The sequence below is a fragment of the Liolophura sinensis genome, chromosome 5 (assembly GCF_032854445.1).
Source record: "Liolophura sinensis isolate JHLJ2023 chromosome 5, CUHK_Ljap_v2, whole genome shotgun sequence".
NCBI lineage: Eukaryota > Metazoa > Mollusca > Polyplacophora > Chitonida > Chitonidae > Liolophura > Liolophura sinensis.
Genome location: NC_088299.1, coordinates 11,539,088 through 11,649,773, shown reverse-complemented (window position 1 = coordinate 11,649,773; position 110,686 = coordinate 11,539,088). Strand labels below are relative to the sequence as shown.

General features: G+C 38.4%; 1 protein-coding gene across 8 annotated transcripts; it reads left to right on the top strand.

Moving 5' to 3' along the window:
- Positions 1-2,448: 2,448 nt before the first annotated feature.
- On the top strand, positions 2,449-103,450 carry LOC135465600 (uncharacterized). Of its 8 annotated transcripts, XM_064742869.1 has the most exons (28): positions 14,540-15,090; positions 32,193-32,237; positions 34,957-35,001; positions 44,772-48,089; positions 54,749-54,870; positions 59,074-59,132; positions 76,466-76,533; positions 78,924-79,029; positions 80,143-80,237; positions 81,323-81,434; positions 81,832-81,926; positions 83,529-83,672; positions 84,071-84,126; positions 84,434-84,607; positions 84,853-84,983; positions 86,058-86,954; positions 88,904-90,012; positions 92,651-92,803; positions 93,606-93,791; positions 94,346-94,465; positions 94,860-95,021; positions 95,248-95,366; positions 95,698-95,772; positions 96,268-96,460; positions 96,820-96,937; positions 97,309-97,461; positions 98,031-98,063; positions 100,989-103,450. In XM_064742869.1, the coding sequence occupies exons 1-27, from the start codon at positions 15,058-15,060 to the stop codon at positions 98,045-98,047; spliced, it is 7,905 nt and encodes a 2,634-aa protein (XP_064598939.1). In that variant the 5' UTR covers positions 14,540-15,057; the 3' UTR covers positions 98,048-98,063; positions 100,989-103,450. The 8 variants fall into 8 exon arrangements, with proteins under 8 accessions (XP_064598942.1, XP_064598937.1, XP_064598939.1 ...); XM_064742867.1 differs by lacking the exons at positions 14,540-15,090; positions 98,031-98,063 and adding an exon at positions 2,537-2,581; XM_064742866.1 differs by lacking the exon at positions 98,031-98,063 and having other exon boundaries at positions 14,541-15,090.
- The last annotated feature ends 7,236 nt before the right edge of the window (positions 103,451-110,686 follow it).

Genomic DNA, 110,686 nt, shown 5'->3' with positions numbered 1-110,686 from the left:
GAATGTATAAGTACCTTCTAGGTTGGTTTGCTGTCATTCTGTCATTATCTCCATTGAAATTTCACACTGAGGCAAATATTATGCACAATTAAACTCTATAATAAAATTTCAAACTGAGGCAAATATTATCTACACTTAAGCTCTTTAACAACTATACACACATAGGTCACTTAAAGCTTAAAAAGGGCCTGAATACACGTATATATATATATATATATATATATATATATATATATATATATATATATATATATATATATATATATATATATATATATATATATATATATATATATTTATATATATATATATATAATATTATGAAAATCGTTTAACGATTTTCTTTAACAAAGTTTCTCCTTCATAATCCCGTTGTGCGAAAGTTGAAAATAAGAAGCCACTGTACTTATAATGCCACTTGTGTTTGAATGATAATGACCTCACACGAAGCAATGAGCGGTTGTTGTCGAAACCAAGCTTATGGAATTTAGCATTATGAATTATACAAGTATTAAACTGCATTTTCTTTGCAATAATATGGATGCCCACTATATCGAGCTTGTGGTGTTACGTGTAACGATGGTAAGGTAATTTTAGTAGCGAGTTTGACTGATTTTACAGATAGCTGAATATAGGTGACAAATTAAAAGAAACGGACTATAATGAAACGACCTTATTATTATTAGTGCTCCATAACTGTAATCACACAAGTTAAAAGGTTAAAATTATGTATCTGATAAGCGAGATTTTGTGTTTGAATAGCTACTATCAAATATGCGTAGAAGCATACATCAGATTGTTAGATGAATCTTTGTATCTGATATGATCGCAAAAGCAAATAAGTCTTAATTGTCAAAGAAGTCTGTTTTTAATTTGCGGAAATTTATTGGCCAATATTTCTAAAAACCCTGATATCTTGAACTTAAGTAGTTGATAAGCAAAGAGTTAACTCGAAACTTCAGTTGAACGTTTGGCAATTGCCCACCCGAATTTGTTTACGCGAATCTTTGACTGTTTATGTCATGAAGGTCTACAGTTCTTAACCTCGGGGCTGAGCTCCAATTAAATCTCCAGCGTTTACATTAAACATGTACGCATTCAGTCAGATAAACTGAGAAACATATACCGAAATACTTTTTCTTCTTCTATTTATCCACAGTTAGACCGCAAGATCGAAGCGTACGGTCGTGCGCTGATAATGGCGCCACCTTTTCAGTGGCCTCGGTTTCGGATTACGGAAATAGCCGAAGATTTCCGGGGTGATGATATCAACCAGGTTCAGCAGGCTCCTCTCCGCCGAGAGAAGAACTGATAATGCTGGTCGTCGAGATTCAAAATAAATTCTTAGCTCCAAACAGGAGTGAAAAAGTCGCCCCTATATAACTGCCTTGCGTCCCAGAGTTACGTGGCATTTGATTTGTGTAAACTTGAAGTCACAGACATGTTGGGTAGCTAACCTATGGGCGTGTAGATGAATGGTAAATACCTTGCTTAGAAAACCATATTTCCAAGTTTTTTGTTTAATTTAAAGATGAAGCCTTTCCTGTGGTATCACATATTTATTTAATAAGTTAAAGTTTTACTCAGTTCTAAAGCAGGGAGTTCAGTGATTCGTATAGACGCAAAAGCATAATGTTTGGAGAGTGTATACACAATCGTTCTGAAACTGCTTTTCAAAACCTATAGCTTAAGTTGAAGATAAACTGACGGATTCCTTTAATGAGTTAAAAAAAATTATCAGTTATCCTATAAAAAAGAGATGAGAAGCAAAAGCACAGTGTCTGGAGACTATGTCTGTTTTCTTCAAGGTGTGTATACATGGTTAAAGGTTGTCCGTCGTAAGTGGGGGACCTCTTATAGCAGTGGCCAGTACGAGGATTTGCTCCAGTGTTGCTAATGACGTTCATAATTGATGAGTCGTCAAAAGAGGGGGGAGAACCGAAGAAAGACGATTCCGTGATTCATAGCTCAGTCTCCTTCACCTGAGAATAATGTACATTCTTAGATGTATGGACCACAGAGTGGGTATGAAGCATGTGGCCTCTTGTTTCTATTTCGACTTTTCCAATAACACATCCATCTGTTTATTGTTAAGACATGCTCCGTCCGCCTAACCTTTGACTATATAGAAATGGGTATGTATACGCCGGGCAACAACATTTCCAGAATCGGACTGTGTCTCCCATCAGCTCTGATGCAGGATGATAAAACCAGCAGGTATGGTTTGCTAAATGTGTGATATAATCAAATCACTTTTAGTATGACTTTTGGCCAGCAAGTGTTTTAGCATCCGTGCTGGGAGATTGTTAAACAATCTTGACGGAATTACGCAATATTGGCACTTCCACCAAGGAGATCTTTATGCCGGGCACCTGTTGTTCTCTTAAACAACACCCATGTTATGCGCGGCCCCTTGGGGATGTGAGTCACAGGACAACTAACTGTTGCTGGTGAGGGAGCACGGCGAGAAGAGAATATACATTAACTGTTTCGCTGGACCGGACATTACCATTCTCTACTGCACGAAGTTCAGTTTAGACGATCGGAAACCATGTACAGAACACAGAGTGTCGATAACGTGGTATGTAAAAATTGTTGGCTGTAAACTTCAAATTTATTCAATTTAATATGTATTCCTTTCACATTTTAAATTGGTCATGAATCTTGATTGTCCCAGACTACAACTTGTATGCAGGTTATTTTCGTCTTTGAGAATTGATTTATTTCATTTTTCGAAATTAATCAATATCATTGTCAATATTGTTATCAATTCAAGTATATTTATTTGATTTGTTAGATTGGTTTTAACGCCGCGCTATTTGAATATTTCCAGGCTCTGCCCTGTTTCCCCCTACCATAATGCTGGCCACCGTGGTATTAGTGAAATATTCTTGATTGCAGCGTTAGACACCAATCAAATAAATAAATAACGGCGCTCATTATTATCGTGGGAGGAAACCATCAGAGGTATAGTGTTTGTGTGATATGTTAAAAAAACAGTGTAATAAGCCCATAGAGTTTCTTCTAGGTATTAACATTAGTAAGTTAAAAAAAATATGTTTCTACAAAAAGAGGTGAGGTGAGGTGAGTTACCTACCTTATCGATGGTTACTTTTCGTCTATACTCGATATAGGAAAATCCTCTTGTCTGCTAGTTTTAAAGTGTATAACAATAGCGGTATATGCAAATAGTAGGTATGCTTGTGTATACTTTGGTTTTAACGTCAACGTCATATGACGACGAGGAGTCATTAGGTGTGTATACATATACTGTGTCTTTTTGTAGCAGGGCAAGTCCATGGCGCCAAAGTGCTGCCGTCACTGAAGTATCATACCGAAGACATCAGACATGACACCCCACCCACTCACATTATTCTGACACCGGGCCAACCAGCTCTGTTTCCTGGCTCTTACCTCTCAGTCCATTTTTAAAGTAAAAGAAAGTTAAAATATGAAAAAAGGTTCAGTGTGCAGACAACTGAAAACTATGCGTAAAAATGCTTTAATTTTTTTTTTTAGATTTTTTAAAGAGTGTTGAAAGGCATTTAAATATTTGAATACTATGGTGGGCTATATGAACACTTATCTAGCAACTCTAACATCACATCACGTTTTTTCCCTGATGTTCACCAGCAGGAAGGAAGTTTTGGGGACATTATTTCAAGAATGTTTTACTCATAGGTAAAAAGAGTTATTCCAACATTCAGTCTCGTGATTAGAGTGGGCTAAACGTGACGTCAGGGCTCCTAACCTCTGATACTATGGTCTATAAAGCCCCCCTTAGAAATGTTTAAGCGCCTTTAACTCTTTTCACAAAAATCTGAAAAAATAAATGAAAGTATATTTGTGCACACTTTTAAGTGACCTGTGTAGTGATACCTACCTCGATTTTTAGAGGTCTTTTCCTTTAAAGTCTTCCATGTGACACGACCTAGGTGTGATCCAAGGCATTCAGCATGAAGGGCATAGTGCAACGACTGGTTGACCCGTATCAGTATAATGGCTCGGGCGGGGTGGCTTACTTGCCTTCGGTAAGTCGTCTCAGTGAAGCAGCACTAGGTAAAAGAGCGGTGGAAATCCACCCAACAAGGAGGCACATTACATACACTCTAAGGATTCCTTCGTCATCTTATGCCTGAAAAGTTAAACCCCAAGCACTCATGCTTTTTTTTTTGTAATACATTCCCTAAATAAAATATGGTGAAGCAGTTAAAGTCTGCATGTCAGGAGCCGCATTGACAGTGTACTGTTCAACGACACCATAAGTATTTGTTTCAGATGCAGTATATATATATATATATATATATATATATATATATATATATATATATATATATATATATATATATATATATATATATATATATATATATATATATATATATATATACACAATGTTTAAATGTGCGTAATTCGCGAATTTTCCTTCTTTCTCTGCTTTTGTTTGTTGGCTTTTCCGCATTTGAAACGAATGTACAGTTAGCTGGTCCAACCATGTTATCACCATGCTCAATATGGGACAAATACTACAGAAATGGTGTAAAGCCACGCTCATACATTCATCATAGACCTGTTTTACTGGGCTTTTGCTCATTTACACGTACCTTCGGTGTATTTTCAACTTAATGGTGGCCTGGTACACTTATAGGTACACACATATGTTTGCTAGTGTTCAGGCTCCCTAGTGAAAATTGAGTTCAAAGAGAACCGACAGGCCGGTGAGAATTTGCAGCCGAAGGAAATGACTAATTAGAGGACCACTAAAAATAGGATAAGCTCACGTGATGCGACCGTAATGAACTGGTCTTATCTCCTGACACAGCCTCGACGAAGTACGGACAATTTACGGGGCCAGTAGTGTTTTTCCAACAGAAATAGATTTGAATGCACAGAATTCACATACTGTTACATATTTTCGTGCATGAATTAAGAAATACTGGCCTTGTGTGTTATCCGCAGTGCTACAATATATTTTTCTAAAAATAAAATTCTTCTATCCTGGAGCATTTTTCGCGACTATCGTGATAACATATTTCAAGGCGATGTACAAGTTTGAATTTGTTCACATTTACATCTGTATACGCCTGTAACAACCATGTGTATTAATGACAAGCCAGTAATAGTGTCATGAATTATGGAAGTTGTTTGCTCGCTGTACGCCAAAACTTTGACAGGAAAATGGCTATGTGTTCTGGTTGTCAGGCATCAGGTATGTTTTCTTACAGATTTCTGGCGGATTTGTCTATGGGCTCGGAGTGGAAACCAGCATGTGTTGGACTTGAACTCACAGCGATCGCATTGGTGAACTACTCCTAAGCCACTGTGCCACGTTAGCACCCTAACCACTCGGTCACGGAGAACCCCCATTATGTGTTGAAGTGACTATTTGCCTCACTCCGTCCTAATTTCTTACTTTATGTCCTTTTTTTAGTTTAAGGTGGTTTGTCTTGAACATTGTTTTGGAAAATTAATGTGATTTGTGTGATTGTTGATCTGGAACATCCATTATCGTTGACGATTGGATTATATCTGTTATGAAACCTAGATTAAGTAACCAACGTTATGTTATAACAGTCATTTGAAGACGGTTTGAATTTAAACAGAAGTTGCCTTAAAACAGTACTTTTAAAATTCTGGCAAGGATGGCGTAACCGTTTCTCAAAGTATAGGACTTGTAAGAGTTATGGTCGTATATACACCTCAGAAAAAATCCATGTAAACTCCATACCGTCTAAGCTTAAAGCTAAGTCAATAATATGTTTCCCGGAGCCCCACGTGAGGTACATCTCTGATCGAGTAAAAACCGCACCTTGTCAGGCAAAGGTTGTTGACTTTAGACCTTTGTAAACAACCTCCCATCACCGCACACGCCGTGTATTTCCAGGGACAGAAAAAAAGTTTACATTCCCAAGTTTCAAAGCTTTAATCGCGTTCAAATAACAAACTATAAGTCAACGGTTGGAAACGTTCCTCTAGTATTAGCAAGGTAGTGAAACACCTGACGACTACTCGGAGACGTGATTGCGATGACTCACGAGATTAAGGTTTAAAACATAAAGCTGACGTCATTTTAGTGATTCATTTCGCCACCTGCGTCTTAAAAACTTGGTGGTTTCTTTCCCTTACCAATCATTTTGTTAATTATTTTTTGTGTGAATATGTGATGGGCATCTTTCAAGATGCTCGGAACTTCCACAAGCTGCAATTTTTGACGATCAGTCATTTTAGAGCGTATCGTAAAGCTTTTGGGGGTTGAAATTATTCGACCCAAGGTCGACTTCACGAATTTTTCGTCAAAATCTGATATAAGATTTAAACGCTATTTTTGGACCAAGGAAATGAGATCAAATTTATCATTTCAATATAAATTTAAGTTTAACGATTACACAAACTTATGAAAACGAGAAATACTTCGGCCATAAACTTCGCATTATATCGATGTTTTAAATGAAAGTTTTGAATGAAGTAAAAAAATGTCTTAGTTTGTGAAATTAGCAACTTATGCACTGTGTTGTAAAGACACCAGTTTTGCATAAAACGCCACGATTATTGCTACGAATGAAAATATCATCTGTGTTGCATATATTCTATATTATATATGGGAACATCCCTATTTTAGACCATTTAGGCCAACGTCAGCAGTTTGTACGCTATACGTGTCGGACACCCCCAGTCGAAAGTCGATGACACAATGGTGCTGAATGACGCTTCCGGTCTATCATTGATCTAGTGCCACTTATATAAAGCGACCATAGATAGCGGCACATCAGCTGTAAGTATGGGGTAGTGTGTACCTGCACGGTAGCATACATGTATACGTCAGTTTAGATACTTACTCCCTTAGTATAAAAATTAGCTTGCACAGACTGAACTTGTATTTACTTTGACCAACTGCACTTAAGAAATGCACTATTAAGTTGACAGGCAAATGACCTCTGACATGTAATATTCATGGCTACTTTTTGTCCCAATGCCTCATTACGGAAGTCACAAAACATCTTTGCAGAGCATACCCTGAAGTTCCTAATTGTGTTATTTTTGCCGCAAATGTTTTATGGCATTTGATGACCTTGAGGGACTAATGGTAGGTCATTGACCGTAACATATGGTATTCTTAACTTCCCATACATAAATTTTCAAGCCACATACAGTTCAACTGTTTGGCCACGCGTAGGCTACCTCTAGATTTCTACACATAGGCCTATCTACAGTCAGGCGTAAAAAAAATAATTATTAGAGTGCGCTTCAAACACTTGCCGCCTTTACGACGCATATTTTAGGACAGTTTTGTCGTAACTAAGTTATTATATAAAGGTTTCATAGGTTTATCTGTCGTACGTCAAAACATGAGGTCTGTATACTACGACTGAAGTACAGTACTGTGGTTGATTGTGTAAAGACAGGATAAAATAAAGACAGTGCGGGCGTCAGTACATGAATATAAACCTCCTACCATAATGCTGATCCCTCTATAAGTGAAATATTCTTGACTACGGCGTAAAGCACCAATCAAATAAATAAGTATATAAATCTCTACAATCTATTAAACAACTTCGCGACACCTTTAATGATTCGCCACCAGCTCTACACGTATTCCCTGCAAGCGTTAAAAAAAGTCTGATCTTAGGCTAAAATCTTTACAGACAGAGAAAGAAATGTCGACGTTCCATTCTCTATAATGATTCACCACAAAATTAAACATTAACATCAATGGGAATGCTTTCATGGGTTACACACGACTGGACGTCTCTCCGGGTCGCCATATTGCTACAATTAGAACTGTGGACTAGTTTAGTTGCAACTCACAATTTGCACTGCGTGCTTTGTTGACTGACATCTGACAGCAGGAACAGCATGCCTTTGACTAATTCTCGTTCACTAGGCCTATAAGAGTAATAGGCAAGTATTGGTCGGCCTATATCAGTATAGTGTGACTGCACGTGGCGTCGTGCCTGGTGTCCTTAGCATGATGTTTTATTGGGACAGAATATGTCGGCATTGGGCCCGGCCTGCTATAAGGAGACACCGTCGGGATATGAGCTAAAATTGTCCACAGGGGCGTTAAAGCCTTGAAAGAAAAGGCAAAAAATAATGTAACCCCAGTAATTTCGGAAGGAAGGTGAAAATAGACCCAATCGGCCATAACAATTTAGTTCTGACGAACTAAACCTGGGAGGCGCCATGTTAGAAAAACCGGAAATACGATGTCGCGTCACCCGTACCCCAAGCCCATACGGCTAAAAGGTCAAACAGTGTTCGGGTGACGTCAGCGGAAACAGATGCATTATCGGGTTGTAGAAATAATTCGCGCCTAATTGGTTAAAATTGATAACATAGCGACACTTTCGATTTTCTCGTTGTATGCATTTGTGTTTACATTCAACTGCGATATCCAACATCAAAAACGTCAAAAGACCTGTTTTTTTAAACTTGATATGGGATACTATATCGATACTGTATACTTTTTGATCCAGTGTTGTCTTTTCTTTTAACATACAAACAAATAAAAATATAAAAATAAACAAAGCGCAATTGTTTAATTAATGCCAAATCTTTCCTGCACAGATATTATAATCTAAAACACGTGCGGCTTTTTGCGTGGACAAATACAAACAGTAAACATGTCTGCGGGCGTTAGCTGCTATCTGTTATGCTCTCTGCTATTTCCGGGATGTAAGTGATGATGCAAACAGCTGCTCATGGTAGCCTGTAACCCATACTTTTTTTTTCTTTTTTTTTTTTTAATCTTACCGGTTCTAGCACGGGCGTGTGTCAGGGTGTCACGTCTTTATCTCGCTCTTCATTCTGCCTGGCATGTCAGTAAAGGGAATCTTCTTCCCTGCAATATCCGAGGTGAACCGTGATCGGATTTCAACATCTGTGTTACCAATAACAAAACAATGAATTCTGGGCAATATCGCCAAATAAATTTGTTACCTGATGAAACGTAATATAACATATGACTTACGTATCTCCGATTAAATCAAGTTTTACATTCGTGATGGGGTAAACAGATAGCGTATATATACAGGTATGCTTTCCGAAGATGTGAATCTTAAGCTCAACTCAGAAACCGTGAACTGAAGGTGGAGTGAATTTAAACCTGATGTTTTCTTGGCTTGGGTTCCTCTTGGCCTCTTGAAGATAAGTGGATGGTGCAAGTCGTTTTAGAGTACAAGAGGACGAAAGCAGAATAAACAATGCTCAGCGGTAGTTTTATTTAGTTCACTGTATCTCAGTAACCTCCATAAGCTTGAAGGGGCCTCCGTGGCTCAGTTGCTTAGCGCGCTAGCGCAGCGTGATGATCCAGCAGTCTCTCACCAATGCCGTCGCTGTGAGTTCTAGTCCAGCTCATGCTGGCTTCCTCTCCGGCCGTACGTGTGAAGGTCTGCCAGTAACCTGCGGATGGTCTTGGGTTTTCCCCGGGCTCTGCCCGGTTCCCACCCACCATAATGCTGGCCGCCGTCGTATAAGTGAAATACTCTTGAGTACGGCGTAAAACACCAATCAAATAAATAAATAAATCCATAAGCTTGATCAGTTTAGCTGTTAGAACCTATTCGTACTTTTTCGTGTTCCCAAACTGCGAGGAGCGATTTATTTATTTAGTTGTTTAGGTAATTTTAGTTTGACTAAAAAATATTTTACTTATAAGTCCATTTAATGTGTGCTTGAACGTGGAATGATGTCCCACGTGTACCGATCTAACGCCATTTTCTTCCACAAAATTAATCATTTGCTTATTTTCATCAAAGTATCCCGAACAATGAGAGTATCGGAATCTAAAACCCACGGATCTTGTGCCAACGGCTGAGAATCGCTCATCTCGCCTTCCATTCTAGATGGGCCACCAAGAAGTATATGGTTTATCGGCAGTACATGTACACTGTATGACGTCATTTCAGGGCATTTATTTCCCGAATGTATTTAGCTGAGCAACGCTTTCAACAGAAGTTTTGGGACTGGGCTTCTGCAAACAAACCTCTTATACATCCTACCGTTGTAAAGCAGGTTATCACAAGGCGGGGCGGGCATAAGGTAGCAATTATTGCGCTATTAACACCCACAGCGCTAAGACGTCAGGGATATACGAATGATGTATCTATGTTAGTTACTTTCAGCTCAAAGCTGCTAAATGTCATCTGGCTATAGTTTGTACAATGAACACTGTCTAACGAATACATTTTTTGAAGACAAACTTTCTTGTACTCAAGACTGTATCTGATTTGATAATGATATTTGTTTGAAATGTCTGTATTTTAATGACAAAATTTTCATGTTAAAGATCTAGGAAGCCAAATGATTGGGTGATCACAAATAATCAGAGTGTTTGGGGTCATTTATAAGGGTGAATATTTCCAGAGTTACTATTTCCCTTCACATACTTTGTGATGTCCCATCCTTTTTATAGTGCCTGGAAAGTCACACGATGGAAAAAAAATCACATAAAAAGAAAACATGAATACAAACTATGTGAAAGAGAGTTAGCTGGAATCAAAGGTCTTGTGACATACACAGAATAAAGTTGCATGGTACACGATTTTGAACACTGGTTAAACTTGCAAGTTTATATGAAACATTCCTCGTGTGCCTCCTTCATGATTGAATGCTGCTGACTACTTTTAACTTGACTTCGTCCTAATTTCTTACATTTTACATATACATATAGCATTTGCTCCTTGGCAGTTTGTGTTTGGACTGTGTTTTTGAAAATGGGTCATTATTAACCTGGAATGTCCATTATTCACGACTGACCGTTGAGATGCGAATGTATATTATGTAATACCCTATAGATATCGTCATTTGTGGTAATTATGACAGTTCTAATAGTAAACTTCTCACTTGACGTCATGGAGTAGCGTGTGGTTATGAGACGTTACATCTATAAATCCCTTGAAGTTCATTTTATCGACCTGTTGATCTGAATTCATTCATGCACCCTAAACTTTTAGTCATCAACCATATTTTTCCCGTCAGATTTAAATCAGCAATGGAGGAGAACATTTCTGTTATCGAGGCATCATCCTCAGTCTCTCTGATATCCTCTTCATCGCAGGGGTCGTGTTTACTTAGTGGACTAAATATAGGGTCAGTATGAACCACACGTGTTTAAATCGTCCGTCAAGGTAACGTAGGTGGAGAAAGTTGGACGTATAGGGCTTGTGAAGACTTAAACATCAGACCAGTGTTTTTTGATCTCGCGTTTGTGCGAAACGTGTTTTTAAAGCAGGATTGTCAAATGCGAGCAAAAAAAAAAAACCAAGCTGTCTCTTTTTTTAAATAACGGCGCATCTCTGTGATGCCAGTTGCGCCAGGTTTTTCTCTGACTAAGGTTTAAGCAAAACGTCAATTTATTAGGAAATACTTCTGAAGTTAAAAGCACCTCTCGACTCATCAGCCTGACGAGCAAAAGCCAGCTGGGTTAGACCGTGTCAGAGGTAGGACAGTTGTATCATGTGCTACAGAGAGGAGAAACCATATGTGTATATAGCCCTACTTCCAGACTACGCATAAACAATGCCCTACAGAGCTGTAAGTACTTCTTTTTTTCGTTATAACAATACTTATGATTGTGAATTTGAGTCTATGTTTAGTTTATTCCAAGAATTAACCTGGGTGAATCATTTTTTTATACTTAAAACTCTCCTGGTCTACGAATGGTATACGAATGTCGGACTCGACGCTTAGAGTCAAAGGTATACACCGTAATGCTCTGTCAGTCTAAAGTTCCCTGGTAACCATGGATGTAATGCTTAGGTTCTCTAACAAGCTGATTCTACATAATCATGATTTTCATGATATACATGATTTATTTATCTATCTGCCTGGTGTTTTACGCCATTCTCAAGAATATTTCACTTATACGATCACAGCCGGCATTACCTACATAGAGGAATATGACCGACTAAAAGCATTATTATTTTAGCAGCTGTACTAATTGTAATCAAACTCTGCTATTCCAAAGACTTACAAGTGTTACTGACAGACGTCTTTATTTATTTGATTGGTGTTTTTCGCCGTACTCAAGAATGCTTCACCTATATGACGGCGGCCTGCAGGGGAAACCCACGACGATCTGCAGGTTGCTGGTGGGCCTTCACTCGCGCGACTGCATGGAGAGGATACATGCTATGACAAACTTGGGGCATCATGTTTGTGGTTGATTGATATACTATGAGAATGCTGGATTTGACTCAGCTGTGACGCGAAAAACTGGAGTAGCGTCCAAGTAAATCTGGGCATTGTTATTAGAACTATGGGTTTTTGAAATAAATTAATTTTGTCAGAAGTACAGAGACATTAATCTGAATTCATTCAAAGTAACTCAAATTTACGTGTGTTTTTTTTTTGACTTTGTTTATTAATTTGATTGATGTTATACGCCCTTCTCAAGAAAATTTCACTTATAGGGCGGAGGCCAGCATTGTGGTGGGAGGAAACAGAGCCCGGATGAAACCCACGAGCACCTGCAGGTTGCTGACAGGCTTTCCGGACGACCGGAGAGGAAGCCATCATGAGTTTATCATTTATGGCTCCTCCATAACAACAAATTCCACTATCACACCGGCCTTAAAACCGGAGAAATTGTTTCGATTATGACTTTCTTAATTATCTTTACTTGGACTATGTCCCTCATATGGCCGTTCAGATAATTTGACCTTCTAGCATTTGTTAGATATCGTTTGTTATGTGACGATTTAAATCTACGTCACAAGCTATTATTACAACTATATAGTGTCTCAAATATATATTTCGATAAAAGTCTTTTCTTGAATGTTACACTGAGTGTAATTCTCTTGCCAGAATCTCTGTGACTTTGTTTTGTAAACTTTGTGTCTAAGCCCAGGCGTTGCATGCATAGTGCTGAAAAAGATCGCCATGTTGGATATATGAACAGTCTCAATCAAAGCTGCTGTACATATTTTCGATTAATGACAACCTACATACTATATTACATTAATAACAACCTACATACTATATTACATTAATGACAACCTACATACTATATTACATTCATAACAACCTACATACTATATTACATTAATAACAACCTACATACTATATTACATTAATGACAACCTACATACTATATTACATTAATGACAACCTACTTACTATATTGGATTAATGACAACCTACATACTATATTACATAATACACTGTTTGAATGCTGATTAAATTTAGGCACCTAAAACTTTACTTTTATACATCTTTGTCAACCTTTTTATTTCTTTGATTGGTGTTTCACGCCTTACTCAAGAATATTTGACTTATGTGACGGCGACCAGCATTATGGTGGGAGGAAACCGTTCAGAGCTCGGAGGACACCCACGAACATCCGCGGGTTGCTGGCAGACCTTCCCACGTACGGCCGGAGAGGAAGTCAACATGATCTGGACTTGAGCTCACAGCGACTGCTTTGGTGTGAAACTTTGAGTAGTTCTTCAAACCAGACAGCTATACTCCATAAGTAACAAGCTAGCGCTGGTTACAATAATCAGTCTTTATAAACAAGCCCGTTCCCGGCACTTCTTTGCTGATAGTGATCTGTTAAGATATCTTACATCGACATACCCATTACATAAGTTTTTTCTTCTCTGTAGTATATGTAGGTCTACAGTGCATTTGGGAGGCCAAAAGTCCACAAAGCGTAAAATGTAAGACAGTTTGACTGAACGGAATGGCCAGGGTTACTGTTCCTTGGGCTCACTTTGTTTTAACATAATGTGCGCATCCAATTACCACGTGTATAATTTACTCGTTCATGACACGTAAGGAGCTATAGCTTTTGCACGTCTTTTCTATCCCGATAACTTTCTAAGCGCTTGTATAACAGTAGCATTCTACGTTGTTTATTTTTCACCAAATGACTTCTCTGACATTCCAAGTTACGATTACAATATATGAGACTTGGCGCTCGTTTATGTTCCTGGTTTTTTTCTTTTTTTCATGGGTAATTCGAAGGGTGCATATGTATACAGCGGTACAAGGTTGAACCTAGAGCACGTCAGAGTAGCAACTAGTGTTGCAGACAAATGTAATGGTTCTCGGAGGATATATCCTGTTGTCTGGGCTATAGAATTCAATATGCATTGAACGTTGAAACAAGGGCCTTTTGAGTACCAAACTGAAACCATATGCATTGAATTGATATTTACTTATATAGAATGGTACCCTCTTAAATATACGAAAGGATTTTTTGTTTTCTTTTTTTTTTTCTTTTTTTTTTGGTTGTTTCAAAATCTGTGAATCTACAGATGTCCGAAAATCAAGACACACCGTTGATTGTGATGAACGACTCGAGAGCAGACAGCTTCTGTGAAGTCAATACCGGCCGTTCTGTGGAACTTTTTTGATAAGAGAAACTGGAGGAGCTTGGCAGATACTCTTTTCGTGAAAAACCCAGCACGAACCAGACTGATGCTCGCCGTATTTTTAGCCGTTTGAAGCCAAGCGGATAATTTTTCGGTTTTGTAGTCAGTAAGAACATCGCTTCATCATAAACAGAAGCGTCTGTGAGGGCTGGGGATTGAGCGCTTTAGAAGAACCCCGAGATCGAAAACTTCTCCCGTAAGACATGATAGCACATTGGGGTCTAGACTGGATACAAGAAACTCTTCGTTAACACTCCCCCCATATTCATTTGGGGCATCTAGTGCTGATATTAATTCTTCGCCAGAGTATTCCTTCACGCATTGTCTTAACGATCGTCTGACCCCCGCCTAAGGTATGTACCACCCAGCCTGAGCCATTCCCGACCCGTCGGGTTATACAGTAGTTCAGTGCCGGCTGGCAGCCTGTGGGGTGTACCCGCCGTCCTGGAGAAAGGGGTACTCCTAACCATGTATCCAGGACTGGGCAACCACCAGTAATTACCGCCACACTACATCTCCTCCACACAGCAGCAACATGTGCTAAGTCAGACGGACTACAGGACGACGGTATAACAACCGCAGAAAATGACTATCCACCAATCTTCTACCACACCTGTGTGAAACAGCGAGAGGATTTTGTATTTTGACATCACCGCCGAACCAAGTCAATAACAGTATCAAAATGTCGTACAGTAGATACAAGGGTTCGAACTATGTAAGTACAAGTCATGTCTTTTTTTTCCTATCTACCTTTTCGCGGTGCATATCTCCTGTACCAGCCGTAGTTTCTCTTTAATTTGAGGATGATGCCAGAAATAATATTTTTCCAGAAAGTCAGAAAGTTAAAACAGAACAAGATATATGTTGTTAGGGGATTAACTGGCAAAACTGGTATCAACAAGTTTCTGACAAGACAAGTTTTGGGCCTTAGCCGACATGGTGGTGCGAAGATTCTCAGAGTATAATTTACATGGCCGACAGTTAGCGTCAGGTTAAGGTGTTACAATTTACTAATTACCATTCATGTATGTCAAACAATTAAACATGCATGATGACACTCATTTATGAGTGATTTTGAACCGTTAATAATTCATAAGATTATCTCTTATATGTCTCATGATCTAAGGAGAAATTTGGATTCAAGAATTCTTAATTCGTGGATATTCCATTAAGTTCACCTTTATTACACAACCAATGGGTTCGATGAACTAATGTGAATATAGCGTATTTACTTTATTTTAAATTATGTTAAGTATATAAAATATAATGTATATATTCCAAATAGCACTTCGTTTATGCAGAAAGGGAAACTATTCAGTATTAACTTTAATTACATGTATAAACTATTGTTTTAAGCAATTACTTTTGTGTGTCTATTAGGATGACGACCCTATTACTTATTCAGGTCTACCTCAGGCACAAATTGATTGCGACATTATGGAATATATAGTGGTATATTAATTTTTTTAACACGATCTTTGAGAATAATGTACAAATAGTAAGTGCCCTGACTGTTGACCCTGGCGTACACCAGATTTACGTGTAAGATTAGTCGGTGTGATTCAGGAACAGTGTTTTAGCACGCGAAGTCTTTTGACTCAGAGTGTTTTATCTCTAGCCAGCGATGACCTCTACACGTGTCCTTGAAGACCTGCCCTCTTTCCTTGAGCAACCGCGGGCCGTACGGGCTACAGGCTATGTAACAGAGCAGATTTTTAATGATAACCTCGATACTATGTGCAGAAGAATAGAATTCAGCATTGTGCCCTGCCTAACACTGTATCAACTTTATAGACGTGTTAGGTAAACGCCTAACCGTATACGTGACTCAAATATAGGATGTGCGTGAAGAAAGTGTTTTGGAATATTTCGATATATAAATTCATAAATAAAGCGAGTTAGCTTGATGGAGCCCCCATGCCCCCACTCCCACCCCCACCATCACCCCCAGAGTAGCATATGCAGGCGTAAAGCCGTCTCACCACAGCAGCAGCATCTTGAGTCCGGTGAAGTGTATGCAGCAGAGCCGTTGCTCAGAGTAAGTACTATTTTAAGAGATGCAACTAAACGGCAGTAATCAGTATGTGGCCGGGCAACATGAGAAGTTCACGGTGGCCGATCGTTCGTCTGCTCTCTCAACAGCTATCTCTACAAGCTCATCCCCACACCCCCAACATAAAAAAAAACTGGTGTGTACACTACAGCATTTCGGGCATGGCACCTATATACATGGCCCTTTGTTTGATAGATCCTTAGCCTTCGGCATACCTATACACAGAACCTTTTGATGCCTTCACAGGCACTTAAACCCCTGTATAAAGGCTCACTAACTCTAAAACATGGCACTCGATCTTCCGCTGGAAGTTCAGTTCTGATTTGATGAGAACTGGTATAGCTGCCTGGCAAATTCGATACCACATCATTTTATTTTGGCTTTATGCTTGAATAAAGTTGTCTGTATGTTGTGGTGAATGGTGAATGTATGAATTGAGACATTCGTATACAATCAACTAAAATGGATGTTTCGGGCCAATAAACGCAAGGCCAATTCCCAAAGCAACGTGCACCGTAAACCGCCATAGAACTAAGACAGTACATAAGTACGAAATTAGGATGGAGTAATACAAAGAGGAGCAGTTAACAGTTTTCAAAGAAATAATCCGGACGAATGAGTGAAATCAGTATTTAAATCGTGTACTACGTGACACAAATACATATTTATCATCACCACAAACACACGGAAAGGCATTTAAACTTTGAAGGTTTCTTCGTATTGAGCATTATATGCGTGATACTGAACGAGTTTGACACATCGTGTAGTCAGTGTTTGTTTTAGACGATTCCTTCCGCGTAGAATCATGACTTGACAGAAAAAAACATCAATTAATAGTCATATATTATGGTAGGCGTAAAATTATAAGTTTTGGTGTGATAGTCTGATGATTTACATGGGTTTACACTTGTTTGTAGTATTCTTTTTACTGAATACTTCTATTGCCCAGTTCACTGTGGATTAATCCGACATAAAAGACAGAAGCATAGATAGAAAAACTAGAGTGGGGGGTGGGGGATGGTAGTTACCAAATGATTTATTTATCTGATTGGTTTTTATGTATACAATAATATTTTACTTATGCGACGGTGGCCAACATTATGGCGAGAGGAAACCGGGCAGAAGTCTTTGGAAGTGTTTCCCACATACGGCTGGAGAGTTGCCAAATAGTCACACCTAACCGGCGAATTACAGCCTCGCTTCAGTTTACGTCAGTTAGGGTATTACACTTGTCCGACTTCCTTCCATTCATCAAGCTTTAATATTTGCCTGCGGTCGCTGTGAGTTCAAGTCCAGCACATGCAGGCTTCCTCTCCAACCCTACGTGGGAAGGTCTTGCAGGAACTTGCGGATGGTCGCGGGTTTCCACCCACCATAATGTTGGCCGCCGTCGTATAAGTGAAATATTCTTGAGCAAGGCGTAAAACACCAATCAATTGAATAAATAAATTAATATTTACTTGTTCTGATGACGACTTAAAAGTGGATGAGGTAAACAGAACTGCGTGTTATCAACGAAATTTAGCACAGCCAGACTTTACCTCGCTCTTTGAAAGCCGCAATCTGAATTCTCCCCCTACCGTGACACCCCTCCCTCCCTGAGGCCTCCCTAACACCTCTTACAATGTACATGTGTCAGTCATCTTGCCAACAAACGTCAGTGAGTATTATGGTACCGATGACGGATGACGATGATAAGGCAAGAACAGGCCGGTAAGTTTAAAGACTCAGTCTTTCAGCTTGGTCGCGTGCCAGAAGCCACTTTTCCTGCTCACACCCCAAACTTTCTGTCAATTCTTTCTTAGCCAGTGCCCGTTTGTGTATCTAGTGTTAGAAATAAGATGCTGAATTAATTTACGTAGATAAATTACTTAATACATGTATTGTACTATATATACTTGTTATAAACAGTTTGTTTCCTATGAAGCTAGAAGCTGTTGTTAATATAATTAAAGACTTAAAAGCATAGAGAGTAAAATCAGAGAGTGACGACAGTATGATAGCTGGCAAATGGTCGCACGTCAATTTACCTCAGCCAGTATGTTATACTGACTGTTCATGTAAATATAGAAATAGTAGCAATTTACACGCCTCCTAGCAACATGGCTTAAGCAGTATTAGGCAAAAAATATGCAGTGATGTTAAATGCAATTTATTGGACGTCACTGGTCTAGAAATACTGAAATGCAGGGTTGTCATCACGTTTAATATACAATCACCTTAAAACAATGCAAATGGACCAGGGCTCGTGGAGGCTAAGTCAACCAGCAGAATCCTGGGTTGTTCAGGAATACAACATAATTAAAGGCATAAGACCAATATTTGTATTACGTTTCGACGTCTTACATCAGAGGTACTTTTATTTATTGCAAATGACTCGCACATGCAAATAACAAAGAATCAAGCCTTAGGAAAATGAACTTCATTTTCAGCTGTGATTTTCCATGTAAACATTTCATATTTAGTTCCTTTCAAACCTATAGGATCAAAGAGCCAAAACCTTAGATAAGCTATCTGAAGCCAGTCCTTGCCGATTGTGTAAAAACGTCAAAAGTTTCCCCATTGTGTTTATCTATGCAGACTGTCCATTTTCTCGACTGGTTTTGGTGTGTACAGTGCTGTCACTGACTCTGTAGAGTTTTTACCTTCTCGGTCATGTGTCATCAATGAAAAAAGGAATATTGTGCTATTTTTTTTTGTTTTTATTTTTTTTTGTTTTTTGTTTTTTCGTTTTTGTTGACTGAAAGGGTATTAGACACAGATGTGAAAACAAAGGTTTTTCGTTTGTAGCCTGAATGTCACGTGATTGAAAAAGTTACCTTTTGTGTCTGTTTGCGCAGCATGAATCTATCGTCTTCTAACTTTATACTTACATCGTACACTGTATGCACAGGTGCCGGCTAATTGTATACTTGTGCTCTGACTCCCGTGCAGTTTGTTGAAAAGTATATGTTGTTGCCATGGCAACCGTTGATTATTTCAGCTGAGTGCTGTTAACGTGCCATTACGAGAGTAATGGCTGACATTAGCGCTAAGGTGTCTTCTCAAAGCTGAGCTGCCTTCAATACAGAGGTAAGACACATTCGGAATCTTCCAACGGCGCTGACGTAATTAGATTATTTATGAGTGCGGAAAATGTTCGGCACTCTGCTGGAGATGTTAAGTAGGAAGATTGCCTCATTTGTCAGCCCCAGTCCCATACTTTCCTCAGCTATATGCCGAACATCCATGGCCCCTAAACTGCTGTTTCTGTTGTTGTTGCCCGTACAGACACGTGTGGACCAGCCGTTTGTCTTACAAATTGCAGTTACTCAAGATCTTCATGCTCAGTATTCTGGCAGATATAGCTACCATGTTGAGTAATAAGACGCCCTTTAGGGCGTCACTTCATAACTGTATACAATGGCTGATATATTTCACAACTGCGCAAATCATTCTCACTATTTCCATATACAACCATTCTCTGCATTTTTGTTTTGAAGCTTTATTCTCGCTGAAGATGTTCGGCTCGCGACGGTTGAGATCGCAAGCTCGAATCCAACTATTATTTTATTCGGCTAAAGTTTGATAGCGCAGGCGGGACAAAATAGTACTTTTGGTTGACCGTTTGTCAGCTATCACTCTGTCGTCGCTGATCTGGTTTTACTTTCGATGATGTAGTCTTTTATTTTCAGGGTATCCACAAATTCTATACCCAAAACCGGTATTGAACGCACATGGTGTCTTGTGTCCTGTGGTTGGTACCGCACTGATGCCGATTCAGATAAAGTAATAAAACTGGTACATTTTTTTCTCAAATGGACAAATACTATTCACGTCAGTGTATGCACGGCCTGAAAGCAAAACACATGTTCATATTTCGCCACGGCATGACTGAAATATTACCCATAATCATAATCATTCATTCATGATCATATTAAAGTTTTTCTACCTGCTCCTCTTGGATAGATTATCAAGACCTATATAGCGAAAGAAGGGGAGTGGAGGGCAATGTATTTATTTACTGTTTACTTGAATGATGTCTTACGCCGTACTCAAGAATATTTAACTTATACGACGGCGCCCAGCATTATGGTGGGAGGAAACCAAGCAGAGCCTGGCCATCCACAGGTTGCTGGCAGACCTTCCCACGTAGGTAGGGAAAAATAACTAGCAGCTCCCGAACTTAATTTATTTGCAAGCTTATTCGTCTGATGCCAGGTGTACTTTGTATTGTATTATCATTCGCAATTCGTAACATCCCTGGCGTGAGAAATTCCTTGTAGTCCTTACGTGTGAACTTTGTTGCTTGACGCCACTAGCATTAGGGGCCTCCGTGGCTCAGTCGGTTAGCGCGCTAGCGCAGAGTAATGACCCAGGAGCCTCTCACCAATTCGGTCGCTGTGAGTTCAAGTCCAGCTCATGCTGGCTTCCTCTCCGGCCGTAAGTGGGAAGGTCTAACAGCAACCTGCGGATGGTCGTGGGTTTCCCCCGGGCTGTACCCGGTTTCCACCCACCATAATGCTGGCCGCCGTCGTATAAGTGAAATATTCTTGAGTCCGGCGTAAAACACCAATCAAAAAAAAAAAAAAAATCACTAGGATTACATTCATTGTCATCCAGTGATTATCGTTAGTCTTGCAGGTCAAGGTTCCAGTTCAAAAAACCAAAAGTCATATTTCTCGTAACGTTTTGGAAAATGACGCGATTTGCGAAGAATATTAAAAAGAATGGATTTTAAAAAAGTTTTGTGAAAGTGCCCCTCCCCGTTTTTATCAAGGGCGTTGGAGATATTTTGAAACAGATTTCATTGACTTATTTATTTATTTATTTATTTATTTATTTATTTGATTGGTGTTTTACGCCGTACTCAAGAATATTTCACTTATACGACGGCGGCCAGCATTATGGTGGGTGGAAACCGGGCACAGCCCTCGGGAAACCCACGACCATCCGCAGGTTGCTGCCGGACCTTCCCACTTACGGCCGGAGAGGAAGCCAGCATGAGCTGGACTTGAACTCACAGCGACCGCATTGGTGAGAGGCTCCTGGGTCATTACGCTACGATTTCATTGATGTACAATAAATCAAGTTGTATTGTTAAATTCCCGACATATGTGCATGATGAAATATTTAAACCTGAAACTTGGGACAAAACGATACATATCGACTTTTCAGAAACTGGTTTATGTCTGTAAACGTAGGCCTACAAATCCAAACACACTGGAAGTGATTCTCCGGCATACTTTTATGATAGAGCAGTTTCTGCTAAGTTACTGGGTCAAATCACAGCCTCGCCACTTCGCCGGAAGTAAGATAAGATAAAGAAAGGCTATAGCAGGATATCACTTGGAATGTTCATCTCGACCTGCTACCATGGGAGCTATCAGCATCATGTCCAGTCACGTGGTACAGCCTACGATCATGTGCTGAGGTGCCTTGGTACTGGTTTATGGCGTCTGTGTTTATGTGAACTCCAGAGATTGAGGTGGGCCAGTTTCATCACTTCCAGCAACCGATTTCAACGGCATCAGTCTGTGCAAGGGTGTGCCAAGTATTTGCTCACACTGGTCATTTTGTACCTACGCAATGAATGCTAATTTATACTGAAAGCGAAGCTTTCATGCCCCGCTGGTGTACTTGCATGTACCACATTAATTAAACCATTTTTTTCGGTGCACTTCTAAGTTATGGAATGTAAAGGTGAACGATTCTGTAATATTCCCTGTATTTTACTTTGAAATGATCATTTCCCTTTATCAGAAGTTACAGTGACTTTTGATATATAATCGTTGTTTGAAATGACAAAATAATAAATTGTTAAACACGTCAATAGAACAACTTTATTTAAAATAAGGACCTTTGTCTTTCAATCGCTAGGAAAACACTAGATGTGGGTTTATCACGCGGTCTTGAATTTCTGGATGCTAACCCCACCCACCCAACCCCTCTAAAAGTTAGTCATTAACTTGCCAAAATTCAAAGGTTTAACACGTCATTCCAGTTTCTTCCGCCCATGCACAAAACTGCCCACCACGGTATAAGTAAAAAATTCTTAAGTTTGTCATAATTCAGCGAGTAAGCTACAAATAGATATAAAAATCAAAGAAACTTATCTTTGCAGCACAGCTCTGACCAAAGTGTTATTTCTGTCAAGATAAGTTACGTGATCAAAACGTTTTGTCAGACATTTTTTTTTTGTATCGTTGCCATGAAAGTTGCATGACGATCTGTAACATACATGGTGATTGATCCCCACTAATTTGCACCTTGGAAATGTCATCTGAGCTGCAAAGGCTAGTAATGTAAATACAGTGATGTACACCATATGACTTACTCTCTCTACGACAGACCCCTATAACCTTAAGGTTGGTAGACTGTAAGGCCACGGCCTCTGCCAGAGGAGAATAGATATGACTTTACAATATATATATATATGTACGGTTGGTGTGCACGGTGTGATACCCAGCTTTGGTGCACATGAATTTGCAAGCCAATTATCCCTCAACTAAAATTACAGATGACTCTTGACAATGCAAACCACATGTTGTGGAGTGCGTAACAGATCTGAGAAAGTTTCCGAGATTTAACAACCCGTGTTAAACGTGCGGCTCATAGGTCAGGCGAATGACAAACATGTGCCCAGTGTAAAACGTTTATAATGCGTAACACGTAGTGACAAATTAGCCGTTTCCAGTTTTATTGGCGTGTCAACTTTTTGTCAACCACAGCGACACGCGACCTAGGGGAGGAGCCGTCAGCCATTTACCGCTTGGGATTTGTCGGACTAGATCACGTGGTCTGGAAAGATCTTCAGCCCACTGTTTTGACAAGCGGGATTCTTAACCTTGCCATCTGTCCGCCTGGCGTCTTTAATATCACAGTTTATCTAAAGCCGATAAACACTGCTTACTAAAAACTACATGTCACCGCACAGTAAACCACTGCTGCCCTTAAACTAGCATCATTATCAAACAAATTGATCAGAATTAGAATTACAATACAATATCCAGTCATTAAACTTTTTGGTCCAAACTAATGCCCATTTCCACGACATAATCCCATTTCTTGAAAATAATACCAGAATTGGTTATTAAAGAATCAGTGATATATATTTTGTATAACATGCCGGTTAAACCTTATTTGACAGGCTCATAATTATCAGGTACCGCGGTACCGGTATACATACGCCACAGCTGTGTAAAGTTTTCATATCAACTCCATGTACACCAACTTTCCTTTTCTCTTGTTCTTCTTTCTAGGACAGAATCACTGTATATTTGTCTAATTTTTCTAGCAAGCTGGCTACACAGGTCTTTGTTTAGAAAGTTTACCTCGAAGACTTTATATACAAAGTTTCTCCTCCATGCAAACCGACTTCCCTTTTGTATTCTATTTCTCTCGGGAGCAGATTGATTGTATTAGTCCCATTTTTTTATTTCAAAAAGCTGGATACAAGTCTTTTTGTGCTTATCGTGGACTCTGTAAACATGATTTACTGTTTCTTTACTTTTCGTTCTTACTCATTTTTGGCAGCTTTAAGAGTTGGTCCGGGTCAACCTGCATGCGGAGGTGAATCTGTGTACATTGTAAATCTCACGCAGCAGTATACCCCAGCCAGAGACAATCTCTGCCATGTGTGGCTGCCATACTTGACAACTTGCACCATCTGGCCTGTTGCCTATAAGGTTTTGAGATGATAACATGGGTGGAAATGTCTGAGATAAGCTTGTGAGGCTGTTAGACCAAGTGCCCGTGACCTGGTCAGGGCTTGGGCTTGTCAAAACCGGAAGAGTCGAGAAATTCTGAGGAACGTTGTACAACAGCTGCACATCTCGATTTAGAGTTGAAATTTTCGAGGTCAAAACTCACCCGGGTGTTTCGGCTCTGGAGGTGCTTCAAGGGAAAGAGATGGGATAGGTGAAGACAAGAAAATCCGGAGGGGATGTAAGAAAGGAAATATAAGGACGGAAAAATTATGTACCAGTGTGATCCCAAGCTTTGGACAATATTTAACTCCTACGCCCAAAATGTAATGGTAAACAGAAATTCGCAATCATTTTTATCAACTTAAAATAAACCATGTGGCACGAGACGCGCGCAGTGTTTGTGCACATCTTATTTGTGGAATTCCAACCTCACCTTCTGGCTGTAGAGAGGTATACTCCATTTACAAAGTACTTGTAGATTTAGAGGGCGGCCAACCAATAGATTCGACTTCATTATACAACCAGATAGCAAGGCTTACACTAAAATGTAGTGTAGGCATTTGTACTACGCTTTCGTGGAGTAGGCTGATTCCAGCAAAGTCAGCAGACAAGACTTCTATATATATATATATATATATGGCATGAACATGCCTCTGTTCCGAATGCAAGTGTATGAAAACTTACAGACATTTTAGCTATACTCGCTGAACACAACCAAAATGTTTATAAACCATGCTGTCTTCTCAGTTTCCGTTGGAGATTTCTCAACTACTTTGAAAAAAAAAAACTTTTTCTTCAATTTCTCAAGAAACAAGGATAGCTCTTTGACTTTTATTTCAGGAAACAAAAACATGTGCACTCATTTTCAGTAATTTTCCAAATCAGTTTATCTCACTATATGAGTGCTGTGGTAGTGCTTAAATCTGAAGTAACTAAACTGAGAATTACTGGATAAAAGTTCCGTGTGGTTATTCTACTCGGGTGATTTGATTTCACTACTTGCTCCATATCAACTCTCATTACATAATAACTAATACACCGTACACACGTCATGGGGCTGGAGTGTTAAATTGCCCTAAAAGATTTAACACGTTCGTGTTACCACACATATACGTAAACGTTGATATATAAGTTAAACGTTGATTCTTATCAGTTAGGTCTTTTATTGCCATTAATCCGCCGAGCTGCATTGCAGGATTGGCCTCCCAGCTGCTCGCCATATGCTACTGGCTTGAGACATGAGTTTGTGCGGTTGTTTCATAAAACATAGATGAAGAAATGAATAGGAGTTTGGAACTACGAAATGAATTTCTTCTGCAAGCTGATAAGCCATGATGCCTTCAGATGCCTAAATTCAGATATATAAACGAATTAGGAAAAGGCTTGCAAAAGAGGAACATAGCTTAAAATGCGTGTAGAAGCTTCCAGGCTCAATTTGGATTTCAGAAGAAAAGCATACTAACCAAAAGAAATCGTAAACTTGAATGTCTGTTACAGGAAACACATGGATCCAATTCCAATTTGTAGGAGACAAAATTATTTCAAAGTTAGAACCATATTTGCTTGTTTATACAACTCGGACGAACACATATGTTCAAATCACCTCAGCTCTTTGTCTGTATGGAATTTAACTGTTGCAAAAGACATCTAACTCTACATGATATAATATTCGTATGTCTGTTCTTCGATTTTCTCGACAAAAGTTTATCCGATCGATTTGACATACGAATGTATTGCTGAATATAATAAAAGACACAGCATAGAGGGCAAAACCAGAACAGTGACAATACTGTGATAATTAGCAAATAGTCACACATATAACTGATGAAATATGCCATCGGGTAAATTTACCTCAGTTAGGGTTTTATTCCAACTGCTCGTGTAAATGCTTAAATAGTAGAGACTTAGAGGCCCCCAAGACCCAAGAAAGTAGGCCTACAGCGCCGGGTATTCGAGAAATTGCCTAATGCGTAGGCGTATGCAAATTAAGCATTCATGACGTCACATAGGGGCACTGTACTTGTATACTTCAGTGAGATATTTTACGAAAATGAAAGGTTTTTATCTCTTGTATCACTGGACATGCTTACCAGTAAAGAAAGTTGGGACAAGCAATCGCTCGTACCGGCGAACAGCCGTCCATCATCCGTCTATGTCAGCTTGGCATACGTCCTTGACCTTAATTACCCCGTTGTTTTTGTTCATGACCGCTGTGTTCTGCAAGTGTTCATTAGACTACACAAACAAACAGTTACAGAGGCCAGATGTGAACAGTCGCGTGCTGCTCGCTGTATTAGACACAGTGCGCTGTCAACACTTACTAGCACTATGCTGAGTAAGCTTGCATTTAGTAGGACTGATGCTTACCTTTAAAACATCCGTTTTGCCCTTTTGTGTATTTCTTGTCTTGTATTCAACTGGAATAACATGTGATAACGTCATGGTAACCCAATTCCTTCATTTGCAGACGCTTATTTTATCGTTTGTGATAAAATTACATTAAACGTTTAACGCAGAACTTGACATCTCCTTGTGATTTTCTTGTGAAAATCGCCTAGGGGTGCAAGGGCTTAAAAGAATCTATTTGTTCAAAGGATTTTTGGTCTAACACACACAAAGCAAAAATACCTGAAGTTAATGCTTTAGCCTCATATTCATGATGAAAATATATGATTTTTTTATTTAAAGTTGACTACTTCAGCGAGAATGTTTAGAAAGTCCAATAAAATAGGCGCCAATACATCTGTTTCATTTATCTGTTTTATTGATTGGATTAGGTTTGTTCAAAGGATCCTACACATAATGTGGATTAATGTTAAATTGCTTCACTGTGGCTTTGACTAGTGAGACTTCGGCCGTAAAACATTCGTGTGAGCTTATTTGTGCCAAATCTGCTCAGGCAGCTGAGCAGTCATATCATACATTGAGAAATATCTTTCTTTGATGCGAATGCACGCTTATGCCAAATTAAGCGAGTCTTATAAGTCTTTAAGTTTGCGAAAAAAGAAGATGCATGGCTTAAACAATCACATTAAAAGTGTCTTTTCGTTGTATAAACGTTTGATTAAATATTCCCCGCTCCTACTTTGAATTAAAAAATATTCATCGCTGTACTCAAATTGACGGAATTTTCGTAAAGCCATGATTGGAATGCATGGTTTGGTTCATTTTTTATTAATCACTTTTGGTGCTTTACAGAAATCTGACCAGTGATGTCAAAGGCTCGAATCCAGCTCTCGTTGTTTCAGATGTGGCTTTAAGCTAGGTGGTTTGCGTGATTCGTAATCAGGCGTGATATTGTTTTTTCAGAGCTCTGCTCGGTTTCTTCCGCCCATAACTCATGAGCATATGACTTTAAATATCAATCAAATAAATAATTGGTCGCATGGGATGAAAATAAAAAAGTTATAAACTTTAATCCGAAGGTGGACCATACAGTCTTCTGGTAGTGTCGAAGTCGGGTGGAGAGGGAGATAGCTGTAGTACAAGTCAAGATCTTTATTAACTAACGGTCCTGTAATGCAATAGACAAGGAAATAAAACTTTTCTCCAATAAACCAGCCGAATGAAATTGAGGCTTTATTTTGTTTAAACTGTCAGTCAGGATTTCTATCCAAACTTTAACGAATATAAATTTGTAGGATCATCATCAAACGTGTGGGAAAAGTCGTTCAGAGTGCTCTCCCTTTAGCCGTCGAGTAACTTGTTCAGCCCGTAAATGTCTTTCAACAGCTGCTTTGAAACGGGCCACGTTGTATGCTGTAGATAGGCGTTACTAATGGAAACGGGTCAAGGCTGTCTAAGAAATATACACGGAGATAGGGTAAAAATAGTTCGTACATGTCAGAACATATGCTTCGGAGACAGGAGCTTTTCATATGCATGAAACTTAATACCGTGTTCAGTGGGTCGAAGGCTCCGACCTCGATATTTTGTGCTTCTCTTCAGGGAAACACTAAACCTTGATTTATACCGGTTAGCCACTGGACAAAGAACAGAACAAAAATCACCATTAGGAAACAAAATCACTGCCGAGTAACTGTTAGGTTAGTTCCCTTTGATACCAGCTTACAACATGACATTTAGTGTTATTCTATGCTAAATGTGATGACAACACGGCATATCGAGTCATTATAGTAGACTAGTGACGTCTAATAAATTGCAGTTCACATCACTGCATTTCTTGTTACCTAATTCTGCTTAAGTTATTGTGCTTGGCTGGTGGAAGAGTGTGGAAGTGCGGTGTGTGGGGGTGGGGGGAGGTAATTTGCTACTGTTTTGGCTACTGCTTTTACATGGACAGTTAGAATAAAACCATAAATGAGGTAAACTGACCAGAGATCGGATTTCTCGGATGAGAACGGATGAAATATTAAAACTTACACCAATGCACAAGCAAATGTTCGTTGATTTTTATTCAAAATATATTTACTGACCACATTTCTTTTAGGCGTTTTGGAGACAACTGAGAACTTGTAATCTGTTATTTCTGTTAATAAAATGACAATTTGGCACATCCTGTTGCAGGGAAGTTGTACTAGAAGGGTCGGTATAAGCTTTATGCACATAACCATTGTTCTCTTCATGGTAATATATGTAATACGCGAACTAATTGGGTACCATGGTTCAGCAAAACTTTGTGTCAAAAACTCGATGGAAAAAAGGATTTGGCGTTCTGGTTGATGTTACCGAACCCCAATAATATTTTTAATCGTTTGGTTTTTGTTTAACGTCAAACTTTAGAATTTTCCATTTATAAGAATATTATGGATAAAGTATCCATTGGTGTTTGGCTGTTTGCTGGCGAACTTTTCCAAGTGTGCCACACTTGTAGTCAACCAGTGGCTTTTCAACGAACGTTAGTCTGCGCAATTGTCTACAAGCAAGGTCCAGTGAACATCCAGAGCGTGGGAAACCGATAAACTCCCTGTCTGACGCCGGAAATGCCAGGATTTTGTCACAGTTATAGGGAACATGACCAAGAATATTCTGTATAAAATAAATGTAGTAGACTCCAGAGCTTTGTCTGCAAAGCAGGACCAGCGACAAATGTTTGATAGTTGACAAATGACCAAAGGTCATCGATGAATTCCCACCTCGGTTTAGTCTATTCAGGTTTTTTATTCTAAGTGTTCATGTAAATAACCTATAATCTATACAACTGTGTCTCCATGTACACTAGATCTTGAGCACCTATATATAACAGTAGAATTTACTATAGGGTGACACTGATCCATTGCCGCGCCTAGTTTGGACGAAACTTATCTTTAACTCTGATGCTAATACATTAGCCGGGTAACGGGTAAAGTGATAACGGGTTCATTTCTTGTCCCGTACATCACCAGTTATATTTTTACTTCCTTACGTGCTGTGTTTTCTTTTCTTTTACTAAATGCTCTACAAAGCGTTTATTTTGAAGAAAACTGGTCGGGAAATGTAATTTATGGATGTATTTCCACACAGAGGATGCACCCATGTGCCTACAGGTGTCAGTTATAATTGCTGTTTGTAGATATGTGTAGAAGCTCAAACCTCAGGATCTTGCAGAAAGACAAATATTTTTCTTGACAGCTTAAACGAAGATGGATTTCTCCACCAACAGATGTGGAACTAAAAAATACCAAACAAAAATGGAACAGACGGTCGATTCTAAAGACGTGAAAATAGATGGTTTAAAATCGCAGGTTTTTGTGTTGAAAGTAGACAAATTTTCCTCACGATTGACTGATTGACAATTGGAGTTTTCTGTCACCACTTGAAGAAGAATTCTTCTGGAGGACTAACGAACTTAGGGTAACGATTATGCCGATCACAGAGAGCAAAAGCGTTACCAATGGTAACAAGTTTATATTCCACCCTATAATAACCACTGGGTTTAACTTTGGTTTAACTGGGCGTTTTGGTTAAACTTAAATAAAATGTTGTTTGGTGGCCTACATGAAAACGAAAAGTTTGTAGCACTTAACTCTCATTTGATTCGATCTGCAAGGATTCCCGACAATGTCATGTTAAGCGATGACCATATGTAGATAAACAATTATGTGTAGCGTCCCCGAAGTCTCAACACTCTCGTCACTTTCTAATGCCTTTTGTATTATTCAGACCATCAGTAAAAAAAAATCGAACAAAACTGCGCATTGCTCAAGCGCAGGTGCATGAGTGATCTGTCCTACTGCGTATAAATACATATACCTTAAGCCTATTGTGTGATTCCAGTATGACTAAACGGACTATATCTGTCTAAACAACAGTTCCCCGCTGGCAATGACATTCAGATCTTGGATGCTGTGTTTTTACGTAAACACTATAGAGGCACTTGTCTTTCTGTTCCACGCCGCCCCATCCCTACCACCACCCCTTCACCCCACACATGCTCTCTTCTTCATTTATCTCTCCTGTACGTTTCTTTAAGCCATCTTTGTTTTCTTTGTGTTTTCGCTCGCGCGGTGACTTCATTGCCGATTTATTTTATTCGTTCTTTCTACTGCGCTGGTCTTTTGCGTCCCTAGCAGCTGGTCGGTTCGAAGGAGAACCCATCTCCATAGCGTCTAAGTAATGTTGATTACGTAACACATTTGTATAACAATGGTCTAAGCCTGGCGGAATGTGCACGTCTCCATGAGGAAGTGTGCACCGTTAAAATTTATTTTACTTCTGCATTTAAAAGTTTTCAGAAGTGATTGATTTCCTGATTTCCTGCTTGGGCTCAGCCATACACTACTTTGCTTGATTCCATTACAATATATATATATATATATATATATATATATATATATATATATATATATATATATATATATATATATATATATATATATTTACTGTATATAATATATAAACTATATATTTCAGAACTGTTTCACACAGAATAAGAGAATATATTTCTACCAGTGAATGCGACTGTAGACACACAAGCTACCTGTAAAACTTTTCACTCCCGGGTAGGAAAGATAAACATATTTGTTTACTGCAGAAACTGGAGCTTATTGGGGGAAGTCAGCCAAGTTTATTTTTAACCACACAGACTTCAACAGCCGGCATTTCCTTAGATTTGAGGGGACTGTTGGTATTTGCTCGAGGTCTGAGAGATCTCTTCTCCTCTCATCAAGTCGATGACTTATCTGCTGTAACTAACTTCTCTATTCCCGGGCGTTATGTGATTTATCCACCGATGCTAATGAGATGATGATAGCATTGCGATTAAATCACGTATCTAATATTGTAATACGTTATCACGGCACCTATATTGTTTGTTTTTTTAAGAAAATAGATTCATATTCTTAATGATTTGCAGATTATTTCATGGAAAGATTTGTCTTAAAAAGCCGTATATTTGTATCTCAAAATATATAAATCATTGATTGGTACAACTGGTTTGTTTACTCTTTTGTATTGAAGCACTTATGTTCACAATTTGCAATGTCCAAGATGTACAAAACGTGAATATGGAAATCTCCAGGTTTTAAATTTATCAGGTAAACCTTAGATTCGTTTGTATTAATCTGTTGTTTTTTCAACTGATGTTGATTGATTAAATGCTAGATTTTAATTAAATCGCGGAAACATTAATGCTTCATTTATTACAACACAATAACATGCATTAAGGTGAATTCAAACCCCTGTTCATCATCATCCAAACCTTATACATTTGCACACTTTACACTCTATCATAAAATTTCATATTTATTTTTTATTTATTTTTTATTTACACGCTATGTATTCTGTATTCTTTCGTTTTATGTCACTTATGCAGTATTTAGTTATAGCTTAATCTTTTTAGAGTATTATATACTTTCGGCTGTGATGTTTTTCAGTTTGTTTTCGTGTTTATTGTCTTATTGATTTAATTGCTTATTTATTTTTCCTTAGATCCAGTTTCCTAATTTGTCCTCTTTCACTGACTGATTTCTTTATCTGTGTTTTTGTTTTCGGTACCTTGTCATGACCTATTTTGTTTTAGTTTTAGAAGTTTAAATCTCTGTATAGTTTATGTTTTCTTTGATGTATGTTTGCAAATATTTTTTTTCTTTATTTTGCTTTTGATACTTTTTTTATACACCTTCCCAAATCTTTCAGTCCCAAAACAGAGGAAATAAGGAGAGCAAACGATCGTTCGGGCCTGTAAGTATGTACTGGCCGACAAACTCCATACATACATAGGCCTACACATATATATGCACATAGCATTGCTTTCCCTGAGTGTGATTCATTGTTAACAAACACATGTAAAACAGCCTCTATCTTCACTTATATTCTACTTTGGTATACCACAATTTATAATTTTTGTTGCAAATTTTGAGCGTTGCCGCAAAGTAGCCATTTTGAACGCGGTCACAACATGAAACAATCAGCACGACGTGAGATGAGCACGATGAGCGATGGCCATGTTGAGCGGTGATGATGGTGAGCAATAACAATGTTAAGTGATGACAATGTTGAGTGGTGACAATAATGAGCTTTGATCGTATTGAGCGGTGACAATGCTGAGCGGTGATAATGCAGGAGTTGACGATCCTGTACGATAACTATGTCGACTGAAACCCATTCTGATTAGTGAATGGCTTGGATGGCATTCATGTCAGACGCACTTGTCAGTCACACGTGATCTGTTTTTTTCCATCGTGAGCAATATTTAAAGATGACCAAGTTGCGTAGTAACCATTGTTAGCAATGAAAATGTTGGGTTGTGACCATTTTGAGCCATGCTCATGTTGAGAAGCCACCACTTTGAGCTGTGATAATGTTCTGGGATGACCACATTATACAAAAACCCATTGCCAAGTTTTCATCTCGGTGACATTCATTCCAGTTGGGACCGTTTTAAGCCATAACAACGCGACATTTTTTGAACGGGCATGATCACACAGACTCCATTTTGCTTTTGTATTGCATTTAAGATGGTCTGTTTTGCTTTGATGATAACAATAATGAGTGGAAGGCTGACATGCATGGTGAGCCGTGGTATTTTCGTGTCCATACGAGAGATATTATCAGCTACCAGTGTTACGTAATGACCTTGCGAACAGCAAAGACTAAAGGGGTAAGATCACATCTAGTCAATCTACACCTCAGTCAGTCTACTTTGATGATAACAGGCTGTTTTACACACATCATCGAACTTCCAACCCCTTTAAACAAAGTCAGACTGATGCCTCGTATTACTTCATGATCATTTCATTGTAATCACAAAAAGATAATTTACAGAATTTCGGCTCGACATCCAAATTTTTACACGTTCGTGAACATAAAATGCTTTCAGTAAAATCATGCTTTGAACTACATATGCTCACGACCTGAGAGTGTCGAAGTGCGTTGTTACCGACAGTGTGAATCAATTCTACATCCCCATTGTGGCGTTGGTGTGTTTGGTTTTGTGGTTTTGCCTATCTATATCTATTCGCATATACATCAGTTATAACATTTAATATGCAATAATCTTACTTTACTTTTCAGTGTCTAATTTGCTTTCATATCTCATGTAACGGTGCCACAAACTCCACTGATAAATTTTACCAGGACTTGTAGGTCAACGGTGTGGGTCAACGACCGAGCAATTTTAAAATCCTTTAATTGTTTTACTACTGAAATGGATGGCCCTCAATCATATGCCCTCTGACAAAAAAAATATAGGTACATATTTTTATTTCATTTTTTAAGTACCCGGAATAAACTTCCGCCCTTCGGCGGTTAACAGAAAAACCTCCTGGCTAATGCTGCAATTGAACGTAAAAGAACTGGATTCGAACCTGGGGCCTTATTGTTCAAGGTATGATAAAATGCGGACAAAATAATTCAGGTCTTGATGGAAGAAGCAGCAAGAGACCACAACACATGACAATGTTAGCTTAGCACAGAGTGGATGTTGTCATTGCTGGACTCCAGTCGGAGAGCAGATACCACATCCGATGTCAAAATGCTTACAGTTTATAAGGGTGATTTCGGTGTTTCAGGTAAAAATAATCATTAGCGCCTTCCCAATGAAGCTATATTAACTCTATCCTCGCAAAGATTTCACAATTTATGTTAATGGACTTTTTGGCCAGTGCCTGATATAGTTTTGGGATAATGGTGCGAGTTTTCGGTGTTAGGCGCTGAAGGGATGAGTATAGATAACCGATAGTACATTTGGCATGGCTTCTTACCCTGATGGTGTTGTCCTGATCACACTCAATCCTTAAACCATGTAATTCCCACAGACTACAGTCCTCTCCCTCCAAGACAGAGTATATGCCCTCTCAAACTGACAATGTCATCCTTTCCTCTCAACACACTAACAGACGAAACATATCACTATACGTTTTCATTTGTTTTGAAAAGTTTGTCTTCATTTTCACCGGAAGTCTATTTGCACGACCCCTTACATCATTGACTACTCTGCATTTTCCACATGTATTTGCCGTTGTTAACAATGTAATGCACATGTTAAATGACTATTTGCCGCGAAGAACTTATTACAGGTTTAAATATTTCCATCTATCAATCGTTGTACCTTTCTAGAACGACATCCTTATTTCTGCATACCAAAAACTTACAATGACTGATTAATGCATTAAAGCTTTTGGAGCTATATTCGGGTGCATAGTCATTTACTTTCTGATAACGTATTTTGAAAACAACCAAGCATTAATTGTTCATAGTTGGAATACATTCGGAATAATGAAAATCTGTTTCATTTACGTTCATATGTAATTGTATTTATTTTCTTGTCAAACTGTTCAACGCACGCGCTTTAATGCACCATCAAAGGGTCTCTGAGGACAGAACATCTTGTGTTTGTATTACGGTTTCAGTACTGGGATATCTATATCATAAATTGCTGATCTTTTCACCGTTCTTTCAGTCAAAACGCAGCTCGCTGAAGGAGAGCAAACGCTTGTACTCTTCCGTAAGTATGAAATGCCAGCTTGAAAATGAATGTCTTCTATCCAGACAGCAACAAATCTACCGCATTTCCCATCTGAACTGTTGCGGTGTTTTTTCGTCCCATCCCGGTTTGACCTGCGCACGCGCACACCATTCTCATATCACAGCGCGCCTGTTACGATACTCTCCATGTACCTTTGCCGGCATGCTTACTCATACACTGGTGACTTTGAAGTCACGTAAAATGTTGACACCCTCCCCAGTGAAATTGCTTTTCCTCCTGAGCTGCAGTGCTCATCTTGACAGGTATACTGAATTTGGTCCATGAGTGATTTTTTGATTTCTGTGTGGTCCACTGGTGCATATGCATCTCGTGTGTAAGAAAGCTTACTTCCAGGGGGGGGGGGGGGGGGGGGGGGGGGGGAGGGGATATGTTTTTGCTACTTATAAATCAAAACCAAAGTGAGTTTTCTTTCCAGTCCTTTACGCTTTTGTCATTTTGCTTTTTCCAAGACGATTTGTAACACAGAACCATAGCCGATGGACAGTTTATTTGAGTAGAACAAATTTTAACGTGGAAAATAAGAATATAGTTTTACATGTGCTTTCGCGCATCGCATTGCACTTTACAATTATTGTTTCACAGTGAGTGTCTGCGGGTAAAACCCATACTTTATGAGGTAAAGTGAATCTACCATCATACACTAGTAAATGAACAATTCTTGGTTAAAACATTGATCAATAATAAAATACAAATTTTGAACACCTCGTAAGTGTTACGTTGAGAAAAGTCAATTCGGGTTGTCTTCACCTGAACTTCGACCTAAATACAGTAACTTTCTGGAATAAAGTCCACATTGCTTTACATTCACTTTAAGGAAAAATAAAAAGAATAGTCATTTTCTTGGAATTTATTGAGACTTCCCAAGAATGTGCTTTTGAACGGTGGGCAAAGAACTGCTAGTTGTGTTTTGTTGTGTGAACGTACAATAATTAGAACATGGCTACTCCCCTTTTTATTTATTTATTTATTTATTTATTTATTTGATTTGTGCTTTACGCCGTATAGTCAAGAACATTTCGCTTATACAACGGCGGCCAGTATTATGGTGGGAGGAAACCGAGCAGAGCTCGGAGGAAACTCATGACCGTTCGCAGGCTGCTGCAGACCTTTCCACGTACGGTAGGAGAGGAAGCCAGCATGAGCTGGACTTGAAATCACAGCGATCGTATTGCATGGTGGGTGGCTTCTGTGTCATTGCGCTGTGTTGGCGTGCTAACCTCATCCCTCCTACTTCTTAACGACGAACAGGAATAAAATCACACGAGCAAGATAAAAGTTGGACTTCTTCATCCATATCACCAGAGATACGGGCACTTTTTGCGACCAAAGGCAAATTTAGAAATCTTCTGATGGCAGCCAAACCACCACCACCACCACCACCACCACAACAACAACAACAGTGCCATGTTTAAAAAGTCTCCTCTTGGCTAATAATCAAAGTCAAGCCAAAACACTTGCGTATGTTGTATATCCGACCTCCCAAACGGTTTCGGTCACCAGGCGAAACACGGAATGACAGCGTACCACAAGGTTCCCGAATTCGTGTAAAAAAAGTGGAAGCCGCGATGTTAGCAACGTGCCAAGAACTGAGTTCAACGCTTAGTCTACAGGATGGCTGAATATATATATGAAAACAGGTGATGGTGTGAGGTGGTGGCTTTAGTATATGATGTATGGGTCGATGCCCAGAACATAACGTCTTCAGGTACATTCCCTTAACAAGATATGAAGAACCCTTTTCCACCGCAATTGCGATTCGGGTCCAAGCTGGGCTGAACATTTGCTCTCTTCTTTAATATGTGTGCTACACCACCTGTTTATTCATAAATTCTCATTGCAAAGCAGGAATGAACAATAGATTTGTATCTGGTTACTTTGGACGTAAATATTCCCCAATTGGAATGGAATTTACTTGGAGGTGTATTGAAAATGGTGAAAGACACAAATAGTAAAATTTCACACAAAACAATCTGAAATATAAGATCCCAACTTAGATATTAAGCAACTTGCTTTGTTGCCTTGAGAAAAGTATGGCGCATTTTAAATTTTCATTACCATGAACTAAGGATAATAATTAAAGTTTTCAGTTTGACTTAAATAGTTTTTTGGAATCGGGTTCGTATGCTTTACGTCCATTTTAAAGAAACAACAAACTGAAAGGTGGATAGTTTCTTGGAATTAATTGAAGCTTTCCAAGGATGTACTTTTGAATGGTGGACGAAAGAACCGATTGTGATTTTAATATGAAATATAAGGAGCCTGCAGGTTCCTTCACATGTGATACAAGATTTACACAGACCAAAAGTGAACAGGAGCTTTTGTTCCCCATTCCCACGGCTTTTCCAAAAGACCATGGCCTTCCCCACATATAAGCAGTAGGGTAAATGGACTAAGTACCTGGCGCAAATCTGTATATCCTGTGGTAGATTGGGGTGTTATGAAGAAGTCTTCCCTACTGCTGCATATACTAAAACTCATTTGTACCTTGTAGATCTGAAATATATAGGCTAGCAAAAAGAACGATTGTCTTTACACCACTTCGGAAGCATCACAGCCATATCGGAGGCGAAAAAAAAATAATCGCAGAGGAAACCAATGGGCTCGTCTTACAAAGCGATCGCAACAAACGCTTGGCGTAACACCTCCAACATACGACGCTGTGGTAAATGCGCTTGACATGTCCATGCGCCTTTCCTCTGTAGAATGTTATCTTTGCGGAGTAAATACACGGATCCATTCCATGATGGCTGATTACTGTTTGGAGTGATAAAAGTTTCAGTTAAGAAATTTATATATTCTGATGTCATCTTCAAAGGGCCCGTGTATGTGCTCAGAACAATGAAATCCGAAAGTACCAGCTAAATGTATCAGGGCACTGTACTAAGATTCTGTATTGCGAACATACATTCTGGTGTCATGTTTTTGTTACCAATGCATGCAAAGCATTAATCCGTTGTTAATTAAGTTACCTTTTACCGACCAGTATTTCTTTGTGTTGTCTATGCACGGTGTCCAATTGTTAATTGTGGTAAAGATCTTGTCATTTATTTAATTTATTTGATTGGTGATTTACGTCGTTCTGAAGAACATTTGTACGACGACCGCCAGCATTATGGAAGTATGTCTTTGGGTGGGGAGCACGGGGGATTCCCCATGACCATGTGCAAGTTGCAAATGTCTTGTGATATATGCAGTTTCATTATTTCAAATTCCTTTTACAGATTTTTTACAGAATCAAATTTTAACAAAATTCTTAAAAGTTAACGACTGCAAAACATAAATCTACTACATATGATGTTGACCTCTTTAAAATCTGTTTCTTTGGTAGTGATATTAAAGGGAAACTACGCTTTCAGCGTCATGATGTGCGTCATGCTTTCTAGAAGGTGCACTTTATAGATGCACTTGTTTCGGTAAAAATCTGGATGCCATTTTACAGCTTGAGCCAATCTGGTTTCCATTATGTAACTGCAATTGCCTTTGTTATGTCAAACCGCACCTATATTGATGCGTGCTGAACGCTGCTCATGTTTACATGCTGTTAACACCCGAAGACAGCATCAGCACCATGGCTGTGCAGAAGTAACTAGACATCAGGCTCGTCCGTTGCTCATCCCCAAACCTGCAGGCAATCTCGCCGCCCGGTTTGACCTTCTGCGCGAATTGTGGGCTCCTACTTCCTCTGGTATCTTATTTCCAGACGATGGTCTGCCGCTTCTCTGCCGCTACCCACACCCCATATTTCATAAACCCGGTCCTGAATATGTACCTAGAGGCACCAGAACTGAGATGCTCAAGTCACGTGGACTGCCTCCACCAATCATAGTGACTCTTTCACTGTTCATCGTTTACTCATGACTTGGTAGGTTTTCGATATGTGAGTCATTTTCGTAAAGTTGTGTGTATAAGAAAGAGCGCTTGGAGTCATCAGTGCCGTTTCGATAAGAGAAGAATTCATTGGATATTCTTAAACTGTTTACTACAGGTAGGTCATTGATCAAATTAACTTCTCCTGTTAAACTTGACATTTCTAACGTTTTCCCGGAACATATGTGTTTCGATATTTATATCATTTGTTAGTTATTAAATAAACTAATAATTTTGAAACATTATTTCCTTCATTAATTCTCCGTCGATTGTTTCGTAGCCATGTCTTCATCAGGAACTGAAACTTGAGCTAAGGAATACACCACAGCCGGAATAATTTTTATGAATAATCCACGTTTTAGATTATTATAGGACTGTACGTTTATTTATTCAGTCTGTACGTTCGAAATTGATCTGAAATACTTAAATGCGTTTGTTTTGTACAGTATAGTGTTGCCTGGCTTGTTTCTGTTTTCCAGGAAATTGTTATCTGTAAACGAAAACACAGATAATATATTTTCTACAATTTCTGAAATTTGAATGTAAGTCATCAATTAAAGTTTATGTCTTCTGTAGCAATTAAACTTGACAAATAACTCAATATATTTCCAAGCAAGTCATCTAACTATATCAAATGGAAGAGTAACTGCTCAAACAGACTTCAGCAATTTGTATCCAAATATCAGTGGCCTTCTTTGGTCAAATCGTTTAAAAGATAATATATCTACAAGATTTGGTAGCAAACCATCTGTTAATTTTTAATTATTACCACCTTACATGATCACAACTGCATGCCGATTACCACTAAAAAAGTTATGATTTAGCGTGTTCATTTTACACACTAGCGTTTTATTACATCATTGCTAAGAATGATTGATTATGGCCCAATGCCACATTGGCGACACTGCCAAGAAAAAAACTTCACCTCACGAAGATAAAATGTCGACTTCTGGTGAAACAAAATGCAAACTGGTATAGTCTTACAAGAGCACGTTTCAGAGCCGCATTGGCCAAAACCGATATCTAAAGTTTGAAAGCTTTGCTTAAAAGTTGCAAAATTATCGTGATTCCGTGATAATTATCCGTGGTGATGAGAAAATTTGATTCATGTGAAATGGGTAAAACTGAGCCTCAAGCGAAAGGCCTGGTCCCTGTTTATCGTGCAAAGATCGTAAAATCATTTTTTTTAAGTTTCTCACCATATATACATGTACATACGACGTGGTGTGCATTTCCACTTTGCAATTTGTATTTCCAATTTACAGTTTTTGTATGAGTTAGGCACATGAGCTAAAGCATAAGAAATGAATATTTCGATAATGCGATGTTAAAAATAGACGTTTTGGACGGCTTGACAGGAAACAGACGTTAAGGTTCTTGCACTCCATCTTCATGTAGGCGTACGGTCACAACACTCGGCTAGCCTACGCAAAGTTACTCTGCTTAGTCCTGCAATAATAATTTAATAAGGATAACACAGATTGAAGATACGTCTGTGCCAAGCCGGTTAATTGCATTAAGCCTGTTGTCATATGAGCCAGCCTACAGCATCTCATAAATGTTTCAAGTCTTCATACAGGACTGCATGGGCGCTGAATCTGTTTCGACGTCATGTATCTGTATCGAAGTCCTCATACAACATTGTATAGGCACCACATCTGTATCGAAGTCCTCATACAACATTATATAGGCGCCAAATCTGTATCAAAGTCCTCATACAACATTGTATAGGGGTAAATCTGTATCTAAATCCTCATACAACATTGTATAAGCGCCAAATCTGTATCCAGGTCCTCATACAACATTGTATAAGCGCCAAATCTGTATCCAAGTCCTCATACATTGTATAAGCGCCAAATCTGTATCGAAGCCCTCATGCAGCATTGTATAGGCCCCAAATCTGTATCGAAGCCCTCATGCAGCATTGTATAGGCGCCAATTCTGTATCGAAGCCCTCATGCAACTTTGTATAGGGTTCAAATCTGCCTAAGGTCCTCATACAGCATCACATATAGGAACCAAAGCTATTTGAAATCCTTGTACACAATAGCATAGGCACCAAAGCTGTTTCAAGTATTCAGACAGCATTGCATAAGCATCAATGCAGAGCTCTTTTAAGTCATGGTATATCTTACAAAGCCACCAAAGCTGTTCAAGTCTTCATACCGCATTGCATAAGCATCAAAGCTATTTGCATCAAAGTCTTCGTATTGCTTCGCATATGGTAACAAAGCTAATTTCCTCGTTGTCTTACCGTTTATTGGGCTGTCACGTGATAATGAAGAGCGGTTCCAACATATCTCTCGTTACTTCAATACCAGACGTCACTTCCACAAACGTTCGTAATCTAATTTCTGGTTATAACGTTTTTGAGGCGAATAACCTAGAGTAAAAGCTTTCCAACATCACTGAAAACTGTTGACTGCTTCTCTTTACGTGATTGCGTTCTGTTTTTGTACTCTATCATTTACTTTCTTAGTTCACTTTGGGAATTGGCCTTGCGATTATTGGCTTGGAACGTCCATCTTGGTTAGCAACTCTTACACGAATGTCTTGTTTCGACACATAGATTTGTACTAACTGTATTGGGAACGATGTTAAGTTTGGAGGTAGGGGAGGAATATGGAGCGTGGATGCGTGAGAGAGGTGGATGGACATTAGCGTGAGGAATTCCTCAGAACAGCACACATGTACCTCAAGAGACAGGTGATATGAAAGCTCTGAATATCAAGATTTTTTAAGCATTGTCATATTTTTTCAAGTAATAATTTTGAATTGTGTAAACGGAGTCCTTTGATTTAGTCCCAAAAGTAAGTTGTGTGTTTTGTTTTTCTCGTTCCATACATCAAACATGTTGTGTATTTCACCTAAACGTTTTGCAGTTAAAACATTTTACTGATTCTGACTGATTCGCCCTCATATAGCGGAAAATAAGATTTTTTTGTGAAATTTGATGAATATCTTATCACAAAATCTTAAGGGTTGTCAGAAAATGTGTCATTTTTCTGTTCATCCAGATTACACGAATTTTATACATACTCGTGAGAACAGTCAGCCCGAGTTCTTATATGAAGAGTTTTTTAAATTAAGATTTCTAACTTATTTAGCAATTTTAAATGTAGAAATCCCGCGCGGACAGCAGATCATTCAACTCTAAATGATATAACTCTAGTCTAGTCATTCTAATATCCACACTACGTATGCAGTAACGTAAACCCTGTTTCAATCCGTATATGTTATACAGATGATATAACCAGATAAGATAAGGCTACCATGCATTTGCCATGTTAACTGAAACGGAGAAGTAACGCCTACACAAATCATAAAACAGTATACTTGTTGATACATCTGGCCCGGACGCAGACTCTCTTCTTTCTCTGATGCCCGTGATGCCATACTCTTAATGCCCTGAATCCCCAGGCTTTCTCCCCAGCATTACATACGATACTGCTACCAGCTTCAATATCAAACATTTTTTGGCTGATTTCGGCCTTTTGCCAAGTTTTCCCGGTGAGTAGGCAAACAGGTGGATGCCAGAACCGGTAGGAAAACATCAGACATGTGATTGACGAAACACTGATCAAAAACGCACTTTGCTTTTCACCCTGAAAAAGAAGACGCTACACTTTGCTGCTCAGAGCGACAACGTAATGGTAACCGATTTATCTATCTAATCTGATAACAAGATTTCAGATATTGGCTTTGGAATGTATTTTCAGCATATACATGTTCACAGAGCGAATGATAATAAGACGAACTACTGAATTCTGATTTTTATAATTTGTTATAAATTAAGAGTATATGGCATCTGGTGTCCCTCACCGGCAGTCGCATTCTCAACATTCCGGCCTATCTCCACCCATCTTTTGTATAAATTATACCCAAACTTGACGCGTTTTCTTTTTTTAGGAAATAAACCAACAGTCAGCTAGATTTGCTCAAAAACTAAATTATATTCTACTAAACAAGATACAAAAATAAAACGGAACAGGTGTCAGGTTTGAACTCTATAGAATGCCACACGCATAGTGAGATTGGCCAAAAACTGAGGGAGGACAGAAAGTTTCCACCTGTCCTGGAGCATCACGGAAACTTCCTCAAGGGCTGGTTCTTGGAGTGCCTCTTAAATACACAAAAGGGTATACATCCTGTTGAATATATAACAGATACAAAAGACATCAGCCTGGAGAGTAAAACTAGACTCTCTCCCTAAGAGCTTTGTCATTTTCACTTGACACGGGTTATCACCAACACTGTCCAAAAATAACCTGTTCCAGGGCTACCTGCTTATTAAGACAGTGCGCACAGCACAAATGTTTTCTATTAGAAACGTGTATGCTTACTGGTAATTTTGTATATAGCTGTGATGTCCTATGCAGATGACATTGTCGATGTAACAAGATCCTTAGTTAAGATATTTTATTCCTCTTTCAAAAGCAGTTTGCGAAGAAGGTGGTGCTGGAGGTCGAGGTTAAAATAGACCGCTTATGACCCACTGACATTCAGCCAGTGATACGCGTTTGTATGCTCCTTGGAAGTAATGCCACAAAAACGTAATCACTTTCTAACCTCATCCGTGCGACCGACCGCCTGTCCCTCCTTTAACAAATATCCGATCCGCTGATCATTAGGGCGCTCGTTTAATCATTTCAAAACGTTAATTAGTAATCTCGGTTATAAATCTGCATGCTGGGTGGGCAGGCTATCAAAAATTCCACAGGTTTCGGTTTAAACATATGTTACTTAGCTACGTGTTTTGTTGCACGGGCTGAGTCAGTCGATGGTGCTTTACTTTGGGGATAAGTAATGAGGCTATTTCGGAGAAGATGAGCACGCTAGGCATCTGTTAAGCACGGCTGAGGTCTGTAGTTTTAATTACACCCTTCCTCAACAGATGGAAACACAATCCTATACTTTGATTAACAACCGAGACTTACCGAGAAATGTGTTGTTCTTCCCAGTGCATGGACACGAAAACTGACCGAGCTAAAACTGAAATTTGAACTGTATATGCACAATAAAAAGGTATTGAATTAAACGAAGCGAGAAGCAACGAAAATGATTCTAAGGTAGTTGTTTTAGTTCGATGGGCTCTGTTCTTATAAACATAATCGATGATATACAGGCATATTAAGACAATACAAGATCATTCTGATTTTCAAAAACAAAAACCATAAAAGATATTTCGTGAAAAAAATCTTTCACTTAATTTTCAAGACATACTAAACATATACGCCCATTATAGAAGCAACGATAACAGAAAAGTTTTCATTTATTTATTTCATCGGTGTTTTACAACGCTCTCAAGAATATTTCACTTATACGACAGCGGCCATCATTATGGTTGGTGGAAACCGGGCAAAGCTCGGGGGAAACCCACGACCATCCGCAGGTTGCTGTTGTACGGCCGGAGAGGAAGCCAGCATGAGTTGGACTTGAACTCCCGGGGCCCTCATTGGACCCTGGGACATTAAGCTGCGCTAGCGCGCTAACCAACTGAGCCACGGAGGCTCCTTAACAGAAAATTGGTTTTAAGGTGGTTGCTTACGTATGATGGATGTATGACTGAGAAAATTTTGTCAGTGATGTGTATTCAGCCAAGCAATTCAATAATATTTCTGACATACAGAATTTGTCAAAAAATATTCTGTCTAAAAGGAAAGAAAAAGGGGGAAAGAATTTCTTTTGGTCAATTCTTGGGTGAAACGTTCCTTCGCTTTAACCTGAATACATACATCTCCCAAAATATTTATCTGGCATTTCTCGTTTGAAAAAATAACAGAAATGTATATGCGGATATCAGCAGCTCGTTTAATTTTCGTTGAATCAATAATTTAATTTCCTAATTTCATGTTTTCCAGACACCCAACGAAATGGGGACAGGCAGAGGGTACACACCGTCACGGAGCTACAGCTACCAGGGTGGAAATTACGGTCTAGGGTCCTCAAACTACGGACACACAAACTATGAGTCTCCACAGAGAAGGTATTCTTCAAGTTACGAGTCTCCTCAGCGCCGGTATTCATTCAGTGGAGGTGGGGACAACAAAGGCGGAGGGTCAATCCGGGACAGATTCAGTTTTTGGGCAAACTTAGACAAAGGTTACTCGTCATCTTTAGACAGATCGTATGGTAACACAGATCGATATTCATCGCTAGACAGGTACTCCACGAAGAGTGCCAGTTCTGATCCTTATGGCAGGAATTCCGGGTATATGTCAGATTTTGGAGGTAGTGTCAAATCGTATGCCTCCTTCGACCGCGGATCGCTTCGGTCCGGAAAGAGTTATGGCAACATGTCTGAGCGAGAAGGGTCTCCTTACAGCAGTAGGTCATCCCGATATGATTATGGGAGCAGTGTGTCTCCTTACTCTACTTTCAACAAACATGAGAAACCTACGATTAAGCGAAGTTACAGTTACGAAAAACCTCCGTCGGTCGATTACTCAAGGCCGATATCACGCCCAGCTTCGAGTAAGTCAATACCGTACAGCGTCAGCAAGTCGAAACCGAGAGAGGAAAGGGATGTCTATAAAATTAACCAAAGAAATACGCGAAAAAAGCGCGGTGAAATGACCTCCACAGACTCTGATGACAGTGCGCCGGAGGCAGACAAAGCCGATCCTACTGTGAAATACATGATGTGTCGCGGCACATTACCCATGGGAGAGGATGAAAGCAGAAGGTCAAAACGAGAAAATGCAGACAAAGAGAAAAAGAGAATTTCGCGGACCAAACGCGTCCGAATTCACCGAAAGGACGTTCGTGTTGACAGATACGGACGCGTGGTTCCGACTAACCTTCCAAAGCCAATGCTTGTAGACTGTGCTGTGCAGACAAATGTGGACCGTGACAGTCGTCGAGAGCGCATCATGGCGATGGCAGCAGCGGCGTTATCAAACGACAAAAAAGGTGCACCACAAAACAACTTCAGCCAGTACAAAAATAGGTTCTTGGAAAAAGTACCAGAGCCCGAGCCCGATCCTCCACCGCGGAAGAAACGAGAGGAGAATAATTCGAAACGCCGGAACATCGAGGGGTCAACTAGTGACGCTCTGGGCAACGAGAAATCTTGGAGGCAGTCTGTGTACGGGGAACCGAAGCAACCTTCTCGCTCTAGACCACAGAGTTACGTGGACGATACCGACACGGATATGAGTGTAATAGATGACGATAGAAATAGACGAAGAGACAGGTATTCGAAGCCTCGGGGAAGAGAACGCGAGACTGACATGTCTGAGTACAGCGCTGCTGAAGACAATTACCCGCGCTCTCACAGGTCGCGGGGATCCGGAATTAACCGGTCCAACTCCAGGGAGGATAGACTAGACGAGAGGTCAAGCCGCAGCGATAGGCGCAGAGCTGATCTGACGCCAGAAACCTTGAGTATGAAGGAGAGCATCGACAAGGTACAGAAGTGGAAACAACAGCTGCCTTCTCCCACCATGGACTTTGGCACAGACTATACCAAAGCTCCTCAGAGGAACTCCGGCTCGCGTTCATCCAGGCAATCGGAGAGAGAACCGTCCCCCGACAGAGGGCGCCACAGGTCAGGCGCCTCTGACTCGCGGAGGGGAAGGCTGGCGTCCCGACATGGGTCAAATGAAAGTGTCTTCACCACACAGGATGAGGAAATGATTGGAAGGGATCCACTGCTACCGAACAAAGATTTCAGGAAATCAAGTCTTAACAAAGCGGCCGAACAAAGAGAAAGACAGCGACGACACATTGAACAGCTTCAACGGCCGTTTGAACGCGATCAGTCTCCCAACGAACCTCATCAGAAAAGCAGTCGTCATGGGAAAGGTAGCAAACGTAACTCCGGTAGTTCTTCTGATGCATTTTCCAGGGACGGTTCTCCTAACGCACGGTACATGCCATCAAGACAGTCCGACCAGCGAAGCGTCCGCAGGGACAGCTCTAGGGAGGATCTTCTTGATGACAGAGGAAGTCGGCAAAGAAGCAGTGGATCTCGTTCTTCGCGTCGGGATGGATACGACGACGACCGCACAGGTTTCTCCAGGGAAGGTTCGCCGAACAGAGGGCGTCGTGGTTCAAATCGCCAAAACTCCGTTGACGACTCCAGGCGACATGACAGACGAAGTGGTCGATACGACAGTGACCGTGATTACGACGTTCGAGAGGGACGCCCTTACCCTGGCAGACATAATGAGTATTACAGACAACAATCTCAGGAAGACCAGCGAAGGGGCAGGGGCATGAAACCTTCAGCATCCACACAATCTGTCGCCAGCAATGGATCCTTACCTGACCTGGTCCCTCAAGGGTCAGACGCAGATGTCAGCAGCTCTGGAAGGTACACCCGGGATCGCCGAGGAAATATTCTCGATGCTCCAGTACCCGCAGTTGGACACCCACCCTTAGAACCACAGTCTTCTGTCGAAGAAAAACGTCTTGAGCGTCAACAGAGGAGGGAAGCTCTGGAGGCCATGATGAAGAAGATTGAAGAAGACAAAAAGAACAAACCAAAACAGCAAGTCAGGAATTTTGCGTTCGATGTATTTAGCCAAAAGACAGCCAAGGAAGAAGAAGAGCAGAAACGACGAGAAATAGAAATGGAGGAGAGAAAGAAAAAGCGTGCCGAAGCGCTGGCGGCGAAGCAAGCAGCTTTAGAGGAAGAACGACAGCGACAAGTGCAACAACAGCGCCTTATTGAATTCGACTCTCCGCCACCGGAACCAAACGATCCGCGCCAATCCATGTTAAGTAGGGCCAATCAGCAGTCTATGTATCAACAGAAACAACAACAGCAGCAGCAACAGCAACAACAACAGCCAGCACAGCAAAAGGGTATTGGTTCACGACAACAACAACAACAACAAGCCCAGCAACAACAACAACAACAAGCCCAGCAACAACAACAGACAGCCGGCCAACAACGACGATCTTATCAGCAGTACCAACCGACTGGCAAGGGAGCACCCGCGGCCACGGACAAGCAGGGCACCCGGAAACCACCGACTGCTGCCCAGCACATGCGCGCTCTTCTGCGTGACAAACGAGGCCGGGTGACCATCAGGGACATCCTTACTCTCTGTGAAAAGGAACATGGCGAACGGCCTCTCCTACCAATGATGAACGATGTGGATGACGCTAACTTCAAAGGGTACAAAACAATTACGGAAATGCTGGACGTCATGGGTGTCGATGCTAAAAAGGTAAGTGATTTCCATTGCACCTGCTTGTGAGACATTTGCATTAACAGTTGGTAAAAAACAGAGCATGTTAACAATGGGCATGAATCTTAAACTCCACGCAGCACAGTAGGCTTGTTTGGAATGATTTCTTATCTCCACTTTGTTCGGAGCTCCTCCGCTTTATTTTGTTCCTATAGAACAGCTTTTAGCACTTTTGATATGTACAGTATAGATACAAAATATTTGGAACCAAGAAGAGCTATTTCCTTGTTTCCGACCAGGCCAGTTAACCAATGGGTATTTGGAAATCTATCATTATGCATGCTTGAAGATTTGACATTAAACAGAACGTATATTGCCATAAGTGTTAGGTTTTACGTTACCTGTTGACCACTGGTATGTATATACATGCTACATATTATTAGTTTACACCTGCGCATTACTCGTATTCTGCCGTGGCGAAAATCGCTAAACCGATACAAAAATCTTTCTTCTAAATCCGAAATGAACTGACGTATTTGCGTGCAAATCAATCGGACTTTAAATGAGCCCTCTAGTATTCATCACTGAAAAATGAAATTTGCCAAAAACCTTCATAAAACACAGAATAATCAGTTCCATACAGAATATTAATACAAGTATAGCGGTTTGGAGAGTGTAACTGCATCCATGCACAAGCTACATGAAAGCTAATCCAAGGGAGACCACTCTTCTATGCACAAACGGACACATAACGCATTTATAAACGTCCGGCAATTTCGATAGAGCTTAAAGACAATGCTCTCCACTTCTTAACGTCTTTCTTGTTTTCCTGTCAAAAGTGACTGCCAAAGTAATTTACAAAGTACAGCATTAGTGCATATTTAACATTACACTATAATAACACACAGTGACTTTGTCTTGGGTGAATCAGTTTTGGTATCAGACTGTAAACAAAGCCTATGCATATGTAGTCCTATACAAGACTGAAAATAAGCAGCAAGACAACGACCATGTTCTATATAAGATCGTATTTTGACGGGGGTGGGGGGGCTGTTTGGCACAGGAGAAAACTGCCATGCAAATAACATTGCAACTTTTTAATGAAGTGAAAAAAGTAACTGGAAATTCTCCAGTCATGTCCTGCACCAACTTAAAATTATTTCCAGGCTTGCCGTACATTGGCCTATTACGCCTATGAGTATGTATTTAAATCGTCAATCTACAATGCGCTGATTTGGTTTATTTTTGGTGAATATTGTTCAGTCATTTCATCATCGAATTTCTAAAAGTCGACAAACCTGCGGATGGTCGTGGGTTTCCCCCCGGCTATGCCCGGTTTCCTCCCATCACAATGCTGGCCGCCGTCGTATATGTGAAATATTCTTCAGTACGGCGTAAAATACCAGTTAAGTTAAAAAAAATCAGATAAATAGAAGCAGACATGTTAAGCCGGTTACAGCAGTCCTGTTACATATTATACCATTCAACATGAACAATAACACAAACATTTAACATTGCAAGTAAAGATCCAGAATAAAATTCAATCGGATGAATATTTCACATTTAACAACACGTGATTACAAATTATTAATACTTTAAACGACTTCCGGAAGTAGTTTACACCTGCTAGGGATCGGGAACTAATATTACAGGTATATATTATCAGTTTCAGTAGGGATATAATATTACGTCATGTTTCGTCCCGCTTTATACACACGGCAAATTTATATCAAGATGTGTTATGTTGCTATCAAGCATGTAATTTATTCATTTGTTGTTATCAACAACTTTATTCAATGACATATTTGTACAAACACGAAATAATGGCAAATTCAGACTTCACAAAATCTACCCAGTCAATTCCATAAAGATGCACAGGTTTAGCCCTTCAGTTCATAATTACCTGTACACGTGTATGTATACTGAAGGTAGAATGTTATTCCTTCCTCACCGTATTGAAATATTCCTGCAATTTAGGCCTATTCTAATTCTTATGATCACCAGTTTTTAAAGATTTTAGATAAAAAGAATTTACATGTCATTTCGACTTAACCGCGGGAGGTGAGAGTATAAAAATAAAAAGCAATCCGGACGAAAATAGAAGCACCCGGAACCTGTCTTGCGAACCACACACGGTATACGCCTGCCTACTATAAGTCGTGGATATATTTACATAGGAGGGCATTCAATTATAGCCTTTGTTGACAATCTGTCTACACGGAGAGCTTACGTCACTCTATATATGCATGTTGAAAGCCGCAGGGGTGAACATAATAGGCGTGTCGCTGTGATGATCCTGTCCCAGTACTGGACCTTATGGGCGGTGAACTGTGCGGTCCTGTACGGAGCAACGTGCGTGCATTAGGTGGAGGGTGACTTTATATAACCATACAGACCCGCGGAACTTTGTAGGCTCTACTTCAACCTTACAAGCTTTCTATGACGGTGTTTGTTTTTTTTATCTTAAACTGTGCAAAGTCACAATGAATCCGGTTTTCAAGAGTAAGACTGTAGTGTAGCTGAAAGTTAACAAATATGTTAACAAAATAATTAATGTTACGAATGAATACTGTCTAACCTGCCTTCGATGAGCGCAGGCCATTTGTGTGACAGACGAGGATAGGTAAATTCAGTTTATATAGTGTGTAAAGTTTATAGCTTGAACTGACTTAGATATATCAGATATGACATGTCCTGTTCACTTGACTTACCAATGATGTTTATTCACGCGGAATGTATTATTATTATTGTACGATGAACTGCTGAAGACTTTGACTCGGATATAGTGTTTTGCTTTGTCTGGGCTACTCAGGGAGGATAGTGTCATACAGCTTACTGCTGGGATGTGTCAATCGGTCTAGCAGTCGAGAACGGAGACGGGCTGGATTGTCATTGTTACCTACAGGCTATAGCCCATCACAGAGACCATACAGGTGTTAGTAGCAGTTCAAGTGATTTTTAAATTTCATGCCAACGGCGAAACAGTGTCCGAGCTAGCTAACGTAAACGGAGTAGGTGTTGTTGTTCGGTGCACGTGGGGCGGAGGAATATACGAAGAACCTGGCAGCAGAGGTCACAGGGTTAGCTCTCAGTGTTATGGCTTAGCTCAGTACAACATGGCGACGTTCTCTTGTCGAGTCCAATACCTGGACGATACCGACCCTTTTAACAGTACAAACTTCCCGGAACCGACAAGACCGCCAACCTACCATTTTCTTGTGAACGTCGCTCTCATAAACCAACTTGCTGGTGTCCACAGGATTCTGGAAGCTCCACATCAGGTAGGTCTAACCGCTCGACTCTCCTCGATCTGAGGGGACAGGTGTCTGTAAGACGTCACGGCTATTCTTGAGCGCTATGTTCCCGGAGAGGAAATGCCGTCTTTTCCTGTTTTCCCGGACCTTTTGTGTCGTTTATCACATTTCGGGTACTTACCCTTACAATTTCAAAAGTACCAAGTTCGTATTTTATCCCCACGAGACGATAATTCTAAAGTTGCCTGTTCCAACTGGCAACATTAGTTTCACTTTGTTTACAAACGAAAAAAGAAGCATCGCTGTGTCAACACTGTTGATTTGACGTTTGTTTTAAATTCGTTTTTCGGTGTTGTGTCTTGTGTTCTTTGCCAGTGTTGAGCATGATATTGTAATTGACATGATCATTAGAGGTTGTTTAGTCTGTAGTGTTGTGTTTTTTTGACTGCCCATGTATAAATCATAACATACCTGCCATTATTACATGCAGGCAGACAGATAACTTTAGGTGTTGTTCCTAGTATGGCACCACAATGAAGAACTGATGTAATATGATATAAAACTACATCAAACATATAATTCCTGCATGTTTTATTTATCATTAAGCTATTGTATTGCTGGGCTTGCTGTAATTATATTTCATACAGGTAGATTTGCTATAATTTGATCATATATAGTATATATCCGTGTAGACTTTACATGCCTATATAAGCACACAAACGTAGGCAGACTTGCGAATTGATAACATACACTTACACATTGTTATTCACAGTTTGAAATTTTAACAAACCTGATAGTCTACTTTCTCAAAAGCGACAATTCATTATATTTGTATAATTATATAGCTAACTGTTTCACCTGTCAAGAAAAAAAAATAGAGAGAGTTTCAATGTTGAGGCTTATTGGCAAACTAAGTTAGTGCTTAATGTTACAAAAAAATGAGGAAAGTGAACAAAATTCTGTTTTACACATACTGGCAAACATTCCAATACCTTGTCCCATGCCTGTCAAGTTCTCAAAAACAGATTTTCCCTTAAATAGTTTCAGGCTGAATATATCTGTAGACAGCCTCCAAAAGTCTTTTTATTCACTGACACATATTTTGTTCCCTGAGCAGTAAACTTTGATCAAAGGCCTGTGTTGTTTTATGTAAAAATAGCATCAGCGTTTCTAGTGAAGAACTTTTTTCTTTGTGTATCACATGTAGAAGGCCGCATAGTTTAGCTTTGTGATGGCTCTTTTTTTGAATGAGTACAATGTATTAGATGATAGACCATACTGCTGTATGTGCACAGTAGGCCTACTAACATGACCACTGCTTAGCTCTACAGATGAAAGGCATATGGTTGGTCACTTGGCAAATGGCTTTACAACAGATGCCAAGTTCTGAGGCCCAGAACCATAATTAGCATCTATATACAACATATATAAACAACAGTACTTAAGTAGGTGTACTGTATTTCACAAAATCTGAGCTAAAATTGTGTAAAGAAAAAAAACAAAGAAAAATTTTTAGTGAAATTTCATTGGCATTTGTTTGAAATTTTTTATATTTATGGATAAAATGTGGATAACTATTTATATAATGGATTAAAGATTAAATTGCCATAAATCCAAATTTGATTGCATAATTCAGTTCTTCACAAGGTAAACAATTGTTTTGTCTGTCAGTAATTCTGTAATACTGTTCCGAATAGATCTGTGCAATGTAGTTAATTTTGTGATAGAAGTGCCAGCAGTAGGGCTTCAATTAAGCCCTCTATTGTTTACCCGGTGACAGATCAGAACGCACTACAGGCCCAGAAATAGGGCTACTTAATGGGGCCAAGTGCTCTCAAGTGTCAGGCCTAAATAAGCCACTTTCCTGTGGATAATCTCCATGTGAACAACAATGCGAGCAGGATTATATCATAAAACGGCCCCAAGTCAAAAAGTCCAGATTGAAAAGTAGCCGTTCAAGCCAAAAATGCTAAACATTTTCTCAATGAATATTAACTACTTGCTAAGCTGATAGCCTGTGTAGACTAACGGGGTTAAACAGCTTTACATATTCATCAAGTGTAATTTGTTGTTTTTTGTTTGACAAAATTAATTTCTTTTTGAAAAATATGTTTATAATTTCATTGGAAGTGTTAATTGGTATCTGGTATATTAATTAATGAGTTTAAATTTGGTTTTTTGGTTTTTGCAAAATGCTGATAGCTGTACTGTGAAAATGTATGTGTTAGAAATCAGCTTAAGATACCTGTAGTTTATGTATTTAAAATGACCAAATTGTTGAAATTGTGAGAAAAATGAATTTCTGTACTGTAATTCATTACCACACAACTTCAAAACAAATTGTCAAAATCAAATTATTATAATTTTTTCATTGTTTTGTTAACACTTACTCATTTATTGATTAGTGCACGGATTAAATATTATTTTGTATGCCAAAGTATAATTTATGTGAAAGAGATAAAATTAAAAAGAAAAAAATAATAAGAAGAAAAATAACAATAGTAGTAAAAGAAAAACACACACACGATTTATAAATTTAACCTACAGTGTGACAGTTGGTTAAGGTCATGACAGTTTGAACGATGTGATTAAGGCTGTTAGTATAAGGGTAACATCTGCATGGGTGAGGTGATCAGTTTATTGAACTGAAATGGATCAGTGCATGAGATATGACAATGCTCTGTGATATGTATGTTTGTGTGTGGAGAAATGCATGATCTGAAGAGTGATACCCTAACTGATATTTGAAATATTAGCGAGTGGGCTAAAACAAAGGATGAAGTCGTAATCAAAACTGTGCATCTTCCTTTGAATATATAATATCTTGGTCTTTTGTGTAATTTCATATACATTTAACTCTTACATTTATATTTTTTTTTTAGTATAAATTAATTATGATAAAGTTAGAAGTATATGTGATTTCTTTTAAATACAGACTGAAATTCGTAATGATTTGGAATAAAGAAAATGGAACATAATTTAAAATTTTTTTATAAATAAAGTTTTGTAATTTTGTGTGCATCAGTGCAAATTTGTCAACTTTCTCTCCATTGATATTGATGTATGTATGTATGTATGTATGTGCGTATGTATGTATGTATGTATGTATGTATGTGTGTATATATGTATGTATGTATGTATGTATGTATGTATGTATGTATGTATGTGTGTATATATGTATGTATGTATGTATGTATGTATGTATGTATATATGTATGTATGTATGTATGTATGTATGTATGTATGTATATATGTATGTATGTATGTATGTATGTGCGTATGTATGTATGTGTGTATATATGTATGTATATGTGTAAGCCAGGGGCTTTACATTGTATTTAACCCATCAATGTTGATGGAACATTTGTACATGTTTTATGTCTTTCATTCTTTCTGTCATTAATGGCTTGATTACATTTCATGTATTTGGTCTTCTCTCTTCAGCTTGATGACTGTGCCTTACAAATTTACAAATACAACAATTCTCAAGGGGACTATGGCACATACCTGGATTTAGAATCCCCACTTGACGAGCAAGCTGATGAACTAGAGGGATTCCAAGACCAGTAAGTATTCATGGTGCAAGTAGACTAAATCAGAGAAATACAGAAAACACCTAAATTACGCATAAAGTACTTTAAAAGTACACGGACTATTCACAGTGAATAGGATGATCATAGTGTTTACAGTACCAGTGCTAACAGTGTATGCAGAGTACTGACAGTGTCCAGGATCATAGAAATGCAGATAGTGCTTAAATAATGCTTAAAGTACTTTAAAAGTACACTGACTATTCACAGTGAATAGGATGATCATAGTGTTTACAGTACCAGTGCTAACAGTGTATGCAGAGTACTGACAGTGTCCAGGATCGTAGAAATGCAGATAGTGCTTAAATAATGCTTAAAGTACTTTAAAAGTACACTGACTATTCACAGTGAATAGGATGATCATAGTGTTTACAGTACCAGTGCTAACAGTGTATGCAGAGTACTGACAGTGTCCAGGATCATAGAAATGCAGATAGTGCTTAAATAATACTTAAAGTACTTTAAAAGTACACTGACTATTCACAGTGAATAGGATGATCATAGTGTTTACAGTACCAGTGCTAACAGTGTATGCAGAGTACTGACAGTGTCCAGGATCATAGAAATGCAGATAGTGCTTAAATAATGCTTAAAGTACTTCAAAAGTACACTGACTATTCACAGTGAATAGGATGATCACGTAAATGGAGACAACAGTTGAGTGTTGCATGCTGTACCACTGTACCAGTGCTAACAGAGTGTACAAAGTATTGCCAGTGCATATGATCATAGAACTACAGTGCAGAAGACAGTGTATAAGATCATAGAACTACAGTGCAGAAGACAGTGTATAAGATCATAGAACTACAGTGCAGAAGACAATGTATAAGAACATAGAACTACAGTGCAGAAGACAGTGTATAAGATCATAGAACTACAGTGGAGAAGACAGTGTATAAGATCATAGAACTACAGTGCAGAAGACAATGTATAAGATCTTAGAACTACAGTGCAGAAGACAATGTATAAGATCTTAGAACTACAATGGAGAAGACAGTGTATAAGATCATAGAACTACAGTGCAGAAGACAGTGTATAAGATCATAGAACTACAGTGCAGAAGACAGTGTATAAGATCATAGAACTACAGTGCAGAAGACAGTGTATAAGATCATAGAACTACAGTGCAGAAGACAGTGTATAAGATCATAGAACTACAGTGCAGAAGATAGTGTATAAGATCATAGAACTACAGTGCAGAAGACAGTGTATAAGATCATAGAACTACAGTGCAGAAGACAGTGTATAAGATCATAGAACTACAGTGCAGAAGACAATGTATAAGATCATAGACCTACAGTGCAGAAGACAGTGTATAAGATCATAGAACTACAGTGCAGAAGACAATGTATAAGATCATAGAACTACAGTGCAGAAGACAGTGTATAAGATCATAGACCTACAGTGCAGAAGACAGTGTATAAGATCATAGAACTACAGTGCAGAAGACAGTGTATAAGATCATAGAAGTACAGTGCCGAAGACAGTGTATAAGATCATAGAAGTACAGTGAAGAAGACAATGTATAAGATCATAGAACTACAGTGGAATACGTAAAGTATGTCACCACTACTGACTTACCACAGGCTAAGTACTTAAAAGTGTTCACATTGTACAGAATGGAGGGCTCAAATCTCAGTGTTGCTGGTCTTATTAATGCTAATATAAACCCTTTTTGATGGCAGTCTTTATACATTTTCCAAGGTAATTAGCATATTTTGCAGAAACTTGTGAATCTCTTTCAAAACTTGGCAGTATGGTAAATAATACATTCAGGATTGCTGTAAATTAACAGTGAAGATTACTTACCAGTTACCATAAAATAAATGGGATTCCTGAGAAAAAAACTTGAACAAAAGTAGGAATAGTTGTGCTTGTGGATGTGTGTGTGTGGGGAAGGGGGGGGGGGAGGTAATGTGGTTGTGTGTGTTGGAGGTGGGGGGGGCTTGGTTCAGCTCTTAAACTATGCAAAGTGTATTTTTCCAAGTAACTATTTGTAGAGTCTGCTCCCATCACTTAACCGATCTGTCACTAGTACTGGATTGAAGTGCACATAATGTTAGTGACAGTTGTCAGTTTGAGATGTCCTGCAAGGCTTCTGTGCTCATTAGCTTTGTGAACACTACAGAAATAAGCCGCTATGCCTGGTATATATGTACCTGAGAGTTTCCTTGTGACTCATCACTGGTTTGCTTTACTTCCTGACACCTACCCACACTGCTGTATCTAGGGTGCACCTGGCCTGTACTGTGATTTGGCAGACTTTAAGATCTCATCTCTTTTCTCTCATTCGTTATTAGACATATGTTAGTGACTCTCAGAGACATTTTTAGAGCCTACAGACATGTCTTTGGTTCATCTCCATGCCTGCGTGTGTGTGCGGGTGTGTTTTTGTCTTCTTATGTTAACCGCAAGACACACTTTAGGGTTGTGTGGTATCTCATTAGTGGGAATATGAACCCCAGTTAACCTGTATGTACACTGTATGCTCAGAGTTCTGTTTAAAAAAGCAGTCACTCAAATTGACAATGTGCAGTGTCTTGTGCCAGTGGAATAATTCTTTCTAATCTGGTCTGTCAGCTCCTTACCACAAAAGTGTTATGTAATACGCAAGTGTTTAATGTTATGGGAAATATTCAGTTTGCTGCCTTTACTGAACACAATTTTATGTAGGACAAGCCTTGCATATTGCATCCTAATATATGTATGAGAACTATGTATGTATGTGCAGAATTACATTTAATTTGCACGGTTTCAGGAAGCTTCAATGTTTAGTGACACAAGGAGATCGTTTTAGCGTCGTTTTCATAATAAATTTATGCATAAATTCCACTGCAAAAATTCCCTTTATAGTTTGAAAAGGTTGAAAAGTTACAGCACTTAAGATACATGTGTTAAGACATATAAATAAAATGCAATTGTAAGATACAGGCATATGTGAGCTATATACTGTGTGACTAGGGTTCATTGAGGGCGAGATATTGCATTCTGTTCAATCAGACAATATTGGGGCCCACCCTTATATCATTATATCACTCAATGATGCCTGACGTAAGCCCTGCCATGGAGCATGAATCAATATAGACTGTCGCCCTCATGCCAAAGACGCTGTGATTAATGAGGGTAGGCGCAAGGAATAATTGCTCGTCAACAGCAAACATGATAGCCAGACACCTCGCACAGTGACTCGCCAAAATGAAAAATCGCTGTCGTTCACTTAATGGTAGTAGAATAAAAATGATAGAGCAGAAGTCTATTAACATACATATATAGATGTATATCACATTGAGTGTTCATGAAGATATCTAACTCTAGGAAACACCAGTCCATTGCTTTAAGTGAGGAGAGTTCTCGTAATGATGTACTTTGTTAAGCGCGATGCTTTATGCCGTTCTCGCTGTTTTCTTCAGCCCATTAACCTGACAAGGGTTGTGTAACAGGGCTTACCAGTTTGGGATTTGAACCAGTGATCTCCCGCATAGAAGTCCACACCTCCACCACTAGACTAAATTGAATTTTCAAGTGAAATAGCATCTCAGCAAGGCGAAGACACAGTCAAGTAACTAAACAAATAAATAGCTGAAAGTTAGTTGATAGCTTAAATATTACTGGCAGTTACATGTAGTTCTGTAGGTTTTTTGTTTTCTTTATTTATTTATGGAGTGATTGGTGGGTTTTAACGGACAGTTTATTATTAAGGTTTTAGTAGGGTAATATTCACCTTTGCGAACAACATGTACATGATTTTTTTTTACTTCTAAATAATCTTGTTGGGCTAAACATACAAGTGAAAGGTGTATTTTGGTGAAATGAGCTTGAAGTTGTAAAAAAAAAAATAAAGAAAAAGCATGCATACAAAATCGTCTGTAGTATCAGCTAGTCCACAAAACATTTACTGTAAAAAGGGAATTTGGCATGATGATTTGACACAGACAACTTTACATGTACATGTATATATGCTTAGACAAAGTGACATAGTACTGTGACTGACATTCTTACTGTGATTGCTGCTATTCTTGATTCTTCAGGGGACAGTGTTTCTAAAAATAAAGAAACTTGAGTGCATCATTGATTGCTTGCTTTTTTTTAGAGATAAAAAAAATGCCTTTCATCATGTTTTTTTTTTTCAGTGTTTAGCTGGATTATAATTCCTACCTGTTTTTTTTATTTTACTACCAGGAGAAAGAATGCGCTAATCCTGAGGACCCAGCTGTCTGTTAGAGTGCACTGTGTGATCGGTGAGTACGGCTAGAGTTTGTATTCTTATTATGCCTCTGCAAATGCAGTGTGGGCATCTGAATTTGCCCCTGTCTGTCCTGGGTGTGTGTGTGTGTGTGTGTGTGTGTGTGTGTGTGTCTGAGTGCATGTTATATAGTGATTAGGCATTAAACTATTGGTGACATTAAACTGTCTTACATGAAGCTACATATATATTTGTGACTTTAAACTTTGTTTGACATTAGACTGCAGGTCTGTGCAGGTGAATAGTTGGGGATGAAGTAAGTCTGATGTCTGAGTGTTATCACTAGGAGTATTTATGGACCGTATCTGGGGATTCGCGATAAGTCTGATCAGAGGTAGTATTAATCAGGCATGTAGGTATCTTCGTTATCTGTCAGGTACACATGTCAAAGGCAAGCTTATGTCCAGAGTTCTGTATGTGAACTTGGCCAATGAGATTGTGGGTTCAAATCCCAATTTAGTATTTTGTCAAGTTTGTTATGTGCAGATGAGGGGTAGTGGATTTGACTTAACCTAATGGAAATTCTTTCATCCTTATACCTGAGGCCTGTCCTGTAAGTGGGATATTTGGAATCGTTCTCAACTAAAGTAGTAAATAGAAGAACTACATTATAGTTGAATTCAGATTTGTTATTATGCCAACAAATGAACTGCTACAGCCAGGATCATTTCATGGTAGAATTTCAAGTGTGAAGTCACACACCGTAAATGACCACAAATTTCGTCCATGACTAACTTGCGTATTTTTCCTGTTTCTGAGAGTTTTACTGATTTTAGAAAGGTGTTTTGAGGTCTGCTTGGAACATTGGATGATATTATACTGGAAAATTGTAAGGTTTAACACCAAAAATATTATTTTTTGACATTTATTTGCCTTTAAAAATGCACTTTTGTGGGTGAAATTTTAGGGTGACACAGTTGATGTGGTAGATTCTCCTTTCATCAGGCTAAATGTGCTCTTAGGCCTCCTCTGGCTTTATCCCTGTGCGAGGCAATCCGTTATAAACCTGATTCAGGGATAGCAATCATGGCTGCTTCTACAGGACACATTCTAGCCCTGGTTTGGGTGTTTAACTCTAATGGGGTATAATTTAGGCTTATTTAAACCAATGTTATCATCATATATACCTACTTGCTGTTTACTACATAGCCAGGGTTGATAAAAGTGGAACAAGCATGATTGCCATAGCCCCACCCTCGTATTGTAGGGTCACACACAATACTGTTAAAAAAAGAACCATGGGAAAAGTAGACTTGTGCGGGAGTCAGTACTTAATAGTCACTCGCAACCTCACCACACCTATGTCAAAGGTCAGAAAGGTTTATTGTTATGTTTGAATACCATACAGTGTAGTGATTCATTGGATACACCTAATATTTGCACATTTGGCCTGATGTCCATTGGGAGTATTATACTCCATGACCCGAATAATACTATCTGAATATGGTGATTATTGTTGTGTGTGTGCTATACAGTTTCCATTCACTTACTCAAGTCTACTCCAGCGTATTTTGTTGTGTGCACATTTATTATTATATTCATGGAATATTTATTTACGTATTTATACCATAAATAGGTATGGAGTTGTTTCTCTTTTCTTTAGAGTTGAAATAATTCACTGACACATCTTTAATTATGTTTGTCAGTTGTCATTACCAGTGAACAATCAACGAATTCCATGTTTCCTGTCTGACTCAGGCTGTTTTAAATAGGGGGACAATTGTCATGGGGACAACTTACATGGGGACAACTGTCATTGGGACAACGCCAGATTTACCCAGCCTAGTAGTACATGTTTGCACATCTGTGAAAACTTCAACAGTATGTTGTTAATACTAGCAATCCATCAGGTGCAAAGAGGCAAAAAGCTTTAAAGTAAATGTATTTAATATAATCAATATGTACTCGTACATGTTTATGTATGCTGTTTGCACCCTAACAATGCATTCAATAAAATGCCTGTCGAAAGACGAATAATTAAAGTCGTAAAATACTATATTTGGTGCTGAAAATTGTTGATATCATTGTACCATTCAGAAAAAAAAAGAAAAAGAAAATAACTCACGAACTTTTTCAAAGATCAATAGAGCTGAAGATCAAACAGATTGAATACATGTAATGTATTCATGGACTGAATTGTGGGTCAGATACTTTACATGAAGGAAGCATGAATCTGGCTGCAGAAAGTAGTGCAATCATATAGGAAGTACCTGTGAACTGGCCGCTACACTGCAAAAAGTGGTGCAAACACATAGGAAGTATGTGTGAACTGGCCGCTACATTGCAAAAAGTAGTGCAATCATATAGGAAGTATATATGTGAACCGGCCGCTACACTGCACATGTAGGTGTATGTACTGTACTATGAAAAGCTTCAACTTTACATCCCAGTATTAAGTACTGTCCATCAAGTGTAAGAAGACTGTTTTAATAAATAATATATATATATATATATATAGAAATATATAAATAAATAAAGTGTAAGAAATCATTTAGGACCAACTTTTCATGTTTTTGGTTCAGTTTGCATGTAAATAGAACCTTACTCAGGGTTGTGTGTATTTCCATCGTGTATCAATATGTGTACATTTATATAGGTGTGCACAGTCGGCCTACTACATATATAAAATACTCCCATATGGACATCAATCTGTGCAAATATTTCCTCTCTAACCGTGGAGGTAATAATCCAGACGTCATGATGCACCGATGTCAGTCTGCCCCACAACCTCTCTCCATAAAATGGGTGCCTCAGTCAGTGAACTGGAAACATGTATATAGTGACTTACACAGTACGTTCACATTGTTCATTTACATGAGTGAGGTGATGCAGTGCACTACTGTGGTTTGTTGTATACACGAAAGCTGTGAATTAAGCAACTTGTTTTGTGAATTACCTTTAATGTTACACCTGTAACATGATGGCATCTGTTATCATCATCCGCATCAGCGCTGTGAACAATTCTCACTTTGACATTTTTGAACCAGATTGATTGATTGATTAGCTTCTAGTTTTATACCTTACTCAGTATTTAACTACAGTGAATGTCAGCCAGGGTTAGGGGTAATCTTTAATGCTTGGTGTAATCCTGACCAAAGCACCGAGGCAGTTTTTACCTGCCAGGTTATAAGTTCAAGTTATTAATTTACAACACACTCACATCTGCGCAGAGTTTGCTTGAAAAATGTATGAAATCACCATGACATGCAGGCTTTATGTTGTGCTGTTTGTAAGTTTGAAGATTGTATCTCTATAATGGTTACCTATAAGGTATATTCCTATGTGTCACTGGTTATGGTAATGACATTCATCGTGTGAGACTTGAGAGATTACCTGAGTTGTGCATTACATGAGATAGGCAGGTGGGCTATAGACGTAATATCATGACATCACAGCTGTTGCTATGAGAGTTATATCTCATGTCATTCACCATGCAGGTGATTTAATTGACGTGTGATGTTGTAAGTATCATTACTGCTATGGAACCTTTATATAACTCCGCATGTATGTTTATTTGCGCTACCTCTTGATGGAGTGTCTTTAGAAGGACATTTTGATCTTTATTCTTTTAGCTCTTAGTCCAGGTGTGATGTTAACCTTTCTTACATGTAGCAGTTGGAATAATTAATAATGAAGTAGTATGTAGTGCAGTAAATTAAATTATTTAAATTAAATTAATGTTTAACTGAAAACAAGAGAGCTTACACACCACCTATTGACCTGGTGTGATGTATATTCAGGTGGCATTCAACATTTTTCATCAAATGCAAATCTGTAAAGTTTAATTATAAAAATAATTAAATGTCAGGGTAAACAATAACAGGACTGTTTATCGTAAAGTAAAAGTTTAAGGAAGAATGTTTTGTTCAAAAGTTAAGCAGATTTGGTTAACAGTGCTTCTGTCATGTATGTTTTTCCCAGATGTAATAGGTAACAGCTAGTACTACACTGTACCTCTCATTTCACTAAGGACCTCAATATGAGGGACTATTTACACCTGTGGTTGTGTAAGGGGTGAACGGGCACTCTCTGCTGAATACATTATGCTGTTCTACTTAAACACTTCACAGTCATACTTGTCAATTTTCCTAACTTTCCAGCTAATAACAATGTTATCTCAAGGGTAGGACAAAAAGTCAAACATATTTTTGTTCTCAGCGGAGATCTTTTCTCCGAGTCTGTCTTGAGTGGATGCTACAATGCACCAGTGAAATCACCTGTGAAAAAGTATGTGGTGGGCGGTAGATAAATTAACCTGGTCGATATAAAGCCAGGTAGAAATTCCTATCGTGAACCATGCTGTAGCTAACAATATGAGTCCATGCGTTTTGACATGGTGTTATCAGAGACGTACAGAGACTAAGAGGTGAATGATGGAGCCGTTTCCTGGGTGTTGGCTTTTGTTTTCTGCCTGTCAGCAGTGATGTTAGCAGAGATTTTCACCTGCCCAGGTGGACTGAAGGGTTAACACTTCAGTCCTGAGAGAGCGGGTCTTTGTACAAAGTTATTGAGGAGAGATGTCAAAAGTGTATGACCAGTGATGGAATGTTTTGACCTGTGTGGCCGTCATAACAGTCTTAGGGTCTTCTATAGTTATTGATGTCAGGTCATTCAGGGGATTAGGCAGGAGTCACCCCTAATATAATCTGAAAATATACCTGTCAGGTGTGAACTTGTTCAGTTTGATATTGTGTATGAAACTATATCCCTAGTATTTGGTTAGTCTATTGAAGACTTGGCATTTGGTTAATCTAGATTGACTTATATTAAAGATGGTATAGAATTGCTAGAATGTGGGTACATGTAAACTAAATCTCCTGGTATTTAGTTTAGTCTACAGCTGGTGGCATTACGCCAGATCTAAAATGCCTTGTATTTGATTTAGTCTCGAACTGCTGGTGTTCATGTTATTGTGGGACTCCTAATATTTGATTAGTCTCTGGACTTTGTAGGGTTTGTTTAGTCTCGTTTTGTAAGTCTAGAACTCATGGTAGTTGGCTAGTCTAAAACTTGCACTGGTATTTGGTTAGCCTAGAACTCATAATATTTGGTTAGTCTAGAACTTCTGGCATTTAGTTGGTCTAGAACTCATAGTATTGGGTTAGCCTAGAACTTCTGCTATTTGGTGAGTCAAGAACATGGGGTATTTGGTTAGTCTAGTACTCATAGTATTTCGTCAGCCTAGAACTTCTATTTGTTTAGTCAAGAACTCCTGGTATTTGGTTACAACTCAGCCTTGAACTCTTGGTATTTGGTTTGTCAAGAACTCCTGGTATTTGTTTGGTTTAGAGCTTTGTATATTTGTTTAATAAAAAAAAATTCCAGGTATCCGCTGCAGTCTGTGTCAGGGCGTGGATCAGTGCAGCAAGACCTCTGAGGAGTTATACAAGAGGGGATTTAAAATTAGCAATGTTCAACAGAATAATCGATACAGAATATATCTGATGTTTAGTGCTTTTTTGCGCATATATATATATATATATAGTGTGTGTGTGTGTACAGGCAGAAAGTTGGTTTCTCATATGATAAGTAAGGGCATATGAGTGCTGAGTGTTTTGACGGACTGTCCCTCAAATGTTTCAGTAGTTTGATTAGCAGAAATTACATACATATGCAGGCACTGCCATTCTGCTCTCACATGGTAATTTCCGTACCTTTTGTCTTTACATTGTACTTCATGATGTGGCAGGACATATGTAGGGTTGGGTTCTTTTTTATAGGGCCCGTAAAAGTCATACCTGTTGCGCAGCATTATGTGTTCTTATTTGATAGGGTTGTCTTGTGCTGTACATGTAAATTATTCAGTTACAGGTGTGTTCCTTGCTCTTTACGCTATGATAGTATAGAGTGTTGATACTGGATATGTGTCATAGGCATCTCCAAACTGTCTACATAGGAAATAGCAACCACGCTCTGACAAACATTTACAAATTATACAGGATGGATACACTTAAGTGATTTTTGTACTGAATACGAGAATCAAGGTTTTAAAATAGCTGGATGTGGATGTGTTCATAAACACACGCCTGTCTACGGCCTTTGCTGGCTGGGTTTGTTGTGAGCATGGGGCACAGTTTGACACACAGGCAGCAGCAGCCATTTTAGTATAAGTGGATGTGTTTTGCTTTTAAACAAGGCTGTGTGTGCTTTAGGGGAGTCGATGTTTACTGCTGGAAGAAAATATCAAACAAATCAAGGGGAAAAAATAAGCCGCTCAACTGCACATATGAAAAAAAGGGGCCTTTTTAAGCATCTGAGTGATGGAAAGCAGTTAATCATATGTGGATGCATGCCAGCATGTATGTTCACCAGTGGTCAAGAATCAATGCAGAGTAAATGTACACGCTTGACCAGTGGTAACTCACGCTTGACCAACGGTAACTTACTACTTTGGCTCCACTGAACTGTCACATATTTCTGTGTTTTTCAGCTGACACTTTTGTGTACAGTTTTTTGGCACAATTTGTCTTGACAGCTGGATAATAACATGTCTGATATGTATCTCTCCCCCCCACCCCTACCCACCCCTGGATTAATGGATTAAATATTTATGTAGGAATTCATTTAGTCTTCAGGTGAAAGGAAACTTTTTTAGCATACCTTCAAATGCTGTTATTTTCCAGACACAAGAAAAATTTTCACTATTTTGGATACCTTTTAATTATGAATTGCATAAGAGCAGTCAGTGAATACCTGTATTTACTGTGCTAATATTGTTTGTGTAAACTTCACAAGTGTGGCGATAGATAACATTCAGATAAATCAACAAATACCAATGGTGGTATTGGCCTGATTTTAAGGTAATGCCTTTTCATGGAGCATACGATGCCAAATAATTTATACTTTGGCTTTCATTCTTAGCTTATAATTTACTCTAAGTCATGGAAATAAATAATTTTGGCATTTCTTTCTCTCATAACCTTTGAAATTATATATTTTCTTTTGCAACATTATTCTGATATAGTGTTCACTGAAGTCACACAGCAGTGAAATCTGGTTACATTACCATACATAAGTAAAACATTGTTGTACTTTGTGCTAAGGTTTAAAACTAAATTGCAAAAGTAAAAAGTTGTGAAGTAACAGCTGTAACTGTAATCCCCTAAACCAGTGCTGTCTGCTCAACCAGTCAGTTTCTGACAAGTGCATTCAAATTGAAATTCAAACAGGGTTTGGTTTAATTTTCGCTTCCTCCACCCAGAAATCCAAACACCAATTAATGAACTAAATAAATGAATAAATGTAAGAGAGATCAGACTGGAATGAAGTCAGGGATTTGAGGAAATAGGGCAAGTTACATTATAAATGATAAAGTAGATCAACCTTGCAGCTTTTCTCTGCTTTGTTCTGTTGTGCCTCATCTGAGCCAGGTTGGATGCTATGGATTTCTGTTTAGCATTGATTTTGGCCACTTTCCTGTGCATAATAAACACTGAGGCTGACTGAACAGGGACAACTGTTGGGCGGTTTTTATTGAGATCTGCACGTTGACTGGCATATTGCTCTTCATTGTATCATTGGGATGATGTTGATTTAGCTCCTTTGTGTGTTGACTTTGATGGGTCAGGTGTGTGAGCAAGGTAACAAGGCCTTTGTCAGTAAAAATATTTTCTATCTGTAGTTACATATATATGTGGGCAGTTTTTTTTAGGGTAAACTTTTTCAAAAGAGTTCAGTTTTCCAAACTGAATGAGATTTGTAGTCTAAATGTTAACTTATTTTAATACCGATAAGCATATTATTAATAATGAACAAATTGTTATTAATGAAAAAATGGTTAAAAACTAAAAGTACATGAAAGTGGATAAGTTGAAAATTTATTTTTCAAAATTTGTAAAAATATAAGAATACAGGAAGACAAAGGAAATCAGTCACTTAATATGGATATATGTGGGTTGGTCTGTGGTAGCTGATCTTTGTATAAAGCTCTCTACAGTATACAGAAAGTCCATTTTTACCTGGCAAATGGCCCAGGAATTTCCTCCCATACCTGTAAACCATGTCCAGGTACAATACTATTGAGGAGGTATTTCACAGGAAATTGGCCATCAAATCAATGAAAAGGTGGCTCAGTGTATCAGCGTCTGGCATTCTGGTGGTCATTAAGGCCCTGTGCACCTGTCAGAATAAGCCTTACAGTTGTCATTTTCCGCTGACTGGCTTTGATGAGACAGGTGGGCATGGGTACATTATAAACTCTATAGCACAGTAGGAATTCTGTGAAACATCTACAGTTACCTCCCTTTTGAAGTGTTGGCAAGTGGTGTTTTAGTAGAAAAAATATAATGGATTTTTTAGAGATACATGTAATACAAAATAAGAAACTCAAACATCATGGGTCATATGTGGGAAGGCCTGCTGATGGTCGTGGGTTTCCTCCAAGCTCTGCCAAGTTTCCTCTCGTCATAAAGTTAGTGGCTTTCCTATGGTTGAAATATTCTTGAATACAGCGTAAAACACCAACCAACCAAATAAATAAATAAATGAATAAATCACACAACATTTCACAGCAACTCAAATATATTTACCTAAATATATACTGTATATACTATGACTGAATTATTTATTTATTTGATTGCTGTTTTACGCCATACTCAAGAATATTTCACTTATACAACGGTGGCCAGCATTATGGTGGGAGAAAACTGGGTAGAACCTGGGGGAACTCATGACCGTGGACTGAATTAAAGGAATTATATAGTGTATATAATCTGCTATAATCTGGTTTAGTGGTGAGTATATTCAGTTTGCCCTGGAGTTTAGAAATGAAGAATGATCACCCTGTGATGTAAGAAAATTAACCTGTGATAGGTTAATCAATACTTCTCATGGGTTTCACATCAGTGCTGAAAGGTGACGTAAATAATCACAGCAAGGTAGCGACTTCATTTTACCTGTCATGTTAACCCCATGTGCAGGCTTTGATTAACATCCAGTGAAGTATTTATGGAGAGCAAGGTACACCTGAACTGTATTTCTGAATATTGGTGTGGGAAAAATAGGAAAATGAAAACCTTTCATTCCGCTGAATGACTACAGCACAGTCTGTGATGCAGAGTGAAAGAGTTTTGATGGCCCGGAGCATTCACATGGTAGAAATATTCCTAGCGTCTAGAATCTTATTTTTGAAATAATCTGAAGGTGTACTAATATTTGCTCCAATTCTGTAACATGCTGCTTACAAGTAGTTTTGTTCACATTTCATCAGGGATGTAGTGTATTTTTGCAACACTGTATTATTTAGTTGTTCGAAAGGCAAAACTTTCCTTTTTTTTCCTTAACAGGGCCCAGTTTTATAAGATGATAATATTTCATAAAATACAATAATCACATATAAAATATACAAATGTACGATAAAAAAAATTGTTGTATGCCGCTTTGTGAAATAAAACACTAATTAACTTCTTGGTAAATATTTATAAAGAAAAGAGCAGTTTGTGTCAGTAGCCTGGTAGTGATGACAATGATTATTGTATTTATGGTACAGATCTGACCAGCAATATTTATACACACAAACATGCCCATCACTGGGAGGCAGGTAAGCCCAGTCCTTGATTTTGTCATGTGCAGACCAGCTGTTGACCTTGTGCCCTCTGACCTCTGTGACCTGATGGGAATGGTTTACAGTGGAGGTTAGTTGAGTACAAATTGGCTGTGTCATCTGTGCTGATGACTGTCTACTCAGTCTGTGATACATCCTCATCAGAGGATAATTATACCATTACTATGAATAAAGTGATATCTGGGCTTTTTTTTTTTTTTTTTTGTTCTTGGGTAATAGTGCGTAATCTGATAATTTTAAGTTTGATTATGTAGCTAAAACTATGTGTATCAATTATTTTCCAGTTCTACATTATTCTGTAATTTTGAAAAAAATTTTCTGTAATACAGGCGGATAATTTAGTTGGTAGATATTGGTGGATCATTTGCTCGATATTGAGATAAATAAAACAACTTTAAAAGTCATACTGACTGGCAATAAAATTGGAGCAATTATTAACACAAAATTCCGTAATTTATCATTTCTTTTGGTTCTTTTCTTCGTGTTGTTTATTTAACCGCATGCCTTCCACCAACATGGTGGGTATATTTGTACTCCACACATGGGAAGGTTGGTTGGTGTTAAACTTGTCAGTGGTTTACCCTCAGCGCACAGGATTCCTTCCTACATAAAACTTACTGCCATTGTATAAGTGAAAAATTCTGGAGCAAGGTGTAAACCTAAAATCAAATATAGAAATAAATAAATACACTGTTTTCTAGTTAAGGTATGTTATTCAAAAATTCACAATGTTAAAATTCTTCTTTGTACTCTCAGCGACTATTTTCATTGTAAACAGGTTTTATTTTTATCTCAATTGACAGTGGGTGCAGGTTGTATACAGACACAGGTTGGCATGTTTCATGTATAGAACATGCTTGTTGTGTTGAGGTAAGCGGGCCAAATTACAAAGAAACATTGAAATGTCAGATTTGATTGGTCCAATGAAGGCGACACCGTGTGACACGCAGTTAGAGAGTTCAATGATAGTTAACCAGGAAGACATGGGAACTGTTGGTATTACATACACATGTACATATCACAGCTGTCAACCTTTATAAACTGTTTAAACTTAGCTGTTAAAAAAAGATAGAAATGAAATAAATAACTGAAGTCCGACAGGAGATCGAGTGCTCAGAATTCCAGCGGGGACTGGGAGGAATAGTTATTTGGGTGGAGGAAAGACATTTTTTTTTGTTTCGAGACAGAATTTTTAGTGGACAGATACAAGAACGTGAGAGTATGAATACAGTGCTGTGTACTGTCCAACAGGAACGATAGGTAAATAAGTAGCTATAGTCAGAACAGGTTCTCTCCAATAGAACTGAGGCAATCAATAAGCAATGAGCGAGAAGATATTCAGCATTCCAAAACACCTGGCAGCGTGACCTCCACTGACCTACATCTGCATTGAGGTCGCCGTAATGTTATGAAGCTGCTTTCTGCATATCATTGCACGTGCAATATCTTCATAGGATCAGAAATTTATGTATGAAATTTGTCTGCAGTATGTAAGACAGATTGATATAAATGTTCATATCTGTGTGTGCATGCGTGATAGGAATTTGGATGTTGGTTAAGAGAAAGGTAATTTAGTGTTATGAACTATGCTTATAGCTTAGATGTCCAACTCTGTTTAAAACATGTTGTTTTTAATACTGCATTAAATACTGGTAACCATAATATTACTGCGGTAATGTTACACCTCTAGTATATAGTTATATTAGGTACCAGAGTATTCAAGAATCAAATGATACCATTTGTTTACTGGTAGATATATACACATTTTGTAATTAAATCCCCAAAATTATATTTTAAAACTGGTATTACATACAAGGAAATCAGCATTATGTAAAAATCTACTGGAATAACATTAACACAGTATTTACAGTGTCCTTATTCAGCCAGTTAGGTTGTGCACCTTCAGTCCCAAACCTTTCAATCAACACAAAGTTATGTGACATACTTGAGTTACATACAGATAGGTGTGTATATCATACATCAGTGTTACCTGTTTGGATGACATACACGTGGAAGTAAAACTATTTGACACGGTTGATAGCTAGGGTGTAAGATAGATCGAGCTACATTACAATTGTACATGTACATGTAGGTCAGCTGTTTTAATACAGCTATGTACAGGTCTCCTGGATGTTAAAACTTGCACCTAAGATACATTCTCAGAGGCAGCTAAAACAGTACTGTCTACTACCTGTTTTCTCATATAGTAAATGAAAGGTGTTGATATGAGAGAATCTTGTTATTTGTGAGGCGACATTAAAAAATCCAACACTGCTAAAATCCACCTCTTTATTTTATCTGATTTTATTGTCTTGTAAGATTTTCGTATCTTCCAAGACCTTTCTTATCACTTTAGTATGTGTTTAATTCTAACAATTGCTGGAACAGTCAACATTTCCCACAGATTAAATGACTGTTCAGTTTATTTTTGTACCATCCCCCCACATTTAAGAAAAAGTCATTCTGCCTGTAAAACAAAAATATTAATTGGTGAGGCCTAAAGTAATAGGAGATGTATTCTGTTGGTTAACAGAAATTGGGATATCATTGCGAAAAAAAAGGAAAAAAGAAAAACTAAATAAAAACGATTCATGCTAAACAGAAAGTTAATTTGCATTTTTCTAACAAAACCTGGTCTGCCAGCAACCTGTGGATGGTCCTGGGTTTCCCCTGGGCTCTGCCTAGTTTCCTCCCACGATAATGCTGGCCACCGTCGTATAAGTGAAATATTCTTGAGTACGGTGTAAAACACCAATCAAATCTAACAAAAACCCAGATAAAAACTGTTCCATGTACATCCACAATATCGTCCACATTTGTATGGTTTTCATTAGCTGTATAAGTAGATCATAATTTGCAACCTGTTTTATTTTTAGAAACTTATAAAGATTTCAGGCTTTGTATTAAGTACATAAATATGATTGGTCATCCTTGCTTGCTCGTCTGTTAATTTGCTGTGCCGAAATGAAGTACTGCAGTTTGTCAAGTCACAAGAATCACTCATTTATATAGGTGGATTCACACAACTTTGTGTAAGGGTACAACTTCGTGCGCAAATCTTGTTTACTTCTTATTGTACAGTTAATATTCATGCATCTCTATGCTGAACAATCTTTACCAGCAGAACTACTTTAAAATCGCTCATAATAAAAACGCAAATGTTGCTGACTTCTGGCTGGTACAGCTGCTAATATATAGGCATCTCTACACTAGCCATCATCCTACACGGGCCTAAGTGAAAAATTCCTGAGCATGGCATTAAAACACAGTTGAATAAGCATAAAATAAAATATACCTGTATCTGACTGTATCAGTCAGCCAGGAATAGCAGTGTGTGTAGTGGGTGGAGAAGGTAGAGAGGTATTAAATGAACTGTGTAATAGTTCACCTCAGTCAAGGGGTGAAAATAGTATTTTTTTTGTTACATAGAAATGTAGATACTCTGATGTACCCTGAGTGTACACTTAATATCACAAAAGAGCAGAGAACGGTGGTATAACACCTGACCAGCAAGTTGTATGGTGCGTCGGACAGGTGACAAATAGGCGTCTATTGATACGGCCAATTGCCATGAAATATCATACTCCTCGTCAGCCTTGTGTGCATGACAACTGTTTGCTCTTTTTCACACGGACTTAAAGTGGCTGGTGTAGACCATAAATGTTACGTGAATGTTGTTGTCGTCCCACAGTTAGCAATTTACACTGTGGGAAAGTTCCCACAGCTGTGGGTGCCTACTCTATTGTAACATATCTGAGGCTTGCTCAACATCCTGTAGTTGTCATGGTTGTAGAGCTAGGAGAAGTCCGGGGGAGGGGGGGGGGGGGGGAAGCAGAGGCCATATGTTATTAGGTGGGGTGCGTTCACGAACTGAGTAGCTCCCTGTAGCTTCACTAACAGCTCTACTGAATTCACAGGAAGCGTTTGTAAGACTTGTAGGTGTGAAAAAGTCTATTAATAAAGTTAAAAGTGATTGATATAGGTCAACCTTTAATGCCAACAATTTGAAAAGGACCATACTAATCCCTCTAATTTTATTTGAGTCCTCAGTGAATTTTATTAATTATAGTGTTTGCCCTAAAAGTTCACTGAAAAAAAAAGCATTTTTAAAGGCACATAAAAATATATATATATATATAAAATATTGCTTTAGGTGCTGAACATTACATTTTTCCAGTGTCATCGTCCTACCCCTCAAACTAAATCCTCAGAAAACTTTTCTGATCAAGATAAAACAACTGGACAAAATGACCAAAATTTTGGTCAAATGCAATATACATGTACAATACTGATGCATGTAATACTATGTAATACTAACATTGTTGAAAATTTATAATAAAAAATATTGTTTAGGAGATGCGGTCTTTTATTATGATGTATTTAGCAAAAGCCCCCTTCCTATTGCCGTTATAATATTTGTATACATGTACATGCAAATTGCTCCCATGTTTACAGGTATTCGTGCCTTGATCAGTCATACTGCCTCGCACTGTGTAGGCTTAATCCCCCATTCATGAGTGTTGACCACTGAGGTCAGAAAGTGCATTAGATTGACCAATGGTCAGAGGTTTGACCAGCAGCCCACATGAAGTGACCAGTCACTCCCTGATGTCCAGACAGACCACAGGAATGTGGGGCTGATTGACATCAGTATGCTTGTCCACCTGTGTACCTGTGGGTAGTATTGTAACTAATCAAACATGTCCACCTGTGTGTGTATATAGTGTACTGTATAATATACAGGTAGACATGTCAACAAATATACATATTTGTCACTAACACAGCTTGAGCCTCCATCCAATAGCCATACATCTTTTCATTCTTTAATTTTAACAACCACAAGATTATTCAGGCAAACAAAGGAATAGATTTGTTACCAAACTGAATAAAAAACAAAAACAATTATAATGCCACAGGTGAAGATGTTTGGAAAAACATACTTAGGGGTTTAAAATATCTGCAATGGAATGGTACACTTCACAGATTGCTATGCATTAAAGTATAATGTACATCTTTTGTTGGTCAACTCCTTATTTTTCTCCTAGGTTTACCTCAACTGTTAGTCTTTTGTTACACTGGTCATCAGAAATGCCTGAAAACCACCACAACATAGCTGTGGTCATTGAGCACCTGAGATGTGTAAACATAATCTGAGTGTGTCTAAAGTGGGAAGGTAAACGCTGATTGTGATCTCTGTCGTGACAGATGGGCTTATACCAGCTCACAGTAATCCTTACCCTAATCCTCAGTGACACACCTTATTCCCAATGTCCAGTCATAATTCTTTTGAATGGTTGCATGCAAATATAACCATTTCGCATATGAAAGAGAGACTTTCAGAACAATTTATGCATGTTTTTAATTTTTGATTTTGGAGACAAGACTATATTGGTTGGATTAGCAAATTACAAGGCTTCAGAAAAAGTATAATTTTATCAGTCTACACCCAATATTGCCTTCAGATTATGCTTGCAAATTCAGATCAACACCTTGCAAACATGCAAAAAGGTCAAAGAATTACAGTATACATTTTAATATATAAAATATTTTTCTTAGTTTAAATCCTTTTTTTATTAGGTATTTCCTTATGTTATGGTGAGCTTTAACAATAATTACTATATTTCCTCTTTAGCAGTTTTTCATAACAGAAGTTATGAGTATAGTGCCATTTAAGAAACTTTTTGTGAAATTTGTTTAAGTTCCTAGCCAAAGACCCTAGCCAAAGTGTTGACATCAAAACTTTCATTTTAAGGTCTTAATGTGCTTCCTAAAGTGCGTTTTACAGCCAAAATCCAGGTGAAATACAGTTATCCTGGTAATCATGTACTGCCTATTAAGAAGAATGCTTTGTTTTGGTAAAATTCCTTTAATAGTTAGCTATCTTATTCATGTAATTGAGTGGCATGGATGTGTTTAATTGATACTATGAGGTGTAGTTATGACTGACCCCCACTGTAGGGGATCAGTGTCCGTGTGGTGAGGGGGCGTAGCCTGAGGGGGTATGTGATATGTGTGGTCATTAGGACAGAGTTAAGATTCAGATTTGCATACCTTACCTGAACAGGTAAGGTCTGATCAGCCTCTATAGGGCTCTTAGAATTGTGGACTGCCCCCAGGGGGTTTTGACATCAAAACTTTGGACTCTACTCTCACAGGGAGTGTGTGTGAGGGGAAATAATCTTACTGTGAGAGTGTGACAGGGAAATGTCCTCCCCCTCCCACCAAATCCTCTGTTTGCATTTCCTCCCCTGAAATTCTCTTGTACATAGTAATCAGCCTCAGATGGACTGGACAAATAAGTGGGTGGGCAGTGTATAAAATTAACAGTGTAACCTCAAAATGACCAGTGCTAAGTTAATGGTAGAGTAGTGCGGTGTGAACTTGGATTTCCTGTGTGGTACCTTATCCGTCCTGGCCCCTGAACAACGGGAAGGAAATAGATTTGTGGTGAGGGGAGACTATCCAGTATCTGGCCTTTTGTTTCCACTCATTCATAAAAAACAGTTTGGCGTCAAACTGACATGACAGCTCCTCTGTTGTCTGGACAGGGCACAAATTTGAGCGTAATTGCGAGAAATGAATCAGTGGTGAGAGGCTGTAGCGGACTGAAAGGGACTGATTTTTTGCATAGTGCATGATGTTGACCTAAAAGTGAACTCCTTGGTACCGATCTCGTAGTGATGCTAACTAAAGTGGATTTACCCATCATGGGGTATGCATGTTCTTTCCTGGACATGAAAACACAGTGGAAAGGTAAGATGTATCAAGCTATTCAGCAGTACTGAAAATTTATTTAGTAGTTCGATTGGTTTTTGAAAAAGAGCATATTGAAGAATTTGCGAGATTACTCTCAGTGAGGAGATAACTTGACGAAACCAAGTATGGCCGAAGATAATTGAAGGATACCACCCACACCTTTTGTCTTCAGATATGTCCTGTCTACAAGGGGTGTGGTTTATGGCTATCAGAATATTGGGATAAAATTCAATGGTAATCCATTGATGCCAGCTGACTGTCCCATCTAACTTAAAATCATAGTCAAGCTCTTTTACATCTGGCTTTGAATTCAGTTGCCATTGGTCTGTTGACTGCAGAGAGTCCAACACTTTAGGCAAATGAGCCAGCAAGCTTGTCCCTCATACAAGGTTCAAACTTGAGGACTGTATTGATACAAGCATCAAGCTGGGGTTGGGTTCTGAGCTGTTTAATGTATTTCAACATTTAGTTCATCATCTTTTTGCCAGTGTATATCTATATGTATATATATTGTTTTCAAAATCTTGTTGCAAGTGGTTTACACAATCCAAATTAACATGTTTTCTAACATGTGTAACATATTGTTTCAAATTGTTTGTGTCTGAGGGCCTAATGGTAGATTTAACCCAGAGTTGACTGAGTATACACATTGTATTTTAACCTCTTGAAATAAAGCCATTATTATTATTATTATTTTAGTTGTCCTTTAGGTGATTATAGATTACATTAGAATCATAAATGTATTAATATTTGTTAGTACAACATTAGTTGTTCCTCCCACCATAATGCTGGCCGTCGAAACATTCTTGAGTACAGCGTAAGACGCCAAGCAAATAAATAAGTACCAGTATTAGGTGTCTCCTTCCTCCAGAACTGAGGGCTGGGCCAAATTTATCTAGCTTTGGTGGCTGAGTTGAAAGGTTGACCTTCGAAAGAGACGTTTTGGTTCCAGAATCTTTATTCTAGCTCAATATTGTATTTTCATACTTTTAATTTCTTGTCTTTTGCAGAAAAACTTTTGAACTCCACAGGCAGAGAATTAAGACGTGCCTTATTCTCTCTCAAGCAGATTTTTCAGGTAAGAGTTTTGTTTGTGTTCACCGCACAGATAATTAAAACAATCAACTGTTAAATTTGTAAAAGTAAAAACATTACACTCATAAATGTAAATGAATCAGGTTCTCCTTCTGAATGTACTGTATGTTTGGTTATAATTTGAAAAGAAACCCTTTTTACCTTTTGAGTCAAAGCTTTGCACTGTATTGTTACTACCTGCCCTTTCAGTGATGTTTTCTTGGTATGCAAACTGCCTACATAAAGGTAGTCACTACTTTGGCAGAAAAGGTACCCCCTCATGACTGAGTTGTGACAGTTTTGATTGAAGTTATCAAAAACCAGTACAATGTATGTACCGTATTTCCTCAACCTGTTTGCATATGAAAGAGCAACTTTAGATGCAATTTATGCACACTTTTAAGTTGATTTTTGAGACAAATCTACAGTGGTTGGATTGGCAAAGTGTAATTTTATCAGTTGACACAGAATAATGCCATCAGAATATGCGTGAATACACACTGTGCAAACATGTGAATAGTCAAGTCTTTCCCCTGATCCAAACGAATACGCAATAAATGTATTAAAAACTAGATAGTGTTCGTAATTGAGATAATTTCTCTTAGACAAATGTATAATCCTAGATAACGAGCAAATGTTGTTCTCTGAGAAACCGTTTGGTTAGGTTTAGGTTTATATCCAGTTGGTTACACCTGAGTGACAGCTAACAACGCTACATCCTCCACAATAACAGCTTAATCTGATTTATCCTGTAGATAAAGCTGGCAGTATTAAAAAAAAAAAACCGATGATAATTTGCTACATTGTGTTCAAGTGCATTAGAAGATAAAGTGTTGATCTGTTTAGATAGGTATGTGTGCTCATACATGAGATGACAAAAACATGCATTTACTATTACATGAGATGAAAAAAAACATGCATTTACTGTTACATGTCTATACTGTTATTAATATTTAGAACCCATGAAACCATAAGCGAACAGGTTTAGCACTGCACTTGTTTACAAATAAGGATGAGTAATTACATCCTCTAAATACGCCCATACCACTATTAAAGAAACATTGTTGTCTCGTTAATTAAACAAAAAACAGACGTATTTAACCTTGAACAGTGCCTGTATATTTAATACTCAGAGCGATAATTGCAACGCGTGCAATGAAACTATTCTGGTCTAGGCATGAATGTGAATGTTCCTATCACTTTAGACTACAGGTATAAGACAGTTACATGATTGTATTACACGTAGGAATTTCTGCCGTAGAATATTCTGGTGAGATTTCATGATCATCTTCATTATAGTATAGAGGTAATCTCCCTGAATAAAATCTTGTAGCTCCATCCTATACTGACTAAATTTTTGTCTCAGCTTGTCCAGTGATTTCTCATTGGATGGAGAAGGTTGACCTTAACACCAGTCAGAATTGTCATTTCAGTGCGCGGATAACTAAAAGAGCCTACATCAGCCTGCGGTTGGTCATGGGTCCCCCCGAGTATGGTATCCTTCCACATTGCTAGGTGGAACAAAGAAACAAACAAATCCATAAATAAATAAATAAATAAATAGATAAAAGAGCTTGCTTACCTGTATATTTCACTTTTGAAAATACATACGATAAGCATGAATGCAAGAATACAACAGTAGGCTGGTTAGAAAAGATGTTTCTTCATTTCCAGTTAGCAATAAATCATAATGGGGCTACAACGTCAGACTTCAGTGAGGGACACCTGAGAATGTTGAATGTCCCCTATCTGCGACCGTCGTGAAATTTTTGGTAAATTTTTAGTCAGATTTTAGTGAGATTTGAACTGTATGCAGCGAGAGAACGTTATTTAAATTATCAGCAACTGGGCCCGGGATCATGAAAGCAATCTTAGACTTGGGTCAAACTTTCAATGACTAAATCTGGTACATGTATATTTTTCTCCGTTATTTGATTTGAAATTTGTTGCACATAGGTTACCTACAATTTACATTATCAAGCAATATTTTAGTCTTGTTGTGTAAGAAACACAGCAAATTCAAGTTGACAGTGATCCTGTCGGCATGTGTATGTTAAGTCCCTGCGGGTCCAAGCATAACTGGCCTAGTTTTAACCCATAATTAACGAAGTAAGGAAAAATAGCCTCAAACAATTAGACCTTTGCTGTGTGATTTTATGTTAATGTGCCCTGCTCTGATGCTGTCTACCGTCATGCAGACAGTCTGAGTCCTTGCTTGGCGAGGAAGACTCGTGAAAAGGAAGATGCAAGGCATTTGCTTTTCTATGTATTGGTCTGTGTGAAAACTCCTGATGGAATTGGCTACTAAGTAAGCCTCACACTAAAACAGGACCAGCACTGTGGATGTGCTGTTAGAGATTGTGTTAGTAATTATGTTGATGTTCCCCCTTGTAGGATGACAAAGACTTGGTGCACGAGTTTGTCAACAACGATGGGCTTGATTGCCTTATTAAGGTGGGGGCAGAGGCCGACCAGAATTACCAGAACTATATCCTTAGAGGTGAGTCCACATTGACCTGAGCTTTCAACCCCCTGTTTTCATCCATATAGATGGAAACATTTGATATGCAGTGAAATTAATCTACTTTTTTGGGGGATATACAATCGAAGCTTCTTTAAGCCAGTCTTGGAGAGTATGATAAATATGGAGACTGATTTAACACCTGAAATTATTGGCTAACGTTCATCAATGGCTTGTCACAGGCGGCAGGCAGTTAGGTCTGTACAGGTTACTGATGAGATAGTAGTTTTATTCCAACTATAGCCTAGCCAGTACAGTACTAAATACCATTTCTATTGCTCATCTTGGCCCCACTAGTGGCAGATGGCCTCTAGAGAAATCCTAGCTGCCTCGTAGTATGTCTGTGAAGAATGTTTTTTACCCTTCGTCCTAAAAACTGCCTTGAGACTAGTATGTTATATAGTTCGCTGCCAAAGTATCATGATAAATCAGTTGTGGGTTATAGTTACATCAGATTAAATCACTGAGTGTGACATTTGATTACCTCTTTAATTAGAAAATTTATATATATCTATGTAGCATTTTACTGTGAGTAGCTCAAACTGATGTCCAGGGCATTTACTTTTGCCTCCAGGGACTTGTAACATTTTCTGTCAGGGAAAAAGGGCAGAAAACAAGACCCTAGGGACATGTTAATTGTGGATTATGACCTGGTGTTAAATGGGCCATTACTAAGGGGATGATTTCCACAGCTTCCGCTGAATTCCAGAATTCATCAAGACATTAGCCCTATAACACCTTTTAATTTAGCTAGGCTCTAATTACTTTTACTGGCCAGGGAGAAGAATATTAATATTCCTACATAATGTGCTTTTTTTTTCATTACAACTTAAGGAGATAATTAGGACTTTGGTTGACAGACCTTTGGGTTGATATTAATATTAACGTAAGCCAACCTTCACCCACCCTTCACCCCCCCCCCCCCCACCTCCCGAAGTCCTGACCTGGGAGCTATACAGATTGTAATTTCTTTTCTTCTATAAAGCAGGACAGTATACTGAATCACAGAGGACATAAGCTGCAGGTATTAACGGTATATCTGTAGAATACATCTTTATATTGTGACCAGGGGTGGATTTCTTTTTGTTTCAGCCTTGGGGCAGGTTATGCTCTATGTGGATGGGATGAATGGCGTGATTGCTCACAATGCTACAATACAGTGGCTGTACTCCCTGCTTTCTTCAAGGGTGAGTTTGTGCTAGATGCAACTCTTGTGACAGTATTACAACTATTGTATCAGCCAGTGTATAGCAGTCTTCAAGTGAAGGTGCCAGTTAAGAACACAAGGGAGAAATGGTAATGTAGAAGTGCATGTCAGAGTGAAGTCAACAATAACAATAATCAGCAGTATGATGTTTTGTGCATAATTAGTCATGTTCATTATCAAGATCTCTAAAAGCCTTCTGTAAAAAGTTTCGTTTGACCATGCTTAAAAAACAAAATGTAAATGCTGAAAAACCCATTTTCAATATATACAAAGTTAATATCTTGTAATATATATATATATATATATATATATATATATATATATATATATATTGTAATCTTGTCTTTTGCTGATTGTATTGCTTTGTATAGCATAATTAATGAATCTATGGCTACTTTTGGTAACGTTATATGTGCAAAATATTTGTCTGGTTACTTTTAGTATTTACTTGTAAATGCTGTGTTTGTTTTGTCACCCTATCAGAGGGCCTCTAGTTTTTGTAAATGACAGAGTAAATGTTCATCATTTGTCACTTTCAGAAAATAAAGTCACACATCAACAGCAAAACACTGCCCTCATTTGTACCCCTTTCAGAGATGATTGTGTTTTAACTGTTTATTACCGTACTAAGTTGCCTATCTAAACCAGTAAGTCTTGGATGGAATGAAATAGTAACCTTTGTACCCTAGTTCCTCAACCATTTCCCATATGAAAGATCTACTTTCAGTGCAACTTATGCATACTTTTACATTGATTTTGGAGATAAAACTACATTAGAAAAAATAGAATTTTATTGGCCAACACAGAACAGTGCCTTCAGAATATGGGTAAATAAACACCCTGCAAACATGTGAAAATGTTGACGAATTACTGTAATGCAAAATACTTAGATGACAGAGAAGATCTAGTACTTTCTTTCTAAATTGTACTCAGATAACTAAAGAAAAGATAATACTATAAAGGCATTTGTTTACTGACAAATTGGTCTTTGTGTGCCTGTATTGGGCACATATGACCAGAACTACAGCATTTTGCAGTGATAAGCCACCCACTCTGTGTTTACAGTATCGGCTGGTGATCAAGACAGCCCTCAAACTGTTACTGGTCTTTGTGGAATACACAGAATCTAACACTCAGCTTCTTCTGCATGCTGTGAATGTGGTGGACTCGAGGAGAGGTAAGAAGAACAAACAAGTTAAATGATGCATTTTGACTGTTGGTATTTGTGAAATATTCACCATATTACACCAAAAAGGTATCGTTGTGTTAAAAGTAAATACCATGGTGGATTCAGGATTAACAATTGTTGTTTATCTCAGCAGAAAGGTATAAAAACATTGTTTTGTCTTTCTGTGTATTTATCAAATATCACACTTTTGACACCAAAAACATAACAATGTAATAAATAAATGGATTCATGTTAGTACAAAGAGTATGATCTTAAAGTAAAAATGTAAAAAAAAATTATCCCATATTTTGGCCTTTTGTATACATGTATATATTACATCCCCATTCTGAAACATTGATGTCATGAAAGCTGTGAACAAATATGAACTGATGATGGTCTATTGTAGGTGCTAAACCGTGGAGCAATATCATGAACATTCTGGAGGAGAAAGACGGAGGAGACTCTGAACTTTTGGTCTATACCATGACACTTGTGAACAAGGTAGGGGTAGTTCTTGGCTCTCAGCTTTTGGTCTATACCATGACACTTGTGAACAAGGTAGGGGTAGTTCTTGGCTCTCAGCTTTTGGTGTATACCATGACACTTGTGAACAAGGTAGGGGTAGTTCTTGGCTCTCAGCTTCAGGTCTATACCATGGCACTTGTGAACAAGGTACGGGTAGTTCTTGGCTCTCAGCTTCGGGTCTATACCATGACACTTGTGAACAAGGTAGGGGTAGTTCTTGGCTCTCAGCTTCAGGTCTATACCATGACACTTGTGAACAAGGTACGGGTAGTTCTTGGCTCTCAGCTTTTGGTGTATACCATGACACTTGGCTCTCAGCTTCAGGTCTATACCATGACACTTGTGAACAAGGTAGGGGTAGCTCTTGGCTCTCAGCTTCGGGTCTATACCATGACACTTGTGAACAAGTTAGGGGTAGTTCTTGGCTCTCAGCTTTTGGTGTATACCATGACACTTGGCTCTCAGCTTTTGGTCTATACCATGACACTTGTGAACAAGGTAGGGGTAGTTCTTGGCTCTCAGCTTTTGGTCTATACCATGACACTTGTGAACAAGGTAGGGGTAGTTCTTGGCTCTCAGCTTCGGGTCTATACCATGACACTTGTGAACAAGGTAGGGGTAGTTCTTGGCTCTCAGCTTTTGGTGTATACCATGACACTTGGCTCTCAGCTTTTGGTCTATACCATGACACTTGTGAACAAGGTAGGGGTAGTTCTTGGCTCTCAGCTTTTGGTCTATACCATGACACTTGTGAACAAGGTAGGGGTAGTTCTTGGCTCTCAGCTTCGGGTCTATACCATGACACTTGTGAACAAGGTAGGGGTAGTTCTTGGCTCTCAGCTTTTGGCCTATACCATGACACTTGTGAACAAGGTAGGGGTAGTTCTTGGCTCTCAGCTTTTGGTCTATACCATGACACTTGATAACAAGGTAGGGGTAGTTCTTGGCTCTCAGCTTCGGGTCTATACCATGACACTTGTGAACAAGGTAGGGGTAGTTCTTGGCTCTCAGCTTTTGGCCTATACCATGACACTGTGAACAAGGTAGGAGTATCTCTTGGCTCTCAGCTTCAGGCATTATTTCTTCTTTCATTTTGACAAAGCATATTGTGATTTTGTAAATTTATCATGCTGCATGGAAAGATAGACAGAATATGAGAATTACCATGTTAAAAGGGTAAAATTTCCTTATTTGTTATGTTAAGCCAAGTTAAATTTGTGAATTGACATATTTAGTAAAATGTGTTGTTTGGTTAGGTAGATACAAGGTAAAAGTATTTGTTTTTTGTACCTTCAACATGAAGCAAAACATGTAAAATGCAGTCTGATTAAATTGAGTTTACTCTGTTTCTTCCAAATTTTGGGACACCTGGTCTGCTCTTTTTAGCCAGTGTACATGTAGCGGTAGCAGGAATGTTTTTTTTTTCTGGACAAAATATTCTTATCTTTACTTTTCAAAAGAGTTGGGAAAGAAACTCAATATTCTGCTTTCAGCGCTACTAATATCTGTCCCCAAAATTAAAAGAATTAAGGTTAGTGGCAATTTTTAAAACAATTTGCTTCTGGATTGTATGTACAGGTATTAAATGCTATCCCTGACCAAGATGCCTTTTATGATGTGACTGATGCTCTGGAAGAACTGGGAATGGAAAAGGTCACCAAGAGACACTTACGAAGGAAAGGAACAGACTTGGACCTTGTCACACAGTTTCAGATTTATGAGGTCAGTTATTGAATCCTTTGTTATACGGTTGGAAAAATTTCCATTTGTATGATATTGCCTTACACAACACTGACCGATTCAAATTAAGGAAAGCTTATTTTCCCTTGGTTTCCTTGGTCTGGATTGTTAGCATTCATTGTTCTCGATCCATTTTGTCCAGTATTCTGAGGACAAATGAGGTTAATTGCTTAAATTCATCTCTGGCTTTTCACAGTTAATAATAAGTGGTTTTCCTGGGACCATACTCCGGGCTCTATGGTTTACCCTCCACTGGTATACCTTACAGCCATTTTGTAAGTGCAAAATACTCAACATATTTATTGGACATCAAATAAATAAATTTATGCCAAAAATTTTTTTTGTTAAGGGAGGTTCTCTATTTTTGTTTTGTTTTTCAGGCTTCCCTTAAACATGAGGATGGTCAAGATAATGTGAAACAAGTAGAAAATCTAAGGTGAGTTTTTGTACATTTTCTTTTTTTCATGTTGCCCGGCACTAAATTTCTCCTGCGGGATGTGCTCCGTTTCCCCCGACAATTAAACCATGGCACCGTGATAAAGGGAAACATTCCTGAATGTAGTGTGAACTTTGAAGGATGTTGCAAAGTGAAGAAACTAGAATTGTTGTTCTTGTGCTTACTTTGGAAACTTTCTCACTTTAGCCATGCTGAAGTTCCAACACACATTAAGTCCATTTGAGCTAACTTCAAGCTGTTATTGTTGTAATCTTGTTATGTCCTGATCTGTTTTGTGGAACTATAGGCAGACGCCAAGGATAAGAAGTGAAGAAGAAATGGGCCGCAAAAGTCGACGATACTCCTCAGGTACTCCGCCGTCTCAGCAAAGGTTACAACAGCAACAAGGTCGTCCCTTGCCAACACAGTATGAAACAAAACCAGAAGACGAGTACAGGGACAGGAGGAATAAGGCCAAAGAGTGAGTGTAGTACTACATGTTTGAATGAATGATACCTTTATCACCCGTGTCCCACAACACATTTTTAACCAATTCCCAATTGTGCGTATTAAACTTGTAATGTGTTTTCTTTCTTAAGATTTACATCTTTCACGTTAGGTGGTAAACATCAGTCAGTCATCTGTCATATCGCTCGGATCGTTTCTGAAACGTTGTGTGGAAAAGAAGAATATCTAGTGTATTTAACTTGTTTTTTATTCTTGTAGAGGCATGCATCTACCACCAGACAATGTGGAAAGCGATAGGTTACGTGCTCAAAAACAGAGAGGCGGTCCCCATCAGGATGAATCTCCACCCTCTTCTCAAAACACATCCCCCAGATCAAATGCTAATCAACGTGAGTAAAATGCTCGTCTGTAATATGAAAGTCATTTCATTTCTTCAAATTATTGGATATACTTAAACATGAGATTTAATGCCATAATTTATATGTAGTACTCAATTAAGTTTTTCTATTAAATATTTTTTTAAACCATACAAATTATATTTTATATATGGAGGTACTGAAGCCTGCAGATGATTGGTTAAACTATTGTTTTTTTTATTCTATTTATTGTTTTGCTGGGAAATTAACATTTGCTTCAATTTTCTAGTGTGGTTCATGACATGGAGCTAGTTACATTTGCCGCTTGTCATGCTAATTTTTCATTTGTGGAATTCATAAATATTTGCTAAAGTTTGATATTTGTTAATGCACATATAGTTTGTGTTTTCTTGTGTGAAGTGTAGTCAAGTTAGTGTTGAAGCCTGCACTTATTTACTTGTTATTCATTCTATTACTGCCTAACCTTATATCTGACTCTAGAACTAGTCTCTATGCAACAGTCACTTCCCAGAATTCCATTTCCACAAAACAGTTTAGAAATGCTTTCAGAAGTGCTTTCAGAAATGCCTTCAGAAGTGCTTTCCGAAGTGCTTTCAGAAGTGCTTTCCGAAGTGCTTTCAGAAATGCTTTCACATATGCTTTCAGAAATGCCTTCAGAAGTGCTTTCACATATGCTTTCAGAAGTGCTTCCAGAAATGCTTTCAGAAGTGTTTTCTGAAGTGCTTTCAGATATGCGTTCAGAAGTGCTTTCAGAAATGCTTCCAGAAATGCTTTCAGAAGTGCTTTCAGAAATGCTTTCAAAAGTGCTTTCAGAAATAACAAACTTCTTCACTGATACATTCAGAAATGCTTTCAGAAGTAACAAACTTCTTCACTGATATATCCACACATTGAGGACAGACAGTTTATTTTAGGATTTAAAATTTGTTCAGATAGAAATTTATAGTTTAGTTTTTGGGTTTGTCTTTTCTTTTTTTTTTGTTGTGGGAATGCTCTCCTTAGATTTCTTCTGATTTGTTGATGTGATTTGCTTTGTGTTTTATGTTGATATTGTTTTGTTTGCTCTGCATGTGTATTCCCCTGCAGTATCCCCTCGTAACAGACGTGACCGTCAAACCCGTCAGAAAACTCTGATCATGGAGCTACAGGAGTGGCAGACAAACAGACGACACCAGCTCAAAAGTGGATTGGTCGAAGGTGATGCCAATGGCGACCATTTTATAGCTGCCTCCACCAATAATCTCTCTTCTTCTGTCCCTCATGCTTCTGACACACCTGTAGAAACCCCAGAGACAAGCTCAGAATGTTCCCCGCTTAACGGGAGTTCAGAGAGCTGTGATTTGGTTGAAGAGACTATTCCCTACAGCATCACACAAAGGCGACAGGAGACCTTTAACCGGCAGAATCAACACAACCAATCGATTCGTACCAAGATGAAAAACCTGGAGGATTTACGTAGAGACTTGCAAGAGCGGAAAAATCGACGCAGACGAAGTGCTGCTGAACAGCCCGTGTTTCCCACGAGGGAATCACAGTCGCATGCTAGCCCCGTGTGTAATGGGAACGGGCAGGGTGAAATATCCCCACGGCAAACTAGCAGAAACAACAACAACAGGGGTCAGTTTAACACAAACAATGGTTATCATTCCGACTTGTCTCATCACCCGAATGTGCCGCACGGATCTTATGATAATAATAATGACAATATGAACGGCCACAGTAACGGCCAAAGTGCAATAACCCAAGATTTCCGTGTGCGACAAAAAGACGCTATTAGACCTGCATTCATTAACCTAGAAGGTGAATCTCCGGAGCTGGCTGTGGACGTTCAGGAGTTGAATTGTAGATTACAAACTGTCCCTGCCAGAGAGCCTGACACTGTCTCCATGGCCAGCACATCCAGTACATTAAGTAGTTTGTCGGCTCCACAAGATATCTCCAAACGAACTTCGTTCAGTTCGCTGAGTGATGTGGAGTCATTAGGTAAGATTTTACTCCTGTTAGGACAAAAAGTTCAGGTGTTTCTGGAAGTAGGTGTTAACTAAATCAGGTTAGACTGTGGTATAGATCTACAAAACATTATTACACGATAAATGCCAGTTTTTTTTCTTGGTGATATGTGGTGATCCAAACTTTCTGCACCTGATACATCTACTTAATGACAAAGTAAATACCAGTGGCTTCACATACAACATAGGAGCCAATCTCACTTGTACGCCCACTCAGTTATAAGTAACCTCTCTTAGGTAGTGCCACATACTTTCCTGCTATGCGTTTATCTACTTTTCCATTGTACTTAAAACATAAGATTGCTTTCACTTTTTCATTTGAAACATAAATGCCACAGTTCACTTCTTCCTTTGAAACATAAAAGCTCTTTCCATTTCTTCATCTAAATCATAAGAGCACTTACCATTTCTTCATCTAAATCATAAATTCACACTCCATTTCTTCATCTGATTCATAAATGCACACTCCATTTCTTCATCTGATTCATAAATGCACACTCCAATTCTTCATCTGAATTATAAATGCACACTTCACTTCTTCATTTGAAACAAAAATCCATGCACCATTTCATCTGATAGATAAATGCACTCTACATTTCTTTGTCTGAAACATAATTGCACACTTCATTTCTTCATCTGAGTCATAAATGGATGCTAAGCTTGTTCATTGAAACATAAAAGCATGCTCCTCTTCATTGAAACATAAAGGCACACTCCACTTCCTATTGAAACATAAAAGCACACTCCTCCTCTTCATTGGAACCAGGAAAGAACACTCCTCTTCTTCATTGGAACCAGGAAAACACACTCTTCTTCTTCATTGGAACCAGGAAAACACTTTCCACTTATACATGTACATTTGAATCATAAACTTCAAACATAAAACACACTACAAACACACTGCTTTTACACATTTGAAACATGAGTATTAGGAAAATAACCCATGTAATGTATTGAAGTCTTAGATTGAATTTGGTGTAGAACAGATTTACACTAAGCGCAAGTCTTAAGCTTCACGTAGTAAAAAAATCACATCTGCCGAGGATTGCGCGGAAAGAATTTTGTATGGCCAGAAGTCAAGAATGGAGAAGAGACCAGGCAGATGAGCAGTTTTAAATTCACGCAATCCATCTATGAGCTTTTTAACATTTCTTGCTTCAGTATTCACAGAGAATAAACAAGAATCTTATGAGTTTGTAACCCCAGCAGTTGCCATCCAGCATATGCCATACTAACTGCATGTCCTAAAGCTTAATGTGTTACAGGACCTGTTTTTCTCTATCCATTGCATATTCTGTCTAACATTCATGCACATATATTCCGTATTTTTATATATATATATATATATATATATATATATATATATTATATATACTTAATAATGTATTTAAAGATGAGAGCTCAGGGGTGGGGGTACAGTAGTGGGATAGAGAGGAGGTATATTTCGGACATGTAGATGGTTTGATCAGTAATTGACAATTTGACAATGAATACAAGTAAAATTGTAAAATTTGTAGGACACAAAGGTATGAAAAATGTGTATGATAATGAGTTTTTTTGTCATTCCTGATATATCATCAATTTGATTAACAAAAGCTTTTTCTGTTTGAAATAATTGATGTGCTTTATAGTTTTATAATTTTTATAAATAAATAAATTGGACATCTGTTTTTTTTTTCTGGCTGGAAATTTACATCTGTATCATTAAAAGATACACGTCAAACTAAATGCAGTTTACTTTAAAATTTGTTCTAAATGCCTGCATGGAATGTGCTTGTGAGTTTTGAATAGCCATTGTCCCCAGTGTGGAGAAACCAAGACATGAACAAAGATCTAGCATGAATTTGTTGGAGTAATTGGCTTTATTGTTTTCCATCAGTAGGTGTTCTTTCAACTTGCTTATTTGCATAATTTCTCTGTTAGATGATCAAAGTTTGATCAATCAACGAAGGAATCGGTTTGAGAAGAGTAACTCTATGGCAGAAGAGCAAATGACACCTCACCATAGGAATCAAGACTCAAAGGAATCTGGGTACGTAAGCACCGATGATGTGGGGGCGCCTCAGAAACGCGCTCAGCAGAAGCGACGTGAGATGGAAGCTCACAACAACGCCATTAATAACAGCATGAATGAGGAGAGCGAGAACCAGAAATGGCTCTTGTACCGAATGTCCCGCCCCAGTTTGGATGATGCTAGCGAAGATGTTCACCCAGCCCCTCAGGCAGTCCCTCAGCCATTGGCCCATCTTCAAGGCAAGATGCAGCATGGTGGCTACAGAGAAGACGTTCCCGAGCCCCAGCCAGCTGCTCCTGCAGAAAGGGGAAGTGTTAAGGACAGGTATGGCCCCCAGGGCCCCGCACAACCCGATGTAGAGCCCCAGGGTCCAGCAGGTCCATCAGGGGATCGCAGTGGAATGATAAACAAGGCGAAGGATTCGTTTGCTGGGAAACAAGGTGACACAATTGCTACGAAGCAGCTGCGGTCCTCTGTGGGCCAGAAACAACCTAGCCAAGAACAGTTGCAGGAAGTCAAAAAGTCAGAGAGTGACATCCTCTGGGAGCAGCTTCAGAAGAAGTTGAAACGCCCGTTGAAAATCAAAAACATGGACTTCTCTGATTTGAGGGAAGAAGAAGCTGTGGATGTTTTCGCACCTCAGCCGCCTGCTCAGATGTTAGGCGGGGTACCTCCACCACCTCCCATGATGGGAGGAATCCCGCCTCCACCTCCTCCGCCAATGATGGGTGGTGCTCCACCACCACCTCCCCCACCCCCAGGCGCTCCACCACCACCCCCATCGTTTCCTGGCAGATCTGCTGCCCCAGTAGAGAAAGGTCCCCCTCCCCCAGGGGCTAACCTTAAGAAGAACAAGAAAACATTAAAACTCCACTGGAGAGAACTTCAGAACAATGTACCACATCCAGCCACCCAAGGAGACACAATCTGGAAGGAAGTGGTCAAAGTGCCAATCAAGTTAGATGTGGATCGCCTTGAACACCTCTTTGAATCAAAGACCAATGAAATGAAGGCAAAGGTAAGTGTTAGTCATCCTTCCTCCTTCAGTATGTTTGTTTATTTTGTTTTTAAAGATTTTAGAAATTAGAACAGAATTTGAAAACAAAAAAGAGATAGAAATTTGACTGATGAGTACATATAGTGATGGCCTGCATACCTATTCTAAACAGAGTGAATCTGTACCATATCTATTTAAAAGCATGTTAAGAAGCAGGGCTTTTTTAATCCTCTGATTTCAGGAAGTCTCTACAACTTTTAGACACTTAAATCTTCCTGAATCTTTTACAGTGTAATAATGTCAAAAAATCAGCTATAATTGTAAGTGGATTTTTTTGTACAAGTCGATATAATTTTGAAGACTTGCAAACAGTGATTAACTTGGTATAATCAAATATATCTTGATCTTAAATTGCAACTATTATTCTATTGAAATTGTCACATTTTTTTGTCTCTCTCTTTTCCACATGCACTTGTCGTGGCTGTTGATGCATGTTTGACAACACACTAACAGGAAATTGTGGTAAGGCTTGTGCTTAGTATTTTTAATAGTTGCTAGATTTTATGACAACATCTAAACTTAAAACAAAACTTAACTTGAAGGTGTGTCTTCTTGTGGCTTAAGTGATTGTTATTGAATGGATTTATATATGCCAAAACCAAGCTTTTATCTATCTATCTGTATATATATATCTATTATACATGAATGCATTCTTGTGATTTTGGACTAAGCATCTTTCATTGTTTTGAATTGATTTCCACTAAAAGGTTCTCTTCCCTGAAAGGGTTCTCTCCCTTTGGGATTTTTGCCTGTTGTCCAAAGAATGATACTGTCCAAAATCCACAAGACAATATGTCTTTATGTGTATCCTCACATTTAGGACTTTAGCTAGTTTAGATTTGTGCTATCAAGTCTTATAATGTGAGAAAACTAGTATGGCTTCAGAATATGTACAATATCTTACATAATAGTACAGTGTATATATGCTTTTTTCATGCACTCCATCTTGTGTGCAGTGTACATGTATACATTGTGGGCTTGCTTAAGTGTACATGTACATTGATATCCATGTATTAAGCCATTTTTGCTTTCATATACATGTGTGTGCTTTAGTTCATCGTGTAAAAGTGTCCATTGTTTGCTGTTTATTTGTTTGAAGTATTAGCTCATGAGCTATTGTACATTTGTGAATGGACCGAGCTGAAATACTGCTATGGTGATGAAATACTTGCCTGTCCAAAGCTTAGTAGAACAGGCGCCACTTTCATAAAACTTCGTAACGCATATTTCTCTAAACTTTTTCGTCAAAGACGTCCAGGTTATCGTGCCATAAGGCGACGTCATATATGAGAAAAAATGATTTACAAAGTTTTGTGAAAGAGGACCCAGTGCTACTGCAGTGAGGAACATGTACAAATCGTCTGTGTCATCATGTTGGACTGTTCATATACTGTATTTATCTGTATGTTTGCTTATCTCGGAGGCTGTTCCTAATGTTTGACTGTCCATCGCTGTGACGTGTGTCTGTATGATTGCTTCTCCATGTCTTTGGCTATACCTAGTCTATGACTGTCACTTAGTGTGTTGGCTGTATTTTTGATCGTCCACCTGTTTAATTGTCGCTGTGTATGTTTTGCCTCACGTATGCATCCTCTATAAATAATTAGCTAGATACACAGATCCTAATTTGCCTACATCTAACTATTAATTTCTTTACTGAACTTACATTATCTTTGCAGCACAGATTTTCTCCACAAACATTTAACCATTTCACAGAATTTCTTTGAAGAAATCATTTCCTTATTCTGCTGATCTTTTTACCTTTCCTGATAAAATTTCGTTAGCAGATTCCGTGTTCTTAGGATTTCGTCTTGTAACCGCCTCAAGAAATTGTTCTGATTTATCCAATTACAGTACATGTATGTTAAAGACAAGGGCAGTTTTACCCTAAAACACCCCTTACCCATGGATGTTCTGCTCTTGTTTCCACCCTTGCTTATAGACATACATACCATACCTGTTGTGTACTCTGTCTCACCTGTCACTGAATAAATGTACTGTAATAGTTCCTAATAGTCCTTCATGTCAGTTCATGGTGTTTCTGTAATCTCCGCTGTCCTCATGGTCGTGTAGGCCTACATCTATCTCTTGTCATGTCAGTAAGTTTTCTTTGGTGTCAATTTATGGTGTTTCTGTAGTCTTCATTGTCACATGGTTTTGTAATCTGGTGTCTTAGTGGGGTCCTCAGGACCCCTGCAGAGGTAAGCAAAAAGGGTTTGCCACTATCTCACATCATGGTGTTTCTGTAGTCTCCTTTGTCCATGGTGGCTAGGTTATCTGATGTCATAATCTGGTATCTCTGTTTTTCCTCTATCTCACTTTATGGTATTATTTATTATTATTTATTTCTGTTGTCTCCATTGTCCACAAGGTCTTGTTGTCTGACGTCACAATTGTTCTTGTAACTTTCGGTTCCGATCTTCCGTTTCTGTTGTTAAATAGAAATGCTGAGTTATGTCCGAAGGACCGTTAGGCTTAGACAACATGTTAATGTTGTCTAAGGGAAGATAACTCAGTGGTAGCTTAATGAACATCTCATTGCATGCTGTTTTGTTGTGTACAAGTGTTGAGACTAACTGACATGTATATTGAACACCAGAAACAAGACCAGAACAAGAAGGAGATTACAGTTCTGGATGCTAAGAGGTCCAATGCCATTAACATTGGTATGACAAAGCTACCTCCCCCACGTACCATCAAGACGGCCATCTTGAAGATGGACAACACCATCATGAGCAAGGAAGGCATCGAGGTTTGTTCCTTTATTACTTGTAGATAGTTTGACTTCAAATTTTGCTCTAAAAAGTGGATTTTGTAAGCAAATTAATGTTGTAAAATATTACATCTTGTGCTGAAACTTAGGTTTTCCCAGACAGATATAAAGAAATAAGTAGCTTAGTCATCGGTGAAATTAGGAGTCATTTAGGTTAATTATGATATAACATGAATAGGAATGTGCCGGCACTTCGCCCATTCAGTCGTTTGTGGTGGTGCCTTAGTTTAAGACTACATGATCTTGACTGATAAAGGTGTATCTTTGAATCCTATTCTTGATAAGTCAGGTATTGGAACCTTGTGATTCAGGTAGTTGGGTGGTTTTGACATCTGCCCAGTTTCTTCTACCCTCATATATTGTCGCATAAAATATGAATAAAACATATCGATAAAGGTTCACGTGAACAGTGGTAATATCAATCCGACATATCGAGACAGGTTGATATGAACAGTGGTACATGTGTGTTATTGGATACATATATAGTATAAAAAATCAAACATATCGATAAAAGTCCATATGCATATTTTGCTTCATTGCATTTTATACTTACTAATAGATATACCTATTCTTTACATCTATGGATTTCCATCAGTCATAAACCTGACCTGCCTACATTGTAAATTGATTTGAAAAAAAAAATTTCCGTATTGCATATCAGTCAATTATCCAGTCGATTTGTTCATCATTTAAAACCAGCTAATAACCTTTGTAATACATTACATTAGGCATTACATAACAGTAGTCTTACAACCTAACCTGTCTCTTGGTCTGTTTTCAGAAAATCCTGGAGACAATGATCCCCACAGAGGAAGAGCGCAACAAGATCCAGGATGCCCAAATGGCCAATCCCGACACGCCTTTGGGCACCGCTGAACAGTTCCTCCTTATCTTATCCTCCGTCAGTGAACTGGAGGCCAGACTGCAACTCTGGCAATTCAAGCTTGACTATGAGAATATGGAACAGGTGAAGTATGCAAACTGGAAATGTGGAACTAGAAAACTTCAATATTTATAAAAAAAAGTGTGCCTGTTTCTGGAAAAATTAGGAAAAGCAATGAGAAAACTGCAAATTTTATTCATGCAATGCCCCGGTTTTGTTTTGTAACTGTTACGTTTGACCTTCAATCATATGTTAAATCGTGGTTTGTTTGTAAAATATCCAGGGACACAATTGCCATGATTGCTGTGATGAGGAAGCAGACTACAGTTGCTATTTTTGAATGCTTTTAAATGTTAATATTAAAAATTAATGACAATACTGAAGTTTGTGGTGCCATTATTGGATTGAACTACCATGATGGTGAAAGATATATACAAGAGACAAAACCACATTGTAATGAAAAAAAACAAAAACAAAACAAAACAAAACAAAAACATCCTACTTTCATGCTGTACCAATGTGTAGATTGAAGATGGTTAATATTTCATTGATCATAATTTGTGTAGTTATAGACATTTTTAGCATGCATTGTTATGCACGGCAAGTAACAATGGGTTTTACCTGGCATTTGTTCACAGGAGGTGGCTGAGCCATTGATGGACCTGAAGCAAGGAATTGAGGACCTGATTGAAAACAAAACCTTTAAGTATATCCTGACCACAGTCTTAGCCATCGGTAACTTCCTAAATGGAGCTACGGTAGGTGAAAATACATGGACCACTTTACTACCCTTGACCCTAATTTGTCGATCTTCACACTTAAAAGAGCAACTTTCAGTGCAGTTTATGCACCTTTTTTATTTGATTTTGGAGACAAAACTACATCGGTTGGATTGGCCAGTGTCAGGGCTTCAAAAAGAGTAACACAGAATATTGCCTTCAGAATGTGCTTGAATAAACACTTTACAAGCGAAAAGGTTGAAGAATTACAGCAGTGAATCGGCAGACTGAATTGACAATTGAACCCAGTCACTGATGACTTTTTTGTAGTTTTGCTATTCTCCAGTGTTCTCCTAACGCTGTCTGCCCATTTCAAGTTTAGTGGATTTTATAAAACATCATCAAACATTTCTGGTGTTTTCTACCTCAACAGTCACGGGCATTTTCGATCGATTACCTGTCCAAGGTACCTGAGGTAAAAGACACGGTCCATAAACACTCCTTGCTTCACCATTTGTGTACCATCGTCTTGGAGCAGTTTCCAGACAGTACGGACCTCTATTCTGACATTGGGCCAATTGCCAGGTGTGCCAAGGTAAGCGAGTTATCACTGTTTGGTAGTAGATAAAACTTAAAAGTAATTTGATGTTTAATTTTTTTTTAAAAAATTCCAAGAATGATGATATTATAGCATAATGCAAAATCCTTTTATATTTTTAGACTGTTCAATTTTTAATAGATTCTTTAGATTCAAATTTGATAAAGAGTTTGTCGTCTTTAATTTAGGTGCATTTTGAAAATTGTGATGTGAATTTTGACAGGTGGACTGGGAGGAACTGGTAAAGAAGTTAGACAAGATGGAGTTCCAGTGTAAACGCTCATGGGATCATCTCCGAGCCATCGCCAAACATGATGGCAGTTATGCAGTCGCAAAAACAAGGTAAACCTTTTTCGTTCAGAGAGTATTTAGACTAAAATCTGTAAGATTTAGTTTTTGCTATTTTAGAAAAGGTCAAACAATTACCTTTCATAAAGTGTCAGTCTTGTCTGTGTATGAGTTATCGTTCAAACTGGGTAATGAAGTTTCAGAAATGTATAAAGCATTATAACGTTCAATCTTTAGAATCCTATGAATGCCACCTCACCACCACAGCTGCAGTGAATTGTCCTTCGTTTCGGTAAAACTACAATAAAATCGTATAAATAAATAAGTTTACTTATATCTACATGTATCTGCATTCCAGTAATGAAGTGTGTTTTGATTGTTACAGGAATGCGGAGTTTCTGTCTGATGCCGCTGAGAGGATCATGGTGTTACAGATGGTGTACCAGCGAGTCATGAACAGGTAACGCCTCGTCACGATGCTTGCAGTATGGAGCCCACTTTCCCCAAACTTCATAAATCAATTTTCCAAAATTTTTCTCATACATAACATTGCCTTATGACCATCAATTTTTCGTAATGTTTCTTAAAAATAATATCAGCATAGGGCCATTTAAAAAAAAAAAAAAAATCATCCTATCTTCAAACCCCAAAACATTGAACTCCCAGAATGGAGGAAAAGGAGCAAGTTATCATTGGATGAAATTTCTTGACTATTTACATTAATTACAGCCCTGCTGATTACTTTCTGTTGTTCCATTGAAAGATCGGTTTGATTGTAGTGGGTATCCTTAGAAGATTCCTGTTGAGCATTATGTAAATGAGGATTATGTAAATGAGCATTATGCAAATGAGCATTATGTAAATGCCTGTGACGTGTAAAAGTTTATAATATATCACTAGTACGTCAAATTTCCATTGGGCTGGAAATTATCGTTTTTTTGTGTGTTACTTACAGGTATAGCAAGCTATTGTTGTACATGGGACTGCCTGTACATCAGGCCAAGGACACAAAGATCAACTATTTCTGTAAGATCATTAGCGAGTTTGCTCTGGAGTTCCGCACGACAAGGGAGAAAGTTCTACAACAGATGCTGAAGAAGGAGAAGCAACGAGAGAGGAAGAAGACCAGGGGCAAGATGATCATGGATGTGAGTAGTCCTGTTTTATAGGATGCTTGTGACATGGCTACGAAACTTTTGAAGAAGTGCTTTTCGAATTTGTTGTTGTCAGTTTGTGTTGTGTTAAATATTCACATTTTAGATTTTCTGATGTACTATTTCTGAGAAATTATAGCTTTCTCTCTAATTTGCTGTAAATAGTGCATAATGTGTTATTATATTGAAAAGGGAAAGTTACGTATTATTTTGCTAGTTTTTTTTGTTGCAGTGCTGTTGATTAATAACACATACGTGTATGTTGTTGCTTTTAGAGAAAGGAGAGTTATCGTGCTGTAATGTGCACAGATCAGTTTCTGAGTGGAAATTATTTGTGTAATCTATGTCAATAGGCGGAGTCGTACAAGCGTGGGGTAGAGAGCGATGACGCCCTGTCGAAACTCTTGGCCAATGGCTACACCAGTGCCGAAGATGGCTCCTTACCTGGTCAGAAGTCTCGCAGAAAACTAGGTATGTAACTGTTGACTTGAATGCAATGCAAAGTACGTGAGAAGTACTTGGGAAGGTCTGTCAGCAACCTGCGGATGGTCTTGGGTTACTTCCCGGGCTCAAAATTTTAGGTCATTTGGTATAAATGTTAGTCAGAAAAGAATTACTGTTGCAACTTTTTGTGGTGTTTGCGCTTTTTTACCGTATGCTTTTGTACTATGCATTATGACAGAGTTTCAGTTGTAAAAGTGCCCTAGCTATTCTGCATCTTCATGGCGTCTGTTATTTCAGAACTTCCAAGTTTGAAATATCCATACAAAGAGTTAATGATAATTTTTGAAATATTGTGGAAAATCTTCTGAATTGATTTGTTTTATTTTTGTCTACACCAGGTTCACTGAGTGGTTCAAGGAGCTGTCTGACAACAGATTCTGAATTCGATACGGGTGATGATGAAATCTTAGAGGCTTGTGTTCGTACAGCCACAAAACCAATGAGTAGAGCACCAAGGCAACGAAAACGAGCGGGAAATCAGCGGAAATCTTGTAAGTTTCCAGGTTCTTACGCACTAAATTGTTTAAAAAAATAAAAAAAAAAACAGCCTCAATTTCAAATGATACTTTGATTATTAAAACCATATAGAAGAAAAAACAAACAATTGATTCTTAAATATGATAACAAAAAAATAAACTAAACATATTCTAAAAGAATAAATCTTGATGATTAAACAATTGAAAATTTAAATGTGAAAGAGAAAAACAAAGTTTTTCAGGTTTATCCTATACATTTACTGGGAATCTTTTAATTTCATATCTTTGTGTTATTGAATAAATAATTAAACGTTCTGCTTTGAAATATATCCTAAAATTTTGATGTTATCAAAGCGGCACTGTCAGCTGAAGACATAAAATTTTTTTGAAAAATTAAAAGTTTATTTAGTTTATCAATAAATGTTAAGACTGCGAATGGATATGTACATTGGTACAATGGCTGTAGGTATGTGTATAGTTCTGAGGTCAGAAATTTTGTATGAGTATAGTTCTGAGGTCAGAAATTTTGTATGAGTATAGTTCTGAGGTCAGAAATTTTGTATGAATTTCCATACCTATTTCAGTCTATGAGAGTGAGTGAGTGACTTGGGCTCTAGGTAAAGACCATTTACAGTGAAAAACTTCTGATATGCAAATTGTGTTTATCTGACTGCATTGGACAGTAGTCAAGCAGGGAACATGTTGAATGTTCTAGTTCATAACGTCATACTATGTGCTCTTTGTGATGGCATGGCAGTTTGCTGGGAAGCAACTGGTGGGGATGTTTAATTAATTGCCATACGCTCTAATGTTTTCTTCTGGGAAAATGCATTAAAAATATAGATATTAAAATGGTTTTCTACAGACTTGGTTGGAAAGAGTAGTTAAATTCTCTTTACCCTTTTGCTGTGGGGCAAACAAAAACATGTTTTGAGAAAGATTATGGTTAGCCCATCAAGAGTATTCAATCATTCTGGAAACAATTTCTGCGTGTGCAAAACAAAACATTTAATAAACCAAAAAGGAACATTATTGTTTCGGAAGCAATCTATATGCATACGCATATGCAGATCTATTGAACAGCATGTGATCCACCAGGTGTGTTGCTGCAATTTGCCAGGACTGCACACTTTGTACAGTGGCACACTTTGTTCAGTGGCACACTTATACATGTTATTGTACGTACAGTCTGTTAGTGTGTATGAAAAGCACTTGTTACACACTGTCCGTTGACATGATAACCATGAAAATGATCTGTGTGAACTAATTTATATTAATGCAATCATCCTTCCCTGACTCTCTATAATATGAATTTACCAACAACTTTATACAGTGGCTGTTTATGGAATATATGTTTGACTGAAACTGAAAGCAAACTAAATCTTCAACCTTCTCAACTGCCAAACTTTTGTCAGCGGAATTTGTGCATCAGTTTCATCAGAATTTGTTTCATCAATGAAAATCATTCTAAAATGATGTGTTTGTGCTATTAAGAAGTCAGCCTTCACACAACTTTGAAAATTATATTTCTCTACACTCCATAGTTCTCTCGAAATGTTTCAAAGTATTGTTGCAAAGGTTGAAGAATTATGGTGATTGTTAATAGCATAAGGTCTAAATTCACTATACTACAAGGTATTAAGAGGTTTCTTCATTTCAACCAAAAATTATGGTTATAGTTATTACATTAACTATAATTGGAGATTTCATAGTCCAAAATCCAAATTAAACTGTCATAATATGGTGATGTGATGTTGTCATCACATTTTCTTTCAAGTTTCACGCAACAGTTTAAGTCAATTTCTGATATAAGTTGCATATCTTGATGCAACAAATCATTTTAATGCTTTCGGGACAACATTTAAATTAGCAAAAGTTTCTGATGGAAGTATAAAATGCCTTTACTGCTCAGATGTAAGAATAGATGTTATGAATTAGCAAGGGAAGGATGACGGTGCATTTTATTTGTGACATTCATACTCAATTAAATGTTTACAAGTGCTGTTGATATGCATTCATTGTACTAAATTTTGCAACAATTTGTTTATATTTCTTTCAGGTCTGTTGATCGTTGATTATGATTTTAAGAGTTTTGCCTATGTTATCTTTTTTTTTGGAAATTTTCCTGAGGCCACAGTTTGAATACATCCATGCGTCACTCTCACTGTCTGCTGGCCTAGTAAACCATAACAAACAGGCTGTATATTCTAGACCCCATCTTTAATGGGGTACGCATTGAAACCACATGAATTGTGTTTTCACATTTGCTGTTCATTCACTTTAAAATATTGATATTGGCAGAACTCTTCAATTTTGTTATTTCGGTTATGTTTTAGATGTTTTTCTGGTAGTTTTTTTTTTTGTGTCTTGCTTGATGATTTTGCTTGCCTCTAGCTGAATGCACCTTTATTATATACATATATATATATATCGTGGTATCCTGAAAACTTCTTCAAATTCCAGACAGTCTTACAAATTGGCATTAAACATGCCTTATCAAAAGTTTTGATCCCAAGTGATTTACATCATGTCTTGTCTCGCTACGAACTGTGTGATTTATGTTTCAAAATGAAATACTTAATTCGTATTTCAATGGCTATCTGATTGATTTTGAATGAAATTTTTTATGGAGCTATAATTTTTATTGAATTTATTATTCTTATATATACATCCTTTTGTTTAGTTTATGAAACACCTGTTGTTAATGTTGAATAATTTGTCAGCGGTTCATGTCCCAAGTTTGATACACACGCATCTAATTCGAGTACAGTTGTTATTCTGTACTAAAGTTTATATGTGATCTTCTGTTTTAATATCTGTTCAGTCAAGTTTTATGTCAACGTTAATTCCAGAGCTGAAATCAAAATCATGGATCCTACTGGTCATGAGGATGCAATCTCACTGGCCTGTATTTGCTATGACCTTGATTTCAGTCAAAAAAAAAACAAAAAAACAAAAAAACATTTGCATTGATGTTAATATCCTTGATGTTGATCACAAATCATGAAAGTTTTCTCAGATCATGGAACTTAATCTATCTGATGTGCATGCATGGTTCTCATGAGAAACTTTTGTTTTTCACGCAACATCAAGATCATTTTTAAACACAAAATTATTGGTTCAATAATGCCATGAATTAACGAGGAATTCAAATTGGGTGAAAGAAATAAAATTGAAGAAAGCATCAGGGGAAAGACTACTGAAACATATCTGAAATGTCCTGTACCGGTAAATTTATTATTTTTTTTTTCAAGATTTTTAACTAAATAAAATGCAAATGTTCAAATTTTTAAAGGTTCAGTTGCAGATACTGTTTTTAGTTTTACATGTATTTTTGCTTGTGCTAACTTATATATGTTCTTTGACTTTAAAATTATTTTTTTGAAGTATGAGAAAATGGGTCTTAATGTCAGTAAGTGGTATTTTGTGGCTGTCCTGTGAGGTGGTGTGCATTTCTGATGTGTTTATGTGTATAACTCTTGAATGTCTGCCCTTGTCCAATAAGCTCACTTAACTAAACAATCCTGTTCGTCTTTTCACAGTACGCCGTACATTAAAAGGAGGTTTGGATGAGGAAGAAAAGCAGGCAGTGGCGGCCTTCTCTGACGTCGTCTGATGAAAAGATGCCCTTCCTCCATCTCGCCCACGTCTCATCGCCCTCATCATTCTGTCGTCATCGCATTTTGCCATCCGTCGGCTGCCCATCTTTTAACAAACCTCCCAGAACCAGTGTTGAAATAGTTGTAATCGAATATCTGGTATCCCAGAACCTATAGTTTAATCCCTGATGAAGGGAGATAACTATGGTACACCTAATTGTTCATGGAAAACAAGGACATGCTAACAGAAAAGTTGTCTCAAGAATAGCTCGTTTTAGAACAACAACATGTTAACACAAAGGTGCTTCTGGGAAATTTTGTCTCAGGAGAGTACCAACACACCATTACAAAGTGTGTCAACCATATGCAAGAACAGTATATACAATACAGAATATGCAGCAATTGTGGGCCTTTGGTAATATTGTTATCTACGAAATCTAAATGTGCTAGTCAACCTGCATGATACAGAATGGGAAATGTTGACATAAAATTTGCACATATAACTGTATTTTAAATTGATTTGTACTACAGGAGGATATTTTGTGGATTTTCGTTGAAAGATGGGGGGCTTCCATTATTCAGATTGCCTTTGATCAAATCGTTTCATTGTTTCATTTAGAAAATTTATAACTTTAGACTCATTTACATATTTTAAGGAATTTTCTTGGATGTACATGTTGTTAAGTATAATATTTTATTATTATTATTATTATTATTATTATTAACATTGCTGCTACCTTTGATCTGATTTCAAAAGCATAGGAAACAGTTAAAGTTAATTTTCATGTTTTAAGTTTGGAATTTTCAATCTGGACGTAAAATGAATCTAGTTTAAGTAAATTGTCCTTCACTAGAAATGTGTGACTGAAAGACAGGACTATTTGACATGTGACACGGGCACTACTTTCAGTTTCATTTTCCAGGTTGTGCACATGTACCTGTAAATTCATAGGCGGCGGGCTGCTTGTTTTCACTTTACCTGAGCTGTGATATATAGAAGTTCTTTCAAGCTTAATGAGTTGTGATTGGTTGCTTTGTTAGATAATCAAGGTTGTCTTAATATTCCAACAGAGTTTAAAGAATGTAGTGAAATCTGCTAAAGTTTATGTGATTGTTTTCTTTTAAGAGCGGTTTGAGTCCTTTGAATTGATGCTAAAGAACGATGAAGTTGTTGATAAAAATATTAGCGTCTGTCTCTCATTCTGCTTTCACTTAAGTGCTGCAGATCAATTATTTAGGGACAATTTGCTAGTCTCTACAATCTATCTTTATCATTTTTAATCACTAGAAAGCATAGCTGCATCATTACCTTATTTGCTTTATTCATGTGTTTGAATTTTTTTGTGACAGTATTTTTTAGCTTTAATGCTCAAACAGCCACCCAAAATGTATCTGCTGGTATGGTAACTACGGTAGAGTGTGACACCAGCATTAGATCTCATAGCTATATTATTCTAATTTTTGTCTACTCTGGATGCTGATTGGTCAGATGAATTGACCAGTGCTAGTCATTGTCACAGCTGCCTTTAGTCATGTGTAGATATATGTCACTGCTTGCCTGCTTATACAGAACAATTTATGTAGATAACATTGAATCAGGCTCTCTAACTAACATTAATTGACATCTTGTTGAGAGATTCTGAGAGTCTGATGTTATGCTGACTGTTTGCTTACTGATGTTAAGGTATCCATAGTAGGCTAGCATGATAAGAGAGAGCTGCCATATCTTTCAAGGAATCGTTAGAACTACACCTTGCCAGACTTGCTGAAATGCTGATCAGTCTTTCACCACCTTTGAAACCTGTCAAAACTTCTCTCTCAACTCCTTCCCCATGAATTTTGTCCCATATATTGTTTGGATTTCGTTAAACATTATTTCGAATTCACTTTACATCTGATGTATCGGGTTGTTAAATTATTTGAATTTCAAGGATTTTTTTCTTTTAAGTTTAGAATTATTTTTCATCGTTGTTAGAATATTTGTCACACAGTGAGCCTTATTTTCTCACTAAAGCATGACTATTTTTTGAATTTTAAAATACATATATCTTTAACTATATGCAAATTGCTGCTGGTTAACCATTTGCATTATGTTCACACGTGCTGATTTTAAGAATTTCAAAAGGAAGACATTTGTACCCACCGTATATAAACCTCAAATTAGAAAGGGTTTTTTTTTTATTTGAGTGACTTCAGTTAGAGTTACCTCCCTTGTCACAACCGAATGAATCAAAGAGAATGACCGTCCAGTGAATGGAGCCCCACGAGCCTTCTGGTTAAGGATGAATCGGATAACCTACCCACGGAACTTTCAGATACTAGACACCCAGTCCTGCCATATATAGAGGATGTCCTGTACATAGACTTTTAGACTGTAAAATAAACAACTTGAACAGTTATTGAAATTCTGGTTTATGTGTTCAGTACATGTATGGCTCCCAGTGTGATGTTCATGAAAACTAAGGTACCAAGATGACCATAAATTTCGTCCATGACTAACTTACCCGTTTTTCATGATTTTTAGAATTTTATTAAAGAAAGGTGTTTTGAGGTTTGCTTGAAACATGTTACGATATTCTACTGGAAAATTAAAGTTTTAGCACCAAACAATTTTGTGACAATTATTTGTGACGCAAGTTTAGGACATTACGGGTAAATCCTTTTATTTTGTTAAGGCTGTTTTACACCATTTTAAAGAATGTGTCTGGAATATTTCACTTACACATTATACTTTGGGTGTGAAAGAAATGGACTGGAGTGCCCATTCTTCTATTAGCTATAACAGTTAACTTAATTAGTTTCCCAAGTGTGACGTACATGTGCACACAGTAAAGATAAAAGTCTTCCGTAAGCCTGGTTTATTTTAATTACATAATTTTGGCCGCTGTCGTATAAGTGAAATATTCTTGAGAACGACATAAGACACCAATCAATCAATCCAAACAATCTAGTAAACATTGAGTCCTCCCTCAATGGCCTAGTTGTTAGTGTGCATACAAGTGCAATGACCCAGGAGTCTCTCACAAGTGCAGTCGCTATGAGTTCAAGTCCAGTACGTGCCGGCTTCCTCTCTGGTTTTATGCAGGAAAGTCTGAGCAACCTGCAGATGGTCATGGGTTTTCCCCAGGTTCTGCCCGATTTCCTCCCATCATAATACTGGCCCCCATTGTGAAATATTCTTGAGTACTAAAAGACCAATCAAATAAGTAAATTAATTAGGTGAACATTAAATTGTGAAGCGGTTTGAGTTGTTTATTGTCACCAAGTCGCATGCACAGCATGAGCAGGGAATCTAGCATTGTCTTTCCAAGGTCTGAAATTACATGTATGAACCTTGTTTGGCAGCTGCTGGGAGGTGTGTTCCTGCCACTCAGATCATTCATCCTAGTTGCTGACCAAACCAGGAGGCAGTCAGGTGTTCAGGTAACCTGACAGAACCTGGAGACAGCCAGGTGTTCAGGTAACCTGACAACCCTGAGAAAGCTAGATGTTCAGGTAACCTGACAGAACCCAGAGACAGCCAAGTGTTCAGGTAACATGGCAGGGCTTAGGGACAACCAGGTGTTCAGGTGATCTAGCAGAGCCAAGGGACAACCAGGTGTTCCGGTATCCTGACGAGCCCAGGGGCAACCAGGTGTTCAGATAACCTAACAGAATCCAGGGACAACCAGATGTTCTGGTAACCTGGCATAGCCCAGGGACAACCAGGTTCTCAGGTAACCCAGCAGAGGCCAGACAACCAGGTGTTCAGGTAACTTAACAGATCAGAGCCCACGGACAACCAGATGTTTTGCTAACCAAGCAGAGCCTAGGGACAACCAGGTGTTGAGGTGACCTAGCAGAGCCTAGGGACAACCAGGTGTTCAGGTAACCTAGCAGAGCCCAGAAAACCAGATGCTCAGGTAACCTAACAGAGGCCAGATAAACAGGTGTTAGGTAACCTAACAGATCAGACCCTTGGGACAACCAGATGTTTTGGTAACCTAGCAGAGCCTCGGGACAACCAGGTGTTCAGGTAACCTAGCAGAGCCCAGACAACCAAGTGTTAGGTAACCTAACAGATCAGAGCCCAAGGCCAACCAGGTGTTAGGTAACCTAACAGATCAGAGCCTTGGGACAACTAGATGTTTTGCTAACCTAGCAGAGCCCAGGGACAACCAGGTGTTCAGGTAATCTAGCAGAGCCCAGACAACGTGTTAGGTAACCTAACAGATCAGAGCCCAGGGACAACCAGGTCTTCAGGTAACCTAGCAGAGCCCAGACAACCAGGATTTCAGGTAACCTAGCACAGCCCAGGGAAAACCAGGTGTTCATGTAACCTACCAGAGCCCAGACAACCAGGATTTCAGGTAACCTAGCACAGCCCAGGGACAACCAGGTGTTAGGTAACCTAGCACAGCCTAGGGACAACCAGGTGTTAGGTAACCTAGCACAGCCTAGGGACAACCAGGTGTTAGGTAACCTAGCACAGCCTAGGGACAACCAGATGTTCAGGTAACCTAGCACAGCAAAGGGACAACCAGATGTTCAGGTAACCTAGCACAGCAAAGGGACAACCATGTGTTTAGGCCACCCAGTAGAGGACAGACAACCGTGTGTTCAGGTAATCTGCCAGAGCTCGCAGAAAACAAGGAGTTCAGGTAACCTGGCAGAGTTCAGGGACAACCTGTGAAAACTTGTAACTTAAAAAGGATTTAGGGGAACCTTGTAACCTAAGACAAACAGTATTTGCTTACTACTCTCTCCCTGGCAAAACAATCCGGTAGTCCATTACAGACCTGCTGGAAAAGGTTGTTTTCTGATACTGCATGTATCAAGTCCACAGAACTCCTTTTCACTGGATGAGGGCATTGACTATGCCCAATTGATGTTCATGACCACTGAGGGGATGTTCTACTTCCCGAAAACACCAATAAAGTATGTGAAGAATTTCTAAATAACTACAAGAGGTGGATTTCAAGAACTTGACAGTCCTTATGTGATTAGTAGTGATCTGAACAAAGACCCTTACCCATGAAAGGTATGAGAAGAAACCTGGTAACTCCAGTGACCAATTAAAGCAATGTCAAAAGACGAATTTCTTGTTGTTGTTGAATTTAATATGTCACCGCAAAATATTGTTGGACTTAAAATTTATGAGCACAGAAATTTTTCTGTAGTTCCTGCAAAGCTGATTTCTGGTATGTTCAACAGTTTTGAGGGGATAAAACAATTATTCACAAAGGAACAGAGAACAATTACATTTTTTTTTTTACGAAATTCTGTACATTTTCACTAAGTATAGGCTTTATTAGAGGACCATCTTTTGTTTATAACATGTACATATTTGCAGAAAACATGAATCAAATAATATTCTGGGATTCCAACATGAGGATAACAAGGAAAGAAAATGTCCAAGTGCCACATATTGCGCAATTCACATACAGAAAAAAAGAGAAAACAACAACAAAAAACAAAAAAAAAAAAAACAAAACAAAAAACAATTACATTACATTTACATTATCATTAAATGACTCTTTTGTATATAAACAACCTTAACATTTCTGGCTTCAACTATTTGACAGACATTGTGACTGTACAAAACAGAAAACTGCTCTAAATTTAATAAGCATGATGGAAATTAAGTCTGACTTGAACTGGTTATGTGTGGGCTTTTGGCACTTACTTTGTAAACCAGTAGTCACTATTCAAAATCTGTGCACTGATAGACCAAAGGGTTTCATTTGAAACCCTAAAGAAAGTGATCCAATAATGCCAACAATTACGAACACAGGGTGTCTTGAAATAAAAGTACATGTGAACAATTTAACAAGTCCAGTTTTCATCTCACAATAACCCCTACAACACCCCCCCCCCCCCCCACCACCACCACTGTCGCCCCACACCTGACCAAGGTATAAATCCACAGTCCACAGATATCCACACCAAGAGCTGGATTCAAGTGTACGCCCTCATCGGTCACCTGTAGCGATGCCAATGGATTGGTTGAGCGATCCGGTTAGGGTAGGGTATGGTCATCAATTTACAAGCCATTCCACAGCAACTGGATGCTAAATGATTCAAACCAGTAATATATCTCATGCCAGGGAGGAAATACAGAGTACATATTTAGTAGTTGAAACATAGGTTCAAACTGTTATCAATAATTTACTGTTTAACTGCAAAAAAAGATAAAAAATAAAAAAATTTAAAAAACCAAACAACCAAAAAAAAAAAAAAAATGACATGTTATATGAGTGTTCTTAAGTATAGGCAACCGGCATGTATATGTGTGTTATCACAGAAGCTGTGAAGGCCCTCTCATTCATGCTTTTTTTTATCACAAAAAAAAAAACAAGTTGAGAAAGCACTGAATATTCAAAAATACATCTATGTATATATCTGCCTAAACCAAAAAAAAAAAAAAAATGTTTTGATTTTTGACATTTGTGTTCAACATCAAATTGTTTTTCAAAGGCAAATATCAAATGACTCAAATCATATTTACTAATAAAAATAATGGTAACAACTTTTTATGATAATTTATACTAGTTCCTGCCATGCGTAAGAGATTGCCCCCTGAATCACTTCAGTACTAAAGTAACTCTATCCAACATCACTGGGCATCTTTTAATATGAACATGTATGTATCTACACACAAAAAAAAACTCCCAAATATACACAGTGTATCTGACTGGGATAAACCAGATTCTGTTTATGTCCTAACACAGTGGCCATGTATTCAACCTAACTGGCTCTTGGTACATGTAAGTGTTAAATGTGTTATGTCCTTCAGACCTGCTGAAGACTTGAGTGAGTGAGTGAGTGCTTGGGGTGCTGAAGAGCTGAATTTATACACATGTACATAGAGTGCATCATTCAGGCTAAAGAATTTCTCTGATCTCTACACAATTATACATGATTGCCTTTAGAACTGTACATGGATTTAACATTGCTTACTAATAACTGGTAATTGTACTAAGCTACACTGATGAGAAAGTAGTAAAAATTAGTGCTGATCACTAATAATTACAAACGCTCACTTATCAGTAATAACCACTAATAACTCATGTAGAAACATTAACTTTAGTTGAAACTGATAACTAACAATTATAAATGATCACTAAAAATAAGTAATGCCTCACTCAATTATCACCATCAATTTATGAGCAGTATTAATTACTAGTTATGACCACCACTAATTATTAATGGTTACCTAACTAAAAAAGGAACAAGTATAAATATATGGGATGGGAACTTTTAAAGCCTTTTACACTTGATAACATGCAGCTGTTTTACCAGTGTCATCGAACATTCTGACAACAGATGTGCTCGAATGATTCCTGTTACACAAAAACAGCTGGACTCATACATGAAGTTTCTAAATAAATGCAAACAAATTTCCGTTTGACAAATGTTGACACATTCCCTGTTCAACCATTGTAGACACACTGCCTGTTTGACAACAGCATACACAGCCTGTTTGACCATTGCAGACACACTGCCTGATTGATGACAGCATACACATAGCCTGTTTGACCACTGTAGAAACATTGTTTGACAACAGCATACACATGACCTGTTTGACCATTGTAGACACATTGCCTGTTTGACAACAGCATACACATGGCTTGTTTGACCATGGTAGACACACACTGCCTGTTTGACAACAGCATACACATGGCCTGTTTGACCATTGCAGACATATTGCCTGTTTGACAACAGCATACACATAGCCTGCTCGACCATTGTAGACACACTGCCTGTTTGACAAGAGCATATACAGCCTGTCTGACCATTGCAGACACATTGCCTGTTTGACGACAGCATACACATAGCCTGTTCAACCATTGTAGACACACTGCCTGTTTGACAAGAGCATACACAGCCTGTTTGACCATTGTAGACACACTGCCTGTTTGACAAGAGCATATACAGCCTGTCTGACCATTGCAGACACATTGCCTGTTTGACGACAGCATACATGTACACATAGCCTGTTTGACCATTGTAGACACACTGCCTGTTTGACAAGAGCATACACAGCCTGTTTGACCATTGTAGATACAATGCCTGTTTGACAATAGCACACACATAGCCTGTTTGACCAAATTCTGTATCATCTTTTCTACATCTCTCTTGCTTGATATTTGCTGAGGCACTCTGTCAATTACACATTCAAAACACTCAATGTTTGACATTTGTTGCTTTATATCATGTCAGACATTTGCTGGTGCCTGCCCTACTGGTGCTAGAGCAATCCTTACTGGACACTCGCAGTTGTCTTTGATTTACAGTTTTCACAGTATTCAATGCTTAATATTTGCTAACAAATAAGCCACTTTAATATTTCAGCATGTGCATCACTACACTTGCCACAACAGAGCAGCTGTGATCAAATTTGCACCCAATCATGGACCGTGGCCTTTGAAGATTAAGGTTTCTGCTGCTTTTCACAGCCAGTAAAATGCGGGCATTTCAAAGAAACACATTCTATTCGGCATTTTCAATTTCTCCTTTGTGTTTATTAGTAGTCACGACGAATGGGGGTATTATTTCCAAGCAGAATTTTAATGAAACAGATAATTAATGTAGTAAACATGCCACCCTTAGGTTAAAGCATAGGCTGACGAGTGACAGTTGGCACCCAGCTCCCATATACTGCGAGACCTTGTGACATTCCTAGTAAAAAAAAATGGTGACCATATGAAATGCAAATGTGACTTATTCAGAGACATTTGCAAGTGTACTGCATGACATTTGTGGATTCATTCCTGGATATTTGAAGATGTTCTGTGTAAACATAACATTTGCCAGTCTATTCCCTCTCTGGCCAATGCATTTTGTCTGAGAGACTTAATTTGGCATTTCTTCCAGCAACCTGCTGATGGTCGTGCCCTGTCTGGTTTCCTCCCACCATAATGCTGGCCGCTGTAGTATAAGTGAAATATTCTTGAGTACAGTGTAAAACACCAATCAAATAAATAAATAAATAAATAATTTCGCATTTGCCAAAGTACTCCACGTTTGACTGGTCAATACATTCTTAGTAGGCTGATACATCCCCTGATCCACACTTCATGATGACTTTTGTGTTTTGTAATGTTTGACATACACAACCACATTATAACATGTTAGGGTAACAAAGGGCTCTGCATATGCCCCCAGCATCTGTGCCTCACACAAGTTCTGTGTGGTAGTATTTGACAGACATAATTACACTATATTACATCTGACACAGGGCCCTGCAGATGCTCCCAGTCATTATGTCTAACGCAAGTTCTCTTCTGTAGCACTGGGCAGACAGAACCCCTCTACATACATGTCAGGGTAACACAGGGCTCTGCAGATGCCTCCAGTCACTGTGTCTCACACAAATTCTGTTCTGTAATGTTTGACACACACAACCACATTATAACATGTCAGGGTAACACAGGGCCCTGCAGGTGCCCCCAGTCATTATGTCTAACACAAGTACTCTTCTGTAGTGTTGGGCAGACACAATTCCTCTATATACATCTCAGGGTGACACAGGGCCCTGTAGGTGCTGGCAGTCATTATGTCTAACACAATTTCTCTTCTGTAGTGTTTGACATACACATCTCCTCTATATACATCTCAGGGTGGCACACGGCCCTGCAGGTGCTCCCAGTCATGATGTC

Bases quoted from the DNA above. Each gene is read 5' to 3' on its own strand.
- LOC135465600 (XM_064742866.1), top strand. From the start codon at position 15,058: ATGTCGTACAGTAGATACAAGGGTTCGAACTAT. The intron at 80,238-81,322 runs GTGAGTTTGTGC...CTGTGTTTACAG, and splicing joins ACTCCCTGCTTTCTTCAAGG to TATCGGCTGGTGATCAAGAC. The intron at 95,773-96,267 runs GTAACGCCTCGT...TGTTACTTACAG, and splicing joins TACCAGCGAGTCATGAACAG to GTATAGCAAGCTATTGTTGT.